Below are 144,179 nucleotides of genomic sequence, written 5' to 3' on the forward strand. Positions count from 1 at the left end.
TTTGGAGTTTTGTTATTTAGATTGTACATTCTAATACATAGGTGATAACAAGAAGATTAAAAAAGCTGTTGCAGTGCGATAAGTGACAGAAGTGAGTAATGGTGACACTCCGATTAGAAAAGCAAATGGACCATGACCGTCACTAAGAATGTGAACAAACAGATGTGTTGAGCTGTGAAACCAGCCATGTTTGCATATACTTTTACTTGGATGGTCTGAAAAAAAGTGTATGAAGTTGTTTTTACTATTAAAGTAAATTTGCATGATTCCCCCATTGTGGCTCATTTATTGTCATTTACCTGATAATCTTTCTTACTGGTAGATTAGTTGCATGAAATTTGTAATTACCCTGTCCTCAGCTATCGATTCATCTTTCTCCTTTGATATATACAGTGGCTTGCAAAAGTATTCACCCCCTTGGCTTTGACCTATTTTGTTTCAATATTTTTGTAATCTGATTTGTGTGAGCTGCATCAGTACTAAATAGTTTAAGTTGGTGAAGTGAAGCGAGAAAAAAATAGCCACAAATTTAATTTATGGGATCAAATGACTAAAAATTGGCATGTGCGTATAATGCCTTGCGAAAGTATTCGGCTTCCTGGAACTTTTCAACCTTTTCCCACATATCATGCTTCAAACATAAACATACCAAATGTTAATTTTTGGTGAAGAATCAACAACAAGTTGAACACAATTGTGAAGTTGAACGCAATTTATTGGTTATTTTAAATTTTTCTGCAAATTCAAAAACTTAAAGGGAACCTGTCACCACGTTTTTGGAAGATGGGATAAAAATAGCGTTAAATAGGGGCAGAGGTGGGCATTACATTAGTGTGTTTGTTATGCGTTTATTACCCACCTAAGTTGCCGAAATACCTTTGCAAAGTCTCCGTTTTCGCCTGTCAATCAGGCTGGTCTGGTCAAAAGGGCGTCTTGTCTTCCCCCAGATTTTGCGTAGTTTTCCGTTGGTGGCGTAGTGGTGTGCGCATGCCCAAGGTCCCGAATCCTCTCCCAGGGGATTTAAAAGAGCGCGCTGTTCGTTTTCATTGGTGATCGGTGGGCGCGGCCATCTTCCTTTGGCCGCGCGTGCGCAGAAGCGGCGCTCTGCTGGCCGCGGCTTCAGGAAAATGGCCGCCGCGATATCCATCTGCGCACGCGCGGCATCCCGCGGCCATTTTCCTGAAGCCGCGGCCAGCAGAGCGCCGCTTCTGCGCACGCGCGGCCAAAGGAAGATGGCCGCGCCCACCGATCACCAATGAAAACGAACAGCGCGCTCTTTTAAATCCCCTGGCAGAGGATTCGGGACTTTGGGCATGCGCACACCACTACGCCACCAACGGAAAACTACGCAAAATCTGGGGGAAGACAAGACGCCCTTTTGACCAGACCAGCCTGATTGACAGGCGAAAACGGAGACTTTGCAAAGGTATTTCGGCAACTTAGGTGGGTAATAAACGCATAACAAACACACTAATGTAATGCCCACCTCTGCCCCTATTTAACGCTATTTTTATCCCATCTTCCAAAAACGTGGTGACAGGTTCCCTTTAAAAGTGGGGCGTGCAATATTATTCGGCCCCGTTAACTTAATACTTTGTTGCGCCACCTTTTGCTGCGATTACAGCTGCAAGTTGCTTGGGGTATGTCTCTATCAGTTTTGTACATCGAGAGACTGAAATTCTTGCCCATTCTTCCTTGGCAAACAGCTCGAGCTCACTGAGGTTTGATGGAGATCGTTTGTGAACAGCAGTTTTCAGCTCTTTCCACAGATCCTCGATTGGATTGACTTTGACTTGGCCACTATAACACCTGGATACATTTATTTGTGAACCATTCCATTGTAGATTTTGCTTTATGTTTGGGATCATTGTCTTGTTGGAAGACAAATCTCCATCCCAGTCTCAGGTCTTTTGCAGACTCTAACAGGTTTTCTTCAAGAATGGTCCTGTATTTGGCTCCATCCATCTTCCCATCAATTTTAACCATCTTCCCTGTCCCTGCTGAAGAAAAGCAGGCCCAAACCATGATGCTGCCACCACCATGTTTGACAGTGGGAATGGTGTCTTCATGCTGATGGGCTGTGTTGCCTTTACGCCAATCATATCGTTTGGCATTGTTGCCAAAAAGTTTGATTTTGGTTTCTAGAACTATAGTGCCACCTATGGGAAGTAGCAATCCAAAAACTCAGTGTCGACCCTTTAAGTTGTCTAACTTAGGAGAAAAGCCAAAGAGACAATTTGTGCTTTTGTATCTTCCATGATATCAATGGTTGTCGGCAGGAAACCAAGGTTGTATAACTGTAGATTAATCTTGGCACTCATCCTTAAAACCACGGGTGTGTCATGAGTCCTGACAACTGGACGTGATTTCTTTAGATCATGATATGTTGATAGTTTGTTTAATACAGAACGTTCCCGATCCTCGAGTCGAGAGCACTTAAGTCCTAGTGTTGAAAGATGTAATGATTAAGGTAGAAACAAAGTCTGAGACTCTGTGGTACAGAGGTCCTGGCTGTGTGCTAATACTCTGAAACTCACACACACGTTGATGTTTCAAGTGTACAATTCCTTTCTCAATGGGCATGCCTGATCGGCTACACAAACCTTAATCCTTCCTAACCAGGTCTTAAATATTCACACACTCCAGAAGGTCTGTCTTTAGGTTACTCACATGAGATAAATGAAATGATGACTGAATTTTCTATTTTCATGTGGAATGGTTGACTCTCAGGGATTCCCAATTGCCCCCTTCTCGTAAATGAGGTGGAAAATAAATGGCTATGTAGTATGTCAATGTCCCTTGTGGCAGATAAAACATTTCCAGAGGGGTGTCTTTACCATTTGAAAAAAAAAAGCACACCCACATGAATCAACAGTGCATTTTTATGGTAAAGTGTAGATTAATAGGCATTGGAAAAATTGAGTCTCTATCTGATAGATGTGTTATGTGTGTGAAGTGTATGTACATTCCTCTATGGTTATACAGTTTGCCCATAGATATGGAGGAAGAATGTCCAAATTTTATATGTCTATTTAGTGTAGGTGAGGATTTTATTATAGAATAATGAGTATGCCTTGCATGAACATTTTTAAATTGATTTGCCATTTCTGTGATCTTCACCATTTTGTTTGCTTTTATGCCTTTAATACTTTTGCTATGATGCCTCTTGTGTTGCAGAGGGGGCAGATTTTGATCTCACTACTCTTGCTTTGCTCTGAGCCCTACCTATCGACAGCAATGACAGAATAGTGACATAAAACTGCTATCCCCTGACTCAAATTGCAAGGTCTCAGTGTATCCTATGTGATGCAGGTTCTTCAAAACTCTTCCTCCTCCTGCTTGTCATAGGTTCCTCCTTGTTAGCAAGCAGGAGTCAGAGGGACAGACAGAACCTGCATTACATTGAGTACACTGAAGAATTTGCACATTGCGCTCACAGATAATATAGGGAGTCTGCAGAGGAACATGGAGGGTGAGCCAGAAGAAATTTGACAACGTCTTTCCATAGTTTACAGGAAATTAGAAACTGACATCTGGTCCATCTATGAGAGCACTTGCTGGACTGGTGGTCAGATTTGAGATCAAATGGCACAGCTGCCCAAAATATTGGAGTTTTAATTGTAAAAACCATGGGTAGATTAAATCAGAGCCTGGCGGTATGATTGACGAGACTAGTCTGGTGCTGCCCCTGGCTGACTTTTCGCCATGTCACTCCTGGTGATTGACAGGTCTCTCCCATGGTGTACATCACCTCTAATGGTACTGGGAGGAGCCGGCATAGGATAGTGCCAGAATAGTCTCATCTCTGCATATGGCCCCTGGCAGGATCTTAAAACTAGTGCTTCAGGAAAACGTATGCCTGGCCGCTTATTAAGGCTCTGGTTCATTCTGCCAGTGGCAGTATGAATTGGCAGACAGGTTCCCTTTAAAGTGGATCAGCACATCTGTTACCACATCTCTGTTCAATCTCCTCTATGCTGTGGTCTTTCAGAGGATGGGAACAGGGGCCATGTATAAGAGGGCTTATTAGAAAGTGGTTTTAAAGGAACACTCCAGACAGACACAACTGCATTATGCCTAGTACAGGTCTGATTGGGCGGTGAATGGTATAGGGATACGGAGAACACCAAACAGAGATCCACAGTATCATAATCGCAGGCCCTGCACTAGACATACGACATCTCAGTATTCCTTTAAATTAATATGTGTAATAAGAAGGATTCATGTGTGAGAAAAAAATGGATAATAGCGATAGCAAGTCTGTGAAAAGAAGAGTATGTTATATTATGCCAACTGGCAGAGATCAGGGTTTCCTGCACGTAGGGACATGTGCTCCATGCCAAATGTTTCTTGTTTGTCGTTACACTGTTTATACAGTTTCATAAAGGGATTGCAAACCACATATGACAAAAGCTGGGCACTGCTCTCTGGCTTTATTGACACACTTTCAGCAGGTTTTGTTTCCTTCCATTAACCTTTCAGGGCATTTTCATTTGGGTATTGAGCTGAAAAATAAAAAGAAGTCAATGTTTACGATGAGCAGAGACATGGGAGCAGTCAGAACACGGATATTCACACCTGACCCTAATTGCTGCCTTATATTATGAATTACCTCACCTCATGGATCTACAGGGGCAGGGGTGACATTTTGAGCCTGCATACACCATGGCACTTTAATCCTTGTGTCCTTAACTAGACTAATTTGACAGCCATTACCATAAGCTTTGAGGTGTGAAAGTCAGACCAGGCCTAGCTGGATATTGGTCTTCTAATCCATTTGTAGGATAATTACTTCTCATTCTTGTTTGTCCTTCTAAACCTATAGGTATCAATGTCAAAGTTGTGGGATTTACCTAGCATTAAATATTTAAAAGAGACTATACTTCAAACATTTTCGAGACATTTTTCTGGATGCCCCTTTCACTGGATGCCAAGACTTAGTATGATACTTAAAGAGAACCTTTGACAACATTTTATTATTTTATTTATTAAATGTATTAGGTGCTACAGAGCAGTTGCGGAGATAATAGCAACAAAGTATTCGGCACCTAAGCAGTTAATTTAAAAAAAAATCCAAGTGGGCATTACCAGAGAGATTTCACTGGGGGTGTGTACTTCTTCATCTTTCTGACATTGACCAATCAAAAAGGCAACAACTCAAGAGGGAAAAAAAGAATAGACCACCACAATAGCTTAGAACAGGCTCAGGGTGAGACATGTACTGACAAACAGTCTGCTCTTCTCAGTGCAGTGTGATGAGATGTTCTGGAGCACAGCAGACCTGGGTAGGATTATCTTACAGCTTTCAGCTGGCAATCAGTGTGGAAGGGAAGAACAGTGCTGCAGAAGTTGAGTTTCATTACAAACAACGCTAGCAACTCTCCTCTCAAATTAAAGTGAGCTTTATTGGCAGGACCAAACACATGTTAACAGTGTCAATGCAAGGGCAATGCTACCAACTATTCTCCCTTGACACTTGACTGCTGGAGATGAAAGCTGAAAGCTTATGCACACTCAGATCTGCTGTGCTCCAACATATGTAATCACTCTTATATCGCCGCTACGGAGAGGTGAAAAAAAAAGAATGAAGATTGATTCTGCTCTGCAGCCACTATTAAATTGTTTCACATGACATATTTGGTGAAAGGTCGTATTTAAATATACCTCCAGTGATCTCAACTGGAAGCAATACTCACTTTTGCACCTTGCAAGAGATTGGACAACTGTTCCAGAGTCCAAGAAGACTTTTTTTTTGAGAGCCTTTATATAGATTCGTCAAATACAGAATAAATCACTATGGAATACCAGACTTTGAATGCTCAGGCTCAGCTCTCATTGGCATCAAGGTTCCCTATTTTTATAAGGTGATGGATCAGTTGACTTTGGACTGATTTTTGTACTGTGATCAAACCTTTGGCATAGGTCTTTTTATAGGTGGGTCCCCAATAATAAGCAATTCACAAGGAGTCCCGCTGCTGAGAACCACATTAATCAACTGTGGAAAACCAATATATCTCCACCAACAGGAAAATGAGTGACTCTTTAAAATTACAGGGCTGTCCATGTAGGACATGGACATGCTTAGACATCCAGAGTAAGAGGCACGTATTGCAACTACTCACCCACTCTGGTTAATAGATGTGGGTCTTGAATAGGATTCCTACTAACATCTCTAACATCCTACTAACATCTCTGCCCAACACATTTTTCTTTAGATTTAATGGACAATCAAAGTATATGTGGCACCCCTGGGGTCCAGTAGCCACAGAGGTACTGCACCTCACCCAGAGGTGTTGTATCCCACTCTCAGGTAAGGAGGGAGCACTACCCAGGACTCTAACACTCACATCCAACACACACCAGTTCACTCGGGGCACCTGGGTGTACCTGTAGGGAGGAAGGCCTCATCCCAGTCTAGATGGGAATGGGTGGTGGGAGTGGGTGGGGTAGGTAGGAAAAAGGGGAGGAGCTTAGAGAGCGGGAGTCAGGGAGCGAGTGAGAGGAGCTGAGGAGAGCGGACGTACTGAGAAGGAGCTCCCTGTCAGAGGGAGCTAGAGAGAGATTGCAAAGACTGTGTGCCAGAGCAGTTGGTCCTGGGAGACCAAAAGAGAAAGAGTGGAAGAACAGAGCTAAAGAGAGAGACCAAGAGGGAGAGACAGAAGGAAGCTCCCGGGAGGACAGAAGGGGTCCTAGGGGCACAGGTAGTGCAGAAGCCACCCATGGGGCCCGCATCCAGACATGGAGGGACCAGGTCGCAGTCAGGGGACCAGCCCCAACTTAGTAGAAAAATTAAAGTTCAGCTAAGAAACCAAAAAGGCAGCCGGATAAAATTCAGGGGACTCAGAGGACGTCGCCCAACCAGGTTCGTGGCTGCTGGCTTGGGACACTGGGAGTAAGGCACTGGGCAGGAGAAGTGGAAGCAGGCATAGTGAGACGACCAGAGAAAGGCATACGAAAGGAGTCCTGGAAAGGTGAATCCCAAGTTACCTGGGAGTTTGCTGGACCACTGACCCGGAGAACACAGCATCTGGCTGGTGTTTGTGGACTGGACACTGTAAGTAAAAGTGGAAGCTGCACCTTGCTATGTCCTTTGAGTCATTGCTGCATCACCTGCCCGGCATAACCACAACCGCCATCTTACCATACAACATTACATCTGCCCTAGGGTTAGCTCTACCCGTGGGGAGCTGCACCAACTCTGCTGCATTACCATCTTCCCCAGAGGATCTGAACTGCAGCGTCGGCCACCATCTAATTGCTGAATACCATGGGTGGCGTTATGAACATTTCCTCTTTTCATTCACTGACTCTTTTATTGTACACCCAGGCCACGGACCGAGTCATTGCTGCCATGACCTTCCCCTTTAAGAACTGTGTTGGACCAGGTACCGAGTACCCCATGGCCCTGGCTGGGTGCTATATATCAGAGAAACAGAAAGTATTCCACTCCATTGACAGGTGACTATTGCTAGAATTACATCTATGCTGATGCTTAAGCATTGTAAACGAGGTGCTGTTATACATATTATGCAAGACATATTAATAGCTAGGCTTTCCTCCATCCTGGGAAGAGACTCAATTTGCTATCCAAGTGCAATGTCTAAGTACTCTAGCAAAGGTAGATGACACACTTGCGCCACCTCTGGTAATCAGCACCAGGTGCACCTGCACCAGTGGCTTCCATTCTATCCACACACTTAATCCTGGGTAAATGGCTATGAAATTAATTCTTAAAGGGGTTGTCCAGACAAAAGGTATTCATTACTTGGGTGATCAGTTCTGTAAAAATAACAAAATAAATATCAAGTTAAATGATACTCACTTGCTATCACTCTCCTTGATCAAGTGCAGGCTGCTCCATGAACTCTGCCAATATTGGAAGAAATGACTGGACTGTTCAACCAGCCACAGGACCGCCTCTGCTTGTGATAGGTTGCAGTGGCCATGTGACTTGAAGCACCAAATGACTTAGGTTCATCGCTGCAGGCTATCACAAACTCAGCAGTCCTGTGGCTGGTTGACTGGCACAGCCAACACTATAGAGCAGACGTTGGAGTGGCCTGTGCTAGATTCAGTAGAGTATGATTTATTTTGCTATTTTTACTGAATCCATCCTCAAGATAATGAGCACCTTTTGCCCAGATAACCTCTGTTTGAGAAGCAGAGATATTAAGAAGCTTAGAAAATATTTATTTATTTCTAAGGTCATTGGTCCCCACAGTAGGCAAATAGTTGAAATCAGAGTATTGCGTAGTTAAGGACAGTTGTTCTGCATAACAAAAGCCTCTTACTGAAAGTCAATATTACTGTATAACCCCACCCATAGTGCATTAGAGCTATTATCAAGGGTTCCTACTAACAGATTAACTCGGCATTGTGTATTCTACTGGTATTATGAGATTCTGTATTGGTGAGTGACAAGTTTAGCCACTTCATTATCATGTAACTTTCTTCAAATGTGATGACGCCTACTTTAATCCTTATCCTGTTTTTACTGTTTTTAATCATCATATGCTTTATAGGGATTGACTGTTTATTAACTGTAAATGAACTCCATTGACATTCTACTTGTTTCTTTCTTTGGGCACTATAATAGGATGTGATCAATAATTTTATATTTAACATTTGACAGTGGCTGGTGGTGAAAATAGTCAGCTGGGTGTGCAAGGTGGTCATCGTAAGACATGAAGTAGTTGTTCTTACCCAGGGGAATTATATTTACAATAATAACTATAGTTAAAAATAGGGATGTTAAAATTTCACCCCCGGGAATGGCAAACTGGAAGGGAACTCCAACTTTCCGGGAGAATTTATATAAACTCTAAATAAAACTTGTCTGAATTTGACAATCCTGGCAAAATTAGGACTTGGAGAATTATTAACCTACACTTGGAACATAATCTGTTAGGAGGATAATGGAGGAGGAATCTGCAAAGTCTACATGTAAGGTATGTCAACTGATGAATTCTCTCTCATGTTTGAGGAAAATCAAGCTCAAAAAAAGTGTGAAACCTGGACAATTGGTCTTTGTAGCATAGAGCGAAACTATAGGCCTGAAGTAGGGACAATGAAAAACTGAATATGTCTCCCCTCTTGTCATTTACACTGGCTTCATACTTACTTGTTTGGGTTCTCTTCTCCAATATATCAAAATAAAGGTGGATACAACCAACTTGGGGCTTAAGACACCAGTCTACAAGGGATGAACTGGACAATAATAGGATATACACCATTTACCAGTTTGGTAGAAAATCTACATTATGCAATACTTAGGACTAGAGATGAGAGAATCGGCATCGAATATTGTTTTTGAAATATTCGTTGAACACAGCCGAATTCATTAGAGTCAATGGGAGATAGAACTTTCCGATCAATAGACATACATTCAGCACAAATAGTGTTTGAATATGACACGAATATGTCAAAATCATCAGATTCGTGGATAAAAAACGAACAAATTTGCTCATCTCTACTTAGGACTTCTGGTCACCAGTAATTTTTTTGTTGGTAACTGTTCATATATAGCCTGTGTCCTATCAGTAAAAACACAAAATTATTATGTCTCACCTTGCTGCTCCATCTAGGAGACTACGGTAGGTGGCAATCTCAGCTTCTAATCTGTTCTTTAGGCTCAAAAGGAGCGCAAATTCCGATATCCGGTGGCCAACATCTCGACGTGTTTTCTGAAGTAGAGTCTCTATGTTATTGATGTTTTCTTGCCATTCGGTCATCTGTGTGGCATATTGGGCATCAATATTCTCCAATATGGAAACTGCTACATTTTTCTGCCAATATAATAATATCACTGCATTATTTGAAGCAATAGAAAAAGTTGGTATAGGTTCCACTGGATATGGTCAAGTGTAAATCTTGCTAGTGCATGGCTGGGCCACATGCATTCAATAAAGCCGACTAACGGATCATGAACACAGGTCCGACGGCAATCTGTATGCTGCCATGTGGTGTTTCCATGCAGCATGCAATCTTGAAAAATGATGGGACCTGCTCAATTGTTCTATTATGACTGCACTCAGAATCACAGGACCTTGCCCCTGTCAGGTATTCACCATTAAAAAAAAACACAGTTGGTTTAACTTCTAACTTGAATTAATAGCTAAAAATCCAATCAACTTTTGATAGTTTCTGATTACAATATTGTATTACAGTGCACTAAACTGGTCACCATGTTTTTTATGTTCTTATTCCCAGCATGAGTAGGGAATGAGAACATTATTACATTAAAAACTCGTTGGACAGTAATACCATGTTTTAACCAGAACCTAATACACATTGGATTTTTACTAATAATTCAAGTCAGAAGCTAGACCAAGTGTGTTTTTTTGGATTTCATACAGTAACATATATCAAGGAGCTTATAGAATACCTTCAGATGAAGTAAAGTAGGGTGCCATAGAAATCTGCTCATTACTGCCTGGAAGTTATAGAGCTGTAATAGGGTAGTGTAAATAAAGTATTACAAGATATTGTGGGACGCAGTACAAACAGCTTAAAATTACAGTGGCTTGCAAAAATATTCAACTTCCTTGGCACTTTTCGTGTTTTGCTACCTCACAACCTGGAATTTCACTGGTCTTTTTGAGGGTTTGTATCAGTTCATGTAAAGAATATACCTTCAACTGTGAACATTTGGTTTTCTTTTTACTGTGAAGCACACAACAAATAGGACAAAATAACTGAAAACATCAGTGTGCATAATTATTCCATCCATAAAGTCAGTACTTTGTGGAGCCTCCTTCTGAGGCAATTACAGCTGCAAGTCGCTTTGGATAAGTCTCTAAGAGCTTTCCACATCTTGCCACTGGGATCTGCTCCAGCGCCTTCAAGTTAGATGGTTTCCTCTGGTGAACAGAAATCTTCAAGTCTGACCACATATTTTCAATTGGATTAAGGTCTGGGCTTTGACTAGGCCATTCCAAAACATTTACACGTTTCCCTTTAAACCCCTCGAGTCTTGCTCCAGCAGTATGCTTTGGGCATTGTCTTGTTGGAAGGTGAACCTCAGTTTCAGTCTCAAATCATGACAGACAAACAGGTTTTGCCTATTTTTAGTAATCTGATCCCATAAATTTAATTTATGCCTCTATTTCACTTCACTTCACGAGCTTAGGCTATTTAGTGCTGATGCACAAATTGGATTACAAAATTATTTAAACACAGGTTCTAATGTAACAAAATAGGCAAAAAGCGAAAGGGGGGTGAATAATTTCTCAAACCACTGTAGGTATTATTATAAAAACAGGCCCTAAACGAATTGTGGAAACTAGAATAGTCACATTTTTGTATAATTATATGAACGTACTAATAATCATGGTATGGATGACTATGTAGAATAATAAATAGAGTAACAAATCAGGTTATAAATTAATAAGACAAACATAAAACTACTGGCGATGTCTACCAAAGATGCAAAATAATTAGTAAACAATCTACATTGAGTGAAAGAATAACATAGTAAGCACTGTAGTATAATGTAATAAAATATTACAGTTTAGTGTAAGGTTATGTTTCCACAGTCAGGAAACGCTGCGGATTGGACCCTGCGTACAGCCGCAGCGTCAAACCCGCAGCGTCCAGATGTTATGGCATAGTGAATGGGATTTCATGAAATCCCATCTCCAATATGCATTAAAAGACACCAGCGGCTCCCTGCGTAAATGGACATGCGGCGCGTCTTTCCAGACCGCAGCATGTCTATTTATGTTGCGGAGACGCTAAGTCTCCACAACATAAATTTCCCATACACTATCATTAGATGTGGTAAAACCACATCATCTTTATAGTCACATGCGTATTAAGTGCGAAAATGAAGTTTGCTACGCATGTGAACTAATTTAAGTAATGTCTTACCTTGTGCCACAGCCGGAATTTCGCATTCACTGCAGTTCTCGCAATGAGATCAGCTGACCACGAGAACTGCCATGCACGTAACTGCCGGGGTTATCTCCAGTCACTTGCCAAGTTCTCACAGTCAGCTGATCATCTGATTGTGAGAATTGCAGTGCACTAGTGCAGGTGACCACCGGAGACCGAGTTATCTCCGGTGGTCATCTACAAGCTCTGCTGTGTCTGGATGTCAGGCTGGATGGTGGCATAATGCCGCCGTTCAGCCAAAGGCATACAGATGTAGCAGGGCTGGACTCGTCATGGAACATTATGGATTATCTTCTCAGCAGACCGGTATGGTATACTGTTGCTTTTTCATTTTACTTTTTTACAGGATATGGAGGGCTTCGGTGGAATAGGAGATGCAGTAAGCATGATTTAATTTCGAATATTAAAGGAGTCTGAGTCATAATTTCAATTAAAGGACTTTATTCTGGTTGTGTCTTCATTTACCATATAAATATAGGATTAGTAATGGATAGGTTTCTTATAGATGCATCTCCATTACTAAGCCGTGGGCTTGATGTCACCGGTGACATCAACCCCACAAATATTACCCCACTTGCCACCGCTATAGGGCAAGTGGTAAGAGCCGGGTAAAGTGTCACAATTGGCGCATCTTTGGATGTGCCAATTGTGGGGCAGCTGTGGGCTGCAATTTTTAGGCTGGGGAGGGCCAAAATCCATGGGCCTCGCCAGCCTGAGAATACCAAGGCGCAGCTGTCTGCTTTTTCCTTGGCTGGTTAACAAAAATAGGGGGACCCCATGCTATTTTATTTGGAGGGGAACCCACTATTTTTGCTAACCATCCAAGGTAAGCAGACTGCTGAAGCCTGGTATTATCAGGCTGGTAAGGTTCAGGGCTATTGGATGCTTATCAGCCTGAAGTACCAGTCTCAGTAGTCTGCTTTACTCTGGCTGGTTAAAAAATATAGGGGGACCCCACCCATTTTTTATTTAAATGATTATTTATTTATTAAAGAGGGGGCCTCTGTGCTTTCCTCCACTTCCTGTGTCGTGTATGTCCGGCTGTGTCACAAGATTCATCATTATTTAAATTCGTACACATGCGTAATAAGCTGCGTTCCCACACGTGACTAGGAAGATAATGCGGTTTTACTGCATCTAATGAAAGTTTATGGGTAATTTACGCAATAGAGACATAAATTGACATGCTGCAGTCTGGAAAAACAATCCGCATGTCTGTCTCTGTGGGTGAGCCATGGGCATCAGTGCACACATAGTGGGCATGGGATTTCTTCAAATCCCATTCACTATGCTGTAACATCTGGATGCTGCGGGTTGGACGCTGCAGATGTACGCAGCGTCGAACCCGCAGTGTTTACTGACTGTGGGAACATACCCTGTATAACATACCCATATCTGTCCAGCCGCTTCACCGATGCCTCCATCTTGTGCCAGTCATTACACTGGCTACCCATTCGCTACAGGGTCCAGTATAAACTCATCTCTCTCACCCACAAAGCCTTCCACAGTTCTGCACCGCCTTATATCTCCTCTCTCATCTCTGTCTATCGCCCTACGCGTGCCCTCCGTTCTACAAATGACCTAAGGCTAACATCCCCTGTAATCCGAACCTCGCACCTCCGTCTACAAGACTTCTCTCGTGCTGCGCCAGCTCTCTGGAATGCATTTCCCCAGACGATCAGACTGATATCTAGCCCCGACCTATTCAAGCGCGCTTTAAAAACCCATCTATTCAAACAAGCCTACCACATCAACTACTCAGTAAACTAACTTTACCCTGTTCCCTCCTTCCAAATATTACTCTGAATCTGCACCCTACTATTCATCTGTCTCCACACCCTCCATGCACATGATAACTGCACTTGATACTTGACTATTGGACTTAAACACACGGGCTGATGACCGGATCATGCAGCTTTGTATGAAAATCCCTATTTATTATAATTGCCAGACCTGAAATAACAAGCACTTTTCACCTATTGTGTCCCCCCCATTTCCTTGTAGATTGTAAGCTTGCGAGCAGGGACCTCACTCCTAATGTCACGGTTTAAATTGTCTTAACCTGTATTGAATTTATTGTTTGTACATGTCCCCGCCTAATTGTAAAGTGCTGCGGAAAATGTTGGCGCTATATAAATAAAAATTATTATTATTATTATTACCCCAATATATCTGCAAACAGAAAATTACTTTTTTTTCTTTCCCAGAAGCCAACTTTCAATTAGCTTTATTTCAAGTGACAAAAAAATGCATGCAATGAAAAAACGCATCAAAAACACATGTGAAAAATGCAGGTGACCTGCCAGTGACCTGAGATGCAGATTTGGTGCAGATTTCACCTGCGTCAAATCCTGAGCAAATACTGAGACATTCCTGACCATGGAAAGATACCTTAAGAGGCGGAATTACAGAAAAACCACTGAAATGTGAAATAGGTTCACTAGATGACCAATAGATAAAAGAAAAAATTGTATGCAGATTCAGACTAAAGGAAGAAAGAAAATAGACTATTGACCCAAATATCCTACACTTGTATAAGGTGGGATATGATAACATTTGCAATTCTGAACTCAATGACTATGCCTGAGATTTCCCTCAAAGTGGAAATTAGCTTAAATGTTACAGGCCTAGAAATACATGGCTATAACATTTTCCCAAAACAGTTGCACACGTGTCCATGGGTTACAGTTGCATGTAAAGGTTTGTGCACCCCTGGCCAAAATTACTGTTATTGTGAACAGTTAAGCAAGTTGAAGATGAAATAATAATAATAAAGTTAAAGATGACACAAAAATTATAAAGAGCTATAAAGAGGAAAATGGGCCAATGCAAAAGTCTTGGTAGCCTTTGAGATTTATGTGCTCGATAACTTTGATTAAGGTTTCAGACCTTAATTAGCCTGTTAGGGTTATGGCTTGTTCACTATCATCATTAAGAACGGTCACGTAATGCAAATTTCCCAGCTTTATAAAAACCCAGCCTAGTCTAACTTTATGCCAAAAAACAGCAGCCATGGGTTCTTCTAAGAAGCTGGCTAGCACTAGGAAATGAAATGTTGGAGGCCCACAAAGCACAAGAAGGGTACAAGAAGATAGCAACGCGTTTTCAAGTTGCACTTTCCTCAGTTCGAAATGTAATTAAGAAATGGGAGTTTTCAGGAACAGTGGAGGTCAAAATAAGATCTGGAAGACAGAGCAAAATTTCAGTGAGAGCACCTGCAAAATACCTTCAGAAAGATTTAGCAGACTCTTGAGTTATGGAACATTGTTCTACTGTTCAGTGACACCTGCAGAAGCATGGCCTTCATGGAAGAGTCTCTCCTGTGTCCTCAACATAAAATTCAGTGTCAGAAGTATGCAAAAGATCATCTAATCAAGTCTGATGCATTTTGAAAACAAGTCCTGTGGACCGATGAGGTTAAAATAGAACTCTTTGGCCTCAATGATCAAAGGAATGTGTGGAGAAAAAAGGCTGTAGAATTTAAGGGAAAGAACATCTCGTCAACCATTAAGCATGGGGGTGGGTCAATCATGCTTTGAAATTGCATCCAATGATATAGGGAACATTTCATGGGTAGAGGGAAGAATGGATTCAAATGAATTTCAGCAAATTCTTGATGAAAACATAACACCATCTGTAAAAAAAATCTCAAGTTGAAAAGAGGATGGCTTCTACAAATGGATAATGATCCTAAACACTAAACTACCTCAAATGGTGCAAGCTGAAGGTTTTACATTGGCTCTCACAGTCCCCTGATCTGAACATCATTGAAAATTTGTGACTAGACCTCAAAGTAGCAGTGCATACAAGACAACCCAGGAATCTCAAAGAACTGGATGAATTTTTAAAGGAAGATTGGATGAAAATCCCTCAAACAAGAGTTGAACGACTCTTGGCTGGCTAAAAAAAAGCATTTATGAGTTGTGATACTTTCAAAAGGGGCTTCTACTATGTACTAACCATGCAGGGTGCCCAAACTGAGATCATTTCATCTTCAACTTGCTTAGCTGTTCACAAAAACAGTAATTTTGACCAGGGGTGCCCAAACTTTCACTTGCCACTGTATGTCGGACATTGCTCCTTAGCTTTATTTAAATGAAAAGGGCTTTGCTGCAATAAATTACACAATGTGTGGACAGGTGATTTTTTTTAAACTTGTACAACCTAGGAATAGAATAAAATGTCTGCTTTTCTGTAGATACAGTGCCATTTTCTTCCCATAGGCTGTATCTGTTATTACCGGTTAACCTCTTTACTTTCATGGGACTGGACTGCAATGCGAGACTGTGGATCATAGTGGTGCTTCCTCTGACAAAAAATTCAAACTACTTTTTTTATAAGAGCAGAAACTGACCTTACTGAGCTCAGCCTCAGACTCTATAACCAGTTCTTGCACCTTCTGTCTGTATTCCTTCAATTCTTTCTTGTACTTCTCTACTTCACTTGTGTTGGTTCGTATCTCCATAGTCCACTCTTCTACCTGTGACAGAAACAGACATATAGCTGAAATTTCTTCTTACATAATTTATTGCAGTTGAAAATGTGGAGTCATTTTAATGTCCATTTACCTTCTTAATACCCCAGTCATGTAATATATTACCCTCTGTGTACAGTAGGGGTATAGCTAGAGTCCGGAAAGATCAGGGGCCCAGGCCATGAGGCACCCTCACCATAAAAAAAATGTAACACCACGGATGACAGTGATAACTCTCCAAGTATAGGTAATGTAGTAGATGTCACCTGCTGTCCTATGTAACACCATAGATAACTCTGAGAATGTAAGGATGGTGGACTGTGCTGTCACATTCCTACCCTTAAAGACACCAATCGCATTGTGTTGTATTGTGTAATGTGCATTGTAATGTATTGTGATATAGAGTGTGATAAGTATAGTATACTATAATGTGTTATAGGTAATGTTAGTATTGTACAGTGTAGAACAGTGTATAAGATAGGTAGCATAGGGATAGATAGTTGACAGTAGTTTAGGTAATGACAGTAGGGCAAGATAGAGTTAATGTTTGGGACTAGCCCATAGTGAGAGTTGCTTATTGTTCGGGCAAGTGACTGCTTTCTGGAGATAGTCAATGAGACTTGGAGTTTAGAGTGAACCGTGAGCAGTACTGCCATTGGGGTGATCCACAGTAAGAGGAGACTTAAGGAATGGAATAGCGAGATTCTTAAGAAGAGGTTACTGATTAGTCACTGTGCCTTCTGGAAGAAGCATCTGTGATTGAATAGAACGCTAAGTCATGAACCACTGAGCTTGCAACAGCAAAGGTAACGGACCTAAACAGGACTGGGTTCGTATGGCTGGTGGGGGTCCCGAGCAGTAGATTCAGGGAGCCAGTAGTGGAAGAAATAGGTCGCAGAACTGCTGAGCGAGCAGAGAGACTTGTTGATCAGAACTGTGGTGTTCAGGCTGAGTTGTGGCGGTGTGGGATAAAGCTCTGAATCTGCAGAGCCGTGCAGTAGAACTACAGAAGAAGAATAAGGTGTGTGGGGAAAATGCTTTATACTATAGAAGAAACGTCCATAAGACTTTGTACCTGCTATCCCTTATACATAACCTTTGGCATGTTATCGTTCGGTAAAGATGCTATGTTTGAATGACAGTCTCCTTTATTGAACTGTTGGACCTATGGTTCTGGCCAGCCCACACCTCCGGCTACATACAGCCTGCATGTGCATGATGCCCTCACAGCACAAGTCGACACACCCCGCCAGGACCCACACTTTCATGTAACTAGCCGGGGTGTAAAAGGAGTTGAGTGCCTCACCAGCGGCTGCCGCCCTGCGCTACAAGTACAAACAATGCATATGAAACATGTAGTCCCATGTAACAACACAATAACAGCAGTGATTATAATCGGCAACAGAACAAAACCAAAGTGCAAAGATAACTGCAACACGGAAAAAAATTGGCGTGGAAAATGTGAATGTAATAGATGCAATATCAGCGACTACTTTCTCACTTGCATTCTATAATTCCGTGCATCTGTTCTTAGAAACAGACAAACAGAATTATTGTCTAAAATGAATCCACTGCATAACTAATACAAAGGGAAACAGTGGGACCCCACTGACTATTATGGGGTGCATTTGCATTCATGTTCGTGCCAACATCATGCTGATTGACAGCTGGGTCAACGCAGTTATGCAACCAGAAGCTGGCTGTCAATCAGCATGACATTGGCAGTCACGCCTTGTCAACAGAGCAGAGTGGAAGAGAAGCAGCTACTCTGTCGATGTGACTTCACCAGTAGCAGCAGAAGCGGCCCGTAACCTCTCACAGCCAGCAGAGATTGGCGCCGGGCAGAACCGATGGAGAAAAAAACCAAGTGAGATGAAATGGTGAAAAAATGCAATCCCACCATTGTTTTTGAGTTTTGTTTTTAGTGTTCATTTTACAGTAAAAAAGGAATGGAAAAATAATTCACCAGGTGATTACCATTGCGCCAATACCAGACTTAGTGTGTATGCACACTCTGTGTTTTTGCTGTGTTTTTTTTTTTCATTGAAAAAACTGTGTTTTCAGAAATCTTTGCATGTTGCTTATTTTTTCCTTGTGGATTTCAAGTCGTTTCATAGCTGCAGCGTTGATTTTTCAGTGTTTTTCACCCAATTAAATTACCATAATAGAGGAAAAAAACACATAAAATAGCACATATTTTGTGTTGCATTTTTCCTCCTAACTCTCCAGTATTTGCAGCAGATTTATTTTTTGCCTTACAAGGTTTTTTTTTAATATTCTAGTGGTTAAAAAAAATTCAGAACATTTTTCATCCATGGAGCTGAGTGAGGTCTTGTTTTATTTTTTGCTCCATGATACCATTTTGAGGTACATATAACACTTTGCTTTTTTGTTATATTTTGGGGCACATGCTGTGAGAGAAGAATGGCAAATCTAGCATTGGATACCTTTTTTTTCCACGTTTAACATGCGTTTTATATTATTTCATTTTCTGTTAGATTGAATTTTATCAGTCATGACAATATTAATGTTTTTTTTTTAGTTTTATAATTTCTCTATTTTTGAATGTGGGAATAGGAGGAGAACATTTTTATTTTATTAATTTTTTTTTTAATCTTTACTTTTTTTTTTAGCACTACTAGATCTGAACCTGCAATTGTTCCATTGCTTATGCTATACTATACAACTACTATAGTACTATAATAGTATTTTATTGGCAGCACAACAAAGGCAATATCATAGCAAAAAAACTAACAAATAAAAAAATAGCAAAAAATTGAAAAAATAAAGTAAAACAGATCCACACGATCGACAAGAAACCACATACAGTATAACTAAGGAATTATTTTTTTCCTAGTTGTTTTGGATTTTACAATGAAGCATAAAGATACGTTTTTATCCACATCTGAATGTCAGATGTTTTTCCTTCTTTCCTGACATACATTTATGCTCCATTTTTTGGGAGTGCTACAAGACTGTAGTGCGCAGGTTTAGTAGCTAGGCCCCAAGAATGTCAATATGATTTTTATACAAATGTATAATATTATCTGCACACAGAGTTGAGCATCACCAGACACACACAGTGGGACATCATACACACACCCAGGCACATATCACCCTTACAACATACACACTCCCAGGCACATATCACGAATACATCATATACGCACCCAGGCACATATCACGCATACATCATACACGCACCCAGGCACATATCACACATACATCATACACACCCCCAGGCACATATCACAAATAAATCATACATGCACCCAGGCACATATCACGCATACATCATACACACACCCAGGCACATATCACGCACACATCATACACGCACCCTGGCACATATCACCCTTACATCATACACACTCCCAGGCACATATCACGAATACATCATACACGCACCCTGGCACATATCACGCATACATCATACACACCCCCAGGCACATATCACATATATGGGCCCACCTTCTGACCAGCACCTCAACTCCTGCCTTCTTTATATTAGTGCCTGCTCTGCCCTGTATTCTGGGTCATCTGTCAGGGGTCGCCTGTACTGCTCAGCTACAAGTGATGTGAGGTGAGCGCTTTCTCATCACCTGCTGCTGCGGCTTTTATTGATCTCATCGCGCTCACCTCTCTCTAAGCTGAGGAGTGCTTGATGAGATCACTAGAAGCCAGCAGCAACAGGTGATGAGAAAGCGCTCACCTCACATCACTTGTTGCTGAGCAGTGCAGGCTGCCGGCACCAGGTATGGAAAAACCCATACACAGCAATGCCAGCACAATGACAGACTGTGAGTCTGCACAAGAACACACACAGCATGGCAGCGTCTAGAACAGAGTTGATTTTTCGAGGGATTGATGTCACCGGAAAGGGCGGGGCCTCCTTCAGTCCAGTGAAGACCCGATAGAAGGAAGCAGCTTGAGACTAGAGAGGAGGGAAATGAGGGGCTGCACCATGGAACTATGTGAGGAGGAGAGGACTGAGGGGCTGCACCATGGACCCTTGTACAGATGGGATGGAGGACACAGGACTCAATGTGAGTGCTCTGAGAATGTATTTTGGAAAGTGTTGGTGAAACTTGAATGGGGCTGCATAGGAAAGGTGATGATGAGGAGCTGTGTGAAAAATGGGGGGGATGATGAGGGGCTGTATGGGGAATAGGGGGATTGAGAAAAAGCCTCTCTGTGCAGCGGCGAGTTCACCGAAATTTCTCAATGTGAACTGCGGTGAACTCTCTGATCTCAGCGCTGCACCGTGAGACTTTCTCACTGTGCTTTCAGTGATCTCACTGAGGTCACTGTAGTACAGGGGCCATACTGGAAATGCAGCCTCAGCGACCGGATGTAACCTCAATGATGTCACCGCTGCTCACTGATGCTGCGCTCACAGCAGCTCAATCCTGAGTGAGTGGTTCTCAGCCTGGACGGTCACATTTTGGCACTGTCCAGATTGAAAACTATTTATCCCCAGACATGGATTATGGCGTGGGACAGAACGACGGAGAGGTAAGGGATACTGTTGTTTTTTATTTTTGTTTTATTACAGGAGATGGTGGCTTCAATGGAATGAGCAATGACATGCATATGGTTTAATTAAGAGACGTTAAAGGAGTCTGTGTCAGTCTTTAAATTAAAGTTCTTTATTCTGGCTGTGTCTTTTTTTACCATAGAACTATAGGATTAGCAATGGATAGGTGTCTTATAGTCACCAGACAATACAAAGGTGACATCAACCCCACAAATATGAACCCCACTTGCCACCTCTACAAGGCAAGTGGGAAGAGCCTTGCAAAGCGACAGAATTGGCGCATCTAATAGATGCACCTTTTCTAGGTGGCTATGGGTTACTATTTTTAGGCTGGGGGCAATATCAATGACCCCTTACCATGCTGAGAATACCAGCCCCCAGCTGTCTGCTTTATCTTGGCTGGTTGTCAAAAATGAAGGGGATCCCACGTCATTTTTTAAAATTATTTATTTAAATAATTGAAATAAACAGAGTGGGGACCCCTTTATTCTTGATAACCAGCCTTGCTAAAGCTGACAGCTGAGGGTTGCACTTGTCTCTCCTCTCCTCAGGGCCGGCTGCCTTATTGTCACCCACTGCATTTGCCCCGTACCTCCTTCCTTTACCTCCTCATGATGCAATTTTTAAAAAAAATTAACTAGAGAGTCGTGGCAGCACTCCGGGATCTAAGTGACTAGCAATGCCCCCGCCTCATGGTTCAAATTTCTTATCCACATTATTTATTACAATTGTAAATGAGTCATTTCAATGTAGATTTACTTTCATGATATCCATGCCGTGTAACCTACTACCCTCTGTCTACAGTATGTCTTCTCTAGATCTGTGCAAACGATTGGACTGCATTCGAATAACATATGAGTGCAGTCCAATTTTCACAGAATGGAGAAGATGGAGGGTGCTTTCACATTGCTTTCAGGCACCTGTTCAGTGGCCCTATCACAGCTTACATCCAAACCCTCCTGCAAAATGAGATTCGGACGTAATTCGCCAACCGGGCCATAAACTATAATTGCGACGGCGGAGCAAACCTTCGCTCTGCCGTGCCTCATTTGTGGGTGTGTGTTCCTACTGGAGGTGAACACCCAGACGCAGTCTACTACATCACATACGCCGAAGAATTATGCATGTGAGAGCGCATGTTCCCTCTGCCATCACCATTATAGTCTATGGCCCCATCGGTGCATACGTCCGAATCCAGGATGCCGATACAGTTGACTGTGTGATGATGGGTGGGGGAGGGTCTGCCTCCATTGGTGGTACGCTACTGCAATACATGCAGACCTCTAGCAAAATAATGATGATCCAATCATTCTAACACCTTATTGGCAAAGATTTCTGCTCCCTACTTTTGGAAAAATGCCAACTTTTTCTGTCTTTTCTAAATCCTTCACCTAATACAAAATTATTTACATACATGGCATACAAAATATATACAAATAGCATTATACAAATACTCTCAGAACTTTGACTCGATTTGCAATTTGCATGATAGATTTTATTTTCATTCATGCAAAATCTCTTGAATCTGCCTATGTGCCACATATAAATAACCAGAAAGGATATTCTCTGAGCACATATTTATGTATCTCACGGGTCAGTCTCATTTTTTTTTTGTCATCGTATAAAATGTTACCTGCATGCATAAATGGAATTGCCGGTTAATATAAACACTTGTTAAATTCCACCCTACTGACAATCAGGCATGCCAGTTCTTTTATCTCAATGTTGTCTTAATTATTTAATTAATTCTGGGCTGCTTGGTGCAGTTTTAATCTAATTCCTGTCTTTGTCACCCACGCCCCTCACTGGCAGCTTCTTATGTACCTTGTGAATTGTCAGCAAGTTGCCAATCAGTGGTGGGGGCCATGTTACACAGATCAGCCTGACTTGGCAGAAAGTGAGAGCTAGTCCTGCACTGATAATCTCCTGCTGATAAAACACTGATTGTATTGAAACTACAGCACACAGCCTAATAAGAAACCATCCCTGGTATCAGGGCCTCTCTCCATATATAGTTACATAGTTACATAGTTATTAAGGTTGAAGGAAGACTTTAAGTCCATCTAGTTCAACCCATAGCCTAACCTAACATGCCCTAACATGTTGATCCAGAGGAAGGCAAAAAAAAACCATGTGGTAAAGAGTAAGCTCCACATTGGGGAAAAAAATTCCTTCCCGACCCCACATACGGCAATCAGACTAGTTCCCTGGATCAACGCCTTATCAAGGAATCTAATATATATACCCTGTAACATTATACTTTTCCAGAAAGGTATCCAGTCCCCTCTTAAATTTAAGTAATGAATCACTCATTACAACATCATACGGCAGAGAGTTCCATAGTCTCACTGCTCTTACAGTAAAGAATCCGCGTCTGTTATTATGCTTAAACCTTCTTTCCTCCAGACGTAGAGGATGCCCCCTTGTCCCTGTCACCGGTCTATGATTAAAAAGATCATCAGAAAGGTCTTTGTACTGTCCCCTCATATATTTATACATTAACATAAGATCACCCCTTAGCTTTCGTTTTTCCAAACTAAATAGCCCCAAGTGTAATAACCTATCTTGGTATTGCAGACCCCTCAGTCCTCTAATAACCTTGGTCGCTCTTCTCTGCACCCGCTCCAATTCAGCTATGTCTTTCTTATACACCGGAGACCAGAACTGTGCACAGTATTCTAAGTTTGGTCGAACTAGTGACTTGTATAGAGGTAAAATTATGTTCTCCTCATGAGCATCTATGCCTCTTTTAATACATCCCATTATTTTATTTGCCTTTGTAGCAGCTGCCTGACACTGGCCACTGAATATGAGTTTGTCATCCACCCATACACCCAGGTCTTTTTCATTGACGGTTTTGCCCAGAGTTTTAGAATTAAGCACATAGTTATACATCTTATTACTTCTACCCAAGTGCATGACCTTACATTTATCCCCATTAAAGCTCATTTGCCACTTATCAGCCCAAGCTTCTAGTTTACATAAATCATCCTGTAATATAAAATTGTCCTCCTCTGTATTGATTACCCTGCAGAGTTTAGTGTCATCTGCAAATATTGAAATTCCACTCTGAATGCCCCCTACAAGGTCATTAATAAATATGTTAAAAAGAAGAGGGCCCAATACTGACCCCTGTGGTACCCCACTGCTAACCGCGACCCAGTCCGAGTGTGCTCCATTAATAACCACCCTTTGTTTCCTATCCCTGAGCCAGCTCTCAACCCACTTGCACATATTTTCCCCTATCCCCATTATTCTCATTTTATGTATCAACCTTTTGTGTGGCACCGTATCAAAAGCTTTTGAAAAGTCCATATATACTACGTCCACTGGGTTCCCTTGGTCCAGTCCGGAACTTACCTCTTCATAGAAGCTGATCAGATTAGTCTGACAGGAACGGTCCCTAGTAAACCCATGCTGATACTGGGTCATGAGGTTATTCCTCTTCAGATACTCCAGCATAGCATCCCTTAGAATGCCCTCCAGGATTTTACCCACAGTAGAGGTTAAACTTACTGGCCTATAATTTCCGAGTTCAGTTTTTGTCCCCTTTTTGAATATTGGCACCACATTTGCTATACGCCAGTCCTGTGGTACAGACTCTGTTATTATGGACTCTTTAAAGATTAAAAATAATGGTCTATCAATGACTGTACTTAGTTCCTGCAGTACTCGGGGGTGTATCCCATCCGGGCCCGGAGATTTGTCAATTTTTGTGATTTTTAGACGCCGCCATACTTCCTGCTGGGTTAAGCAGGTAATATTTAATTGGGAATTTTTATCACTAGTCATATTGTCTGCCATGGGATTTTCTTTTGTAAATACTGATGAAAAAAAGTCATTTAGCATATTGGCTTTTTCCTCATCCTCATCCACCATTTCACCCAGACTATTTTTAAGGGGGTCAACACTGTCATTTTTTAGTTTCTTACTATTTATGTAGTTAAAGAATATTTTGGGGTTATTTTTGCTCTCTCTGGCAATGAGTCTCTCTGTCTCAATCTTTGCTGCCTTGATTTGCTTTTTACAGAATTTATTTAATTTTTTGTATTTATTTATTTATTTATTTAATTTATTTAATGCCTCCTCACTACCTATTTCCTTTAATTCTCTAAATGCTTTCTTTTTGTCCCTTATTGCGCCCCTTACAGCTCTATTTAGCCATATTGGTTTCCTCCTATTTCTAGTATGTTTATTCCCATACGGTATATACTGTGCACAGGTCCTATCCAGGATGCTAATAAACGTCTCCCATTTTCTTTGTGTACTTTCTTGTCTCAGGATATCGTCCCAGTTAATTGCACCAAGATCCTCTCTCATCCGTTGGAAATTTGCCCTCCTGAAGTTTAGTGTCCTTGTCACCCCTTTACTACACATCTTATTAAAGGAGACATATATGCTGCTCTCAAATATCTGATAGATTCATAGTGAAAACTATTTACTTGTTAGTGGACCCTTGGTGATGGGTAAGGCATGAAGATCACTTACCTTTTTATCAAACACATTCTTAGCATCAAGTTTTTGTTTTTCCACCAACTGCTCATATTGTGCCCTCATATCGTCCATGATTTTACCAAGATCCACGGGTGGCAAAACATCTACCTCCACATTGACAGCACCTTTTGCTTGTTGGCGAAGTTCTTCCACTTCCTGGATAGTGCAATTAATAATTAAGATAAATAAAAGCAACTTATACTCCCAATTTTTCTGAAAAACATATTTTTAACATGGCTATGTTTATTTTTGAAGTTGAAGGGCTATGGTCTGGCGGGCACCACACTGCAGACACAAAGTGGCTTTATAGCAGTATATGGATGGATCTGACAGGTGGATGGTTTAGTTACATTGATGGTTATGTGGATAGGACACTCTTGAGTCGTATAGTATTGAGACACCGAAGGAGGTAGACAGATGATGGAGTCTATGATGTGACATACAGATGTGTACTGACACCAAGGTTTTACATGATTTGATACTTTGTTCACATACCATAAACACCATGACAGATTACCGTTGGTGGGGACTCACCCAAAAATCTAGAACCCAGATATCACACTAACCATATATAAACACAGGAGGCAGCACATTCATGTAACCTGCAATAACGGGGTCTAAGAAGTTATGGAGATAGCCTCGTAACTCACTTAGACTTGTCCATCTCTCCATTTCTTCTTGCGTTGCCACCACTTACCCTCTTCTTTTCTGGCCATCTCTCTAAATATTCTTGTGTGACCAACTCTCCCCCCTCTTTCGCTGAGAAGAGTTGCCAAATGGCCATAAAGGATTCCCTATTTTTCAAAAAAGAGGCGTCTCAATGGTAAGCAAGTGTATGCAATAGGAAGAAGGGGTGGAACAGGGCTCTAGAGCAGAAATGTGGTAAAGCCGGCCATAGACATTGGATAGCTGTCTGCTGAATAATGCTTTGCAAGTCGTTCACCTAACTGCCATCTCTCCCGTATACAGAAACGTTTTCTCGGCCGAGCCCTCTTGTGTTCTCTAAAAGAATGCCAAGAACAGACAAGTCAAGGCTTACCTCCATGAGAACGTGACTGGCAGTCTGAAATTGGACATGCCTGATTGGTATCTCGCCAGATCAGTCATCTAGCACAGCCACTCATATTAGAGTGTCTGCTGAACATGTCGATATCGGCTGGTATGGCCGATCTTACTCTAATGTTTAGGAGACCTTTAGTCTCCAAGGTGGTTGAGACCCTTCCTGTAGTCTGCTTTGGTGCCCTGAAATGATAAAACCCTTTCTATTATCATGGGGTTTTTTTTTACAGATAATAGTAGCAGGCAATGCAGCTGTTATTCACTACCTCTTGTACAAGGCTTGAGAAACGAGATAATAAAAAAATGATAGGTCTTATTTCTCGAGATGGAAAGAATTGTTGTAGTATGAACTAGCAGTAGTGGTCACATTATCCTTGGGCCCACAGGATTCAATACATACCAACAGATGGCATGATGCCTTTCCTTTCTGAAGGACTGTACATTTTAGGATTGCCAATTTATGTTCTAATCCAAAGTCATAAGGATGTCACATGTCTGCTTTCTATTATTTAGACGTCTCACAAGACAAATCTTCAATGTTATATACAAAATGTTGCGTCTACACATTAAACGTGCATACTATCATATGTTTGTGACAATTGCTGAAATGACGAATAGTGGGTACACTTCTTTACTTGTGCCCTCAGCTGCTAAGCTTTGCATGTTAATCATAGTACTTTATTAATGAAGGGAAAGTATGGCTACTGACTTTTTTGTGGCTCTTCTTAAGGAAGATCATTTCCTCATTCAGGCCCTCTATCTGCATCTCTAATTCAGTCTTGGTAATGGTTAGCTGGTCAATCGTCTTGCGCAATTCGAATGTGTCTTTCTCCACTGAGAGACGGAGAGTTTGCTCATTTTCAAACCTAGAGAGTGAAATGAGTGGATATTAACAAGCATTAACACAGGAGTGGCCAAAGATTTTCATTACTCTTTCTATTTTTCTTTATTCCTCATTTATGTGATCTATCCAAAACTCACGAGACATCAAAAAATGCCTGAGCACCCCCAAATAGCCATGAGGTAGCATTGAGGCTCAGTAGTTGGCACTACAGCTATGTAGTGATGGGGTCCTGGGCACAAATCCCACCAAGGACAGCATCTGCAAGGAGTTTGTATGTTCTCCCGGTGTTTGCGTGTGCTTCCTTGGGGTTCTCCGGTTTACTCCCATACTCCAAAGACATACTGATAGGGAATCTAGATTGTGAGCCCCAAAGGGGACAATGACAATGATGTCTGTGAAAGTTAATGGTTCTAAATAAATGAGTAAACTAAATGTAAAAACACTCACAATTTGTTGTCAGTTGGACTTGCTCCACACCCATACCTTCTTCATATATAACCACGCTGCTCCTTCCCTCCACATTGCTAAGAAAAATAGTAGACCACGTCCAGCAGGTGATGAAGTTCAAAGCATTATTATATTGCCATAGACAGAATGCGCGGTTTCACCCTGTCAAGGTCTTTTTCTGGCATTAAAGCATGCTTGAAATAGACCTGTGACAGGTCGAAACGTTGCAAACTTGAAAAAAACTGACAGGTCGGAAAGTTGCATCCTTTGAATGGCAACATAAAGATGTGTTGGACTTCATCACCTCCTGGATGCTGTCTACTATTTTCCTATGCATGCTGTATCCAACAGAGTTTCTTGGATTTTGGACCTTGCACCTTTATACAGGAAAATGTCCAGACTCCTGATCTTCTCTTTTGTTATTTGAAGAGTGCTGAGAGCTAACCCTACACATTTGATGTCTACATTTCTTAGTGTCCCAACAACAATATATATTTAGCTATCAGTGAGCGTCTGCAATCCACACCAACTAATAACTGAAACTCATGACTCTGTATATAATTTGCACATGCAAAAGAGTGTGATGTCCAGCATTGTACTGGCTACAGGGAGCTGGCGGAGTGCGGGCCCTGGGTGCCAAAAAGCCATTCAGATTCAGGATTCGGGAAGTAAACTAAATGTTTGTTCTGGGAGAAGTTACAGGTTCTTAGGAACGGAGGCTGCCGGTTAACACCGCTAGGTCCAGGGTCCGTCGGAGGGGTGAGTATATACATATTTTTTATTTTTATTCTTTATTTTTTACATGAATATGGATCCCAGGGCCTGAAGGAGAGTTTCCTCTCCTTCAGACCCTGGGAACCATACGCACCGCACACGCCGAAGATGACTGGAAACACTTCCGATTCCGATTTCCGATATCGCTAAAATATCAGAACTCGGTATCGGAATTCCGATACAGCAAATATCGGTCGATACCCGATACTTGCAGTATCGGAATGCTTAACACTACTTTTTACATACAGTCCTCTTCTGGGAAGTAGGTTATATACAAGCCCAGCATCTCACGGTATGTGACCTTTATCTACTTATTCTCTCTGTACCTCACACTCTGATGATGATGATGATGATGATGACACACCGCCAATTTACTAAGTTTGCTCGAGTATATTGCAATAAGACTCTCTGTCTGCCTATCTCTACAGATACATGTCCTAATGACCTTGTATTTAACTATGTATATACTTTATATTTTCTTTTGTTGTGTTTTCACGGTTATCTTGTACTTAACTTAATCTACTGTTGTAGTTACTGATGAAGGTCTGTGTGGACCGAAACGTTTCATGTGCTACAATAAATTCATCTTTACGCATTTAAGTTGAGTGCAAGGTTTACTTTTACTATATTAAGGGTTTGGGAACCTAACCTTAGCACCACCCCGTAGCTGTGCACACAGTGTTTTCTATATTCAGAGAGAGAATAACCTGACCACCTGACTTTGAAGTCTACCCGTAGATTGTGATCTAGTGCTTGATTTTCTAAATTTCAGAAGAACCTTTGGTACGTCTCAGGATATCAGAGCTCAAGTGGAACAGTTACCTCTGCACCTCTTATTATTACACCCCTAATATTAGTCATGTAGCTTTATGCACCTACAACACAGGTATGAGTCACAATTTATAGGTACAAATTTACTTACTGTACATGAAAATATTGATATAAACAATATTATCGATGGCCCTCACCATTTTTTTTATGATTTAATTTTTTCTTACTTTGTTTTGAAGTCATCTGCCATCAACTTTGCATTATCAATCTGAAGGAAAATACTGGCATTTTCTATGGCTGCATCTAGGATCTAAAAGAAAACCAAACAATTATGTATTTATGTATAAATACAGTATATCTCACAACACTCAAGCAGGGATGTACTGGCCCACCGGAGAACTGGAGGATTCTCTGTTGGGCCCAGGCATTGACACCTGCTGGCATACTGGCCAGCAGCTGCCTAGGCCCTCACTGCTCTAGGGGCCCCCAGCCAGTGGCTATGGGGCCCCAGAGTCAAGGGACCCACCTTGTGCCAGTGGAGCAGCAACGGGTGATAGGAAGCCATGCCTGTCCCCACTGCTAAAGAGAAATGAATATTTATGTTTCCCCATGCCCCCCATGGGCATTTCACTTTAATAGTGGGCAGTGTTAGCCGCAGGCTGCAGCTAACACTGCCCATATGTAAAGCCCCACCACCACTGCACCACTCCCTCACACACAAAGCACCGCACCACATACACACACACACGCAGACAGACACACAGCACCATTCACCTCTCGCAGCATATCCCAGCATCCTGCTTCCTGCCCGGCACTTCCTGTCTGAGACGGCGCAGGTAGATGATTTCATCATTCAGCGCGCGGCTGTTTCAGACAGAAAGCACGGCACCACTCTGTTACACACACACGCACGCGCACACAAACAGACACACAGCACCACTCACCTCTCGCAGCACATCCCGGCAGCCTCTTCCTCACTGGCAGCTTTCTGTCTGAAACAGCCACGCGCTGAATGATGACATCATTCAGCTGCACCGTCTCAGACAGAAAGTGCCGGACAGGAAGCAACCCCCTCATAAGGTATAATGCAGTCCCCCATAGAATATATTCTGTGGTGGGGCTACATTCTCTCAGGGGACTACATTATATTCTGGGGAGCTACATCATACTATATGAGGAGGGGCAGAATTATGCCCTATGAGGGGGCTACAGTATACTCTATGGGGGGCTGCATTATACTATATGAGAGGGACTGCATTATACCCTATGAGGGTGCTACATTATATTCTATGGGGGGCTGCATTATACATTATGAGAGGGTTGCTTCCTGCCCGGCGCTTCCTGTCTGAGATGGCGCAGCTGGATTATATTTTGTGGGGTGCTGCATTATATTCTATGAGAGGAGGTTGCATTATATTCTTTGAGGGTGGCTACATTATATTCTTTGAGGGGGGGCTACATTATTTTATGAGGGGGCTGCATTATATTCTATGAGGGAGGCTACATTATATTCTATGAGGGGGACATTATATTCAATGAGGGGGCTACATTATATTCTATGAGGGGGTTACATTTTATTCTATGAGGGGGCTACATTATATTCTATGAAGGGGACTACATTATATTCAATGAGGGGGCTACATTATATTCTATGAGGGGGCTACATTATATTCTATGAGTGGGCTACATTATATTCAATGAGGGGGACTACATTATATTCAATGAGGGGGCTACATTATATTCTATGAAGGGGACTACATTATATTCAATGAAGGGGCTACATTATATTCTATGAGGGGGCTACATTATATTCTATGAGTGGTCTACATTATATTCAATGAGGGGGACTACATTATATTCAATGAGGGGGCTACATTATATGCTATGAGGGGGACTACATTATATTCAATGAGGGAGGCTACATTATATTCTATGAGGGGGACTACATTATATTCAATGAGGGGGCTACATTATATTTTATGAAGGGGACTACATTATATTCAATGAGGGGCTACATTATATTCTATGAGGGGGCTACATTATATTCTATGAGTGGGCTATATTATATTCTATGAAGGGGACTACATTATATTCAATGAGGGGGCTACATTATATTCTATGAGGGGGCTGCATTATATTCTATGAGTGGGCTATATTATATTCTATGAAGGGGACTACATTATATTCAATGAGGGGGCTACATTATATTCTATGAGGGGGCTACATTATATTCTATGAGTAGGCCACATTATATTCAATGAGGGGGACTACATTATATTCAATGAGGGGGATACATTATATTCTATGAAGGGGACTACATTATATTCAATGAAGGGGCTACATTATATTCTATGAGGGGGCTACATTATATTCTATGAGTGGTCTACATTATATTCAATGAGGCTGACTACATTATATTCAATGAGGGGGCTACATTATATTCTATGAGGGGGACTACATTATATTCAATGAGGGAGGCTACATTATATTCTATGAGAGGGTCTACATTATATTCAATGAGAGGGCTACTGTTATGACCCCAATGGCGAGGGTCTCAGAGGAACGTGGAAGTCTGCAGAATACAAAAATCCAGCTCATAGGGCAGTGGTAACTGGGTTGACCATATATCTACTCCTAACGCCAACACTAGAAGTAGCCGGGGATCATTCCTACGTTGATTCTAGATGACACGCGCCAGCCGGAGAATCTAGCTACCCCTAGTAGAGGAAAACAAAGACCTTTCTTGCCTCCAGAGAAGGGGACCCCAAAGCTGGATAGAAGCCCCCCACAAATAATGACGGTGAGGTAAGAGGAAATGACAAACACAGAAATGAATCAGGTTTAGCACAGAGAGGCCCGCTTACTGATAGCAGAATAAAGAAAGGTAACTTATATGGTCAACAAAAACCCTATCAAAATCCACACTGGAATTTCAAGAACCCCCGAACCGTCTAACGGTCCGGGGGGAGAACACCAGCCCCCCTAGAGCTTCCAGCAAAGGTCAGGATATAGATTTGGAACAAGCTGGACAAAAATACAAAACCAAAACAAATAGCAAAAAGCAAAAGGCAGACTTAGCTGATATAACTGGAACCAGGATCAGTAGACAAGAGCACAGCAGACTAGCTCTGATAACTACGTTGCCAGGCATTGAACTGAAGGTCCAGGGAGCTTATATAGCAACACCCCTAACTAACGACCCAGGTGCGGATAAAAGGAATGACAGAAAAACCAGAGTCAAAAAACTAGTAACCACTAGAGGGAGCAAAAAGCAAATTCACAACAGTACCCCCCCCTTAGTGAGGGGTCACCGAACCCTCACCACGACCACCAGGGCGATCAGGATGAGCGGCATGAAAGGCACGAACTAAATCGGCCGCATGAACATCAGAGGCGACCACCCAGGAATTATCCTCCTGACCATAGCCCTTCCACTTGACCAGGTACTGAAGCCTCCGCCTGGAGAGGCGAGAATCCAAGATCTTCTCCACCACGTACTCCAACTCGCCCTCAACCAACACCGGAGCAGGAGGCTCAGCAGAAGGAACTACAGGCACAATGTACCGCCGCAACAAGGACCTATGAAATACATTGTGAATAGCAAACGACACAGGAAGATCCAGACGAAAAGATACAGGATTAAGGATTTCCAATATCTTGTAAGGCCCAATAAAACGAGGTTTAAATTTGGGAGAGGAGACCTTCATAGGAACAAAGCGGGAAGAAAGCCATACTAAATCCCCAACGCGTAGTCAAGGACCCACACCGCGGCGGCGGTTGGCAAAGCGCTGAGCCTTCTCCTGTGACAACTTCAAGTTGTCCACCACATGATTCCAGATCTGCTGCAACCTATCCACCACAGAATCCACCCCAGGACAGTCAGAAGGCTCCACATGACCCGAAGAAAAGCGAGGATGGAAACCAGAGTTGCAGAAAAAAGGCGAAACCAAGGTGGCGGAACTAGCCCGATTATTAAGGGCAAACTCAGCCAACGGCAAGAATGTCACCCAATCGTCCTGATCAGCAGAGACAAAACACCTCAAATAAGCCTCCAAAGTCTGATTGGTTCGCTCCGTCTGTCCATTAGTCTGAGGATGGAAAGCAGACGAAAACGACAAATCAATGCCCATCCTACTACAAAAGGATCGCCAGAACCTGGAAACGAACTGGGATCCTCTGTCTGACACAATATTCTCAGGGATGCCATGCAAACGAACCACGTTCTGGAAAAACACAGGAACCAGATCGGAAGAGGAAGGCAGCTTAGGCAAAGGAACCAAATGGACCATCTTGGAGAAGCGATCACATATCACCCAGATAACGGACATGCCCTGAGATAGCGGAAGATCAGAAATGAAATCCATGGAGATATGTGTCCAAGGTCTCTTCGGGACAGGCAAGGGCAAGAGCAAACCGCTTGCAGGAGAACAGCAAGGCTTAGCTCGAGCACAAGTCCCACAGGACTGCACAAATGACCGCACATCCCTTGACAAGGAAGGCCACCAAAAGGACCTGGCCACCAGATCTCTGGTGCCAAAAATTCCCGGGTGACCTGCCAACACCGAGGAATGAACCTCGGAAATGACTCTGCTGGTCCACTTATCCGGAACAAACAGTCTGTCAGGTGGACAAGACTCAGGCCTATCAGCCTGAAATCTCTGCAACACACGTCGCAGATCCGGAGAAATAGCTGACAAGATAACTCCATCTTTAAGAATACCAACAGGCTCAGCGACTCCAGGAGCATCAGGCACAAAGCTCCTAGAAAGAGCATCGGCCTTCACATTCTTTGAACCTGGTAAATACGAGACAACAAAATCAAAGCGGGAGAAAAACAATGACCAGCGGGCCTGTCTCGGATTAAGGCGTTTAGCAGACTCGAGATACATCAGATTTTTGTGATCAGTCAAGACCACCACACGATGCTTAGCACCCTCGAGCCAATGACGCCACTCCTCAAATGCCCATTTCATGGCCAACAACTCCCGATTGCCCACATCATAATTTCGCTCGGCAGGCGAAAACTTCCTAGAGAAAAAGGCACAAGGTTTCATAACAGAGCAACCAGGGCCTCTCTGCGACAAAACGGCCCCTGCCCCAATCTCCGAAGCATCCACCTCAACCTGAAAGGGAAGTGAGACGTCAGGCTGGCACAAAACAGGCGCCGAAGTAAACCGGCGTTTCAACTCCTGGAAAGCCTCCATGGCAGCAGGAGCCCAGTTAGCTACATCGGAGCCCTTCTTGGTCATATCCGTCAAAGGTTTCACAATGCTAGAAAAATTAGCAATAAAACGACGGTAGAAGTTAGCGAAGCCCAAGAACTTCTGAAGACTCTTAACTGACGAGGGCTGAGTCCAATCAAGAATAGCTCGGACCTTGACTGGGTCCATCTCCACAGCAGAAGGGGAAAAAATGAACCCCAAAAAGGGAACCTTCTGTACACCAAAGAGACACTTTGAGCCCTTGACAAACAAAGAATTTTCACGCAAAATTTTAAAGACCAACCTGACCTGCTCCACATGCGAATCCCAATTATCAGAAAAAACCAAAATATCATCCAGATAAACAATCAAAAATTTATCCAGATACTTCCGGAAAATGTCATGCATAAAGGACTGAAAAACTGAAGGCGCATTGGAGAGCCCAAAAGGCATCACCAAGTACTCAAAATGACCTTCGGGCGTATTGAATGCGGTTTTCCATTCATCACCTTGCTTAATGCGCACAAGGTTGTACGCACCACGAAGGTCTATCTTGGTGAACCACTTGGCACCCTTAATCCGGGCAAACAAGTCAGACAACAGCGGTAAAGGATACTGAAATTTGACAGTGATCTTATTTAAAAGCCGATAATCAATACAAGGTCTCAAAGATCCGTCCTTTTTTGCCACAAAAAAGAATCCCGCACCAAGAGGGGAAGAAGACGGACGAATATGTCCTTTCTCCAGAGACTCCTTGATATATGAACGCATAGCGGTATGTTCAGGTACCGACAGATTAAACAGTCTTCCCTTAGGAAACTTACTGCCTGGGATCAAATCTATAGCACAGTCACAGTCCCTATGAGGAGGCAGTGCACTGGACTCAGACTCACTGAAGACATCCTGATAATCAGACAAATACTCCGGAACTTCCGAAGGCGTAGAAGAAGCAATAGACACAGGCAGGGAATCCCCATGAATACCACGACAGCCCCAACTTGAGACTGACATAGCCTTCCAGTCCAGGACTGGATTATGGGTCTGTAACCATGGCAGCCCTAAAACAACCAAATCATGCATTTTATGTAAAACCAGGAAACGTATCACCTCGCGGTGTTCAGGAGTCATGCACATGGTAACCTGTGTCCAATACTGCGGTTTATTTGCTGCCAATGGTGTAGCATCAATACCCCTAAGAGGAATAGGATTTTCTAATGGTTCAAGAGTAAAACCACAGCGCTTAGCAAATGAGAGATCCATGAGACTCAGGGCAGCACCTGAATCTACAAACGCCATGACAGGATAAGATGACAGTGAGCAAATCAAAGTTACAGACAGAATAAATTTAGGTTGCAAATTACCAACGGTGACAGGACTAACAACCTTAGCTATACGTTTAGAGCATGCTGAGATAACATGTGTAGAATCACCACAGTAGTAGCACAAGCCATTCCGGCGTCTATGAATTTTCCGCTCATTTCTAGTCAGGATTCTATCACATTGCATTAAATCAGGTGTCTGTTCAGACAACACCATGAGGGAATTAGCGGTTTTTCTATCACATTGCACCGAATTAGGTGTCTGTTCAGACAACACCATGAGGGAATTTGCGGTTTTGCGCTCCCGCATCCGCCGGTCAATTTGAATAGCCAGTGCCATAGTATCATTCAGACCTGTGGGAATGGGAAAACCCACCATAACATTCTTAATGGCTTCAGAAAGGCCATTTCTAAAATTAGCGGCCAGTGCACACTCGTTCCAATGTGTCAGCACGGACCATTTCCGAAATTTTTGGCAATACACTTCAGCCTCATCCTGCCCCTGAGACATAGCCAGCAAGGCCTTTTCTGCCTGAATCTCAAGATTGGGTTCCTCATAAAGTAAACCGAGCGCCAGAAAAAACGCATCAAGATCAGCCAATGCCGGATCTCCTGGCGCCAGCGAAAAAGCCCAATCCTGAGGGTCGCCCCGTAAGAACGAAATAACAATTTTTACTTGCTGAGCAGAATCTCCAGATGAACAGGGTCTCAGGGACAAAAACAATTTACAATTATTCACGAAATTCCTAAACTTAAACCTGTCTCCGGAAAACAGTTCAGGAATCGGTATTTTAGGTTCTGACCTAGGATTTCTGATAACATAGTCTTGTATGCCCTGCACACGAGTAGCCAGCTGGTCCACACTTGTAATCAAGGTCTGGACATTCATGTCTGCAGCAAGCATAGCCACTCTGAGGTAAAGGGGAAGAAGGAAAAAAAAAAAAACTCAGAATCTTCTTTCTTATAATCCCTCTTCTGCAATGCATTAAACATTTAATACTGGCCTGGCAAACTGTTATGACCCCAATGGCGAGGGTCTCAGAGGAACGTGGAAGTCTGCAGAATATAAAAATCCAGCTCATAGGGCAGTGGTAACTGGGTTGACCATATATCTACTCCTAACGCCAACACTAGAAGTAGCCGGGGATCATTCCTACGTTGATTCTAGATGACACGCGCCAGCCGGAGAATCTAGCTACCCCTAGTAGAGGAAAACAAAGACCTTTCTTGCCTCCAGAGAAGGGGACCCCAAAGCTGGATAGAAGCCCCCCACAAATAATGACGGTGAGGTAAGAGGAAATGACAAACACAGAAATGAATCAGGTTTAGCACAGAGAGGCCCGCTTACTGATAGCAGAATAAAGAAAGGTAACTTATATGGTCAACAAAAACCCTATCAAAATCCACACTGGAATTTCAAGAACCCCCGAACCGTCTAACGGTCCGGGGGGAGAACACCAGCCCCCCTAGAGCTTCCAGCAAAGGTCAGGATATAGATTTGGAACAAGCTGGACAAAAATACAAAACCAAAACAAATAGCAAAAAGCAAAAGGCAGACTTAGCTGATATAACTGGAACCAGGATCAGTAGACAAGAGCACAGCAGACTAGCTCTGATAACTACGTTGCCAGGCATTGAACTGAAGGTCCAGGGAGCTTATATAGCAACACCCCTAACTAACGACCCAGGTGCGGATAAAAGGAATGACAGAAAAACCAGAGTCAAAAAACTAGTAACCACTAGAGGGAGCAAAAAGCAAATTCACAACAGGCTACATTATATTCTATGAGGGGGACTACATTATATTCAATGAGGGGGCTACATTCTATTCTATGAAAGGGACTACATTATATTCAATGAAGGGGCTACATTATATTCTATGAGGGGGCTACATTATATTCTATGAGTGGAGTACATTATATTCAATGAGGGGGACTACATTATATTCAATGAGGGGGCTACATTATATTCTATGAGGGGGACTATATTATATTCAATGAGGGAGGCTACATTATATTTTTGAGGGGGACTACATTATATTCAATGAGGGGGCTACATTATATTCTATGAAGGGGACTACATTATATTCAATGAGGGGCTACATTATATTCTATGAGGGGGCTACATTATATTCTATGAGTGGGCTATATTATATTCTATGAAGGGGACTACATTATATTCAATGAGGGGGCTAAATTATATTCTATGAGGGGGCTGCATTATATTCTATGAGTGGGCTACATTATATTCAATGAGGGGGACTACATTATAGTCAATGAGGGGGCTTCATTATATTCTATGAGGGGGCTACATTATATCCTGCTACATAATTAAGCTGTGTACTACCTTATATTATACCCTGATATTAGCGTGTTTTACCACACAATTGGTGGTCTTGTATTTATTTCTATGTAGCTACATAGTGGGCCACAAGGATGATTTTCTCTGGTGGACCCAAGGTGCTCCAGTCCGACGCTGCACTCAAGAATCTAACTCTACTGAAAATGTCATATTAATAGATGTCCTGGAATGTGAGAATCAGGATCTGGAATCAGGTCTAAATACTATATAGAAAGTGGTGTTACCCATAGTTGAAGCTTCGGAATTTTGTGTAGTTTGGATGTATTACATATACTGCCAAGTAAGACCTGCCACTTGCCATAAATATGGAATTTTTGTACCTGGTGTAAATGCAACTGTTCTCCTAAATATGGAATTTAATTTCTTTTGTTTTTGTTTGTGCCTTTCTATCCCTGGAAAAAAGGTTCCTCTTCGCTGTATATAAATATAGTTTTTTCATCCAAGTGGGTGTGGTTCCTAACTCTTCTCTATGGGAGTCCTCTTGGCTTATAAGACCAGATTTACTGTATATACATGGAAGAGAAAGACATTTCTCATGACAGGAGAGGTGCAGGAACATTGACAGTGGCATTTACATCAGATAAAATTCATACTTATGCTAAAGGACAGGTCTTTTTATAAATAAAATAGCTTTCGTAAATAATAAAGAAAAATTAAATATGTCAAATGTCACTCTAATAAAAAAAATTCCCAAAAGCTTTAAATGCAATGGTGTATCTGTAGAATCTAATTATGATAGGATTATATGTCATTATTGGATCTCCAGATTTAGCAGAACCAAATTTGTCATGTTCCGCAACCAACAAAACTTGAAGCTTCTAGGCTCCAGTGCAAAATTCCCTTACCATGTGTCATTAATAATTGTGGTGCCTTCTTACGAGGTAGAGGGTCTATCTATCATCTGACATGTGAGAAGCAATACAGGTACATGGAAAATTTGACAAAGAGAAGACATGGACAAATTTGCCCTTACATTTTCATCTAATCGTATCTCCATACAACTGATTTACCTGTTTTCGCAGCTCCTCAATAGTTTGGAAGTAGCGCTGGTCATCTCTTTCTGCATTTCCCTTGTTCTTGCTGTGCCAATCCCGGATTTGTCCCTCTAGCTCAGCATTAGCCTTCTCCAAGGCATGAACTTGGGTAATATAGCTGGCCAAACGTTCGTTCAGATTCTGCATGGTTTCTTTCTCATTTCCCATGATTCGAGTGCCTCCATATTGTACATGTCCACTTGCAAACCAGGCATTATGTGAAGTGGATGAAACTTTGGTGCCCAGTGCTTCTCCCCCAGCATAGCCACTGGAGGCATGGCCATCTCCTGAGACCTTGCGGTATATTCCACCGCTAATACTAGCCGCCTTTGAACCCACTTGAACAGATGTCACCTTCTTGAAATAAGTTTGGTTGTACATAGTGAAAACAGATAACAAGAGACCCTCAGATCCTCTTTTCTATATTTCAAAAATGAAATGAACTTTCTGTGTTCAGAATCCAGTGGTAAAAGTCTCACTAATGTTTGGATAGTGATAATCAAGGCTACATCACTGCCCTGGTATGCCATGTTCTGGAGGTCATTGCTCCGTTTAGAAAAATTGACTAATCTTCAAATTAGTTTCAGTATAACAATGAAATTCGAAAGGCCCCAATACCTCATTGATGAATTAACCTTTACCCTCACATTGCACATCTCGTTGTAATTGTTCACATATTAACCAATTTCAGTCACCTGAATGTTTGACTGAAATTCTCAAGGATGGTGTCTAGTTTACAGGCAAATTGTCATATACCCATTGGAAAATTCTGAATAAATATAGAGGTCCCTCTTTTCAGGAGCCTCATCTTTTGAAGAGTCGTTGCAACGAGTGTCTCCGGCTCTGGGCATGTGCCCTGTTCTGTATTACAGAAATCTGAATTTCAGCACTGTATAATGATTCATTTCACCTGTGGTGGCGCTGCTGTGATATTAAACACTTTTTACAAAGTATCCCTACATCTTACAGCTCATCTCTGAACATCACAGCAAGGGATACTTCTAATAATTGCAAGTAGAAATGTACTTTAAGGCTTCAGTTATTTTTCTTACACTGTATATAAAATTAGGACTAAAATCAGTATTTTCATCTCTAAGATCCAACCTCAATATGTAGTAGGTGTAGTAGTAATAAAATTAGCAAATACCTTTAATTAGAAATGTAGTATAGTTCTTCTGATTCGCTATGCCGCTTACCTCATGTGCAGGGCATTGCAGTAGCCTAGGCATCCATAGCTACGACCACACACATTGTGACAGTTAGCTGTTAGTGGTCATTGCCATGGATATCTTAGCTACTGCAATTTGCCAATATTTTTATACCTACTACATAGTGGGATAGGATCTTGGCCATTGGTATACTCCTCTAAAGGAAAACTAACCCTTTCACCCCCGAGCCTGTTTTCACCTTCATGATCAGGCCAGAATTTACTGCATTTGTTTTGGGGGGCAAGGAGCAATTTCGGTTTTCCTAAACTTTTGTACTACAAGTAACGTGGAAGTCCCCTATATTTCCATTAACAGATGACGGACCAGAGTGGGATTTGTTGTTTTTTTTGTGGACTAGTTGAAGCTTTTATTGAGAGCATTTTATATAACACTAGATGGTAGCCCGATTCTAACGCATCGGGTATTCTAGAAAATGTATGTAGTTTATTTATGAAGATTTTAGAATAATACATTGAATACACAGGATTCGGCCGACCACAACCAATTAGCGAAGCGTGGTTCAAATCCCGTGCCAATTCGCGGCCGGACTGCGCCTGTCGCTGATTGTTCGCGGCCGGCCACGTAGTATATAGCACAGCCGCGTAGTATATAACAACCCACGTAGTAAATAGCACAGCCACGTAGTACATAGCACAGTCACGTAGTATATTGCACAGCCATGTAGTATATAGCACAGCCCACGGAGTATATAGAACAGCCATGTAGTATATAACACAGCCCACGGAGTATATAGCACAGCCACGTAGTATGTAGCACAGACACGTAGTACACAGCACAGCCATGTAGTATATTTCACAGCCACGTAGTATATAGCACAGCCACATAGTATATAGCACAGCCCATGGAGTATATAGCACAGCCCACGGAGTATATAGCACAGCCATGTAGTATATAACACAGCCCATGGAGTATATAGCACAGCCACGTAGTATATAGCACAGCCCACAGAGTGTATAACACCCCACATAGCGTATAACACAGCCACTTAGTTTATAACAGCCCACGAAGCATATAACACAGCTCACATAGTATATAACAGCCCACACATGCAGTATATAACACAGCCCATGTAGTGTATAACACAGCCCACGTAGTGTATAACACAGGCCACGTAGTATATAACAGCCCACGTAGTGTATAACGCAGCTCACGTAGTATATAGCACAGCCCACGTAGTATATTGCACAGCCACGTAGTACATTGCACAGCCCACGTAGTACATTGCACAGCCCACATAGTACATTGCACAGCCCACGTAGTGCATTGCATAGCCCACGTAGTTCATTGCACAGCCCACGTAGTACATTGCACAGCCCACGTAGTACATTGCACAGCCCACGTAGTACATTGCATAGCCCACGTAGTACATTGCATAGCCCACGTAGTATATTGCACAGCCACATAGTATATAACAGACCACGTAGTATATTGCACAGCCCACATAGTATATTGCACAGCCCATGTAGTATATAGCACAGCCCATGTAGTATATAACAGCCCACATAGTATATTGCACAGCCCACGTAGTGTATAGCACAGCCACGTAGTATATTGCACAGCTCACATAGTATATAGCACAGCCCACGCAGTATATTGCACAGCCCATGTAGTATATTGCACAGCCCACGTAGTATATTGCACAGCCCACATAGTATATAGCAATGTGGGCATCATATTCCTGTTAAAAAAAAAATTAAAATAAAAAATAGTTATATACTCACCTTCCGTTGGCCCCCGGATGCAGGCAAAGCGTTTACCGATGCTCCTCATGCGCTCAAGTCCCAAGAGTGCATTGCGGTCGTCGCGAGGAGCGTGAAAGGCCTGTTCTGGATCCGAGGGGTCGAGGGACGGTGAGTATATAGCTATTTTTTTAAAATTATTTTTAACAGATCTTATTACTATTGATGCTGCATAGGCAGCATCAATAGTAAAAAGTTGGTCACAGGGTTAATAGCAGCGTTAACGGAGTGCGTTACACCGCGGCATAACGCGGACCGCTAATGCTGCCATTAACCCTGCGTGAGCGCTGACTGGACGGGAGTATGGAGCCGGCACTGACTGCGGGGAGTAAGAAGCGGCCATTTTGCCGCCGGACTGTGCCCGTCGCTGATTGGTCACGGCAAAACAGCCATGACCAATCAGCGACTTGGGATTTCCATTACAGACAGACAGAAAGACGGAAGTGACCCTTAGACAATTATATGTAGATTTTGAATCTCATTTTTCTGGCGCTCTACAATGAGCACTAAAATCGAGATTTCCATCTAAATCTCTGAGTGGCGTGATTCATATGAATCCACTGAGGGATCCATTCACTATAACAAAGTTACTCTGGGCTCCGCCTGGCATCTGTTCAGCGCTGTCGTTTTTTTCAGAAGTGCGTAAAAAACTGCGGTGGACCACGTTTTTATGCATGCCTATAAAGACAGACACCACCGGATCATAGGCTAGATGGTGTCCACAGTGCCTCCAGCTGCCTCATTTTTGTTAACCTTCCACCGGTGACTTCCATCAGAATCACGTATTCCAGAGATTTGTACTGGAACTCTAGTGCCACCTATTAGAAGTAGCAATCCTAAAAGTCAATGTCGACCCTTTAACGAGCCTTGTCACATGACTTAGGATAAAAGCCAAACCAGAATCTCAATTTGCAGACACCCTGGGTACTATAGTTTTATACCCTTAGTCACAATCATGAAATATTTTTTTATTTATTTTCACAATTCAATCTATTTCAAAGCACTTTTTTGAGAACTACAATGTTCAGTTTTTACCAGTGCAAAAATTACTTGAGACTTGTTTAGAATGTATTTATCTATTTATTGGAAATCCTCAACAAGTCAAGTCATGTTTATTAGGAGTGAAGTAATTCTTCTCATTGCATTATACTTGGTAGCTTTTCTTCAACCTCCCTAACTTCAGTAGCCACCACCTTTCCGTCAATCACCTCTTCTACAATTGTCTTAATTTTTCGGCTTCTGAGGAGCTCTGGAAGGAAAAAAAATTGTTAAAGGTAAGTGTGTGAATTAGAATTGCCTACAAGTAGTGATAACCGCACCCAAACAGTAAAATTCCGGATCCGTACTAAACACTTACTGTTTGGGCACGGACCCCAAACACAGACTTCTCCAATATATATAAATGTAATAATTGGCAAAGCAGCTTTAATACAATAAGAGCAAAAACTGCCTGCTTTTGATCTGGTGTCAGGACTTCTTTAAATAGGTGCTTCGGAAAAAGCCAAATGTGTATGCAGCTGTTTCAGACAATCCCATTCAGTTCTATAGAAAGAGACATTGCTTGCCCGTCTTGCTCTCCAACTGAGAATGAGGATCTGAGACTCCTAAGTTGGAGTCACCCCTCCTACCTTTATAATCTGTCTAATATAAATCTTCATTGTATTTTATTTTAATATGCTCCCCTTCCATAGTTCCCTGCAGTCTTTAGTCTTTAAGTTGGTTCTCGGTAAAGATATTTGTATTATTACCTCTTTGTCTCTCTTCTTCCTCCAACGTCATGATGCTAAAAGACAGGTAAAAAAGACATGTAATATTATTGTGTTTTATTTAGATGTATTTTTGTGATGTGCTGGCATCATTCAGTATGTAAAATTCAAGATATGGGGAATCAAGCTCTAGACTCATGTGAACGATATGCTGATTGAAAACTTTCCTATCATTCGTTACATGACATTGTACAAAATTCAACACTAAAGTTTATCAATAATAACTCACGACACTTCCTCCCCTTCAAGCAGACGACGGTAAGTGGCGATCTCCATTTCCAGGCGGATCTTGATGTTCAGAAGAAGCTCATACTCATGAGACTGGCGTCCCATGTCTGACCGGATCTGTAGCAACTGAGCTTCAATACTGCTGATCCTTTCCTGTATCTGGGACAGTTTAGCAGCATACTGAGCATTAATACTTTGAAGTGTGTCACTTAGAGCGTTTTTCTGTAGAAGGAAGATAACAGGTGTTAATAATGGAAAATCCAAAAGATTTAATTTCAGTAGCGATTAATTTTTTTAAAATTCTGTACAGAAAGAGATAGGCTTTTTGAGAAGAAATTGTCCTGACAACTACATGACTACAATGAATTGCTGTTTTAGTATCTTAGACATTCATGACATGCCATAACTATTTGATAAATGGGACATGCACTATTGTCAAGAACAAAGGCCTTCCATCCTTGTTCTGTTTTACAAGGTGGCTGCTGGGCACCTCATCAAGCCAGTTGAAAGAATGGCCAATTCCTCTATTCATTACATCCTCTTGGCTCCCCCATATACAAAAATGCTTGTTTTCGTGTAACTTTCTTGAGTTCTCTTTGAGAGAGCTTCTAAAAGACTGTCAGCAGCTTATCACTCAGCTGAAGAAAAGGATTGAAATTCTAACAACTGGATTCTTCTCCACACTTCACATGTTGGGGAATTTCAGTGAGCTTGGCGGATTTTAGTCTAATGTCTATGGAGGCCTTTATATCCTGCCCTAATCATTACTCTAACAAGCACTGATACAGTTCATTACATATACGTTGGCTTGCAAAAGTATTGACCTCCCTTGGCATTTTTCATGTTTTGTTATCTCAACCTTGAATTTCTCAGTTTTTTATTTTTTTGAGGGTTTGCATCAGATCATCTAAAGAACATGCCTGTAACTGTGAACATTTGATTTTCTTTGTTGTTATTGTGAAGCAAATAAAAAATAGTACAAAATAACTGAAAACTTCAGAGTGCATAACCATATACCCCCTAAAGTCAGTAATTTTTAGAGCCTCCTTTTGCGACATTTACAGCTGCAAGTCACTTTGGATCAGTCTATATGACCTCTCCACATCTTGTCACTGGGATTTTAGCTCATTCCTCTAAGCAAAACTGCTCCAGCTCCTTCAACTTACATGCTTTTCTCTGGTCAAAAGCAATCTTCAAGTCTGACCACAGATTCTCCATTGGATTTAGGTTTGGGCATTGACTAGGCCATAACAAAACATTTACACATTTCTCCTTAAACCACTCGAGTGTTGCTTTAGCAGTTTGCTTTGGGTCATTGTCTTGTTGGAAGGTGAACCTCCGTCCCAGTCTCAAATCACTGACAAACTGAAACAGGTTTTGCTTGAGGATATCACTATATTTCCCACCATCCATCTTCCCCTCGCTTCAAACTATTTTCCTTGTTCCTGCTGCCAAAAAACATCCCCACAGCATGATGCTGCCACCACTATATGTCACTGTGGGGATGATGTTCTGACTTGGGGTGATGAGCTGTGTTGGTTTGGCGCTAGACATAGCATTTACCTTGGAAGCCAAAAAGTTAAATTTTGGTCTCATCTGACCGCAACACCTTCCTCCATACATTCAGGGAGTCTCCCACATGTCTTTTAGCAATCTCACAATGAGCCTTGCATAAAGGCCACCTCCTGTGGACTTCATTTCACTAAGTTTGTAACTTAAGGTGATTGCTTGTGCCAGAAACTTTAAGTGGCTTCATAGCAAAAGGGCTGAATAGATATGCACATGCCAAATTTTAGTTATTTGATCCCATAAATTTAATTTACGCCTATATTATTTTCCCTTCACGTCACCATCTTAGACTATTTAGTGCTGATGCATCTCACACAAATCGGAAAAGAAAAATATTTAAACACCGGTTGCAAGGTAACAAAATAGGTAAAAAACCAAGAGGGGTGAATACTTTCGCAAGCCACTGTATCTAATCATCTGCATGTGCAAACTGCATAGAAATAAACAATTGCTATAAAAGCCATCTCCGTACAGTTTGCATACTTTTGTTACCACATCCCTATTCACACAAGAGGATGGGCTGTTGGTCAATGAGGATTTTTACATCCGCTTAAAAGATGTGATCAGCTGACAAATGAGCTGACCTGTAACATCCTTTTAACGTTCACTTAGTCAATCATCAGCCGTACATCAAACTATTTTAAGTAGTATACAGCTACAAAATCAAGTACTTTTACTCTAACAGAGACTCGGAAAGAAGTTTTAAATCCTGAGTCTCAAATGTGAAAATTACATTACATAGGAGAGAGGACAAGAGAATAGGCTACATATTGAATAATATTAAAAAGAGCTAAAAGATTTGAAGAAATATCCAACCATATATATGTGACCATACAGATAATGGATCTACTGAGAATCATAAATGATATAATCCATACCGTGCTCAGTTCTGCTTGAAACTCGATTTCCAGACTTTGTAAACTGCGTTTCAACTCTTTAATTATGACCTTGGTATTCTCCAGCTCATTCGTTTCTGTTACTATCTGAACATTTACAGTTTCTATCTAAAAAGAAGCAAAAAAACAATGCACATAAGAGAGGTGGTTGATAGGAAACATGAATCTGTTCTCCTATATTCAGATGTTGAATCTGTCCCTAGGTCCAGTGTGCTCTGTGGACGAGCTGTAGCCACTAAGGACAAGAGGACCTGTTTGGTCACATGAACTTTATAGTTTTTAGCACACAATCTACAAATAAACTAGAAGCTTCATCATACTATAGACCAGTGTGACAAATGTGGAAAGTAAGAGAGTGAGAACATGCAGGATTCAGCCAAAGAGAAAAAATTTAAAAAAAACTTAAGAAAATATTAGTGTTGAAAATTTGCACTATATAAACCCAGATAGGATATCTTACTTTGTGTAAACTCTACAGTAATTCCAAACAGATACAGTTAGGTCCATACAGGATGGCACATGTTAAGGAGCTGAAACTCCGAAACCCTTCATCCAATTTTAATGTGGATACCCTCAAATGAAAGCTGAAAGTCTGAACTTCAACTGCATCTGAATTGTTTTGTTTAAAATTCATTGTGGTAATGTCTATAACCAAAATTAGAACAATGTTGTCTCTGTCCAAATATATATGGACCTAACTGTATAAGTGAGGTAGGATGTAAATGTAAAGTAACTACCATGGTAATGGAAATTGATGTTCATGTGGTGTCCAGATATTAGTGGAACCACCTTCATTCAGAGTTTGGACAATTAGTCACAACGAAGGTTGGTGGAGAGTGGTAAATTAATGTAAATCAGTTGGAAATTCAGTGAAACAGTAAAAGCAAAATTTACAAAACTTCATGTTCTCATCTTCTAGGACATGTTTCTCATTTAGCAATGAAGTCCATATGGCTAATTGTCTCACTTCTGCTCGGAATAGTCTATATTAAGTAATTGCTCATGCTAATTTATTATTAGCTGAATATTGGTAGTTGCCATTGTGAACAGAAGAAACTGCCATAAAATACTTGGATCCACTACAGTATACTATTCTGATGCCTCATCTATCTGGTTTAGGTTACCGTAATATTTATTGTATTGTAATTAAGCTGTAGGAATGGTTGCACACACTACTCTTACGACTAGGAAAAAATTGATTTAAAAAAAAACCCATGACAGACCTCATTCAGCAAAGTATTTGTCCTTGAGTTGTCTATGAACTTTTTTAAATCTGTTGTGTCTTAGTCTACAGGAGAATCATTTTGCCCACATCAGGGCAGGAACAAACTAAATAGTTTTTTTCCTTTTTATGCTTATACCCTCTTATGGTATTGATGACTTATTGTGCTTTGTTCGCAAACTTACCTTGCTTTCATATTGTTCCTTTGCCTCTTTCCTTATCTTTTCCACTACAGTTTCACATTGGACTCTCATGTCAGCCAATATCTTGGCCAGATCCACTGGAGGTGCTGCATCCACTTCAACGTTGACTGTTCCACCAACTTGCTTGCGGAGTACTAAAACCTCCTGAATGGCACGAAACATGTTATCTTAGATGATATTACTTCAGAACATGCAAAAAATCAAGCAGCTTATACATAGATTGTGTTATGACTACTTAAGGTCACATATGAAGGTCATGGTGGGAGCTGATGGTAAGTTGCGCAATGCCTATGGAACTGATAGCTGAAAGAACCCATGTGTTGCCCAAGTTCACACACAGACACCCGTGCAGTACATACCATACATATGGTACACATTGTGCCAAATACAGTGATGACAAAGGTGCCAAATGTGGTTTAACAATGACCCACTTACTTCTTCATGGTTCTTTTTGAGATAAGCCAGTTCTTCTTGCAGAGCTTCAATCTGAAGCTCAAGATCAGCTCTGGTCAAACTGAGGTCATCAATTACTTTACGGAGTCCCATGATGTCATTTTCCACCCCATATCTCAGAGCCTGCTCAGTTTCAAACCTACAATGCATTGATAGTTAAAAAAATATATATTTTAAAAAATTATAGGTTAAACAAAACCATCATTAACATCACCACATTTAGTGTGTAGTTGAACGTTAAACTAGCAGATTTTATGATGTCTGGCATTTGAAGGGGCCCATCAACACCCAACATAACTGAAACTAACCACGATGGAAAGTTGGAGATTCCCAATCTACTGATGCTGAAAATATTGAGGCACGAGAATGCTGAGGGGAGAGGGAGAAGCTCAAAGTGTCACACATATAGGATTTGAACACCTGGATGTTAAGGAAATGGGAGAAGGACTTTGGAAAAAAAGACCATGATGATCATAGCTTTTTCATTTCTTGAGCTTACATTCTCTTGATTAACCATTAAGGCTGCATTCCAAGTTTTATTATAGGCTATCTTACTTACATGACAAGGTTATAGCTTTGGGTTTTGATGGAGAACCTACAAAGTTATAACTATATACAGATGGTTAACTAGTCAGCAATGGCCGACAGAAATTCTACCATGACATAATTCATGTGCATAGTAAGCAAAACTGAAAAATAAAGGTGTTCATATACATTAGAACAAAGGCAGATGAAACTCCTGGTTTTGATTGGACCAGCTGATTATCTAAGGTAGACGTCCCCAACCTTTCTGACCTTGAGAGCCACATTCAGCTCTGAGAGTGTCGCGAGCCACAACCAGCTCCTTCCCCACTCACAGTAGTGACACCCAGAGCCTCCATTATGGTAAAATAACAACTAAAGCTTTTCCACTGAAATCACACCAAGGCAGTATGCCAAGCTCCACGGTTTCCTATCTCACACCATTCAGATCTGCTCTTCTGTACAGGGCTACACACAAAAGTCACCATTTAGAGATCTGCTCTTAATAGTTATTTACACCTGGTGCTAATGCACCAAGCTGGCAGACAGTCGTGAGCCACACATTATGGACCCGCGAGCCATATGTGGCTCCTGAGATACAGGTTGGGGACCCCTGATCTAAGGTGTTTGGGAGCCTCCTGATTTAACCCCAATGGATGAATTTGAGAAAGAAAGCAACATTTAACTTCAACACTGGCTCCTTCAGTCCTCAGAAAAGATGAAAGGAAGAGTCTGACAGCATCTTAACTCCTTCTTTCTATTGAAAACACCCGCACATTTGGTCAAGCTGAGCTGTTACATGTATACAGGGTTTGCTGACAAGTTAACACTATTGGAAGATAAATGGGTTCACTCTTTAAAAACCATATTTGTTTGTTTGCCCTACGATGAACAGATAGTACAAAGGCAGATCTGTGCATAAAGTGAGAATTAGCCACTCGTTTAGGTGACCTTAATACATCAAGCAAATAAGCCACACCATCAGCTGATTGTCCTGAGTACTTTATAGGTGTTTTCCTTTATTTTTAAGATTAGATTGATTCATGGGGCATGGAATGGTTGAGACTTTAACCGGTGACATAAGGTGAGCTGGAACTTCAGGTGTCAGCTGTAGTGTAATCTGACCTTTGTTGTATGCTGTAATTATGCAGCCATTTGTTGGAATAGATTCCTCATTATTTATTTATGGCACATTGAGCTCAGGATTTTGCAGGTATTTTTAGTATTGTGTAATTACCATCATCTTTAGAATATTGATAATATTTATGTTTTTAGCTATAATGTGCTGAATTCTGTAGGATTAGATTTAACATCACATCTTGCACATTTCTTCACTAATGGATTAATGTGTTGTATAGATGCATTATTATGGTCCAAATAACCTGTTATGGGTTCTTGTTAAACTTTTGTATGCTTCTGACTGTAAGTAGAGGAAAATAGAGGATATTCTGTATGCCTAAAGGAGCGCCTGCAAAGTAGTTTAGCCAAACCTACCAATTTAGTTAGGACAAGCCCACCAGCCATTTAGTATAATAATAATTTTTATTTCTATAGTGCCAACATATTCCACAGCACTTTACATTTTAAGTATGGAGGTATCCTTACTTTCTCTCAGTGGCTGATATCATAGGGTATAAGCTGGCAGCAGCTTACTTTCTCTCTCCATTCATAAGATATGCATGGGCACTCAACTTGAGTTGGGTTGGAAGGAATAGCTGTCGGCTGAACAAGTGTTGTTCAGCTTGTCTGATTTGTGGAAGTCAAACATATGGAAAACATGCCTGCTAAGCTGTTTCCATAACTTTATGTATAAATACCAGTAGTGTGTCAGCATATACCGAGGAAGCGACATCTAAAGCGAAACGCGCGTTGGGGTACGTGGCCGTGGATAAGGCAGGACGGAGCACCTATAATGGGTAATTATGTCTTAGTTTATTATAACTAATCTTTATAACAACAATGCATAATGTAGGATATTAAAGAGTGCTATATTGAGTGCATGTTACCTTTATAACTATTTATATATCTAATGCATATATATATCTATGTGCACAAGCACTTAATGAACCACTGCATTAGATTTTAATGGAATTACATACCTTTTCCCTTTTGTTTGCATTTATAATAATTAATCCTGACCTTTCCTTTGGCCCCTTTCACACCCATGGAGTCAATGACTGTCTTCAGATTAAACTCATATGTTAAATATACATACATAATGCTATGAATACAATGTTGTGTAATTTTCCTCTTCCTTTGGAATTATTTATGTATGTGTAATAATAAACTTTGATATTTTTTATTGTCATTTTTTGGACTCAGCTTTCTTCTTTTTTGTTGCTGTTTCCATAACTTCCTATCTCACCCAGTAGAATAATGATTGAGAAGGCCAACACTCCCAAAGGATGGGGACCTGTGAAAATGCCTTTAATGTTGAAGATGGGAAAACCTCTCTAACCTGCAGCTAGCACAATTTCATCAGACGTAGAAAAGATTTCCTTACTTGAGTCTGAAGTCATCAGCTGCCAATTTAGCATTGTCGATTTGCAGCAAAACTCGAGCATTGTCCAAGGTAGCATTCAGTATCTAGAAGAACACAATACATAGTCATTTTTCTGTAGCCATAACATTTTTCTTGAACATTGGCGACACTTGGGTTTGGTCAAATGTAGCAAATCACAACTTTTAATGATGTAATGTGAAGCAATGAGTCATTTTACCCAGAAGAAGACTCATGAGGTTATATATAGTTCTGTTCAATCAAGTGATTAGCAAAATGTAGCTAGATTTGTAAATTTAAAGGGATTTCCTCCTTTGATGACAATCAAATGGACTGACTCATAAAGATAATCTCCAACTATATTACATATTAGGGCAAATGGACATTGTTGGGGAGGTTCCACCACTTAGGACTCCCTTCTATATAAAGCGTACAATGTCCGCCTGACTCTCCTCCAATGTATGAAGTGTTGGGAAGGAAGAAGCAGGCACATTGGAAGGGTCTGGCTCTCTTACAGCTCCTGGCCCTTCTTGTATTATAGTTGGTAATCTATAAGAATAGGTGCCATGTAACACTACTTTACTATTCTAGCTGTTGCAGGAGATAAAAGGCATGGCCAGTTGTGGTTGCAGAAATCTACAGTGATCAACATTTGATGGAGGCTTGGCTGATCGTTAGGATGCCTTGAGTTTTAGAGGTGTCGATGTTAAAAGCAGTTTGTTAGTGCAAAATGACTAATTTATGCCTTTAATCCATAGGTTCATAACACAAGGGACGCCATCCTCAGTACCTTCTCAACAACAGAATCCTAATGACCTTTTGACGCACCTCGGAATACATAATTTTATCCTATTTCCCTAGTTTTAAAAAATCTGTTAGTAAACTAGTAGAAATGCTAACTCTTCTTGACACTTTGCATTACCTGCACATCCATTCAAAATCCTTTTGCCTTGTGCGCCTGAGGTTTATATTCTTTAGGAGTACACCACCTCTTTACTATACAACTTGTATATTTACTACATTTTTATGCCATCCTGTCATAATTTGTACCAACTTCTATATCTGGATTTCTCAAAGTATCTTATTTGCCTTCCTACATCCCAGTAGAGCATTTGTATGAGCTGTGATACAGATTTTGATATAATTATTATAATTTTCTTTTTATATATATATATATATATATTTTTTTTTTTTTGTTGATTTACACATAACTATGTGCTCACTATCTATTTTGCCTTTTGTACTTATCATTAATAGTGATGAGCGAATATACTCGTTACTCGAGGTTCTCGAGCACGCTCTGGGGTCCTCTGAGTATTTTTTTAGTGCTTGGAGTTTTAGTCTTTCTTGCCACAGCTGAATGATTTACATCTGTTAGCCAGCATAAGTACATGTGGGGGTTCCCTAGCAACCAGGCAACCCCCACATGTACTTATGCTGGCTAACAGATGTAAATCATTCAGCTGCGGCAAGAAAAACTAAATCTCCGAGCACTAAAAAATACTCGGAGGACCCCCGAGCATGCTCGAGAACCTTGAGTAACGAGTATATTCACTCATCACTAATCATTAAGCCTGATGAAGGGTCTCATCACCTGAAACGTTGCCTGTAGAAAATGAGAAATACAGAGATGGTCTTTTGTTTGGTCTGGAATTTTTTAACAAGTCTACAGTTGAGGTCAGCCTGCTGTTCTACTTTTCTCTACCTATATTACTACTTTGATGAGAGGTGGCCAGCTCACAAAAGTGGCGTTGTTTGTGAAAAAATCTTTTGTAATTGTGCCCAACCTCTTACTACAATAGAATAATAGGAACACAAAAACAGCTACTGTTTGCATTCTTTATGTATATTTGTGCTTATGCAGTCTTAATTAATTATAATCCCTTGCAACTTCTCAAAAAAGTTTCTTTATTCGAGGCCAGGATTTCTGCCAAGAAATAGCATCCTAAAACATGGCATCAGAAGCAAATTGAAGAAGCTGAAGAAAGTGTGCGGAGACAATATGAAGACAACCGCTACCAAACAAATGATATTTGTGTAATATTCAATCTATTGGCAGACGCCTAATTACGATGAAGATGATGCATGTAAATGAAACCGTGCGGCTATTGACAATGATGCATTGTTACTTTGTCATTGAGCTGTTTGTGGCAGGTGTGATGTAGACGGGTGCGATAATATCTCTCTAATTTTCCTCTGGCTGAAAGGTTTCCTCACAACGCTCTTTTCACTTTGACGGTTCCCTCCCTTAATCGCTCCGCAATTTGAATTCTGCTTTCTTGTTATTTGACTGTGTTTGATCATATATCAAAGTGCTGTATATCCACCCGATGTTACTCATGTAGTGATGCTTCTATACTATGTCATTCTATATGGGAAAATACCATAGTCATCAGGGAATTATTTCCACATATTGTATATGCAAAAACATGTTGAAAATGAAGTGTCATTGACGTAACCATTCATTTCTTTTGTAAGCTTGTAAGCCAGGGCTGGAACTGGTGTAGCTTTTCCTTTCCTGGAGGACATAAGCATCATGTGTTAAACATTTAATGTGAATATCCACCCTGCTAATAATATTTCCTCTAAAATTAATGTCACAATTCTTTTTCCCTGCAGTTATCACTAGGGGGAGCTTTGGAGCTTAATGCATACTGAACGAAAAATTAAAGACTGTATGCAGTAAGAATTGAATATTCTCTAGGGCTATGCACTGGATTTGGAACTCAGTATCAGTAAAAATGAGCAATAGCCGCTATAAATATATTTTAATTGTTTTTACCATGTGGCGTCTTTTTGTCTGTACATTAATAAATAAACAGTGACTCATTTTGGGTGATCCCTTTGTATGGGCATACTTCTTCTTTTCATATCACTGTAAAGATTGATTACTTAAAACAGAAATTCACTAAACTGGAAGGACATTAGTGGAACCCAATATAATAAAGCATGTATTGCTTAGGGTGCTTTCACATTGCGTTTTCAATTGCACATTGCACCCGTTCAGTGGCCCCGGCAGAGTTTACGCCTAAACCTTCAGCAAAACAGGGTTAAGATGTATGCACCGACAGGGTCATAGACTATATGGTGATGGCAGAGTGAACGTGAACTCTGGCGTGCTTAATTTTTGGGAGTGTACACCTACAGGAGGCGGACACTCAGATGTAGTAGACTGAAATTCCAACAGGGCCACTGAATGGGGCAGAAACGCAATGTTAAAGGGAACCTGTCACCCCCAAAATCGAAGGTGAGCTAAGCCCACTGGCATCAGGGGCTTATCTACAGCATTCTGTAATGCTGTAGATAAGCCCCGGATGTATCCTGAAAGATGAGAAAAAGAGGTTAGGATATACTCACCCAGGGGCGGTCCCAGTTCTGTTCTGGTCCGATGGGCGTCACGGTCTGGTCCGGGACACAGGTGCCGGGAAAGGTCAGAGAGGTCCGGCGCCTGCGCACTGCAGTACTTTGCTCTGCCCTCAACAGGGCAGACAAAGTACGCCTGCACCGGGGCCGCAGCCTGAAGACAAGAAGAGGACATCATCGTAAGAAGATGGAAAGCCCCGGACCGCGATGCCCATCGGTCCAGAACAGACCGCCCCTGGGTGTGTATAATCTAACCTCTTTTTCTCATCTTTCAGGACACATCGGGGCTTATCTACAGCATTACATAATGCTGTAGATAAGCCCCTGATGCAGGTGGGCTTAGCTCACCTTCCATTTTGGGGGTGACAGGTTCCCTTTAAAACACTCTTAGTCTTAATGTCTTGAGGGTCCCGTTCTTGTCCTCATTATTGAGGAGGATGGTGTCTATACCCTGTACATACTGTGCTGATATCTATACTTAAATGCCATTAGAACCAAATTACGAGGTCATTCCTGAGATTTAATGTACAAATCCACATTATTAAAATCAATTAGTTTTTAAGTCCAATATTCTCTTACTGGTGCCATCTATGGAGATAGCTTCTCATAGGTGGCACCAGTGAGGCAGCTTCCTTTCAGTAGAGAGGTAATTTGCATGTTTTTCCCATATACCATTACTCCACATACTCAATTGGTGTCCTGAAGGAGAGTCATACTCAACTCAAAGCTCAGTCTGATACCGTAAAAGATGAAGTAAATTCTAAAAATAAAAATATTCATAAAATATTATGAACGTGAAATGTATCCAAATTCTCTAGAGGTTATCTGGGTTCACCATTTAATGAGACCTTCAACATTATTGTACTTAGTAATACAATGAACACTTTTTGAGACAACCACACTAAAACCGTCTTCTAGCAGGCTGGTCCTCTTAATGAAGGTAATCAGTGGCCAAATGATATAGCATCTGTTATTGAAAATCTGGTCTATATAAAGGTGCTGGTTTAGTCAAAGATGTCCTTTTGGGAGAGTTAATTGCATATGACTTAAGGACATTTAATGGAAAGAACTTTAGCGCTACTAGACTATGTGGTTGTTCGTAGCAAAGACTGGCTTAGTAGATAGATCGATGTTAAATTTGTGTGAAAGTCTTAAGTTTCCATGTACGAATAAAACATACATACAATTGATTTAATGATGTTACATGTTTCAAGTTCTGAGTTGCACAGTTTTTAGCTAAGAGAATGTATATTGAGATAAGCGTGCCATGCCCTGGTCTACACTATTCTGGGTCAAAGGTGTATATAGGTGTGGACGGTTAGTTATATAAAGCAGGTGACTTCATCAGTATCTTTACTACCCATATAAGGTTACAGAAGATTGAAGAAGAGGGTGGGACTCTCAGGTGTTCAGGGACACAGGTCATGGTTTACTCAAAAATATATTTCTTAGTGGTAACAGATCTGGGAGAGTATGTAGCAGAATCCATACTAACATTAATTTGTGTGAAAGGATAGAAAACTAAATTCATAATTTTAATTTTTTTAAGTCACTTCTCTTTTTTGTCTTGTGGTTTTCGCTGATGTGTTTTGGCTAAATTTATCAAAATGGCACACACAATTCATGAATTGCGCAATGGAAAAGGAGCTATTTTTTATGTCTCTAAGCAGTTTTGTAACATTTTAGTGCAAAAAGTCGCACGTTTCATTGCGCAACATTTTTTTACCATATTTATATACATGTGTTTGCCTGTTTTTGTTGTTTCTTAGTTCGACTCTGAGGCATGGGTTTAAGGTTTCCAGATATTTCTACCTGATTTATCATTTAGAGCTTTACAAAAAAAGGCATAAATTATTTGCAAATGTACTCGAGTCCCTCCACTGAAGTAATGTCTATATACAGTATATTATGTTACTCTAATGGAAGGACTGGTGTACATTTGCAACAAAATTTGAGCCTTTTTTGAAAAGTTCGAAATGAGTCAGGTAAAAAAAAAAAACATCTGAAAGTCGTAAACCCAGCACTCAGATGTGAACTAAGAAACAACAGGCAAACACATATAAACAGGCATATAAACACATAAAAAAGGTGGTAATGGAAAGATAAATTTGATACAGAGTGAATTAGGGCTCATTCAGATGTCTGATTTTTTCATGATCAGAGTTTGATCAGAGTATGGTACAAGTGTCATCCAAATTTGTCGCATGTGGAGAAATTAAAAAAAAAAAAAGTAATCCACCTTCTCCATTCTGACAGTCCATGGAAATCGTTGTCATCTGAGTGTGGTACAATATTTTCACTAACCCATTGACTTGCATTGCCAATTTTGATCCAACGCTAGGATCAAAGTTGGACATTTCTCCAAGATTTTCTTCTGACCCCTCGGTCTGCGGAAACAATTGGTCAAATGAATTGCCCCACAGACTATCACAGGTTCGAGTACTATTCATGAAAATCACCAATAGCACTCAAACATAAACTTTGGATGCCTCAATGAGCCCTTAATTGTAGACCGTGATGAAGGTCAACCCAAAATGTTAGTATACAATATTCAGGTATAGGTTGGGAACAGGTAGGGACTGGACCCTGTGGGTCCTTGTGCAGGAAACGGTCCCTGCCACTCCCTGTATAAGCAGCAATTGGCACAATACATTTGGTTCACTCTGTAGAAGCAGAGGTAAACTTGTGAATGAGGGTCAGGTAATAATACCACGCAGCTGAACAGTATGCCCCCAGAGTCGATGCTACTGGTAGGCCCTTGGCACCCTAGTCCGGAATTGATCAGGGATATAAACATTTCTTGTCTAGGAATCTTTAAGACTTCTCAATATTTATCAAGGTAAAGATTTCATTATTTTCCAACTAGTTTCAGCTCTTCAATTATTATATAAATCTGTGGATACTTTTCAGCAGTTATCTTCAGCCTTAGTTATAGCCATACATTGGAATTTAGCTGAGCTGCAATACTAGATGTGCCAAAGACATTGGGGCTATGAAACTCCTATGAGCATTGGGCCCACCCCTACTGTAAAGGTTTCTGGTAGCTCTACACCCACTCTATACAAAATGAAAGGTCATAGATGTTAAAATCTAAAACTAATTTTTCTCAACTTTTTAAGAAGTTGCCCATAATGTCGACACCTTTAGTGGTGACATTGGGTTTGGGATCTACTAGTAAAGAGATGGGTAACTCTAGATACATTCTTTAATTACTAATGTAGTGCACTACTGTACATTTGCTTTACTCATCTGATAAATCATATAAACCCATATTCTAGCATAATTATGTAATAGATAATGGAGTTTCCGTGACAGCCGGGCATTAATATGACCCATATTAATAGTAAAGCTGTTTGGCAGATTGCTTTCGTTTGGGTCATGTGACTGTCATAACCATCTAATCTGTTCTGATTAGAAAATATTACTCGTAGCCAACTGTTTATGACTGATAAATAATTGCTCCCAAATATTCCTTCAAAAATGTGTCATTCATAACACTGGTCTGTGCCAAGACTTAGGCCTAATGTCACGTAATAGGTATTTTCGATATTTGTTTAGTGTGATGACGTAAATTGCCCCCACTCGGATCTTGTATAAAATATTGCTGTGCATCACTAAAAGCTTTCAGCCGTATACAAAGTCTGAACCTCTAGTTAGGGAAATCGCAGAGACGAGTATCACTCAAGGAAATTCTTTGACCCAGGTGACGGAGAGGAGGAAAACATAGATTCACCACTAGTAATTTTTGCATAGTAGAGTTAAAAAAGGGACATAATGCTATTTTTTAGTTCAACTCATTAGTTTGTAGCCACTTGAGATATAGTTGGTGGTGGGCCTCAGGTAAGGGGAATCTTTTTTATCTAGCTCTAATTATGTCTGAATACTTTCTTCAAAATTCAGAACATTTTGGAAAAAACATTTCCCCTGGGGATGAAAAATTACATGTTGCTGTGAATGAAGGTCTATTCATATGTTGATGACCATTGGATTTATTCTGTCTACTGCTATCTATAACTTGGCAAAATCCTTACAATCCCAAGGCAATTGGGTCTGTAATATCTAACATTGCTCCTTTAATAAAAGAAGCTATGATGCTAGTGTAAACAGAACCTAAATCATGTGAATTAAGTAGCCCCCAATGCATTTGGCTTGGTCAAGACATGATCTCCTAAAGCTAAGGACTCATTTGGTCCAACTAGGTAATGGCTGAATAGCCTAGTTGGAGGCCGAGAACCTTTTTCTTTAGCTCCGTTAATGTCTCAAAAGATTAACAGCCTGCAGTATATGCCTTCATTATATACTGTATATAGTTTCAATAGCCTCACCTTCAAGTATTATGGCTGATATCTAACATCCACCACAATTACACTGTGTGCAAAAAGAGTTTTTTAAGGTGGTCAAAAACAACACGGAAATGCTTCATTGAGGAATTTTTCAGTTTTCTGTTGTGTGTTTTTTTCCTTCCTGATTTCATTTTTGCTGCTTTTATGGAGCAGATTCCATCAGGAGTCGCTTTAAAGAAGTGTTGTGCACTGTCTCTTATTCCACCAGCCATTTTTAAAAACAGAAGGTGAAAAAAACACTCAAAGCACTGAAAATATGACCAGAAAGGAGGATTTACAATAAAACTTAACAGGAAGAGTACGTAACGTTTTTTAAGTGATTATTGAGGCGTATGCTTCAGGTAACTCCTCAAAAACCTCAGTGTATATATACATGCCCTTTTTTTGCAGATATTCACTCTGATAGTGCTACCTTGCTATAAGGATAGCCTGCAAAAATGTTGCCCATATAGACAAATCTGACTAATTTCCTTCCATAAAAATACTATTGATGGTTGTGGACGTTCTTAGCGGGTACATAAAACAGTTGATGCCAGGTAGTTGGCAATGGAACAAAATTCAAGCGTCTGCATTACCAGACATAGCCTATGGACAACAAGAGCATATTTTCTGCAAAAATAACAGACTCTATTTTCTAATCCTAGCCTTCCATAAGCCATCTGGTTCTTTTTTCCAGAGCAGATCTTTACTGGTCCAGTAATAGTTTAAACCTTATTCTGTCGCTGACAGGCCTATTACATTTTGAATGATAGATCACTTGAGTAATAATTTATGATGTTTGCTCAGGAACTACTAGCAACATTATGCCAAAGTCAACATGACAGACATGAACAGCCTTTGTTACACTCTATGTACTTTTTGTCGTTCATGTATGCAGAAGTGAGTGGGTGGTACATGTTTGCATTTAATGAGTTTCAATGATCTTTTTAAGGAAACTTAGAATAATTTAACCCATTTTAATATATTTTAAAAATTTAATTATATAAAATGTTAATATCTCACCTTGTTCTTCAGCTGTTCAATTGTTTGGTAATAATCTTTATAGTCGGCCTCCACAATGCCAGAGTGTTTGCTGTACCACTCCTTGATCCTCAGCTCTATCTCTCCATTGGCCCTCTCCAGGGATCGTACTTTATCCAGGTAAGTAGCAAGACGATCGTTCAGGTTTTGCATTGTTTCCTTCTCATTTCCAGCCAGGAGGACATCACTATTGGTGGCAATCTGGAGACTGCTACCGAAGGAACCACCAAAACCTGAACCGGTTGAGATTTTGGTCCCATACCCACCAGCTCCACCATAAACACTTCCGGCATATCTTGATACTGATTTGCTATAGCTTCCTCCAGAAAATGTTGGAGCTCTGTCTACAGAACCTGATCTCTTGTAGCCGACTATGCTGTAAGACATGGTGAGGTTAGACTTGCCAGTTAGTGTGAATGAACTTGAGAAATGACTGAAGCCTGGAAGAGAATTACTGTTCATGGAACTCCTTATATCCAAGAATTACAGCTCCTCCTCCTCCATAAAAGTGCAATATACCTGCACTGCTGATAAGTGAGGCATGAAAAGCTGAGCAAATAAAACCTTTGAATCCTATAAAGCCTTGCTTTCAGGTTCATATGCAGACCTTAGCATTGCGAATAAGCCTCCTTACCTTGACAAGCCAGAGATGGTATGTCACTCTCCATAAGGAGAAACGTTACCCCTTAGACCCCACTCCAGAGCCTCTCACCTAGCCAAATCAGTTCTCATGCTTCGCACTGAGGAGGGCCAATAGCCCGAAACACCGTGTCTGCAAATTGAGATACTGATTTGGCTTTTATCCTAAGTCATATTGCACGACTCGTTAAAGGGTTGATTGTGACTTGTAGGATCGCTACTTCCAATAGGTGGCGCTATAGAGTAAAGTCCTTTTTTTCTCAGAAGAGGCAATTTGCATATGCAGACCTTAAAAAGTCATTACACATTATTGTATATCTTCAGATCTGTACAAATGACCATCCATACTAGTTACATAAATCTGGCTTCATTCCTGCTTGGCATAAGCTGTGCCCTTCATTGTGTATTGCTTAAAATGGAAATTCTGAGGGAAGTGACCAAATGCAAACACAGAAGTCAATGCAAGTTACCATTGTTTGCTCAACGAACACACACATCAATAAAGGTACCTTCACACGAAACGACATCGCTAGCGATCCGTGACGTTGCAGCGTCCTCGCTAGCGATATCGTTTCGTTTGACACGCAGCAGCGATCAGGATCCTGCTGTGATGTCGCTGGTCGCTGAATAAAGTCCAGAACTTTATTTGGTCGTCCGATCGCTGTGTATCGTTGTGTTTGAAAGCAAAAGCAACGATACCAGCGATGTTTTACACTGGTAACCAGGGTAAACATCGGGTTACCAAGCGCAGGGCCGCGCTTAGTAACCCGATGTTTACCCTGGTTACCAGCGTAAAAGTAAAAAAAACAAACAGTACATGCTCACCTGCGCGTCCCCCAGCGTCTGCTTCCTGACACTTACTGAGCGCCGCAAAGTGAAAGTGAGAGCTCAGTCAGTGTCAGGAAGCAGATGCTGGGGGACGCGCAGGTGAGCATGTACTGTTTGTTTTTTTTACTTTTACGCTGGTAACCAGGGTAAACATCGGGTTACTAAGCGCGGCCCTGCGCTTAGCAACCCGATGTTTACCCTGGTTACCCGGGGACCTCGGCATCGTTGGTCGCTGGAGAGCGGTCTGTGTGACAGCTCTCCAGCGATCAAACAGCGACGCTGCAGCGATCGGCATCGTTGTCACTATCGCTGCAGCGTCGCTTTGTGTGAAGGTACCTTAAGGTTTTGACAAGCCATCATGGCTAACAACCTCTTATATACCTACTAAGTTTGCTTTAAGGATGAAATTAGGACCTACTAAGTTTGCGTTAAGGATGAAATTAGGATTTCTTTACAACTGACTGTTTTTCAAAAAATAGCATCAGTAGACCATAGGCCATGTTTAGTGTTAAACTGTTCACTGGAATGGGACAGAATTGCAAAACAAGACAAAGCCTATGGAAAAGAGCTAAGCTGTTTTTGGTAAAAAAAAAAAAAAACATAATTATTTCTCTAATCTTATACAACCCAGTGTCCATGGGCTCTGTCCTAACGCAGCCTATTTCCGGAAGAAAGCAGCCATGTTTTTCTACACCCTTTTACTGTTAAACTGAACCCTATACTTTAGATCAGGGGTATATAATCTGTGGCCAGGGGGATATATGTAGCTTGCAATGCTATTCTGTGTTGGCTCCGACCATCGGGTCACAGACATGTCAGAGAGGAGTGGTGCGTAGGAAGCTGAAAGAACAATAAGAATATTTTGTACTTTGTGTGGCCAGCTTTGTGATCCCCACATCTAGGATGAATAGGGCTTCTCTACTTCCTTCCCTACACACAAGGGGAAGATGTGGTGGCTATACTCAAGTGTTGTTCTGTTCTTTGTAGTCTTAAGCTTTCGGCCGAATGGTTGTCCAACATTGATCTCTCCCAACTATTTTTGTTCGTTTGAACAACCTTGTGCTCTACGAAAGAGCTGCTGCCCGAATCCTCTGACCACGGCTTATCTCTCAAAGAACAAAATGACCAGCTGTTGGAAATCCAACATGCTGGAACTTCCTCTCCCCTGACATCATCTGTTAGGGGAGATTAATGAGGCCATTATGCACATCAGACTGTTGGCTGATACTGTTGATATCGAAGGGTTCGGCACACTTTATCCTAATGTGTATAGGGGTCTTTGCTCATATTAAAGAATCACTCCTTCCATCACAGCTTTCAAACTCTTAATATACTGCAGTCATTATATGATATAGCAATGTGTACTTACATTTGCTCATTCTACCTTTCTATCCAGTTAATTCTTCTCTTTTCCATTAGGCCTATGATATCACGTGATTAAAAACTGACTAGCTGAATCTTTCTAAGCTCTATGTTAAACAGGAGGTCAATTTTCTAGGGCCCATCAGATATTTATGGCATATATTTTCAATATGCCATAAATGTATCAGATGATTATACCCTTTAAGGTATTATTACTGTTGTTTGGATTGGATCCATCTGAACATTTGGTACTCGGACTGGAAAATGTTGTGCATCCCTGCTTTAGATCATATCAATAAAGACGTGTGAAACTGGGATATGGAATTTTGCAGCAACAGTTGTTTTGTATTTCTCCAATATAAAAAAAGAACGTTTGCAAAATAAATGTTTTTTTTTCTACATTTGGTAACAGTTTGTATCTTCATGATAACAGCCAGCTAATATAGCCTATGTGGGTTCTAATGCTGCAGACGTGCTGCTCCAGTTCCCCTGCCCATGGTTGTTAGTTAGAGTAGAGTAGTAACAATAAGATTACTATTATAAGGTTGTCCACTATTGGCCAATCCCTTTTAAATGTTCCCAAATTGTTTACTTAAAAAAACAAACATTCGCTCTGGCTAGCACCGCTGCCCTGTTCTGAACGCTATGTCCGCCCTGATAGAACTGTGAAGGCTACAGTGCTAACCTGGCATAATCAATGTCTCAAGATCGCATCGCTGTGGGACAGAGCAATCCATGTAGAAGAGCACACAGTTCAAGGACATCAATGAAGTGTGTCGCCTCATGTATGCTTGTGGGATTGATGACCACTGACCCCATACTATTGCCGCCTCACGACAGAAGAACTGAAGACCCGACCAGAGGATCAAGGAGCAGCACACAAGACAGTGTAACGATTTAGGTAAGGGCCTATGAGAGGTGAGCATAGAGTGTCTTATTATTCATCTCCTTTCCTCAAAATAATCCAGCAACTTGCCGGAATTGTGTGATTCAAATGGCAAAAATTTCAGATTCACTGGAATCAAAAATTTTCAGGAAATTTGGAACAGATTCGATTTGGTATTAAAGAATTTGCTCATCTCTAGCTCATTCTTCTTAGTCTTATCGTGCCCTCTACCTGCCTTGCAATGTTTAGTCTGAGTATACGGTATATGACACCAGGTCCTGTATACCTCTACTACTGGTGCCCCTCACTAGCTAGGATATAAATATGAAGGGGCCCTCCCGGATCCACTGCCCTTTCTGTCATGAGGCAGCACTGAGGGAGAGCATGGCAAATTGCCTGCTCCCCTATCTTATTGAGGCTCTGCACACTGGTAGCACAGCCGCAGAGTCTGGGTGCAGGGTAATGTGCTGCAGGAGCTGAGCTGATAAGATTCTGACAGGCTCTGCTGTCAGTGCTGCAGTGCAGTCAGCTCTGCTCCCTGCATGCTCTGGTTCATGCACACTGGACTTCCCCTGGGTCCTAGTGCTCACCAACTCAGGCTCTGCCTTGGCCTGACCTCATCTCATGCTTTTCACCTGCAGCACTTGGATCAGAAATTGCCAGTGCTATCCAGAATGTAATTAAATTCAGGTATGTAATGTCCCAGCCGGGCATGTTTGTCCCTGCAAGGGTAGGTGCACACAATCAGTAAACGCTGCAGGTTGGACACTGCATACTTGTGAAGCGTCCAACGCACAGCGTCCAGATGTTACAGCATAGTGGATGGGAGTTCAAGAAGTCCCATGCCCACTATGCGTCCAGAGATGCATGCGGCTCACCTGCAGAGACGGACATGCAGCACATCTTTCCAGACCGCAGCATGTCAATTTCTCTTGCCGAGACGCGAGTCTCAGTAAGATAAATGTCACCCATACAATCTATTGAACGCGGTGAATCCACACAGTTCAGTGAACACATTTGGAATCACTTGCGTTCAAAAGCCTTCAGCACTTTGGTCGCAGCGGACATGTGCTGCATCCAAAGCGCTTCCAATTACTGAATGTGTGCACATTTCAGCATTTCAGTGAAAAACATAGCAAGAGGCGCTGTGCACTAGTCCTACAGACAGGTCCCTGGTGGATTCTCCCCGCTCGCTGACAGTGCGGCGCTATGCACTAGTTCTACAGACAGGTCCCTGGCAGCTTTACCCCATCCGCTGACAGTGACTGACAACTCTCTGCTGTATGCGCACATAGGAAGACACTTGTCAGTTACTGTCAGCGGAAGGGAGAAGCCGCCAGGGACCTGTCTCTAGGACTAGTGCACAGCACCGCACTGTCAGCGGGCGGGGAGAAGCTGCCGTGGACCTGTCTGTAGGACTAGTGCACAGCACCACACTGTCAGCGGGCGGGGAGAAGCCACCATGGACCTGTCTGTAGGACTAGTGCACAGCTCCGAACTGTCAGCAGGAGGGGAGAAGCCGCCGGGGACCTTGCTGTAGGACTAGTACACAGCACCACACTGTCAGCGGGCGGGGAGAAGCCACCATGGACCTGTCTGTAGGACTAGTGCACAGCTCCGAACTGTCAGCAGGAGGGGAGAAGCCGCCGGGGACCTTGCTGTAGGACTAGTACACAGCACCACACTGTCAGCGGGCGGGGAGAAGCCACCTGGGACCTGTCTGTAGGACTAGTGCACAGCACCGCACTGTCAGCGGGCGGGGAGAAGCCGCCTGGGACCTGTCTGTAGGACTAGTGCACAGCACCGCACTGTCAGCGGGCAAGGAGAAGCCACCGTGGACCTGTCTGTAGGACTAGTGCACAGCACCGCACTGTCAGCGGGCAAGGAGAAGCCACCGTGGACCTGTCTGTAGGACTAGTGCACAGCTCTGAACTGTCAGCAGGAAGGGAGAAGCCGGCGGGGACCTGGCTGTAGGACTAGTGCACAGCACCACACTGTCAGCGGGCGGGGAGAAGCCTCCTGAGACCTGTCTGTAGGACTAGTGCACAGCACCACACTGTCAGCGGGTGGGGAGAAGCCCCCTGGGACCTGTCTGTAGGACTAGTGCACAGCACCGCACTGTCAGCGGGCGGGGAGAAGCTGCCGTGGACCTGTCTGTAGGACTAGTGCACAGCACCGCACTCTCAGCAGGCGGGGAGAAGCCACCATGGACCTGTCTGTAGGACTAGTGCACAGCTCTGAACTGTCAGCAGGAGGGGAGAAGCCGCCGGGGACCTTGCTGTAGGACTAGTACACAGCACCACACTGTCAGCGGGCAGGGAGAAGCCGCCTGGGACCTGTCTGTAGGACTAGTGCACAGCACCGCACTGTCAGCGGGCGGGGAGAAGCCACCGTGGACCTGTCTGTAGGACTAGTGCACAGCACCGCACTGTCAGCGGGCAAGGAGAAGCCACCGTGGACCTGTCTGTAGGACTAGTGCACAGCTCCGAACTGTCAGCAGGAAGGGAGAAGCCGGCGGGGACCTGGCTGTAGGACTAGTGCACAGCACCACACTGTCAGCGGGCGGGGAGAAGCCACCATGGACCTGTCTGTAGGACTAGTGCACAGCTCTGAACTGTCAGCAGGAGGGGAGAAGCCGCCAGGGAACATTGCTGTAGGACTAGTACACAGCACCACACTGTCAGCGGGCGGGGAGAAGCCACCTGGGACCTGTCTGTAGGACTAGTGCACAGCACCGCACTGTCAGCGGGCGGGGAGAAGCCGCCTGGGACCTGTCTGTAGGACTAGTGCACAGCACCGCACTGTCAGCGGGCAAGGAGAAGCCACCGTGGACCTGTCTGTAGGACTAGTGCACAGCTCCGAACTGTCAGCAGGAAGGGAGAAGCCGGCGGGGACCTGGCTGTAGGACTAGTGCACAGCACCACACTGTCAGCGGGCGGGGAGAAGGCTCCTGAGACCTGTCTGTAGGACTAGTGCACAGCACCACACTGTCAGCGGGTGGGGAGAAGCCCCCTGGGACCTGTCTGTAGGACTAGTGCACAGCACCGCACTGTCAGCGGGCGGGGAGAAGCTGCCGTGGACCTGTCTGTAGGACTAGTGCACAGCACCGCACTCTCAGCAGGCGGGGAGAAGCCACCATGGACCTGTCTGTAGGACTAGTGCACAGCTCTGAACTGTCAGCAGGAGGGGAGAAGCCGCCGGGGACCTTGCTGTAGGACTAGTACACAGCACCACACTGTCAGCGGGCAGGGAGAAGCCGCCTGGGACCTGTCTGTAGGACTAGTGCACAGCACCGCACTGTCAGCGGGCGGGGAGAAGCCACCGTGGACCTGTCTGTAGGACTAGCGCACAGCTCCGAACTGTCAGCAGGAGGGGAGAAGCCGCCGGGGACCTGGCTGTAGGACTAGTGCACAGCACCACACTGTCAGCGGGCGGGGAGAAGCCTCCTGAGACCTGTCTGTAGGACTAGTGCACAGCACTACACTGTCAGCGGGCAGGGAGAAGCCGCCGGCGACCTGTCTGTAGGACTAGTGTACAGCGCCGCTCGCTCCCCAGCAGTTATTAGTATGTTTTTCTCTGAAACACTGCAGCTTTACAGAGACAAACATACCTGGTAAGGTACTACAGCCACGTCTGATACACGCTGCACATAGTTTGAGCAGCTTGTATCACCTGTCAGGCTCCCTTTAAAGGGGTTGTCCAGGCTTGGGATCTATGTGCGATCAGGCGGTCATGCAAGCTCATGTTTGCTATTTGCACATGCTGACTGGGTATGTTTGGTGTCTTTCAATAAAAAAGAATTGAGAGAAGCCGAAAGAGTGTAGTCCACACATGACTGCAAGTTGTATACCTGTGGTCACATGACCGCCTGCCCACATCACCGATATTTGGGCCATTATTACTGTGCATGGGGGGACTAAGGGGACATTATTACTGTACATGGGGGGCACAGGGGACATTATTACTGTACATGGGGGGCTTGGTTGACATTATTATTGTACATGGGGGGCTCGCGGGACATCATTAAATGTTAATATAAGTAGAACTCAGCACTCGAGAGATATGCAGCAAGTATTACATTATATTCACAATTCAAATTAGTCCAATGTGAATACAATTTTAGAGGGCCCTCATATAGTGTGGGGGCCATTATACAGCATAGAAGCTAATGTGGGTGCCATTATACAATGTGAAAACTACTGTTGGGGCCATTATACAGTTTGGGAGCTAATGAGAGGGCCATTATGCCAATTGGGGGCTATTATGGGGACTACTGTGTGAGACCCTCATACAGTGTGAGAGCCAATATAAAGTGTGGGGACTAGTGTGGGGCCATCATGCAGTGTGAGAGCTAATGTGAGCGCATTTCTACAGTTTAGGGGCCATCATATAGTGTGGAGACTACTGTATAGGCTAATATAAAGTGCTAGGGCCAACATATAGTATTGGGGGTACTGTGGGAGCCATCAGACAGCGTGCAGGCCATTATATAGTGTGGGTGTTACTGTGGGGATTATTATATTGTGTTTGAAGGAGTAGTGGGCCCCTCATACTATACATAGGAGAGCTGTGGACCCACCGTGCTATGTATCGGTCAGCTGTGGGCCCTTCATACTATGTATAGACTAGCTGTGGACCCATCTTACTGTGCATAGCGAAACTGTGGGTCCCTCATACTGTATATATGGAAGCTGTGGGCCCCTCATACTGTGTATAGGGGAGCTGTAGTGGAAATATACAGTGTATAGTAGAGCTGTGGGTCCCTCATACTGTGTATAGGGGAGCTGTACATTTTGGGGACTCAGGGGTCAATATTAAATGTTAAGTGGGCACTTAAGATGCATTATTATTATAGGGGCACTCAGAGTTTTGTGACTGTCAAAGGTGACATTATTTCTTTCTAGAGACTAAAATGTAGAAACTGTTTTCGCAGTGGCACAGTGGTGGCATTACTATGTGCAGCAGTAAGAGGAGCTCTGTTTTTGTACAGCAGGTGCAGTAATAGGGACACATATGACAGACGCTGTTCAGTATCGGGGTATCAGTAGGATGAGGAGTTTGTGCAGGATGGGAATAGATAGTGATGGGGCTGGAAAAGTGAGAAGTTAGATGTGTCTTTATTGTATTCTCTCCAGCCGAGTCCTGGGTGGAGAAGTTGTCATGTCGGTCTGGGCCAGATGGAAAAGACGGGAAAAGTGAACGACTCCATCAGAAAGAACGTCACCTGTAAGTTACTATTTATAACTGTAATGTAATCTCCTATATGTTCTGCAGTAGTGTGATCTAGCACCATATAGCGGTAGTAACAGTGCTGTTATTAGGGTGTGCCACTATAGTTGTAATCAGAGTTACCTGGTTAGGGGCCCACTCAGATGTTTCGCCTCCCTGAGCTAAACCCCTAGCTATGCCTCTGGGTGAAACCCTTAGGCTTCAGCGCTCATCTGGTATAACAATGTCATGTTGGTGCTTACAAAAACAGCAATGACATCTCTCAAGCAGCGCTGGTTTAGGAGGCGAGTGCATGCCCTTTCTTTTTTTACATGGTGCACTGTTTCATTGAAGAGGAGGCTATCGAAGCATTTAAAGTGACTCTGCAGTCATGCGCTCAAAAATTGGTAAGCCAGGTAGAGGAATGCTTACTTATTTATTTTCAGTACTTGTTGCTTGGCAGCTTTTTAGCTGAGCTCCATTAGGACAGCATTATGATCTATGTCAGGATGTCAATCCACAGAGTGCAGATTTCCATCACATCAATGACAAAATGTAATCAGTAGCAAGTAGTGCAAAAACTCTGCACTCAACTAGATAAACAATAAAGCTGCGTTATTAATACAATTCAAAAAAGGGATGACGTTTCAGTCCTTTGTCTGGACCTTCATCAGAAAAAAGGTGGATTACAGGAAAGGAAGGGAAGTGCAAAAATGGAAAGTTGTGGATAGTGCAATGGCAAGAGTGACATCCATTGTTATGAGTAGCTTACCATCTTACCATTGCGCTATCCACACCCGGCACATCCATGTCTTCTGCTCAATCGGCATTTTATTCTGGTGAAGGTCCAGACAAAGGATTGAAGCGTCATCACTTTTCTAATAATGTTTTAATGAATCAACTTTATTGCTTATCTACAGTGCCGGCAAAAAAAATCTTTACACTTGTGCAGCAAAAAAAACTTTACATGTAAAATCTACATCATAATTTCACTTTTTTAAAGTGTACACAATGGGGGAGATAATAAAAAACTGTCTAATATTAAAGCTGGCTTTGTTGCAAATATCAACCAATCAACGCTCAGTTTTCACTTCTCTGGTAAAGCGAAAGCTGCACTCTGATTGGTTGTTATGTGCAGCTCAGCCAGTTTTGCTATTAGGCAGTCTTTTATTATCTCCCTCAGTTTTTTATTATCTCCCATAATGGGTCGAAAGAAGCTTAAAATGGAAGAGAAATCCCGTGCCTTGAATCGCTCGAGAAGAGGGATTCGGTGATTGCTGTAGCTAGAGATCTGGGAGTGTCAAGAGAAGCAATTTATCAACTGAAGCGGTCGGCGGCATCATTGCCTCCTGGGATGGTACCGCAGAGGAACTCAGGCTCTGGCGCACCTAAGAAGACTTCACCAAGGACTGATACAGCAATCACCGAATCCCCCTTCTCGAGCAGAGTCAAGGCACGGGATTTCTCTTCCATTTTAAGCTTCTTTCGACCCATTGTGGGAGATAATAAAAAACTGAGGGAGATAATAAAGACTGCCTAATAGCAAAACTGGCTGAGCTGCACATAACAACCAATCAGAGTGCAGCTTTCGCTTTACCAGAGAAGTGAAAACTGAGCGTTGATTGGTTGATATTTGCAACAAAGCCAGCTTTAATATTAGACAGTTTTTTATTATTTCCCCCATTGTGTACACTTTTAAAAAGTGAAATTATGATGTGGATTTTATATGTAAAGTTTTTTTTTGCTGCGCAAGTGTAAAGATTTTTTTTGCCGGCACTGTAGTTCTATTGTGAGTTTTTACATTAACATCAATGACAGAATGGTATAGATAAGTAAATCAGCAGTGAGAAAAAGATTATCAGGGAACTGTTGTACTTTCAATGAGGGAAATGAGCCAAAGTAAGGGGGATCCTTCAGGATAGCATAAAAATAAAAAAACAACACAAAGGCCTAATATTTTTTTTTTTGCGGTAGAAAAATTCTGAATGCCACTAATTAACGTATTAAAGGGAACCTGTCAGCAGGATTGTGCACAGTAACCTACAGACAGTGTCAGGTTGGCACCATTATACTGATAACATTGATACCTGGGTGATGAAATCCGTCTTGTGGTTGTTGTGTAATCTTTATTTTCAGTTTTGAAGTTTTCAGGGGCGGCCTGTGGGGGTCTTCATGTGGTGCTTTAATTAGGTATTAATCAGTATGGCTTCTGACAGGTCACTGATCTCTCACTGACCTGCCCCCTAGTTTACATAATGAATATTATACATATACATTTAAAAAAAAAAAATTGCTCCCAGACGCCCACACCACATCCAAAATTAGGATAAGAGATCATCATATTGTAAAGCGTGCCCAGACAATGGACATAAAAGGAATGTGTCATCAGAAATTCACATAATGTTTAAATCGGGTTTTTAAGTATTATTAACATTTCTTTTTCATGTATTGATAATAGAAATCTTGCAATTTTCCCACTCACCACTGGGGGTATTCTGCACTCTTACTTCCTGTTATTTCCGGAAATCCACATGTACATTAGCAGCAATAGACTGAGTCAGACCCTATCTTTTGTATTGTAGCATCTGAAAGGCATGTGCAAGTCATTGCTAAGGCAGGGGGGGACTGTAAATGATGGATTATGTGTTATCAGCTGTGTTACCTGTCATTGTAAACCTGCCTGTGATGATAATGAGACTTCTGAAAAGTCTTCTGGAAAGAACAGGCAGCATGAATTTAATAATGGCCCCAGTGGTCATTGCAAAAATTGCAAGATTTCATTATTTATTTAAAATACAGATTATGATCTGAAGAAATAAATTCACAAAAATACATTTAAGAATAGTACCTGATTACAATAGGATATTTTCTGATAACGCACTCCCTTTAAAAAAAAAGTGGAGAACATTGGCCCCTGTTCCTAAATGAAGTTGTTTATTTGCATCAGTACAAAGCATCAATGAGAGGAAGCAGGAAGAAGAAGCTAAGTGGCAGTTGGCCGCTGTCTCAGATGGAGGCCATTTTGAGGTGGGATGCGCGGTATTGATGACATTGAGAAACCTTTGATGGGGTTGGACTCTGGCAGGATAATTGACTGTTTATTGGACATGGGGAGATTTTGATCCCTACATTTTTTTAAGAAAGAGTAGTGGCAGATTGAGAGTGCAGGAACGAGACCTTGCTGCCAGAAGAAGAGGCGGGAAGTAAGAGGAAAATGGAGAAGACAATGACAGCAGGAGGAAAAGAAAGCAGATGACAAGCAGCAAAGCAAGGCAGCGATGGCAAGAAGAAGGGAAAGCCCATGTCATCCTGCTTCAATATATAGGGGAAAGTCCATATAAAGTTGTATCTGATGGATGAGGAAAGCTGGCGAGAGGTCTCACGAGGGAGTCAATACTGCATGTATGGATTATCTGCAATTTGCAGTCAACTCTGAAACCAAGTAATTAATCTCCGTACATTTTTTCATGGGCCTGCCACTATCAATATACTAGAGAGTCATTAGTCAGAGGTGATTACTATTATCAGGATATTTTCACATAAAAAGGACGACTATATTATCCAAACTTGTCAGTGGAGGAACTGTGTATTGCCATTTTGAGGATGTAGCTTCACCCGAAGAGAGATTGTTAGTTGCCTGATGAACTGTTTTAGGGACACTGCGGCTTATGCCGCTGTCCCCTGACTGCTGCGCCTTCCCCTGTTATGTAGTTCAGAGATCTCCCCTTCAGTGAACCCAGATGAATATGGGGTTAACTCCCCTGGCGGGGGGGCGTGGCTTCCTCCCTGATCTTGGCGCCGGGAAGCTCCTGTGGCCACATCCGTCCCAGGACCCGGACCGTTTGGGCTGCCGGACCATGGACCCGCTAACATGTGCGGTGAGGGACAGGATCGGCAGGGAAGGCAGCGCCTGGTTAGCAGCTTTGCTGACCGGGGACAGCTCTTTCCCTGCCGCGATGCAGGCAGCGCCGCCGGAGGGTCGGCGCTCTCGCAGAGCTACCCGACCTCCGGCACGGCTGAGCCCGCCATCAGTTTCAAAGAGGAGCGCGCGCAGCGCTCGTGCGCGCGTCTCTGCTGCGGCGGGCGCCAGGAAGTCTGGGGGAAGTACCGTAGGGCAGGTGGGGGAGACACAGGGGACAGCGTGGAGCGATATCAGTATTGTACCCCCTTCTGCCCCGGGAATTCCGAGAGGGAGCTTATGCCAGCAAGCGTCAGCAGGGCCGGCTGAAGCAGCACAATTATTTAGAAGCAATATGGGGGGGGTCCAAGGAACATCTGCCTCATCTCAGGACTCATGCACAGCAATAAGAGAGCCGGATGCTCCGCAGGGAGGCATTCCTTCGCTTTCAAGGAGCGCAGGGGAGGCTACGCCTAACATGGACAGGAGCAAGGACACGGCAGCTGTAGCTCAGCAGCATGTGGGAACACATCATATATTATTAGCGCAAGGTCAGCATAACACGTACTCTCAGGCTAGTTTGGGGGGGGAATCCCAATATCCACCTTTTCCGCTAATATTTAGTACACAGGGTCCACATGGGCCGGGCGGGCAAATCGCTCCCTCTCAAGCGTCGGTAGTTGAACACCAGGACGCCTCAGCGTCGCATTCGCTGATGGCAACCGGTGCTCCTGCCCCAATTCAGGGTGCTGGCACGCCGGCTCTGGAGAATAGACAGAGTGCGGTTTCCCGCTCCGCGCGCAGATCATCCTCATCTTCTTCATCATTGTCCCCTAGAGAGCATCGCAGAAGCGCACGCAGAAAGCGGGAGCGTCGGATTAGCAAACGGCGTTCCTATAGATCTAGGTCTAGTCGGCGTAGTAGACGTTCCAGATCTTCGCGCTGGCGCTCGCCTTCCTCATCCGGGAGTTCATCAGGCAGGTCACACAGGCAGGAATCTTCTCACCGTAGGTCGTTACATCGCATGGAGCGTCAAGACCCGGTACCTCCCGCGGCACGGGAGGCAAGCTGTCCGAATGTCGGTGTACCAATTGGTGAGTACCCCTTTATTGGGGCATGGGGTGGGGAGAGAGCCAACGCCATCCCTTCAGATTCCGCAGCCAACAATATCGCAGGTAGCAGGATTTATGTCAATCCAAAATTGCTGCAACCAGCCGGATTCACCAGGCAGCCCCCTCCTCCTCGGCCGGATGTGTACAAGGATGGCTTATTCTGTGGAGTCCCTCCTTTAGGAGCCCACTTGGATAACGCCATCAAGGAACAAATTTGGTCCAACGATTTCATTGACATATGGTCTCTGGTTTCCACGGATCAGCATTCGGTTGACAGAGAGAGGCGGCTGGGCGATAAAACTTACGAACGCAAGCCAAAAGTTGCAAAAACCATTAATAACTGATTGCAAGCTTTCGCGGTCATGGGCTGCGTCATGGGAGAAAGGCATCCCGAAAGGTGCTCAGAGCTATTTATATATTTAGATAGCATCTATAATTCCTATAAGGCGCACGGTGGATCGGCTTGGTGGAAATATGATGAAGATTTCCGCCGTCGATTGGCCGTTAATCCTCAATTGGGATGGGGTATGAAAGCCACAGATTCATGGCTCCATTTGATGATGGCTCAGAGAACAACCCAGTCCTTTCACGGGCCCGTTGCCGGGTCTAACAGCATCGCAACAGCAACAGCCACTCGCAGACCAGGTTCTTGCTGGTTATTCAACGAGGGGCACTGCAAGTTCTATGGGCTATGTAAATATAAGCACGAGTGTTCATCATGCGGAGGCCCCCACCCATTGGCAAAATGTACACGTCCGCCCCAAAAACCTAGCTCAGGAAAAACCCCCTCTACAGGCGAGGTTAACGACGCCGGTGAGCGTAAAAAGAATGGGGCCATGGCTGGACAAATACCCCAATGAGTCGGCCGCTGCACAGCTGCGTGTCGGTTTCTCCTTTGGTTTCTTCATTCCTTTTAATTGGTCACCTATACCACAATCGTCCCCTAACCTACAGTCAGCAAGGGAATTACCTAACATACTAGCAGAGAAGCTGGGGAAGGAAATCAGTTTGGGTCATTTTCGTGGCCCTTTCACTTCCCCCCCGTTCAATAACTTACGGGTTTCGCCCCTGGGTATAGTTCCCAAAAAAGAAGCGGGTAAATACCGATTAATTCATCATCTTTCATATCCCAAGGGTAGGTCTGTCAACGATGGTATAGCCAACGAGGATATTTCCGTTACTTATATTTCATTTGACAAAGCGATCGACCTGGTCAGAAGTGCGGGACCGGGTGCCCTTATGGCAAAATCAGACATAGAATCGGCTTTCCGCCTTCTCCCGGTGCACCCGGATTGCCACCATTTACTTGGGGCGAAATTTGAAGAATTATACTATTACGACACTTGCCTTCCCATGGGGTGTTCAATTTCCTGTTTTTATTTTGAATTATTCAGTACGTTTTTAGAATGGGTTGCTAGAAAAGTCACTCGGCTGAATTCCATCACACATTACCTGGATGATTTTTTGATAGTCGGTCCCGCGGGTTCAGACGTATGCGCCAGAGCCCTTACCCAATTCGAAGATATCATGGCGCATTTTGGGGTTCCACTTTCCCCCGAAAAAACGGTTGGGCCGGTATCAGTGATTACATTCCTCGGCATTGAAATCGATTCGATCGCCATGGAGTTTAGGTTACCAAAGGAAAAAATTGACAAGCTGCTGGATCTCATCAATGGATGTATATCAGTTGGTAAGGTCACATTAACCCAATTGCAATCTTTGCTCGGCTCATTAAATTTCGCCTGTAGGGTCATGCCAATGGGCAGGATCTTCTCGCGCAGATTAATACTAGCCACGAGAGGGGTGAACCAGAAACATCATAGAATCAGGATTACGACACAGCTACGTTCTGATCTGTGCACGTGGAAGATGTTCCTAAACAGCTACAATGGTAGGACTTGCTTCCAGGAGATTGAATGCTCTAACGTCGACTTGGGTATGTTATTTGCTTCATCCAGTAACTCTGGTTTCAGCGTTCGCTTTGGTGACAAGTTATGCTCCGCCAATTGGCCTGCTTCCTGGTTTTCCAGGAAGTGGAATGAGGATCCCACATTGATCGACCTCCTCCCCGTGGCGGCTGCCATGGAGGTCTGGGGTCCGCAATTGGCCAACAAGCGGATCCGTTTGCAACTTGGAACCATCAGCGGGGCTCATGCCATCAATTTCCTAGCATCTCCTTCATCGCTGGTCCTAGACCTGATTAGGTTCATAGTGTTGAAATGCCTAATGTTTAATGTATGGTTAAAAGCGCAGGCATTATCCGTCAGCAATGAGAAGGTTCTTGGTTCTTTAACCGGTTTTTCCTTGCAGGAGGTACAGGAACGACGTTTTCAGGAACCCTTGGTAGAGGTGGACTGCCCGCTGTCGATCTGGGATGTCCTGGGGACCTGATGCCATTGATACAATCATCGATAGCCCCTTCGACTTGGAAAGCCTATGGTAAGGCGTGGGAGGAGTGGTGTATTTTAGCAGTTGGCAAACCGGTGGGGTCTTCGGAGGAGGCTCGTATGCAGGTGACAATGGCATTTTTATCAAAAATGCATTCCATGGGGGTCTCGGGGTCAGTGGCACGTAACCGTGTGTCAGCTTTAGCATTTCATTTCAAGCTACGGGGTTGGCCGGATTCCACGAAACACTTCCTAGTCATTCAGATACTGAAAGGATGGCAACGTGCGGACAAACACAGTGACAACAGGCGTCCTATAACTTTTGAATTACTAATTAGCATGGTTAAATCTGCGAGAGCCGTTTGCGACTCTCAATACGAGGCTGCCTTAATATCGGCTGCTTTTGGATTAGCATTCTTCGGGGCCATGCGGGTCAGTGAGATTGTTCCTACTGCCCGGAGAAAACCTGGTGGCCTTAAGCGGGAGGATATTCTAATTTGCGAGGATGGTTTAAGGGTAAGAATATGCAAATCCAAAACTGACCAAGATGGCAGGGGTACCTGGTTTCCAATATTTGCCATTCACAATACTATATGCCCATTGAAGTTAATCAGGAACTACGCACAATTTAGGAAGGACGGTCCACAATTTTTCATTCATGAGAACGGGCTCCCCCTATTGTCGGGTCAATTCTTAGCCGTCATGAGACGGACATTGTTACTATTGGGATTCCCTTCGGCAGAATTTGGAACACACTCATTCCGGATAGGTGCAGCAACAGAAGCATCTAGAGCGGGGTTATTTGAAGCAGAAATTCAAAGGGTGGGCAGATGGAAATCTCGGTGTTTCACCAGGTACATCAGGCCTGATTTAGCTTTATAAAGTTCCTTGGTCGTTTCGTCGATATCTTCGGGATCCACCTGTTATTTTATTGGGGAACGTATTTGGTTGTGTGGTTTTGGCTGTTGACTAACTTCACATTTCATTCCCAGATGGTGGACGTCCAAGCGTCTGGATAGTGGGCCATTCCTACATTTACTGGGCTGCACGACGTGCCGAAATGTGCCCAGGAGGGCGATCCCTGGGATTCAACGACGTCGATGTGATATGGCGTGGATTGAGAGGCATGATGTGGTCCCAAGTTCTGCCGGAGATTGTTCATATTTCACGAGTGACATCATCCCCCACCATTGTGGTCATTCATGCCGGAGGAAATGATCTGGCGTCATTTTCTTTGGTCGAGCTACTTACACTGATTAGATCGGACATGGACAAGTTCCCGATGTTCTTCCCGTCAATGCGTTTAGTCTGGTCCGAGATAATCCCAAGGGTGGTTTGGCGAGGTGCCAGAGAATGTCATGCTATGGAGAGATCCAGACGCACGCTCAATCAGAGGATATCACGATTCGTGAGATTCAAGAGCGGGGTAGTTGTCCGGCACCACCGGCTGGAAGGGGATAATTCCGGTTTTCTCCTTCCAGACGGAGTACATTTGAATGAGGCGGGTTTAGACATCTTTCTCAACGGCATTAGAGAAGGTGTGCTCCAGGCGATGCATTCTTTGGGGGGGTCGTAGCTCTCGTTATTCGCTCCTCCTTGGCGCAAGGGTGGAGTTTTTGATTGGTGGTGAAGTTACCTGCCCGGGAGTCCGGTTGGCAGTTATCTCCCTACACCCAGTTGTTGGCATACAGTGCCTGTTATGAGCTGCGACCAGAATATTTACCCAAAGGAAAAGATGGAAATGTTATGAGTAGATTTCCCAATAAAAGTTTTAAAGTTAATACAATTTTGTTGCGTGTTCACTCAGGGGGAGCAAACGTTCGTGGGTCGTAGCAGTCTTAGGGACACTGCGGCTTATGCCGCTGTCCCCTGACTGCTGCGCCTTCCCCTGTTATGTAGTTCAGAGATCTCCCCTTCAGTGAACCCAGATGAATATGGGGTTAACTCCCCTGGCGGGGGGGCGTGGCTTCCTCCCTGATCTTGGCGCCGGGAAGCTCCTGTGGCCACATCCGTCCCAGGACCCGGACCGTTTCCCGCCCTCCCTTCCCTGTTTATTAAGATGATCTTTAAGTCGCAGCTGCGGAAGGGTGGAGTTTTTGATTGGTGGTGAAGTTACCTGCCCGGGAGTCCGGTTGGCAGTTATCTCCCTACACCCAGTTGTTGGCATACAGTGCCTGTTATGAGCTGCGACCAGAATATTTACCCAAAGGAAAAGATGGAAATGTTATGAGTAGATTTCCCAATAAAAGTTTTAAAGTTAATACAATTTTGTTGCGTGTTCACTCAGGGGGAGCAAACGTTCGTGGGTCGTAGCAGTCAACACTACTAGCAAGCAATTAAGTATTCATGAAACTCCTATCTTCTAAGAATACTGATACTGACTGGTTGTTATAGGAAAGAAGACTATGTGTTAGTGAAGGAGACTTTTGTATATACAGTGGCATGGAAAAGTGTGGGCACCCCTGGTCAAAATTACGGTTATTGTGAACAGTTAAGCAAGTTGAAGATGAAATGATCTCTAAAAGGTCTAAAGTTAAAGAAGAAACATTTCTTCTGTATTTTAGGCAAAATGGGAAATGGACCAATGCAAAAGTTGATTTGTGTGCTCAGATAACTTTGACTTTAATTAGGCTGTTAGTGTTATGACTTGTTCATTATCATTGCTAGGAAGGGCCAGGGGATGCAAATTTCCCAGCTTTATAAAACCCAGCCTTCTCTAACCTAATGCCGAGAAACGGCAGCCATGGTTTCTTCTAAGCAGCTGCCTAGCACTCTGAATGAAATGAAATTAAATGAAAATGGTGGAGGCCCACAAAACAGTAGCAGCAGCAGCAGTGACTTGTCTGCACCTGCGCAGAATCAGAAGACAATGCCCATAGAAGGGCAGATAAGCTATAGGTAATAGCGCAAGAGCAGGGCGCATGCGCAGGATTTTGGCGCCGCAACTGTATGTCACAGGGCAGTGTGTCGGCATGGCAGGCGGTGGTATTGTAATGAAAAGAGGAGGCAGTGATTTCTTCCAATCACCGCATGCCCCGGAACCTTGAAGATATCAATAACATAAAAGATTAAAAGTGCATTTCTCAACCAGGAGAGTTGAGTATTTGAGAGGGAGGGACCCATGCCGTTCTGGTGTCCCTGACGTCAAGTGGATCCCCATTCGTCCAGGGCCGTGTCTGCTGTACTGGCATGCAGCACTGCGCCTGTATATGTGTCGGTGTGCTGCTCCAGCCTCATCCCAGTACAGCAAAGACGGTGCAGTTCACTGTGCATGGCCATGTCTGGTATACTCACATCACGCAGCAGGTGGCTGGCCCTGTACAGCTGCTGGGGGAGCGGCCCGAGGGCATTTGCCCCTCTGCCCATCTCGCCCATCGTACCTGCGAAGTAAAAGTAAGCTGACTGGTCAACCCCTTTATAATGCGTAGGGGTATTACTTGTGCATGATAAATCAGGGAGTGCCTAGAGGTCTCCTTCTCATTGATCTTAGAGTTGCCAAGTCCTGGGAAAGAAGCCAAACCAACCATCACCAGAACATAGATCATAAAAACTAGAATAATCATTGTTGCCTTATGCTTTAATTGCATTTAGAATAGATATCATCAATGATATTTCCCTTAATGATAGCAATTATATTTATGACCTCAAAAACACTAGTTTATTATTTATGGACATTGTGTATGTGAAAAAGTCTTATCTGATTAGATCTGGCCCACTGACAGATTTGTAATTCCGAATAAAAGAAAATACTGTAGATATCACTAGAGGCAAAGACTGTGAGTTCATAACCCTAGCGATGCGCTCAGCACATGGCAGATAAGTCAAAGTTAGATATTCTCCATAGAATGTAATCACTTTAGTGACAACTGGTAAATGATAGTCATCAATTAGAGGGGTTGCCTCATTAGTGTATATGTCTTATTAGTGCATATGGATGTCGTGGAGGGACGTCAGTTGTTTGTCAGGGATTTTGGGAGCCAGACCCATGACAATCCCCTGATCATGATACAGCAGCAGTTCCTTTCGGAAAGTGTGTGCCTGTGTTAAGATACCCTCTTTAAGTGTCCTCAGGCTCAGATTGTCTTGAGATGATTGCGCATTTATTTATTGAATTTGGTGGTTATTGGATAATTTTGAGTTTTCTAATCCACAGTCTAAAAGTCCTTAATTCCTTAGATGCACAGCTCCTGGGAACTAGTTTGTATTTCAGATGGATGACCACTCTTCTCCAACCCATGGGTCTACTCTTCAGATGTACCATAATATGAGGTTGACCTAAAAGATTCTTAGTACTAATCTCCACACACAAGAGGGATTATGAGGCTCACTCCATGACTCATGCCTTGTGAAGTTGTAGTAGAGCATGCGACAAGCCATAAGTCCCATACGTCGCCTACTTCTATGACGGTTGACAACCCTGGACCATGTGGAATAGCTTTATATGCATAAACTGCTTGTTTATCAAGCAAGCTGGCATGCGATAAAAGTCAAATCTCAAGTCATACAGATGGAAAAAAATCCTGTTATGACTTTATACCTCTAAAACTACGATCCTAATTAGTGATGAGCGAATATACTCGTTACTCGAGATTTCCTGAGCATGCTCGGGCGTCCTCCGAGTATTTTTTAGAGCTCGGAGATTTAGTTTTCCTCACCTCAGCTCAATGATCTACATCTCTTAGCCAGCTTGATTACATGTGGGGATTCCCTAGCAACCAGGCAACCCCCACATGTACTTATGCTGGCTAACAGATGTAAATCATTCAGCTGCAGCAAGAAAAACTAAATCTCCGAGCACTAAAAAATACTCGGAGGACCCCCGAGCATGCTCGAGAAATCTCGAGTAACGAGTATATTCGCTCATCACTAATGTCTACCTCTAGATATAGGGATTACTTTCTGACATTGTGTATGGAGAATGCTTCCTGTCACTGTATATGGGGGATGCTGCTGATTGCTGTATAAGGGTAATGCTTCCTGTCACTGTATATGGGAAATGCTGCCGATCGCTGTATATGGGGAATGCTTCCTGTCACTGTATATAGGAAATGCTGCCGATCACTGTATATGGGAAATGGAGCGGCCCCCAAACGCAGGGCAGTGGGGTGCTCGGTACCGGGTCCCTTCTGTCTCGGTTCTGGGGATGTCACGGTGGCCCGACCCGGTCCGTGGCCCTGCTAAGGGGCGCCCAATTAAAGGTGTAGGTGAGAGTTTGTGAAGTGTTCATGACGCCACCTGTGGTATTCGGTCAGGGTGACTGACGCTGCTAGGGGTCCGCTGGGGTGATGGAATGGCAGCTAGATGGTATACCTTCCCACAGGTGAAATATGTCCCCAGGGCTTCCCTTGAAGAGTAGATGGTGATGGTGTAGGTCACAGTAAATGACGAGGACACAGGGTTGCAGTCTCTTTACCTTTTTACTGAAGGCTTCGGCATCCACAATCCAGAGCACTGCTAACAGGGCTGGTTGAGACCGGCCGGTCCGAAGACACATCCAGAGTTCCCTTTGCAGGTGGAAATCAGTAGCCTTCCTACTAGCACCTGTGTGTTGTAGTATCTCCCTGCTGAGCACCACGGGATAGTCCTCACAACTGTCGTGTATGTTTCTGTTCTCTCTCTCTCCGTCCCCCAGATGGTTTGGATAGGATGCACCCGTATGACGGGGTAGGCCTGGAGTTATTTTATAGGGACCCTAGAGACGCCCCTCTCCCACAATTGCCTCCGTTGTCTTCATTAGGTGTAAAGGTGAGACAGCCAACTTAGAGTTAACTGCCCTGCCGTAGTTCAGAGTAATGCGTAGAGCCTATTACTCCCTCGGCATTCCGGCCGCTGGCTACACGCCTCAGAAGGATGTTGCCGATCTTGGGGCACGACTCCTCCTGGTTCTATCTGCTTTGTGCTGTGATCTCGTTTCTCACTTCTCCACAATATACTTCGCTTCGTGTCCTTTCTTAGGATGCCGCCGCAATGAGGAGCAGGCGCAGCTCCGTAATGATCTGTCTCGTGCTAGGCTGCTGCCAGGATCCCACCCCTGACAGGGACCTCCCTGAGTCTTCCCAAGCAACCTCTCTCTCACTAGATGTTACCTGGGCAAAACTCAGTCAGCTTCTCCCTAACTTCCTATCCAACCCCCAGTTTTACCAGAGTGTGAGGAGTGGCCTAATACATAGAACCTTTTGCTCCCCCTGGTGGCCGGAGTGTGAAGTGTAGTGTGTGACTGTGATACCTGGTCAGGTGAACTCCTTTAGTGCCTTCAGACGTACCATCACTCCCCCTGGTGGAAGAGCGACATTACTGCAATGACCAGGACTCTGGGGCGCTGCAAAAATGCTGCCGATCACTGTATATTGGGGAATGCTTCCTGTCACTGTATATGGGAAATGCTGCCGATCACTGTATATTGGGGAATGCTTCCTGTCACTCTATATGGGAAATGCTGCCGATCACTTTATATTGGGGAATGCTTCCTGTCACTGTATATGGGAAATGCTGCCGATCACTGTATATGGGGAATACTTCCTATCACTGTGTATGGGGAATGCTTCCTGTCACTGTATATGGGAAATGCTGCTGATTGCTGTATATGGGGAATGCTTCCTGTCACAGTATATGGGAAATGCTGCTGATCACTGTATATGGGGGATGCTTCCTGTCACTGTATATGGGAAGTGCTGCCGATTGCTGTATATGGGGAATGCTTCCTGTCACTATATATGGGAAGTGCTGCCGATTGCTGTATATGGGGAATGCTTCCTGTCACTGTATATGGGGAATGCTTCCTGTCACTGTATATGGGGAATGCTTCCTGTCACTGTATATTGGAAATACTGCCGATTGCTGTACATGGGGAATGCTTCCTGTCACTGAATATGGGAAATGCTGCCGATCACTGTATATGGGGAATGCTTCCTGTCACTGTATATGGTAATTGCTGCCGATCACTGTATATGGGGAAAGCTTCCTGTCACTGTATATGGTAATTGCTGCCGATTGCTGTATATGGGGAATGCTTCCTGTCACTGTATATGGTGAATGCTTCCTGTCACTGTATATGGGAAATGCTGCTGATCACTGTATATGGGGAAAGCTTCCTGTCACTGTATATGGTAATTGCTGCCGATTGCTGTATATGGGGAATGCTTCCTGTCACTGTATATGGGGAATGCTTCCTGTCACTGTATATGAGAAATGCTGCCAATCACTGTATATGGGGAATGCTTCCTGTCACTTTGTATGGGAAATTCTGCTGATTGCTGTATATGGGGAATGCTTCCTGTCACAGTATATGGGAAATGCTGCCGATCACTGTATATGGGGAATGCTTCCTGTCACTGTATATGGTAATTGCTGCCGATTGCTGTATATGGGGAATGCTTCCTTTCACTGTATATGGGAAATGCTGCCGATCACTGTATATTGGGGAATGCTTCCTGTCACTGTACATGGGAAATGCTGCCGATCACTGTATATGGGGAATGCTTCCTGTCACTGTATATGGGAAATGCTGCCGATCACTGTATATGGGGAATGCTTCCTGTCACTGTACATGGGAAATGCTGCCGATCACTGTATATGGGGAATGCTTCCTGTCACTGTACATGGGAAATGCTGCCGATCACTGTATATGGGGAATGCTTCCTGTCACTGTATATGGGAAGTGCTGCCGATCACTGTATATGGGGAATGCTTCCTGTCACTGTATATGGGAAGTGCTGCCGATCACTGTATATGGGGAATGCTTCCTGTCACTGTACATGGGAAATGCTGCCGATCACTGTATATGGGGAATGCTTCCTGTCACTGTATATGGTAATTGCTGCCGATTGCTGTATATGGGGAATGCTTCCTTTCACTGTATATGGGAAATGCTGCCGATCACTGTATATTGGGGAATGCTTCCTGTCACTGTACATGGGAAATGCTGCCGATCACTGTATATGGGGAATGCTTCCTGTCACTGTACATGGGAAATGCTGCCGATCACTGTATATGGGGAATGCTTCCTGTCACTGTATATGGGAAGTGCTGCCGATCACTGTATATGGGGAATGCTTCCTGTCACTGTATATGGGAAGTGCTGCCGATCACTGTATATGGGGAATGCTTCCTGTCACTGTACATGGGAAATGCTGCCGATCACTGTATATGGGGAATGCTTCCTGTCACTGTATATGGGAAGTGCTGCCGATCACTGTATATGGGGAATGCTTCCTGTCACTGTATATGGGAAATACAGCCTTCTACTGCATATGGGGAATGCTTTCTGATGGCATTGTATGATAATGTAGGGAATCCTGTTTGACGGTGTATATGATGAAGGGTGTCTCATATTGTATGAGACACTCTATACAGTGAATGCTGTCTTCATGACACTGTATGCGGGTTATGCTGCCTACTACTGTATATGGGGAATGCTGTCTACTACTGCAAATGGGGTTTACTTCTTGGTACTGTATATTGGGAATATTGTCTAGCATTTTATATTGAAGTACTGTCTGCCATTGTATATGGGAAAATGTTGTGTTACTATACATATGAAATGCACTGTACTGTGTAAGGAAAATGCCAGCTGGTACTGATTTTAATGGCATGTGCAGGCAATTGTGAGCATGTAGTCAGGTACCTAAGGAATCCTGGGTGACAGTGTTCACTTTCTGCCTGACAAGGAATAATCCTGAATATCTGGATCAGCCTTGCTACCTGTCATTCCATTGGGCCTTGGCATCTACCCTGATTCAATAGGTGGGTGTCTTATAGAAAGGACATGCTGGCGGTTGTTGCCCAGCAACAGCTGGAGAGACGCATGATAGGGCCTGTTGCCCTAGATCCTGGTGGCCAGAGGGCTGTATGGTCGAGTCTTTGGTGTCTAGTGGTCACTTACTTGACACTAACTCAATGTTATTACATTGATAAATGCAATTACTACTAACAGTGACTGTTAGATATGGTATATGGGACAACTTTATATGTTAATAGGCTGTAGTAAGGTGTATGTGTGACTTGGCAAGATGTCCAACTATCTCTTTCACCGTCAATGAGAAGCTACCCATCACTTAGACACTGATCTGTATTCAAAGCAATGAATTATCCAGAAAAAGCACACATACAGGCCAAGTATCAGGATTAACCCCTTCACGGCAGCCGCCATACATGTACGGCGCAAGTCCAAAACGAATGTATGGAGCGGCCTCAAGGAGTAATGGCTGTGCATTACATCCAGTACCTGCTTCTAACAATTAATTGTTAATTAATTGTTAATCTGTCAATGCCCCACTGTCAAACTCTGACAGCGGCATTAACAGCGAGGCACTCCTGCAACGCGATCGTGGCTCGCTGACAGGGCCGGACTGGCCATAGGGCAGTTCTGGCATTTGCCAGAGGGGCCGCCCCCTGCCGTGGGCCGCTCCCTCTGCAGGAGCACCATTGATGTGACAGGACAGGAGCCGCTCAGGAGAAGAAGGAGGCGCGGTCTCAACTGCTCTGTACATTTGAGCAGCAGCAGTGGGACACAGGAGTCCACAGTGAGAAGGAAGGGCAGAGGCAAGGTGGGGGGGAAGGGAGGCATTTATCCCCGGCCATGTCCCAGCTCCGGCGGGGATAATTTACATACATACCTCTCTAGGAGGCCGCACCAGATTCATATCGCCAGCACTGCTGCTGTCTGGCACTCAGCCAATGAAAACAAGCAGGGGAGCTACAGAAACCATTGAGGAGGTGGGCGGGGCCAGTGCTGTGAGGAGAAAAAGACTGGAAGATCCCAGCACTGAGCTCCTCCAATAGCAGCTGCAGCGTTCCCTCCTCTGCCGGATCAGTGCTGGAGGATGCACGGCCGAGAGCAGGACAGGAGGGCCCAGGCCTGTGTGTGCAATGACTGCTCTAGCAACAGAGCTGAAATCCCCTGCTCCTAGGATCAGATGAAGAAATCCAGCTGCCTGTAGAAAGGAGTGAGTATATGTGTATGCTCAACGTGTAAACTGTGTATATGTGCAAGTCATGTGTCTGTAGTTTGAGTATGTGTATATATGTACTGTGTGTATATGTATATATATATATATATATATATATATATATATATATATATATATATATATATATATATATATATATACACTCACCGGCCACTTTATTAGGTACACCATGCTAGTAACGGGTTGGACCCCCTTTTGCCTTCAGAACTGCCTCAATTCTTCGTGGCATAGATTCAACAAGGTGCTGGAAGCATTCCTCAGAGATTTTGGTCCATATTGACATGATGGCATCACACAGTTGCCGCAGATTTGTCGGCTGCACATCCCAAAGATGCTCCATACAAGGCAGGATGGATCCATGCTTTCATGTTGTTTACGCCAAATTCTGACCCTACCATCCGAATGTCGCAGCAGAAATCGAGACTCATCAGACCAAGCAACGTTTTTCCAATCTTCTACTGTCCAATTTCGATGAGCTTGTACAAATTGTAGCCTCAGTTTCCTGTTCTTAGCTGAAAGGAGTGGTACCCGGTGTGGTCTTCTGCTGCTGTAGCCCATCTGCCTCAAAGTTCGACGCACTGTGCGTTCAGAGATGCTCTTAGGCCTACCTTGGTTGTAACGGGTGGCGATTTGAGTCACTGTTGCCTTTCTATCAGCTCGAACCAGTCTGCCCATTCTCCTCTGACCTCTGGCATCAACAAGGCATTTCCGCCCACAGAACTGCCGCTCACTGGATTTTTTTTCTTTTTCGGACCATTCTCTGTAAACCCTAGAGATGGTTGTGCGTGAAAATCCCAGTAGATCAGCAGTTTCTGAAATACTCAGACCAGCCCTTCTGGCACCAACAACCATGCCACGTTCAAAGGCACTCAAATCACCTTTCTTCCCCATACTAATGCTCGGTTTGAACTGCAGGAGATTGTCTTGACCATGTCTACATGCCTAAATGCACTGAGTTGCCGCCATGTGATTGGCTGATTAGAAATTAAGTGTTAACAAGAAGTTGGACAGGTGTACCTAATAAAGTGGCCGGTGAGTGTATATATATATATATATATATATATATATATATATATATATATATATATATATATATATGCACCTTATGTGTCTGTATATGTACTGTAATGCTGCAGAATCATGACCCCCCAGGCTGCCCACCCTGTATGTCCGTGACTTGCATTTTACTGCACTGTGTTGCAGATTTGTGCACACTAATATATTTTTAAAGGGAACATATCACCAGTGTTTGAGTCTGTCAACAAATGCAGCCGCCTTTACCTTCTCTGTGCTGCCTTAGGGTATGTGCACACGGGGCGTATTTGGTCTGGATTTGCTGTGGCTTGAACGCGGCGTACAGCCGCAGTGTCGAGATGTTACAGCACAGTGGAGGGGATTTTATGAAATCCCATCTCCACTATGCGTTCAGGGATGCGGGTGATGACACACCCAAAATTACGCACATGCGACGCGTCTTTATAGACTGCAGCATGTCTATCTTGCGGAGACAATCAGTCTCCACAAAATAAATATCCCTCCCTGTCCTATGTATAGATACAATGCGGTATCACCGCATGTACAAAAGGGGGCAGCGTTTTTGGCAGAGCCGGGATCCACTGCGTCCAAAGCGCTGCCAGTACACAGCATGGAAACATACCCCACACCAACATGTATATTGACTCCTGACCCCCTGCTTACCCCCAAACAAAACACTTTGAGTTGTTGTATTTAAAGGGAACCTGTCACCCCCCCAGGCGTTTTTAACTAAAAGAGCCACCTTGTGTAGCACTAATGCTGCATTCTGTCAAGGTGGCTCTTTTAGTTGTGCTCCCTTTCAATGCTAAAATAATCATTTTTATAATTTGTCCCTGATACCTCGAATTTGTCCGGGGGGGCATGTCTTTTCCCCCCAAACACAAATGCCTCCCAGCAGTCACTCAATACTCTCTGCCTTCATTAACGTCCCACTGGGGCTCCCGGATTTACCGCCTTGTCAGTGACCACAGCGGTGTGTCCCTCACTTCCCAGACGACCTTCCACGGTCGGAGCAGCAGCCGCAACAGCGACCACTTTGAGGAAGTTAACACGCAGCAGTCGCCCGTGTGTCCTGCTGCGGCCCCGGCGCCTGCGCTGTAAGTTCGAAGGGCAACGCAAACTGCTGATTCTATCAGATGAGAGAATATACATTGCCGTCTGCATTGGCCCTTAGACCGGTGTCACGCTTGCGAGTGTAATGCGAGAAACTCACTCGAGTCTCTTGCTTCCATACCCAGCACTGCCGTCATCACTTGGGAGTGGAGCGTTCAGCTGCATTGAAATACATGCAGCCGCACACTCCGGTCCCTACTGCCAGCGACAGTGCCGGAAGTGAGAGACTCGCAAGTGTGACCCTGGCCTTAGAATGATTCTTGTATTCAGCGTTTGCTGGATGCTCTAGCCTAGTGTTTGTATCTAGGGTATGTGCACACAGCATTTTATTTTAGGTGGCAGAGCTGCTTCAAGAAAGCATCTCAAGTCTTTTACCTGAAGGCGCCATGTTTTTCTGTGCCACCGATGTCTTTTCACGATAGTTTCTGTTATAGTTGCAAGTGACACTGTGCTACTTTTTTTAATGGCCTCAGTTTCCAAGCACTGAAGCAGTTGAAAGAAGTAACAACATGCGGAGCAGGTAAAGCAATGTCGTTTTACATTGCTGTGCACCAAGTTCATGTTATGCGGCAGGTTTGAGGTGCTTTTTCAGGTGGGTGGTGCCTGCCGCAATCCGCCTGAAAAAGATGTGTGCACACACCCTTACCTTGGTTCTGCAGCCACAAAATACATGCATCCCAACATGAAAACGATCTGTCCAGTCTCGTTTTTTAAAAGTTACCTCTGCTGCTTCTGTAAGGAAGGTAAGACATCGGTAAACTGGTTAATGAGTCACTACACATGGCCCGGTAATGTGTGCTTGCCCCCAGACTGAAACTTAAGTGATTTTCACTTATGAAAAAAATTAATTAAAAGCTTCTCCTATACATTACAATGTTAATCACGGACCACGCAGAGTGTACACTGGTGCTGTCTATGTGCTGTCCGTGATTGGCACAGGTTCATAGACCTGTATAGGTCATTTTGTCTGTGACAACGATAAAAAACGAAAAATGTCTCTGATTTTTATTTGGGGACACAGTCTGCAAAAGCATATGGGCATGTGAGCAGCACCATAGACTATAATGGAAAATAAATAATGTCCTGTTCTCAGGAGCGCAAGTCTGGGGCAATATGCTACCAAGAACCTTGATTTTTAAGCTGGCTAAAAATCGTCTCACGTGACTAATAATCATTTTGCTCTTACATCAGGTGATTACTGACCTATTTAAATGAGCAATAATCAGGAAGACGCACCAACACACATTTCATGATTATTGGCTCATCTAAGTTGGCCATAATTCAGTGGCTGTTGGCTATGCAGGTCCGCAACACAAAACGTTTTGATTGTATGCTGCTGACCTGTACTTGGACTATCTAGAGAGCAAGATTACAGAAGTTACAAGACGTGGGCCTGTGTGCTTAAAAATGCCAGGGCTGAATTTCAGTCCCAGTCCGGCCCTGCTCGCTGATGAGTTGCTTTGAGAGCCGGGTTTCTGATGAAGACCTCCATGCTTGTCATAACGGGGCTCACATAAAATACAGACGATTGCAGCTTCAAGTCCCCTAATGGGACTAAGAAGAACAATGAAAAATAAAAAAAAGGTTAGGAAAACATAAAAACATTTAAAAAATCATAAAAGTTTAAGTCCCCCATTTTTCTCCCATGAAAAATAAAGAAAAAAAATACACATACTGTATATGGTATGGCTGAGTTCAGAGAATTCTGATCTAACAAAATATAAAAATAATGAAGCCGATTGGTAAAGACCATAAGCAAATTATATTTTTTTTGGTTGCTGCAATACCACAAAAAATGCTGTAACAAGCGATTAAAAACAACATATCTGTCCCAAAATGGTAAATACAAAAATTACGCTGCAACACTAGCTAGCAGAGGCAAAAAATGACAGCTGGTGCAGTTCCCTCCAGGCAATACCAAACCTCAACTTATTTTCAAAAAGATGAAGGCAGCACTCCAAAGTCCAGTTTTCAGTGGTTTATTGACCCATGATGACAAAGCAACGTTTCGTTCAAAATGTGGAACTTTTTCAAGCTTTTTTTTTTATTGTAAAATGATATAAATAAAAACATTGTCTTATCCCACAAAAATAAGCCACCACTCAGCTCCATTGACCGAAAAACAAAAACCTTACGGGTCTCAGAAAATGGCGAAACAATTCCAAAATTAATTTTTTTTCAAACTTCAAATTTTTTTCACCACTAAAATAATAAAAAAAAACTGGACATGTTTGGTATCACTATAATCGTACTGATCAGGAGAAACATATTACAACCAAGCTCATGTTTACCAAAAATGTACACCGTAAAAACAATTCCCAAAAAATGTCAGAATTTTAAAAATTTCACCTCATTTGGAATTTTTTGGTAAATTCCAAAAATTTGGTAAAATGAATTGTGTCATTCAAAAGTACAACTTGTGCCACAAAATACAAGCCCTCACATTGCCATATCAATGGAACAATAAAAAAGTTATGGCTCTGGGAAGAAGTTGAGGAGCAAATAACGCAAAAACGGAAATTGTCCATGTTGTGAAGAGGTTAATTCAAATCCTTATAACTTATGAGATTTGCTTTACTGGATACATAAAAAGGAGGCTGAACCTATTGTTGATACTATGTGTGCCATAATAGTTTTTTTTTCTTCATAACATAAATTCTATAGAGATTCTCCAGATTCCTTTGAACGAACACTTAGCCGGGCAGGGCCGCTGTCTGCATACTTTGCAATAAATTTGAAAATGTGAAAGGTGCTGTCTACCAATTTCCTTTGTGGATTTTTGGCCTGTTATTGACTGTCATGTTTTGTCCTTGGGTTGAATGTCAGAAAAATGTTCTACGCCTACAGTATTAAAAGTTCATTGCTGGCAACCTGACATGTACGCCTCAGGCATTCATCATGCATGGTTAAGACTATAGCCAAACCAAAAAGTGAATATCTTAATTTCTCTTTGATATGACTTCAATAAGAACATGATTCATGAGACAGTTCACATTACCTTTATATATCATATCTGCCTTTTTAACTTTAAGATGTTCTCCCTTCTAAGTCAATGTGTTTTTCCATGTTACCATTTTCTTTATGCAAACTGTATCTTCAGAGATGAAGAGGACATGAACTCTAGCGCCACCTCTTGGATGTAGCAATCGTAAAAATCAATATTGATCCTTTAACAAGCCTTTCTAGATAACTTACAATAAAAGCCAAACCAGACACTTTATTTGCAGACACATGTTTCTGGGTGTTTATCCATATTAGTTGAAAACCAAGATATCTGACCTGGTTGGATGAAAGGCCTTTGATAAGAGTCTAAGGGGTAACATCTATTTTTGTGGAGAGTATAAGGAGACTTATAGGCCACACAATACTGCGCTGGGAAATTAAACATGCAAATTGTCTCTTCACAGAGGAAGAGGACTAGAACTCCAGTGCCACCAAGAGGAAAAATCAACCCTAAGGGTACCGTCACACAGTGCCATTTTCATCGCTACGACGGCACGATTCGTGACGTTCTAGCGATATCGTTACGATCTCGCTGTGTCTGACACGCTACTACGATCAGACACCCTGCTGAGAATCGTACGTCGTAGCAGATCGTTTGGAACTTTCTTTCGTTGCTTGATCACCCGCTGACATCGCTGGATCGTTGTGTGTGACAGCGATCCAGCGATGTCTTCGCTTGTAACCAGGGTAAACATCGGGTAACTAAGCGCAGGGCCGCGCTTAGTAACCCGATGTTTACCCTGGTTACAAGCGTAAACGTAAAAAAACAAACCGTACATACTCACCCGTCGGTGTCCTTCAGGTCCCTTGCTGTCTGCTTCCTGCTCTGAGTGCCGGCCGGAAAGTGAGAGCAGAGCGCAGCGGTGCTGCGCTCTGCTCTCACTGTACGGCTGCACTCAGAGCAGGAAGCAGACAGCAAGGGACCTGAAGGACACCGACGGGTGAGTATGTACGGTTTGTTTTTTTACGTTTACGCTTGTAACCAGGGTAAACATCGGGTTACTAAGCGCGGCCCTGCGCTTAGTTACCCGATGTTTACCCTGGTTACCCGGGGACTTCGGCATCGCTCCAGCGCCGTGATTGCACCGTGTGACAGCAGTCTACGACGCTGGAGCGATAATCATACGATCGCTGCGACGTCACGGATCGTGCCGTCGCAGCGATGAAAATTTCAATGTGTGACGGTACCCTTAGACTCAGTATCTAACCCTTAATAAGCCTTGTCACACAACTTACAATTAAAGCCAAACCAGAAACTCTATTTGCAGACATGTGGTTTTGGGGTGTTTGCATCTCCTTCGTGCAAAGAAAGAGGTCTGACTTGGCTAGCTGAAAGGCCTCTGACTAGGGTCCAAGGATTAATATTTCTCCTTGTGAAGAGTGCCAAGCCTGCATAAAGAGACTTATAGGCCATAAATACTCTTCTGGGAAATTAAACATGCAAATTGTCTCTTCAGAGAGGAAGAATACTAGAACCCCTTAAAAAGCCTTGCCACATGACTTAAAAAGTCAAACCAGACACTCTATTTGCAGACATGTATTTCTGGGTGTTTGACCTTCCTCAGTGCGAAGCAAGAGGAGGTGGATGAAAGTCCTCTGATGAAGGTCTAAGTGGCAACATCTCTTCTTGTGGTGAAGAGTGCCAAGCTGACATAAGAAGACTTTTAGGCCATGCAATGCCCATCTGTGATATCTTACAATATTCTTCTTATATTCTTATATTTTGCTAGAGGCTAAATGTTGAAATTATGAATTAAATAAATATATATATTGACTCATTAGTTTTACAGAAAAGCTGTATGTGTTTATCTTCACATTTAGATGTTGACTAAGAATATAAAATATTAAAAGCATTAAATGATCATAAGGTACCTAAAACTTCAAGAAAAGTCCTTTCACTCTTGGTAAATAGTAGTCATCAGGTAGAGGCAAAGTCCTGACTGTGTAAATAAAGTCATATTTGGTTTATAATAAGTTTTACTAAGATCAGATGTCAGCTAGTAAATTCCACCTCAATATTGAGCTGCAGGATGGCAAAACAAAAAAATGCGTCATGTAGCCTCATGGAGGTGGGATCAATTCATTCCTAATTCCAAATATTGCACGTAAAGGGATTTTCACATCATGACAAACTCTGTTGATGCCTCAGTTGGTCCCCTCTCTATGAAGACCTGCTTAATTAGAGGTGGATTATACGGAGGGCCATTTATCTGAATGATTGACATGTAATACTACATTTCCACAATACTAGCAACTTATGACATAATGTCTGGCTGACCAAAGCTTACACCAAGAAAAAATTGCTGCCACAGGTGCTGAAAGCAAGGCTTGTGGAAATCGGATGATTGCGAAAAAATGTCTAAAATATATAATAAATGTTATGCAGTTTGGGGCATAGTGAGTATTAGTACAGTGGGGTCAAAGCCAGTGAAGATCAACCTTGATAGTTTGTGATAAGTCAAGTGAGTAATCATCGGGGTAACATTCCAACCTTTCTCTTTGGTTCACAACTCTTCCGCACACATAGGTACATGGGTATTTGGAGTGAATATTCAAATTCAACACAAAAACCTTAACGGGTTTTATGTTAATTATCCTCCAATAGAAGAAAAAAAATTACTTCCAAACCCCAATTTAGCAATCAGTATAAAATGTTGGATCATGTCCAGACAATCAGGATCTCTAGTGTGTATCGCTGTCATGCCTACAAGAGAACCTCAAGATCATTGTTTTTAGCCCATCAAGATAAGTCGCATCCAAGTTTAGCAGTGAAAACTCCCATTAGATGTTTTAGCAATCTCTACTACTATTTCAGCTCAGGGCCAGCATGGGTTGTCAAAGGCTTCAAGAGAAGTCCGGTAATAGATCCACAATTCATTGCATTACAGACTGCATGAGTCCTGGGAAAGTTTATTTTTCCATTGCTGTGTGAGGGCAATGTTTTGACCACTTTTATTGAACTTTGCTTGCAGAGATAAAGCTATTTTAATTTTTTTTATCAAATCTGTAATCTGTTTGTTTTTTTTGTTGTTTTTTTTGTTATGCCTTTAAAAATGAGACTTTAACTTTTACTTTTATTTCTCAATTTAAATAACATTTTTGTTTTTACTTTTTTTAGTCTCGATTGCAGAATATATCTAAAATGACAGTCTACTATGAAGCCCTGTGGCTGCACTTTATGTCAACTATTGAGGTTTTCAGCAGGCTTTATGCTGCCATGCCAACCCATTGGTACCTCAAATGGTACAACTTTGGGACTGCGTGTTATAAATGTCGCTGCCAGAGATTGATAGTGTTATTTAATGGGTTAGCAGCCAAGATGTTAGCTCTGAATGCTGCTGTCACTGGCACATGCTTTCTAGTGCATTAAGTGGAGCGCATGCCAGGGTCGGGGGGGGGGCTCAAGCTGGCTCTGTCAGTTCTTAAAGGGTTGTGTCATGGTATTAATGACCCAGACCATGGCCCTCGGCATCCATTAAAAGTCAATTAAAGGAAAAAATAAAGTTTATAGGGGAATTGTTTGTGACGCCAGCTGTGGTACTCGGCTAGGGATGGCCGACGCTGCTTAAAAGGACCGCTGGAGCTGATGGTGATGCAGCAGAGTTGTTACAGCTCTCCACAGGTAGAGCTTAGTCCCAGGGCATTTAAGGTGTTGAAGTCAATGGTGGATGTTGTAGTGCAGGGAAGGTGATGCAGTAATAATTCAGAGAACACAGCAGGGTGCAGTTTCCACACTTTTACTCACAGTTCTTAGATGCAGTCCCCAGCCAGGGTGCTGTGTCCTCCGAGTCTGTGGTCTGGCCAGCTCTCAGGTAATTCAGGGTACACTTTGCCAGAACCCCCTTCTTATGTTCCTTTCCTGGCCGTCTCGATGCGCTGGCTCCCACCTCTCCTGCCCTGCACCTCCACGCACAGTGTCCCAAACAAGCAGCCTCGGATCTTGCCGGGCGATGTCTTTCTGGTCACCTTGATCCTATTTGGCTGCCTTTTCAGCGAATATGTGTGGATTTGGCTGTGGCATGTGAAGTCACCTCAGCCTCTGGTTTGCTAGCTGAGCCATGTAGTTCTCCACTAGTTTTGGGGTCCAGTTCCCCCACTGTGACCTGGTCCCTCCATCCAACTATGATTAGCATGGATACGGGCCTCATGGGTGGATTTCTCACTACCGTGCCCCTAGGACCCCTTCTTTCTCTTCTTTCTGTAGCTTCACCTTTCTCTAGCTCCCTCTCTCTGGGAGCTCCTTTCTGCATGTCTCACTCCTTCTACTTCCTCTCACAGTCTAACAAAGGAGAAACATAGGAGTTTGTGGTAAAAATTTGTAACAAATCTTTATTAACAAAATAACACATAAATTGACGAAATGTTAAAAGATGTGATAACAAGGACACCAACCCAGGTAATATTCAGGACCATATCAAGTATCCGTCCAAAAGATGGCTAAAAATATATTATAAATAACCCCATCCAATGCCATGTCCATCCATATACTCCCAAAGTCTTTGAAGGGAGGACACCACTCCTTATGACCTAATGGCTAATGCATAATAGTATCCCTAGATCCAAAGATCCATTTTCCATGCTGCCACCCAAATACATATAGTCATATATGGATGGACTTGCGTCCAGTGGTGTACTTCAGCACCAGTAAGAGTAACCTCCATTCATTTTGCCAGACATTGATGTTATGACTATATGTATTTGGGTGGCAGCATGGAAAATGGATCTTTGGATCTAGGGATACTATTATGCATTAGCCATTAGGTCATAAGGAGTGGTGTCCTCCCTCCAAAGACTTTGGGAGTAAATGGATGGACCTGGCATTGAATGGGGTTATTTATAATATATTTTTAGTGAAACCAAGAAAAAATGCGGCAGCACTCACCAGGAAGTGTAGTCCAATCTTTTATTGAAGCATATTCATAGCCGCGTCTTCACGGCTCGGGGGAGTGCAGGAAAAAGGAGGTGAGCAGGAGCTATATAGCAGAATTGCAGGTGTGCTGTGAGCGCCGACCACAGGGGGGCGCTCACAGCCACCGGCGATCAGTAACCATAGAGGTCTCAAGGACCTCTATGGTTACCTTCCTGACTCATCGCCGAACCCCGATCATGTGACGGGAGTCGGCGATGCGCTCATTTCCGGCCGCCCGGCCGGATGCGGTAGTTAAATGCCGCTGTCTGCGTTTGACAGCGGCATTTAACTAGTTAATAGCGGCGGGTGATCGCGATTTCACCCGCCGCTATTGCGCGCACATGTCAGCTGTAAAAAACAGCTGACATGTCGCGACTTTGATGTGCGCTCACCGCCGGAGCGCACATCAAAGCAGGGGACCCGACATCGGACGGTATAGTAACATTTTGTCAATTTATGTGTGATTTTGGTAATAAAGATTTGTTAAACAATTTTACCACAAACTCCTATGTTTCTCCTTTGCTAGTATATTCAATATGGAGTGGTATGTTGGTAGCTAGGTGATTATTGCTTAGTTTACTGAACAAAATGAGTCTGGGAGTTTTTGTATTGTTCCTCTCACAGTCTGACTAACTTTCCCTCCAACTGTCACTACTCCTCCCGCCTAAGTGGGATCCCACCCCTTTCTCTAGTGTCTGCCCATCTTGCCAGGCTAAATTGATGTGATGTTGGATGCAAATGTATGGATCCCGGGTACTGCCCCCTCCTTACCCAAGAGCGGAGTATTACACCTCTGGATGAGGTGCAGTACCGCTGTGGCGACTGGACCTTCAGGGGTGCCATATTAAGAATGAAGAAAAAATATGTAATTCTAAAACAGCAGGGAATAGAAACCAGTTGCACTATATTACTGATCAACTGCAATGAGTTTGTCACTGTTGCTGCTTGCACCACTCTTATATTTCCTACACCTTGATCAATTTCAACTCTTCATTATTTGCAGACAGCTGCACTCATTTTTCTTCAGTGCTGTGGTTGTCCAACGCACACTATTTGAAGTAGTTGTCCAATGTTTTAGATATTTCTCTCTCCTATCTCCTTTGCAGAGCTGTGAGCTCTGACATCCTCTCTCTCTCCCGAATTGCTGCTGCATTTCTAACCTTGGCCTTTGTACAACCTTTGAAAATCCCTCCTGACGGGCTGAACTATACCATTTGATGTGGTTGTTGCAAACCATTAAGGGGAAGCCTGCACGCCCAAACCTGAGATAGCGTGACCTGTCATGGTTCTCAATGGCAAGAGAACGTAGTAAGCATACAAAAGGACTAGCTCTTGGAAGATGGGAACTCGAGCTGACTGTGAGCTAAACCTACCGCACAACTAACAGTGGCCGGGTAGCGTGCCTACGTTTTATCCCTAGACGCCCAGCGCCAGCCGGAGAACTGACTGACCATAGCAGAGGAAAATACAGACCTGGCTTACCTCTAGAGAAATTTTCCCCAAAAGGCAGACAGTAGCCCCCACATATATTGTCGGTGATTTCAGAGGAAATTGACATACGAAGTATGAAGATAGGTTTAGCAAATTGAGGTCCGCTTACTAGATAGTAGGAAGACAGAAAAGGAAACTTCACAGTCAGCTGAAAACCCTTTCAAAACACCATCCTGAAATTACTTTAAGACTCTAATATCAACTCATGACACCAGAGTGGCAATTTCAGCTCACAAGAGCTTCCAGCCTCAGAAATATTCAATCACAGAGAACTGGAACAAAAATGCAAAACAAACTTAGGACTACAAGTCCAACTTAGCTGATAGAAGTCTAGGAGCAGGAACATGCAACAGAAAGGCTTCTGGTAACATTGTTGGCCGGCATAGAAATGACTGAGGAGCAAGGCTAAATAGAAAACTCCCACATCCTGATGGAAACAGGTGAACAGAGGAGATGAAGCAAACAAGATCAGTACCACCAGTGACCACCGGGGGAGCCCAGAAACCAAATTCACAACAGTACCCCCCCCAAGGAGGGGGCACCGAACCCTCACCAGAACCACCAGGGCGATCAGGATGAGCCCTATGAAAGGCACGGACCAAATCGGAGGCATGAACATCAGAGGCTGTCACCCAAGAATTATCCTCCTGACCGTAGCCCTTCCACTTGACCAGATACTGAAGTCTCCGTCTGGAAACACGGGAGTCCAAGATCTTCTCGACAACGTACTCCAACTCACCCTCAACCAACACCGGAGCAGGAGGCTCAACGGAAGGCACAACCGGTACCTCATACCTGCGCAACAATGACCGATGGAAGACATTATGAATAGAAAAAGATGCAGGGAGGTCCAAACGAAAGGACACAGGGTTAAGAATCTCCAATATCTTGTACGGGCCAATGAACCGAGGCTTAAACTTAGGAGAAGAAACCTTCATAGGGACAAAACGAGAAGACAACCACACCAAGTCCCCAACACAAAGACGAGGACCAACACGACGACGGCGGTTGGCAAAATGCTGAGTCTTCTCCTGGGACAACTTCAAATTGTCCACCACATGCCCCCAAATCTGATGCAACCTCTCCACCACAGCATCCACTCCAGGACAATCCGAAGACTCCACCTGACCGGAAGAGAAACGAGGATGAAACCCCGAATTACAGAAGAAAGGAGAAACCAAGGTGGCAGAACTAGCCCGATTATTGAGGGCAAACTCCGCCAAGGGCAAAAAGGCAACCCAATCATCCTGATCCGCAGACACAAAACACCTCAAATAAGTCTCCAAGGTCTGATTAGTTCGCTCGGTCTGGCCATTAGTCTGAGGATGGAAAGCAGACGAAAAAGACAAATCAATGCCCATCCTAGCACAGAACGCTCGCCAAAATCTAGACACGAATTGGGTTCCCCTGTCAGAAACTATATTCTCCGGAATACCATGCAAGCGAACCACATTTTGAAAAAACAGAGGAACCAGCTCGGATGAGGAAGGCAATTTAGGCAAGGGGACCAAATGGACCATCTTAGAGAAACGGTCACAAACCACCCAGATGACAGACATCTTCTGAGAAACAGGGAGATCAGAAATAAAATCCATGGAGATGTGTCCAAGGCCTCTTCGGAATAGGCAAAGATAACAACAATCCACTAGCCCGAGAACAACAAGGCTTGGCCCGAGCACAAACATCACAAGACTGCACAAAACCTCGCACATCTCGCGACAGGGAAGGCCACCAGAAGGACCTAGCCACCAAATCCCTGGTACCAAAGATTCCAGGATGACCAACTAACGCAGAAGAATGGACCTCCGAGATGACTCTACTGGTCCAATCATCAGGAACAAACATTCTACCAGGCGGGCAACGATCAGGTCTATCCGCCTGAAACTCCTGCAAGACCCGTCGCAAGTCTGGGGAAACAGCAGATATCACTCCATCCTTAAGGATACCTGTAGGTTCAGAATTACCAGGGGAATCAGGCTCAAAACTCCTAGAAAGGGCATCCGCCTTCACATTTTTAGAACCCGGTAGGTAAGAAACCACAAAATTAAACCGAGAGAAAAATAACGACCAGCGCGCCTGTCTAGGATTCAGGCGCCTGGCAGACTCAAGATAAATCAAATTCTTGTGGTCGGTCAATACCACCACCTGATGTCTAGCCCCCTCAAGCCAATGACGCCACTCCTCAAAAGCCCACTTCATAGCCAAGAGCTCCCGATTACCAATATCATAATTTCGCTCAGCGGGCGAAAATTTACGAGAAAAGAACGCGCAAGGTCTCATCACGGAGCAGTCGGAACATTTCTGCGACAAAACCGCCCCAGCTCCGATTTCTGAAGCGTCGACCTCAACCTGAAAAGGAAGAGTAACATCAGGCTGACGCAATACAGGGGCGGAAGAAAAGCGGCGCTTAAGCTCCCGAAAGGCCTCCACAGCAGCAGGGGACCAATCAGCAGCATCAGCACCCTTCTTAGTCAAATCAGTCAACGGTTTAGCAACATCAGAAAAACCAGTTATAAATCGACGATAAAAATTAGCAAAGCCCAAAAACTTCTGAAGGCTCTTAAGAGAAGAGGGTTGCGTCCAATCACAAATAGCCTGAACCTTGACAGGGTCCATCTCAATGGAAGAGGGGGAAAAAATGTACCCCAAAAACGAAATCTTTTGAACCCCAAAAACGCACTTAGAACCCTTTACACACAAGGAATTAGAGCGCAAAACCTGAAAAACCCTCCTGACCTGTTGGACATGAGAGTCCCAGTCATCCGAAAAAATCAAAATATCATCCAGATACACAATCATAAATTTATCCAAATATTCACGGAAAATGTCATGCATAAAAGACTGAAAGACTGAAGGGGCATTTGAAAGACCAAAAGGCATTACTAAATACTCAAAATGGCCCTCAGGCGTATTAAATGCGGTTTTCCACTCATCCCCCTGCTTAATTCGCACTAAATTATACGCCCCACGAAGATCAATCTTAGAGAACCACTTGGCCCCCTTTATTCGAGCAAACAAATCAGTAAGCAGTGGCAAAGGATACTGATATTTAACCGTGATTTTATTCAAAAGCCGATAATCAATACACGGCCTCAAAGAGCCATCTTTTTTAGATACAAAGAAAAAACCGGCTCCTAAGGGAGATGACGAAGGACGAATATGTCCCTTTTCCAAGGACTCCTTAATATATTCCCGCATAGCAGCATGTTCAGGCACAGATAGATTAAATAAACGACCCTTTGGAAACTTACTGCCCGGAATCAGATCTATCGTACAATCGCAATCTCTGTGCGGAGGTAGTGAACCAAGTTTAGGCTCCTCAAAAACGTCACGATAATCAGATAAAAATTCCGGAATCTCAGAGGGAATAGATGACGAAATGGAAACCAAAGGTACGTCCCCATGAGTCCCCTGACATCCCCAGCTTAACACAGACATTGCTTTCCAGTCGAGGACTGGGTTATGAGATTGCAGCCATGGCAATCCAAGCACCAACACATCATGTAGATTATACAACACAAGGAAGCGAATAATCTCCTGGTGATCCGGATTAATACGCATAGTTACTTGTGTCCAGTATTGTGGTTTATTACTAGCCAATGGCGTGGAGTCAATACCCTTCAGAGGTATAGGAACTTCCAGAGGCTCTAAATTAAACCCACAGCGTTTGGCAAAGGACCAATCCATAAGACTCAAAGCGGCGCCAGAGTCGACATAGGCGTCCGCGGTAATAGACGATAAAGAGCAGATCAGGGTCACAGATAGAATAAACTTAGACTGTAAAGTGCCAATTGAAACAGACTTATCAACCTTCTTAGTACGTTTCGAGCATGCTGATATAACATGAGTTGAATCACCACAATAGAAGCATAACCCATTTTTTCGCCTAAAATTCTGTCGTTCGCTTCTGGACAGAATTCTATCACATTGCATAATCTCTGGCGCCTTCTCAGTAGACACCGCCAAATGGTGCACAGGTTTGCGCTCCCGCAAACGCCGATCAATCTGAATAGCCATTGTCATGGACTCATTCAGACCTGTAGGCACAGGGAACCCCACCATAACATCTTTAATGGCATCAGAGAGACCCTCTCTGAAATTCGCCGCCAGGGCGCACTCATTCCACTGAGTAAGCACAGACCACTTACGAAATTTTTGGCAGTATATTTCAGCCTCATCTTGCCCTTGAGACAGGGCCATCAAGGCTTTTTCAGCCTGAATCTCTAAATGAGGTTCCTCATAAAGCAACCCCAAAGCCAGGAAAAACGCATCCACATTGAGCAACGCAGGATCCCCTGGTGCCAAAGCAAATGCCCAATCCTGAGGGTCGCCCCGGAGCAAGGAAATTACAATCCTGACCTGCTGTGCAGGATCTCCAGCGGAGCGAGATCTCAGAGACAAAAATAATTTACAATTATGTTTGAAATTCTGGAAGCGAGATCTATCCCCGGAGAAAAATTCAGGCAAAGGAACTCTAGGTTCAGATATAGGAGCATGAATTACAAAATCCTGTAAACTTTGAACCTTCATAGCGAGATTATTCAAACCTGTAGCTAAACTCTGAGGATCCATTTTAATCAGGTGAAATCAGAACCATTCAAGGATTAGAAGGAGAGAGAGACGAAGGCTGCAGTAAGCAGAGATGCTAGTGAATCAACTAATGAGCAAACTCAAAAAAAAAAAAAAAAAAAAAAAAAAATTCTCTGCAGACTTCTTTTCTCTCCTTTCTTCAGCCAATTATTTTAACCCTTGGCCGGCCAAACTGTCATGGTTCTCAATGGCAAGAGAACGTAGTAAGCATACAAAAGGACTAGCTCTTGGAAGATGGGAACTCGAGCTGACTGTGAGCTAAACCTACCGCACAACTAACAGTGGCCGGGTAGCGTGCCTACGTTTTATCCCTAGACGCCCAGCGCCAGCCGGAGGACTGACTGACCCTAGCAGAGGAAAATACAGACCTGGCTTACCTCTAGAGAAATTTTCCCCAAAAGGCAGACAGTAGCCCCCACATATATTGTCGGTGATTTCAGAGGAAATTGACATACGAAGTATGAAGATAGGTTTAGCAAATTGAGGTCCGCTTACTAGATAGTAGGAAGACAGAAAAGGAAACTTCACAGTCAGCTGAAAACCCTTTCAAAACACCATCCTGAAATTACTTTAAGACTCTAATATCAACTCATGACACCAGAGTGGCAATTTCAGCTCACAAGAGCTTCCAGCCTCAGAAATATTCAATCACAGAGAACTGGAACAAAAATGCAAAACAAACTTAGGACTACAAGTCCAACTTAGCTGATAGAAGTCTAGGAGCAGGAACATGCAACAGAAAGGCTTCTGGTAACATTGTTGGCCGGCATAGAAATGACTGAGGAGCAAGGCTAAATAGAAAACTCCCACATCCTGATGGAAACAGGTGAACAGAGGAGATGAAGCACACAAGTTCAGTACCACCAGTGACCACCGGGGGAGCCCAGAAACCAAATTCACAACAGTGACCCTTTACTGACTGATGCCATTATCTGCTTTGTGTAAAATGGTGACTGGAATATTTTCAGTGATTTGCGTAAATTGAATCGCAAATTGTGTGAGTTCACTGGGGCCTGTGAAGTTCATAAATTTGACATGAATGTTATTTGCAGCAATTTGAATAGCTCATATCTAATCGAAACCCTCAAAGACCATTAGTAAAATGGTTGCTCTTGAAGTCAGATATGTTTCCCAAAAATAGTGTAATATATAACGTACGGTATCAGTGAGTTTTGTCACTCATAATTCATATAATTTAGGGCGCTATCTTGGACCTTTTCCCTCTGCTGTCAAGTTGATCGACAGCAGCTCACTACAGTTAGGCACCAGGCATCCAGCTGTCAATCATCATGATGTCAGCAGTGACAGAGAAGAGCGGACAACAAGTAACTGCTATGAAATCACAAGAAGCAGGAGCAATACCTCCAGGTGTCGGCAGAACAGACAGGTGGTTAGCAACTCTCTGAAGATAAATGCTTAGCCCCATAGAGAAAAACAGCTCCTGTATAACCTATTTAAATGATCAATAGTGTTAGCCCAATGTGCATATTGTTCCACAAGAGATAGAAAGGAGGAGGCTGCCATTTCTAGTCTAGTCTTTATGTGAAAGAAAGAGTTCTCTATGTCAAACATTAAAAAAGAACTTTAAGACATGTAATTTAAAGGTAACATTTTTATTGTGGCTACTTATAGATGTTATATGGGGGCATACAAGGGTATTTATGATGACAGCAGAAAATAGCAGGATAATCACCAGCAACATAGTGAAGGGTCACCACAATTGGTGGTGAAGTCAAATCCTGTAAAGTTTGTCATAAGTCGGTTGAGTAGTCTTCGGGTTAACTTTCCAACTTTTCTCTTCAGATTACAGCTCTTCCACACACTTAGGTACATGGTATTGAGGGTGAATAAAGTTTTTGAAATTCAACCCATTGTTTATCCAGAGGAAGGCAAAAGAAAAACCCCTATAGGTTATGTGTGAGGTAAATGTCCTCATGTAGGGGAAAAAAATTCCTTCCTGACTCCAAATTTGGCAATCGGAATTAATCCCTGGATTTACCCATGTCCAGTCAATGAAGATCTCTTCATTGTGCTGCTGTCATATCTAGAAGAGAAGATGAAGATTGATTTTTACTTGCAGAAATTATTAACCCATCGGGATAAGTCACATCCAGGTTTAGCCTTGAAAACTCTCAATAGAGGTTTGAGCAAGCTTTCCTATTTTCAGCTCAGGGACCATCATGGGTTTTCAAAGGCGTCAAGTCCGGTATTAGGTCCACTATTCCTCGCATTACAGGCTGCATGAGTCCTGTAAAGTTATTCTTCTTGGAAAGAATAACTATCTTGTCAAAATGGTATAAATGGTGGTGATATTTTAAGAGCCTCCAGCTCCTCCCAATCTATGTGCTGGAAGCCATTTATTCCCAGTCGTCTGCTTGGGTCCTTACACAGAAGCTATAAAGAAGAACAAAATTTACAGTTAGTATCTGGATATAGAATATAATGACAATACTATATGTGATGCCCTCCCACACCTGTGTCAGTTGTATATCTCTGTGTGATGCCTTAACAGGTGCCCCCATAGCCGTGACAATATCCTTCCATGCCACCATCATAAATGACAATTTTTCTCCTTTTTAGTTCTACCCATGTCTGTTCTGTCATCTCATATTGATTGGATCATGATGTATTTTCTGATGACAATTGTTATCGGAAATCACCATAGAGGTTTAAGCTTAAAACAATCTCTCCTACTGAAAACTGCACCATCATTTTGTATAACATCCCTGTGCTACTAACTAAGCATCTGCTCCTGCTCACCTCCTCAACGATATTTTCTGTGTCAGAGTCCAGATAATATGTGGGTACATCAGACGAATTCTGATAGCAGCTTCGATCTCCTGTTATCATCTGGTACAGGATGATGCCAAAGGAGAACCAGTCAGCAGCTGCATTGTACTTCTTTCCTGTAATGACCTGTGAAGAAGAAGGGAAGACTTCATTACTTGCTGTAGACAATAATCACGCTTTGTGTGTTTATATACATGAGGCTCCAACTAATATTCCTGATGTATAGAGAGTCTGAGACTATTGAATCCTGCAATGTCCTTTCTCTGTCAATACCACTGAAGATTATTACTCTACTATCCATACACTCACCTCTGGAGCCATGTAGCCCGCTGTTCCTGCTCTTCCAGATACTCCATCCATTTTATTGACGGCCAGCCCAAAATCAGCAATTTTTAGATGACCCGAGTCAGCAATCAGAATATTAGCTGGTTTTAAGTCTCTGTGTAATAAAAAGTAAAGATAATAAAAAGTAAAGATATTTATTATGGAACATGTTTGAGTATATACACTGTATAGCTTATATAACATGTAAATGACCGAATGTGTAGAACATGGCCATCTACTGTTTTTCTGCAATCAGTCTTCTGCTGAGGAGAAGAACAGAGATGTGACCAGATGTCACCAGAAAATGTGCATTAAGGTGTAGAAATGGATTTACCGATGGATGAAGCCATTTTTGTGCAGGAACTGGAGGCCTGATGCTATCTCAGCCGCATAGAATCTGTTGGGGAAGGAATGAGAAAAAACGTAAGTCTTGGATCTTACAGATAAAGTCATAGATGATGTATGCAATAGGATGCAGGGGGCACAGAGTTATTAGCACTGTTGTAATGAGTGCCTATATGTAATGGACTGTGTTATATATAGAAAATTAGAGGCTACATAGCAATGATTGCTCTGGATGGTCCAAATTTGGAAAGAACCCCCTTCTTCAACAATAGTGTGGTAAAAACACCTCTGCTAATGGGGCATATATGGTTAGGTATCGTTTTTATGAAATTTGTCATCAAAATCAGTCTAGAATAAAGCTATAAAACCAAAGTGCTTACGTTGCAGTGCTAAGTGGAAAACATCCTTGTTTTTTTAGGAGGCTCCTCAGGTTTCCTCCAGAAGCATAGTCCATGGCAAAACACCAGTGCTTCTACAAGAACATGGAGAAGAAATAGTTATTTACATTTATTGCACATATTCCTTAGATAACCTAAATAACGTTTGAAAACATTGATGGTTTTACCTTAGTTTGGAAAGTTATACTGCTCTTCACCAAGAAAGGATTTTCAGGCGTCAGCTGAAGGATCTTCTTTTCCATTAGGAGTTGTTCCTCTGCTGTTGCTGAAACGCCTTTGGTCACAATCTTTATCGCCAGCATCTTCTTGGTGATGTTATCAGATGCTAGAAAGACCTATATAGGACAGAGAGGTGGCGTGTCAGTGACATGGATGCTTCAGTGATGGGTTCAGTTTTATATTTATTTTTATATTATATATTGCAGCAACTTACTTTTCCAAAAGCACCTTCGCCAATCTTCCTCTGAAACGTAAATCTATTGATAGAAATACAGTTTTCTTCGCCTGAACAGGTCTGAGGGGCAGTGCTCGGTCCTATTGGGATAAAAAAAAAACCATTTGATAGTTTATATTGAAATAATTATTGTAGGAAGATACAATGAATAAAAGAAGCCACAAATTTCCAGGAACTGTTGAGCAGACTGTAAAAAGCTGCTCTAGTGTATGTGCACACATTGCTCTTTTGTCCTGATTTTTTCTGTGCAATTTTGTCTTTCAGCGTTTTTGCTGCAGATTTCACACTTAACAAACAGTGGGGAAAAACTGCAGCAAAATGAATGAAAAAAATTAACAAAAATTCAACAAAAGCGTGGCAGAAACATGTGTTTTCTGTGGAGCATGTCTCCTGCGAGCACATGAGGTTTTGCAGAGGAATTTTCTGCTTAGAACCCTCAATGTGTTCATATGTATTAATAAAATATGGATGTTGATATCAAGAAAAGCTTTGGGGATGTGTGCTTTAAATCAATTGGAATTGCAACTAAGAATAAATAAATATATAAAAAAAAGTTTGCTGATTTCTCTATTTCTAACATCTCCAATTACAGCTCTATAATAAACCTATCTATGATTTATAATTTCCTTATTTTTAGAAAGCCTTTTTGTCCTACCTGGCCTTGGTTCCTCTTCCTCCCTTGCCTTTGAACCGCTATTTTTAGGCCTTTTTTTGGACCCACATGAGCCATCTTCTTCCCTCTTTCTTTTTTCACCTCCTTTACTGAGGTCTTTTCCATGTACTTTCTCAGGACACGGTTTTTGGTTTTTGGGTTCCGGTGATTTCAACCCATCTGTTTGCTTCTTTTGGTCTCCATGATCCTCTTCAGAATATGGTCTTTTATTTGAAGGTCTTGATGATTTAGACTCATTTTCCTTCAAATCCCCATGTGCCTTCTCGGGACATGGTCTTTTATTTTCAGGGCCAGATGACATTGACCCATCTCTATGTCTTTTCCTCTGTCCATCTGATTTGGGGTCTTCTTTATTTTCTTTAGAGAACCCCATTTCAAGAATATCACAGTGTCAATAGACGCGCAACCGTTCACAGCAATCGCTAGTTGAACAGTGACCCGAATGTTGTCTGAACTCCATGTTAGAAACATGTGATGTCATAGAAAGCATCATGATGTCACAGCTATAGTGGGAGCCCATCATGTATATGGTGACCACTGACCCATTATGATGTAAACAGGTAATATATGCATAATGAATGAGAACCTCATATAGGTATTTCTAGCTATAGAACTTACCTTTATTATACGGTATGAGAGAAGTAGTATGGATGAACATGGCTGGGCTGGATGTCTGCAGGGTCTTACATGCTTGAATACAGTATATGAATTATTTTGCTTATTGAATGTTACCTCTGTCATTGCTGGTATTACACATACATGTAGCCTCTCACTGTATACAATGATACCACTCTGTATCTTCTAAAGTAATCCATACAGAGATAAAAGTTGCAATCGGTGACACAGTGCACAGGCCTATGCAGGCAGTAGACATCAGGTCACAGAATACAACTTGCAATGTAGTTTGTGATTAATTTTCCCATTCATAATGTCTAGATTACACGTTGGCTTCTTCCATCTAATATTTCGATGAAGTATCTGAGATTAGAAGATTTGCTCCTTTATGTATGGAATTACGCCTACAGTTAGGGAATGCTAGGGGTGGACAGTTTTGTAAAAGCTCGGGAGATGCCGGCTGCAGGGCACTTACATTCAGTATACAGTACATAGTGGAGTTATTCATTAAAGAAATTTTCCATTGTTAGAAACGTGGACCCAATATGTTCAAAAATCCCAGAAATAAAAAACAAAGCAGATATTCAATTACTCACCCTCCCAAATTCAAGCGGTGGATCTAAGTATTTTGGTTGCAGCGGTGACGTCACGTAGACAGCTCGCATCATTGCTGTAAGTAATCACTGGCTATATATCAAAAGGAAAAAACAGATTTGGCTCGCCACTGATATACACTCACCGGCCACTTTATTAGGTACACCATGCTAGTAACGGGTTGGACCCCCTTTTGCCTTCAGAACTGCCTCAATTCTTCGTGGCATAGATTCAACAAGGTGCTGGAAGCATTCCTCAGAGATTTTGGTCCATATTGACATGATGGCATCACACAGTTGCCGCAGATTTGTCGGCTGCACATCCCAAAGATGCTCCATACAAGGCAGGATGGATCCATGCTTTCATGTTGTTTACGCCAAATTCTGACCCTACCATCCGAATGTCGCAGCAGAAATCGAGACTCATCAGACCAAGCAACGTTTTTCCAATCTTCTACTGTCCAATTTCGATGAGCTTGTACAAATTGTAGCCTCAGTTTCCTGTTCTTAGCTGAAAGGAGTGGTACCCGGTGTGGTCTTCTGCTGCTGTAGCCCATCTGCCTCAAAGTTCGACGCACTGTGCGTTCGGAGATGCTCTTAGGCCTACCTTGGTTGTAACGGGTGGCGATTTGAGTCACTGTTGCCTTTCTATCAGCTCGAACCAGTCTGCCCATTCTCCTCTGACCTCTGGCATCAACAAGGCATTTCCGCCCACAGAACTGCCGCTCACTGGATTTTTTTTCTTTTTCGGACCATTCTCTGTAAACCCTAGAGATGGTTGTGCGTGAAAATCCCAGTAGATCAGCAGTTTCTGAAATACTCAGACCAGCCCTTCTGGCACCAACAACCATGCCACGTTCAAAGGCACTCAAATCACCTTTCTTCCCCATACTGATGCTCGGTTTGAACTGCAGGAGATTGTCTTGACCATGTCTACATGCCTAAATGCACTGAGTTGCCGCCATGTGATTGGCTGATTAGAAATTAAGTGTTAACAAGAAGTTGGACAGGTGTACCTAATAAAGTGGCCAGTGAGTGTATATCCACCATCGCATGAGATTCCGAATTTACAGAAACCCCATCAGCGAGGGCTCATACTATAATTCCAGTAAAACAAGGTCCTGAAGTCTCCAGTAAAATCATTTCTCTTTATTTGAAATCCATTTAAATTATCTCCATGGCACAATGGCGAAATATCGTCCACTCGTTTCTACCAACTGGTCTTAATCGTAACTTATCACAGATTGACCGCCTGATACTTATATACTTACTATAAAGCCGCTAACCTCTCCCCTCCAATGACATCACTTAGTTAAGAATACACAAAGAAATGTGAATATTTAAATATATTTAAACCCCATTGGCGAATACATGAAGATGCTTTATAGTCAGTAGAAATCATTATATTTAACCCCTTCTTTGTACAATTCCACAATAGTTTATTATTTAGGTTTTTTTTTATTAACATGTTCACTAAATGCTAAAACTGACCTACCATTATGATTCTCCAGGTCATTACGAGAATGTAGATACCAAACAAGTCTAGGTTCTTTTTATGTAAGTGGTGAAAAAAAATCCTAAATTTCTAATAAAATAAGTCGCCTTATTCGAGGATTTGTAGCGTCTCCATTTTTCGTGATCAGGGGCTGAGTGAGGGCTTATTTTTTACATGCTGAGCTGATTTGTACTATTTTTGGGGTAGATGCAATCTTTTAATCGCCCGTTATTGCATTTTAATTCAAAGTTGCGGCAAGGAAATAAAGGTAATTCTGGCATTTTGACTTTTTTCTCATTACGCCATTCACTGATCGGATTCTTTTTATATATTAATAGATCAGGCGATTCTGAATGTGGTGACACCAAATATGTCTATTTTTTTAAATTGTTTTACTTTGAATGGGGGGAATGGGGATGATTTGAACGCTTATACATTTTTTATTTTTTTATATTTAAAAAATATTTTTTTTTACTTTCTTTAGTAGGTTCCATGGGGAACTAGAAGCTGTAATCATCCAATCCCTTGTGCTACACAGAGCAGTCCTGCCATTTCACCCCCCAAAGAAGCTGGGCGAAACATACGCGTCGGGGCAGAGGGACTGAACTTTACTATCGCCATCACTTGCTTACAACTCGGGTAATAACTTCATTTAATCACCAGCTTCTTTCATCTTACTACTGTGAATGTGCCTTTCCTACCATTGTTCTCACAATGGGTTTGTGACCAGGTCTATCACGATCTGTACCCATAGTAACATTAGATACTGATTTTTCCTATCACTGCAATGCGAATCTTAGCAGCACTGTATACATTCATTCACATACCTTAACAGGTCAGATATTTTGCTTTGGATGACAAAAATTTGTGAAAACAGGACAAACTTTATATTTTACTGAATGCATATAATCAGCTAATAGCGACAATATATTTATTATAATAAGGTCTTTTTTTAATAGATACAATTGATTGTAAGTAATTGTCTCAGTTTGTATTTTTTGCATTACTTTTGCACTGTAAACCTGTGACCTCTCTATAGTGTATATTGTTAATGATAAATTATGCTATTATGTCTTAAGAATTTGCCATCACATAATTACTGAAGTTTACATTAATTACCATATTTTGCAAATTCTCCTTTTAAGTCTCAGTCCCTCCTTCTTATCCTGTACCTTTCTTATTTTAATCTTTTTTTATTATTAATTATCAATAAAAATGATTTTTTAAGAAAAATACATATTACTATAACACTCTTTTCTACCCTTGGTTAATACGCACCGGAGTTGTTGCATGATACAATTACAGTATCCAAGACTTAATCGGTATGTACGCCAAAATCCCCCCTACGTGTTTTAGTCTCAATAGCGAGTATAAAATCGAGAAAATATGTGTAGCTGGGTTAAACACTGTCTCATTGATAAGAAACTAAGGGTCGTTATTAATGGGACTTATTCAGATTAGGTCACCGTTAACAGTGGGGTACCTCAGGGTCAAGTTTGGGCCCTCTTCTTTATAACATTATTATAAATGACCTTGTATAGCGCATACAGAATAGAATTACAATATTTGCAGACGATAAACATTACAGGGTAATCAATACAGAGGAGGATCATTTAATATTATAGAAGGATTTATGAAAGCTGGAGGCTTGGGCTGATAAATGGCAACTGAAATTCAATGCAAGTATATGTGAGGTCCTATACTTGGGCAAAGGAAAAATAAGTATAAGTATTAGAGATGAGCGAGCATTAAAATGCTTGGTGCTCATTACTTTCACTGCGCAATTCCTAATCCTCACATGCTCTTTTCAAGTATAATGGGAGTCAATGGGAAATCCGAGCTTTTTTCCCACAGACCCTACAAGAGGTCTGGGGGGCAGTGAAGATGTTCAAGTAAATGGGAAAAGTGCTGAATGGAAGAGCAGCATGGGGAAGACCCCTTATAGCATCTCTGACTCCCACTTCGCTGCTGATTACAATGGGGTCACACTTTTGCTCCACTTTAAGGAGTGACAATAAAATATTCCAAACCGACGAGAAATTGCATTTTACAGGAAAAAATATGGAATACATTTTTTCCTGTATAATGACTGGTAAATAAGGCAAAACTTAAAAACAACTTAAAAAATATATATAATTTATGCAAACTAAAAATGATTGTTTTATTAAAAAATTGAAAATGTTAGTTTATTTTATGAAGGAAGCAAGAACTGCCAAAAATTAGGGACTGATAGGGTCTCAGATACACCCTGTATTAGACGTAAAGGAGGGCCTCATACACATTGTGTTCAAATTGTCATGTACTGTATTGGTACTTCTAGACTCATAAAAGCTATGCACTTTTTTGAGGCCAACGAAATGTTCTCCAGGCCACGAAATAGTCTATGGGTGACCACCATAATACTGATATGGGTAAGTATACAAGTTGAATACAAACTCTGCACAATTTCTGCATGTCTTGGAAGGAAAAACCCACCTGCAAAAACCTGCATTTCTGGTTCACTTTTGCCTTGTTTTTGTTGCGTTGAGTTGGCAGGAGGAGGCAAGGGCTTGGATATGAGGCTTGAAAGAGAGGGCAGAGTTGAGTATCACCCCGAGGCACCAAGCATGCGGAACTGGGGAAAGTGAGCAGCCGTTGACATTGATGGATAGGTTTCGTGGAGGGGTAGAGTGAGAAGGGGGAAAGATGATGGGTTCCGGGTTGTTTGCAACACCCATGTGTTGTTCCTGCACCTTCCTTCGTGGGCGGGCCTTCTTTTCCTTTCTGTTTTCGCCATACCAAATCAGGAGGCGGATCTCACTTGCTGACGAACATGTCCTCGTTGCATAGTAGTATTTGCAGTGGGCGGGCATGGTCTTCGCACCTCTCGGTCGAATCTCGCCCACAACAACACGCCTTTCTCTTCTCCTCACATGCCGCGTGGCGTGACAATGGCAGCTATTAAATGGTTCAACACAGTCGATGGCACACAGGACTCGGGGATACCAGGCTACTAATCCAGTTTTTAGCGCCAAATTGGAGCACCCGCTAGGGCCGTGGGGTACTCAGTCTGGGTCCATTGGTTCTTAAAGGGATGTGGCAGCAGCAGTGACCTAGTCCGTGGTCCAGGGCGACCAATCAAAGTCAATTTAAAGGGGAAATAAAGTTTATAGGGGAATTGTTCATGACGCCACCTGTGCTACTCGGCTACGGATGGCCGACGTTGCTTAAAGGGACCGCTGGGGCTGATGGCGATGCAGCAGAGTTGTTACAGCTCTCCACATTTAAAGCTTAGTCCCAGGGCATTTAAGGTGTAAAAGTCAATGGTGGATGTTGTAGTGCAGGGAAGGTGATGCAGTAATAATTCAGAGAACACAGCAGGGTGCAGTTTCCACACTTTTACTCACAGTTCTTAGATGCAGTGCCCAGCCGGGGTGCTGTGTCTTCCGGCTCTGTGGTCCAGCCAGCTCTCAGGTAATTCAGGGTACACTTTGCCAGAACCCCCTTCTTATGTTCCTTTCCTGGCCGTCTCGCTGCGCTGACTCCCACCTCTCCTGCCCTGCGCCTTCACACACAGTGTCCCAAGCCAGCAGCCTCAGATATTGCCGGGTGCCATCTTTCTGGTCCCCTTGATCCTATTTGGCTGCCTTTTTAGTGAATATGTGTGGATGTGGCTGTGGCATGTGAAGTCACCTCAGCCTCTGGTTTGCTAGCTGAGCCATGTAGCTCTCCACTAGTCTTGGGGCCCGGTCCCCCACTACAACCTGGTCCCTCCATCCAACTATGGTCAGCGTGGATACGGGCCCCACAGGTGAATTGCTCACTACCCGTGCCGCTAGTGTTGTGAATTCTGTTGTGGGTTCTGCTCTTGGGCTCCCTCCGGTGGTTATAAGTGGTAGTGCTGCTGTTTATCCTTCACAGCAGTCATCAGGTGCGTCCACTTCGGACGGGGCTATTTAGTCTGGCTTCACTCTTTAGTGAGTGCCAGTTGTTCATTGTTCTGGAGGATTCACATCCCTTCCTGGTCGCTCCTGCTTGCAGTTCATTTCTTCAAGATAAGTTCTGCTTGTTTTTCTGCCCACATGTTGTGGGCCTCATTGTTCAGTGCATTACATGTTTTTTCTTGTCCAGCTTAATCTGTGTAAGGATTTATGCAGCCAAGCTGGAATCTCTGGAGAGGCAGATTTACCCTCTATGTCTTTAGTTAGATGTGGAGTTTTTTGTATTATCTGTGGTGGACATTTCTTAGTATTTTAATACTGACCGCATAGTTCTCTGTCCTATCTTTTCTATCTAGCTATATTGGCCTCCTTTGCTAAATTCTGTTTTCAGCCTGTGTATGTTTTTTCCTCTCCTCTCACAGTCAGTATTTGTGGGGGGCTGCCTAGCCTTTGGGAATTTTCTCTGAGGCAAGATAGTTTTCCCTTTTCTATCTATAGGGTTAATTAGTCCTCCGGCTGTGTCGAGGTGTCTAGGATTGGTAGGTACATCCCACGGCTACTTCTAGTTGTGGTGTTAAGTCCAGGGTCTGCGGTCAGTACAGTTACCACATTCTCCAGAGTACGTCTCATGCTGCTCCTAGGCCACCAGTTCATAATACCCTAGGACCCCTTCTTTCTCTACTTTCTGTAGCTTCAACTTTCTCTAGCTCCCTCTCATTGGGAGCTAATTTCTGAATGTCTCACTCCATCTACTTCCTCTCACAGTCTGACTAACTTTCCCTCCAACTGTCACTACTCCTCCCGCCTGAGTGGGATCCTTCCCCTTTCTCTAGTGTCTGCCCATCTTGCCAGGCTAAATTGATGTGATGTTGGATGCAAGTGTATGGGTCCCGGGTACTGCCCCCTCCTTACCCAAGAGCGGAGTATTACACCTCTGGATGAGGTGCAGTACCGCTGTGGCGACTGGACCCTTAGGGGTGCCATATTAAGAATGAAGAAAAAATATGTAATTCTAAAACAACAGGGAATACAAACCAGTTGCGGTATTATACTGATCAACTGCAATGAGTTTGTGACTGTTGCTGCTTGCACCACTCTTATATTTCCCACACCTTCATCAATTTCAACTCTTCATTATTTGCAGACAGCTACACTCATCTTCTTCAGTGCTGTGGTTGTCCAACGCACACTATTTGAAGTAGTTGTCCAATGTTTTAGATATTTCTTTCTCCTATCTCCTTTGCAGAGCTGTGAACTCTGACATCCTCTGTCTATCCCGAATTGCTGCTGCATTTCCAACCTCGGCCTTTGTATAACCTTTGAAAATCCCTCCTGACGGGCCCAAATATACCATTTGATGTGGTTGTTGCAAACCATTAAGGGGAAGCCTGCGCGCCCGCACCTGAGATAGCGTGACCCTTTACTGATTGATGCCATTATCTGCTTTGTGTAAAATGGTGACTGGAATATTTTCAGTGATTTGCGTAAATTGAATCGCAAATTGTGTGAGTTCACTGGGACCTGTGAAGTTCATAAATTTGACATGAATGTGATTTGCAGCAATTTGAATAGCTCATATCTAATTGAAACCCTCAAAGACCATTAGTAAAATGGTTGTTCTTGAAGTCAGATATGTTTCCCAAAAACAGTGTAATATATAACGTACAGTATCAGTGACTTTTGTCACTCATAATTCATATAATTTAGGGCGCTATCTTGGACTTTTTCCCTCTGCTGTCAAGTTGATCGACAGCAGCTCACTACAGTTAGACACCAGGCATCCAGCTGTCAATCATCATGATGTCGGCAGTGACAGAGAAGAGCGGACAACCAGTAACTGCTATGAAATTACAAGAAGCAGGAGAAATACCTCCAGGTGTCGGCAGAACAGACAGGTGGTTAGCAACTCTCTGAAGATAAATGCTTAGCCCCATAGAGAAAAACAGCTCCTGTATAACCTATTTAAATGATCAATAGTGTTAGCCCAATGTGCATATTGTTCCACAAGAGTTAGAAAGGAGGGAGCTGCCATTTCTAGTCTAGTCTTTATGTGAAAGAAAGAGTTCTCTATGTCAAACATTAAAAAAGAACTTTAAGACATGTAATTTAAAGGTAGCATTTTTATTGTGGCTACTTATAGATGTTATATGGGGGCATACAAGGGTATTTATGATGACAGCAGAAAATAGCAGGATAATCACCAGCAACATAGTGAAGGGTCACCACAATTGGTGGTGAAGTCAAATCCTGTAAAGTTTGTCATAAGTCGGTTGAGTAGTCTCCGGGTTAACTTTCCAACTTTTCTCTTCAGGTCACAGCTCTTCCGCACACTTAGGTACATGGTATTGAGGGTGAATAAAGTTTTTGAAATTCAACCCATTGTTTATCCAGAGGAAGGCAAAAGAAAAACCCCTATAGGTTATGTGTGAGGTAAATGTCCTCATGTAGGGGAAAAAAATTCCTTCCTGACTCCAAATTTGGCAATCGGAATTAATCCCTGGATTTACCCATGTCCAGTCAATGAAGATCTCTTCATTGTGCTGCTGTCATATCTAAAAGAGAACATGAAGATTGATTTTCACTTGCAGAAAGTTATTAACCCATCGGGATAAGTCACATCCAGGTTTAGCCTTGAAAACTCTCAATAGAGGTTTGAGCAAGCTTTCCTATTTACAGCTCAGGGACCATCATGGGTTTTCAAAGGCGTCAAGTCCGGTATTAGGTCCACTATTCCTCGCATTACAGGCTGCATGAGTCCTGTAAAGTTATACTTCTTGGAAAGAATAACTATCTTGTCAAAATGGTATAAATGGTGGTGATATTTTAAGAGCCTCCAGCTCCTTCCAATCTATGTGCTGGAAGAAGGGATGTTGTCTAATACAGCCATTTATTCCCAGTCGTCTGCTTGGGTCCTTACACAGAAGCTATAAAGAAGAACAAAATCTACAGTTAGTATCTGGATATAGAATATCATGACAATACTATATGTGATGCCCTCCCACACCTGTGTCAGTTGTATATCTCTGTGTGATGCCTTAACAGGTGCCCCCATAGCCGTGACAATATCCTTCCATGCCACCATCATAAATGACATTTTTTCTCCTTTTTAGTTCTACCCATGTCTGTTCTGTCATCTCATATTGATTGGATCATGATGTATTTTCTGATGACAATTGTTATCGGAAATCACCATAGAGGTTTAAGCTTAAAACAATCTCTCCTACTGAAATCTGCACCATCATTTTGTATAACATCCCTGTGCTAAGCATCTGCTTCTGCTCACCTCCTTAACGATATTTTCCGTGTCAGAGTCCAGATAATATGTGGGTACATCAGACGAATTCCGATAGCAGCTTCGATCTCCTGTTACCATCTGGTACAGGATGATGCCAAAGGAGAACCAGTCAGCAGCTGCATTGTACTTCTTTCCTGTAATGACCTGTGAAGAAGAAGGGAAGACTTCATTACTTGCTGTAGACAATAATCACGCTTTGTGTGTTTATATACATGAGGCTCCAACTAATATTCCTGATGTATAGAGACTATTGAATCCTGCAATGTCCTTTCTCTATCAATCCCACTGAAGATTATTACTCTACTATCCATACACTCACCTCTGGAGCCATGTAGCCCGCTGTTCCTGCTCTTCCAGATACTCCATCCACTTTATTGACGGCCAGCCCAAAATCAGCAATTTTTAGATGACCCGAGTCAGCAATCAGAATATTAGCTGGTTTTAAGTCTCTGTGTAATAAAAAGTAAAGATATTTATCATGGAACATGTATGAGTATATACACTGTATAGCTTATATAACATGTAAATGACCGAATGTGTAGAACATGGCCATCTACTGTTTTTCTGCAATCAGTCTTCTGCTGAGGAGAAGAACAGAGATGTGACCAGATTTCACCAGAAAATCTGCATTAAGGTATAGAAATGGATTTACCGATGGATGAAGCCATTTTTGTGCAGGAACTGGAGGCCTGATGCTATCTCAGCCGCATAGAATCTGTTGGGGAAGGAATGAGAAAAAACGTAAGTCTTGGATCTTACAGATAAAGTCATAGATGATGTATGCAATAGGATGCAGGGGGCACAGAGTTATTAGCACTGTTGTAATGAGTGCCTATATGTAATGGACTGTGTTATATATAGAAAATTAGAGGCTCCATAGCAATGATTGCTCTGGATGGTCCAAATTTGGAAAGAAGCCCTTTCTTCAACAATAGTGTGGTAAAAACACCTCTGCTAATGGGGCATATATGGTTATGGTATCGTTTTTATGAAATTTGTCATCAAAATCAGTCTAGAATAAAGCTATAAAACCAAAGTGCTTACGTTGCAGTGCTAAGTGGAAAACATCCTTGTTTTTTTAGGAGGCTCCTCAGGTTTCCTCCAGAAGCATAGTCCATGGCAAAACACCAGTGCTTCTACAAGAAGATGGAGAAGAAATAGTCATTTACATTTATTGCACATATTCTTTAGATAACCTAAATAATGTTTGAAAACATTGATGGTTTTACCTTTGTTTGGAAAGTTATACTGCTGTTCACCAAGAAAGGATTATCAGGCGTCAGCTGAAGGATCTTCTTTTCCATTAGGAGTTGTTCCTCTGCTGTTGCTGAAACGCCTTTGGTCACAATCTTTATCGCCAGCATCTTCTTGGTGATGTTATCAGATGCTAGAAAGACCTATATAGGACAGAGAGGTGGCGTGTCAGTGACATGGATGCTTCAGTGATGGGTTCAGTTTTATATTTATTTTTATATTATGTATTGCAGCAACTTACTTTTCCAAAAGCACCTTCGCCAATCTTCCTCTGAAACGTAAATCTATTGACAGAAATACAGTTTTCTTCGCCTGAACAGGTCTGAGGGGCAGTGCTCGGTCCTATTGGGATAAAAAAAAAATATTGGATAGTTTATATAGAAATAATTATTGTATCATGAATAAATTATTATTGTATCATGAATAAAAGAAGCCACAAATTTCCAGGAACTGTTGAGAAGACTGTAAAAAGCTGCTCTAGTGTATGTGCACACATTGCTCTTTTGTCCTGATTTTTTCTGTGCAATTTTGTCTTTCAGCGTTTTTGCTGCAGATTTCACACGTAACAAACAGTGGGGAAAAACTGCAGCAAAATGAATGAAAAAAATTAACAAAAATTCAACAAAAGCGTGGCAGAAACATGTGTTTTCTGTGGAGCATGTCTCCTGCGAGCACATGAGGTTTTGCAGAGGAATTTTCTGCTTAGAACCCTCAATGTGTTCATATGTATTAATATAATATGGATGTTGATATCAAGAAAAGCTTTGGGGATGTGTGCTTTAAATCAATTGGAATTGCAACTAAGAATAAATAAATATATAAAAAAAAGTTTGCTGATTTCTCTATTTCTAACATCTCCAATTAAAGCTCTATAATAAACCTATCTATGATTTATAATTTCCTTATTTTTAGAAAGCCTTTTTGTCCTACCTGGCCTTGGTTCCTCTTCCTCCCTTGCCTTTGAACCGCTATTTTTAGGCCTTTTTTTGGACCCACATGAGCCATCTTCTTCCCTCTTTCTTTTTTCACCTCCTTTACTGAGGTCTTTTCCATGTACTTTCTCAGGACACGGTTTTTGGTTTTTGGGTTCCGGTGATTTCGACCCATCTGTTTGCTTCTTTTGGTCTCCATGATCCTCTTCAGAATATGGTCTTTTATTTGAAGGTCTTGATGATTTAGACTCCTTTTCCTTCAAATCCCCATGTGCCTTCTCGGGACATGGTCTTTTATTTTCAGGGCCAGATGACATTGACCCATCTCTATGTCTTTTCCTCTGTCCATCTGATTTGGGGTCTTCTTTATTTTCTTTAGAGAACCCCATTTCAAGAATATCACAGTGTCAATAGACGCGCAACCGTTCACAGCAATCGCTAGTTGAACAGTGACCCAATGTTGTCTGAACTCCATGTTAGAACCATGTGATGTCATAGAAAGCATTATGATGTCACAGCTATAGTGGGAGCCCATCATGTATATGGTGACCACTGACCCATTATGATGTAAACAGGTAACATATGCATAATGAATGAGAACCTCATATAGGTATTTCTAGCTATAGAACTTACCTTTATTATACGGTATGAGAGAAGTAGTATGGATGAACATGGCTGGGCTGGATGTCTGCAGGGTCTTACATGCTGTCAGTTTTGAATACAGTATATGGATTATTTTGCTTATAGAATGTTACCTCTGTCATTGCTGGTATTACACATACATGTAGCCTCTTACTGTATACAATGATACCACTCTGTATCTTCTAAAGTAATCCATACAGAGATAAAAGTTGCAATCGGTGACACGGTGCACAGGCCTATGCAGGCAGTAGACATCAGGTCACAGAATACAACCTGCAACGTAGTTTGTAATTAATTTTCCCATTCATAATGTCTAGATTACACGTTGGCTTTTTCCATCTAATATTTCGATGAAGTATCTGAGATTAGAAGATTTGCTCCTTTATGTATGGAATTACGCCTACAGTTAGGGAATGCTAGGGGTGGACAGTTTTGTAAAAGCTCGGGAGATGCAGGCTGCAGGGCACTTACATTCAGTATACAGTACATAGTGGAATTATTCATTAAAGATATTTTCCACTGTTAGAAACGTGGACCCAATATGTTCAAAAATCCCAGAAATAAAAAACAAAGCAGGTATTCAATTACTCTCCCTCCCAAATTAAAGCGGTGGATCTAAGTATTTTGGTTGCAGCGGTGACGTCACGTCGACAGCTCGCATCATTGCTGTAAGCAATCACTGGCTATATATCAAAAGGAAAAAACAGATTTGGCTCGCCACTGATATATATCCACCATCGCATGAGATTCCGAATTTACAGAAACTCCATCAGCGAGGGCTCATACTATAATTCCAGTAAAACGAGGTCCAGAAGTCTCCAGTAAAATCATTTCTCTTTATTTGAAATCCATTTAAATTATCTCCATGGCTAAATGGCGAAATATCGTCGACTCGTTTCTACCAACTGGTCTTAATCGTAACTTAACACAGATTGACCGCCAGATACTTATATACTTACTATAAAGCCGCTAACCTCTCCCCTCCAATGACATCACTTAGTTAAGAATACACAAAGAAATGTGAATATTTAAATATATTTAAACCCCATTGGCGAATACATGAAGATGCTTTATAGTCAGTAGAAATCATTATATTTAACCCCTTCTTTGTACAATTCCACAATAGTTTCTTATTTAGTTTTTTTTTATTAACATGTTCACTAAATGCTAAAACTGACCTGCCATTATGATTCTCCAGGTCATTACGAGAACGTAGATACCAAACAAGTCTAGGTTCTTTTTATGTAAGTGGTGAAAAAAAATCCTAAATTTCTAATAAAATAAGTCGCCTTATTCCAGGATTTGCAGTGTCTCCATTTTTCGTGATCAGGGGCTGAGTGAGGGCTTATTTTTACGTGCCGAGCTGATTTATATTTTGGTACTATTTTTGGGGTAGATGCAATCTTTTAATCGCCCGTTATTGCATTTTAATTCAATGTTGCGGCAAGGAAATAAAGGTAATTCTGGCATTTTGACTTTTTTCTCATTACGCCATTCACTGATCGGATTCTTTTTATATATTAATAGATCAGGCGATTCTGAATGTGGTGACACCAAATATGTCTATTTTTTTAAATTGTTTTACTTTGAATGGGGCGAATGGGGATGATTTGAACGCTTATACATTTTTTATTTTTTCATATTTAAAAAATATTTTGTTTTACTTTCTTCAGTAGGTTGCATGGGAAACTAGAAGCTGTAATCATCCAATCGCTTGTGCTACACAGAGCAGTCCTGCCATTTCACCCCCCGAAGAAGCTGGGCGAAACATACGCGTCGGGGCAGAGGGACTGAACTTTACTATCGCCATCACTTGCTTACAACTCGGGTAATAACTTCATTTAATCACCAGCTTCTTTCATCTTACTACTGTGAATGTGCCTTTCCTACCATTATTCTCACAATGGGTTTGTGACCAGGTCTATCACGATCTGTACCCATAGTAACATTAGATACTGATTTTTCCTATCACTGCCATGCGAATCTTAGCAGCACTGTATACATTCATTCACATACCTTAACATGTCAGATATTTTGCTTTGGATGACAACAATTTGTCAAAACAGGACAAACTTTATATTTTACTGAATGCATATAATCAGCTAATAGCAACAATATATTTATTATAATAAGGTCTTTTTTTAATAGATACAATTGATTGTAAGTAATTGTCTCAGTTTGTATTTTTTGCGTTACTTTTGCACTGTAAACCTGTGACCTCTCTATAGTATATATTGTTAATAAACATTATGCTATTATGTCTTAAGAATTTGCCATTGCATAATTACTAAAGTTTACATTAATTACCATATTTTGTAAATTCTACTTTTAAGTCTCAGTCCCTCCTTTTTATCCTGTACCTTTCTTATTTTATCTTTTTCTGTTATTAATTATCAATAAAAATGATTTTTAAGAAAAATACATAGTACTGTAACACTCTTTTCTACCCTTGGTTAATACGCCCCTACGTGTTTTAGTCTCAATAGCGAGTATAAAATCGAGAAAATATGTGTAGCTGGGTTAAAAACTGTCTCATTGATAAGAAACTAAGGGTCGTTATTAATGGGACTTATTCAGATTAGGTCACCGTTAACAGTGGGGTACCTCAGGGTCAAGTTTGGGCCCTCTTCTTTATAACATTATTATAAATGACCTTGTATAGCGCATACAGAATAGAATTACAGTATTTGCAGACGATGAACATTACAGGGTAATCAATACAGAGGAGGATCATTTAATATTATAGAAGGATTTATGAAAGCTGGAGGCTTGGGCTGATAAATGGCAACTGAAATTCAATGCAAGTATATGTGAGGTCCTATACTTGGGCAAAGGAAAAATAAGTATAAGTATTAGAGATGAGCGAGCACTAAAATGCTTGGTGCTCATTACTCTCACTGCGCAATTCCTAATCCTCACATGCTCTTTTCAAGTATAATGGGAGTCAATGGGAAATCCAAGCTTTTTTCCCACAGACCCTACAAGAGGTCTGGGGGGCAGTGAAGATGTTCAAGTAAATGGGAAAAGTGCTGAATGGAAGAGCAGCATGGGAAGACCCCTTATAGCATCTCTGACTCCCACTTCGCTGCTGAGTACAATGGGGTCACACTTTTGCTCCACTTTAAGGAGTGACAATAAAATATTCCAAACCGACGAGAAATTGCATTTTACAGGAAAAAAATATTGAATACATTTTTTCCTGTATAATAACTGGTAAATAAGGCAAAACTTAAAAACAACTTAAAAAATATATATAATTTATACAAACTAAAAATGATTGTTTTATTAAAAAATAGAAAATGTTAGTTTATTTTATGAAGGAAGCAAGAACTGCCAAACATTAGGGACTCATAAGGTGTCAGATACACCCTGTATTAGACGTAAAGGAGGGCCTCATACACATTGTGTTCAAATTGTCATGTACTGTATTGGTACTTCTAGACTCATAAAAGCTATGCACTTTTGAGGGTTGTATGCCACCGAAATGTTCTCCAGGCCACAAAATAGTCTATGGGTGAGCAATATAATTCTGATATGGGTATGTATACAAGTTGAATACAAACTATGCACCATTTCTGCATGTCTTGGAAGGAAAAACCCACCTGCAAAACCTGCATTTCTGGTGTGTTTTTGCCTCGTTTTTGTTGCGTTGAGTTGGCAGGAGGAGGCAAGGGCTTGGATATGAGACTTGAAAGAGAGGTCAGAGTCGAGTATCACCCCGAGGCACCGAGCATGCGGAACTGGGGAAAGTGAGCAGCCGTTGACATTTATGGATAGGTTTCGTGGAGGGGTAGAGTGAGAATGGGGAAAGATGATTGGTTCCGGGTTGTTTGCAACACCCACGTGTTGTTCCCACTCCTTCCTTCGTGGGCTGGTCTTCTTTTCCTTTCTGTTTCCACCATGCCAAATCAGGAGGCGGATCTCACTTGCTGATGAACATGTCCTCGTTGCATAGTAGTATTTGCAGTGGGCGGGCATGGTCTTCGCACCTCATGGTCGGATCCCGCCCATGACAACACGCCTTTCTTTTCTCCTCACACGCCGCGTGGCGTGACAATGGCAGCTATTAAATGGTTCAACACAGTCTATGGCACACAGGACTCGGGGATACCGGGCTACAAATCCTGTTTTTGACACCAAATTAGAGCACCCGCCAGGGCCGTGGGGTACTCAGGCCGGGTCCATTGGTTCTTAAAGGGATGTGTCACAGCAGCAATGACCTAGTCCGTGGCCCTGGGCGCCTAATAAAAGTCAATTAAAGGGGGAAATAAAGTTTATAGGGGAATTGTTCGTGACGCCACCTGTGGTACTCGGCTAGGGATGGCCGACGCTGCTTAAAGGGACCACTGGAGCTGATGGTGATGCAGCAGAGTTGTTACAGCTCTCCACAGGTAGAGCTTAGTCCCAGGGCATTTAAGGTGTTAAAGTCAATGGTGGATGTTGTAGTGCAGGGCAGGTGACGCAGTAATAATTCAGAGAACACAGAAGGGTGCAGTTTCCACACTTTTACTCACAGTTCTTAGATGCAGTCCCCAGCCAGGGTGCTGTGTCCTCCAGGTCTGTAGTCCAGCCAGCTCTCAGGTAATTCAGGGTACACTTTGCCAGAACACCTTTCTTATGTGCAAGGTGCGAGGTGAGGAGAGTAGTGTCGCTTGCTCTTTACGGTTAATAGTTCATTGGTGACCTTAGTTAGGGCAGTTTCAGTGGAGTGGTGTGACCGGAAGCCTGATTGTAAGCGGTCGAAAAGGGAGCAGGAAGATAGATGGGAGGACAGTTCAAGATGGATGTGTTGTTCCAGTAGTTTTGAGGCATAGGGGAGAAGTGATATAGGGCGATAGCTAGATACAGAGGATGGGTCAAGAGAGGGCTTTTAGAGGATAGGTGTGATGGAGGTATGTTTAAAGCTTGAGGGGAAGTACCAGTTGTTAGTGATAGGTTGAAGAGATGGGTTAGAGTTGGGATGAAGACTGTGGCGAGGATTGGGATGAAGTGGGAAGGGATCGGGTCAAGTGCACAGGTGGTGAGATGTGATCTTGAGAGTAGAGTGGAGAGTCGATCTTCTGTAATAGTGGAGAAGTTGGTTTTAGAGGTGGAGGGCTGGGTAGTTGGGAGGAAGGACTCTGGGGGTTGTCGACTAAAACTGTCTCTGATGTTATCAATCTTCTGCTTGAAAAATAATAATATATGATGTACAGTATCAGTGATTTTTGTCATAATTCATATACTTTAGGGCGCTATCTTGGACTTTTTCCCTCTGCTGTCATGTTGATTGACAGCAGCTCACCACAGTTAGGCACCAGGCATCCAGCTGCCATTTCTAGTCTAGTCTTTATGTGAAAGAAAGAGTTCTCTATGTCAAACATTAAAAAAGAACTTTAAGACATGTAATTTAAAGGTAGCATTTTTATTGTGGCTACTTATAGATGTTATATGGGAGCATACAAGGGTATTTATGATGACTTCAGAAAAAAACAGGATAATCACCAGCAACATGGTGAAGGGTCACCACAATTGGTGGTGAAGTCAAATCCTGTACCAGATGATAACAGGAGATCGAAGCTGCTATCGGAATTCGTCTGATGAACCCACATATTATCTGGACTCTGACACAGAAAATATCGTTGAGAAGGTGAGCAGGAGCAGATGCTTAGTTATTAGCACAGGGATGTTATACAAAATGATGGTGCAGTTTTCAGTAGGAGAGATTGTTTTAAGCTCAAACCTCTATGGTGATTTCCGATAACAATTGTAACAATTGTCATCAGTAAATACATCAAGATCCAATGAATCTGAGACCACAGAACAGGCGTGGGTAAAACTAAAAAGGAGAAAAATTGTCATTTATGATGGTGTCATGGAAGGATATTTTCATGGCTATGGGGGCACCTGTTAAGGCATCACACAGAGATATACAACTGACACAGGTGTGGGAGGGCATCACATATAGTATTGTCATTATATTTTATATCCAGATACTAACTGTAGATTTTGTTCTTCTTTATATCTTCTGTGCAAGGACCCAAGTAGACGACTGGGAATAAATGGCTGTATTAGACAACATCCCTTCTTCCAGCACATAGATTGAGAGGAGCTGGAGGCTCTTAAAATATCACCACCATTTATACCATTTTGACAAGATAGTTATTTTTTCCAAGAAGAATAACTTTACAGGACTCATGCAGCCTGTAATGCGAGGAATAGTAGACCTAATACCGGACTTGACGCCTTTGAAAACCCATGATAGTACCATGTACCTAAGTGTGCGGAAGAGCTGTGATCTGAAGAGAAAAGTTGTAAAGTTAACGCGGAGACTACTCACCCGACTTATGACAAACTGTACAGGATGATGCCAAAGGAGAACCAGTCAGCAGCTGCATTGTACTTCTTTCCTGTAATGACCTGTGAAGAAGGGAAGACTTCATTACTTGCTATAGACAATAATCACGCTTTGTGTGTTTATATACATGAAGCTCCAACTAATATTCCTGATGTATACAGATTATTGAATCCTGAATTGAATGAATGCCCTTTCTCTATCAATCCCACTGAAGATTATTACTCTACTATCCATACACTCACCTCTGGAGCCATGTAGCCCGCTGTACCTGCTCTTCCAGATACTTCATCCATTCTATTGACTGCCAGCCCAAAATCAGCAATTTTTAGATGACCGGAGTCAGCAATCAGAATATTAGCTGGTTTTAAGTCTCTGTGTAATAAAAAGGAAAGATATTTATCATGGAACATGTATGAGTATATACACTGTATAGTTTATATAACATGTAAATAACTGAATGTGTAGAACATGATCATCTACTGTTTTTCTGCAATCAGTCTTCTGCTGAGGAGAAGATCAAAGATCAAAGATGTGACCACATTTCACCAGAAAATGTGCATCAAGGTGTAGAAATGGATTTACCGATGGATGAAGCCCTTTTTGTGCAGGAACTGGAGGCCTGATGCTATCTCAGCCGCAGCCGCATGAAGGCCAGAATATATAAGGACACAAGGTCTCTGTAACAAAAAAAATAGAGCTCTACAAACAACATAAAAGTCAGAGTCCGTCTTAGGATCACGCTCTCTGGCAAAGTGATCCAAGAAAGTCAGGGGGAAGTCTAGATGATATTGACCTTAGGACATCGGATCATGGGGTCGGGAGTCTTTTTATGGCTCTCAGGGAAACAGTCAACATTAAAGTGCAGGTTCCTGCCATGGGATCAGTGTCCTGAGGGATCTGCCACCACCTGCTCCCTCTCCCACAGGAGGTGGCGGTGTTCTTCCTTCAGCTTCTCCAGTTCCTTCTCCAGGTCCCGGATCCGGGAGTCTTGGGTGCCGGCCACCTGGATGGTGCTGATATCCTTGAGCCTCAGGCGATTGTTCTCTTCTTCCATATGACTCAAGCACTTCTCCAGCTCCAGGTACTCCCGGATCAGCTCCTGCTTGCTCATGTCCTGCAAGCTTTCTGCATGGTATTTCTCAAAGGTCTCAGAAAAGTCCTTTTGTAAAAACTCAACCCCATCATCTCTCCATGCCATCACTACCAGTCACGTCATCCTCTTCCTCCACATCCTCCTCTGTGCTGTACCCTTTGGCAAAAGAGTTGTCATGGAGGGTTGGGAGAGAAGCAAGACCTCTCCGCTGAGGGGGGCACAGGTAAGGTTCCTCCTGGTCGTGGTCCTCCATCAGGAACTGGGTGGTATTATAAGGGGCCACCGGCTGCCCTTTGGCGAACATTTCAGCCCTCATCCTGGATGCCCTCTGAGACTCAGAGGCCATCTATTTTTTTAAGGAATTCATTAGTGTCCTTAATGAATGAAGGTAATTCCTCCACCAATGGTTGTAACCTGGAATCTATAAATTTGTTGATGTTCTCTAGATACTGTAGTTACCACATCCAGAGATGATTGGTCTCCCTGGAGAGGAGGTTCTACAGTTTGAAGGGCCGTAAATAGGTCTTTAAAAATCACTCCATTATCCCTAGCCTTGCTCAAGATGGCCAAAAGTTCACTACGGTATTTCTCAAGTGGATTAAAAGTTAGTTTTTTATAACAGATGTTATTTTTTAACTGTCTGAGAGCTTCAGTTTCATACATTGATTTACGCCAAACCACAATATTTCCGCCCTTATCGGCCGGTTTGAATATAACATCATGCATTCCTTGCAATCTTTTCAAACAATTTTGTTCTTTTTTGTTCAAATTGGTAACATTTGGGTAGCATGGGATTTTATCAAAATCCTTGCTTACAGTTTTTACAAAAACCTCAAGGGAAGGACAGGACGACAAGGTGGAAACTTGCGTGAACGTGGCTGCATAGAACTAGAGATCTTACCCCTCTCAGATTCATTATGTTCCCGTGCTAATTCCTCCAATGCGTTTAGTGCCTCCTGTTCTGCCTCTGTAGGAAACAGTCGAGATATATCCTCATTATGGAAGTGACGTTTAAAAATCAATTTCCTTGCAAATAAATGTAAATCTTTGATGGCAGTAAATTTATCAAAATTTGCCGTCAGGCAAAACATCAAACCTTTATGCAAAACATCAACCTCAGTTTGTGAAAAAATATGAGTATTTAGATTAATTACCTTGTTATTATTTTTAGTATTTTCAGGAGAATATCTGAAGTTGCGATTTGAAGGTATATAGCGCTTCCTTTTAGGGGTAGATACAATTGAGGTTAAAATAGAGGCGGACGAGAAGGCACAAGAAATGTCCCCATTGACTGTAATGGAGGATGTTGACATAGGCCGCTCACTATCCATTTCTCTAGGTTGGGATTTACACCATCTATAAATTCTTCCATTCGTGAGATCTCTTTGGTCTCTGAGAAATTTGTTAGTTTGTTTAGACTTTATGTCCTTAACCCATTGGTGTATATATTTCTCCAATTGTGGGTTAATTGTTTCAAATTTTTTCATAGTGAGGTTCCCTTTAGCGTTTTTTAGGGCCTCCTCCAGAGATTTGTCAATCTCAGTTAAAGTTCTTATATTATGCTGAATCAATAACTCCATTAATTTTTTTGATGTCTCGTTGCAAATAGTCTCCCATTTCTTTATAAAATCTTCATCAGCAATCTGGAAAGAAGGTGTAATTTGAATCCGCAGGCCTCTTGGAATGAGTTGCCTTTGGACATAAATTTCTAAGAATGCATGATTCCACCAGGAACGTGTTCTTCTATATGTCAGATTTTTAATAATATTGAAAAGACTATCAGATTGTATACCACCATTATTTGCCATCATAGTGTTGTTATTGCCAAATACCGCATTAATTTGTCCCTGCCAGGACAGTTCCCTGGTCCTAAAATCCATATTTGCGGCAAGAAGGGCCTGTGCAGAACACAGTAAATTTATTAGATAAACATAAAGAATGATATCCAAAGGTATTATATAGAGATACCCAATAAAATCAATATTTTTATATATATTGTATATATTTTATAGGGCCATCAGGCAGCCTTTACTATTCTTAAAGGGCCAGCAGATAGCCCTCACTATTCTTAGAGAGCCGGCTATGCTTTGTTGTTTCCATTATTAAACAGTGGGTCTCCCACAGTGTTTGCCTATGCAGTGAGTGGCAGGGCTGCCCAAAATTTGGAGGCACCCCAATACCCCTTTGAAGAGGTGTGCAGGGGCTCCTGAAAGCAATGTTCCCATTATTAGGAAGGTGGTACTCCCATACTGTTTGCCTATGCAGTGAATACAACACCTGCCCCAAATGTGGACGCACCCCACTAACCCTTTGAACAGACATACAGGAGGGCCTCCTGAAAGCAATGTTTCTATTATTAGGAAGTTGGTACTCCCATACTGTTTGCCCATGAAGTGAATGCAAGGCCTGCCTTGCCCCAAATTTAGACGCACCCCAATAACCCTGTGAACAGACTTACAGGATAGCCCCCTGAAAGCAGTGTTCCCATTATTAGGAAGTAGGTACTCCCATACTGTTTGCCTATGCAGTGAATGCACCACCTGCTCCAAATGTGGACGCACCCCAATGACCCTTTGAACAGACGTACAGGTTGGCCCCCTGAAAGCAGTGCTCCCATTATTAGATCAGAGTGATGATCAGGCTGATACCTAGCCCCGACCTATTCAAGCGCGATTTAAAAACCCATCTCTTCAAACAAGCCTACCACACCAACTACTCAGTAAACTAACTTTGCCCTGTTCCTTCCTTCCAAATATTACTCTGAATCTGCACCCTACTATTCATCTGTCTCCACACCCTCCATGCACACGATAACTGCACTTGATACTTGACTATTGCACTTAAACACACGGGCTGATGACCGGATCATGCAGCTTTATATGAAAATCCCTATTTATTATAATTGCCAGACCTGAAATAACAAGCACTTTTCACCTATTGTGTCCCCCCATTTCCTTGTAGATTGTAAGCTTGCGAGCAGGGACCTCACTCCTAATGTCACTGTTTAAATTGTCTTAACTTGTATTGAATTTATTATCTGTACATGTCCCCGCTTAATTGTAAAGTGCTGCGGAATATGTTGGCGCTATATAAATAAAAATTATTACTATTATTATTAGGAAGTTGGTACTCCCATACTGTCAGGAGATGCCGTATTTATACAGAGGTTTGATCGTCACTCCACAGCTCCTGGGGAATCTAGTGACAAACGGGATGAGATCTTTCCATATTAAATGGTTATAAATATGACGCAAATCTACACATGCCAGCGCCTTTAAAAAATGTTTGGTGTATAACAGACCATTACCACGCAATATGACCATAAGGGATGCTCATTATATATTTGATGAGGTAGCATGATCCCATTTTTTATGGACGCATCTTGGTGGTTTATTCTCATTGTTTAAGCCTCTACAGCATGCTATTACATGTACTGACAGCAGCGAAATGTGCACACATGTATGGCAATAAGTAGCCTCTGACATTGGTTACACGTTTGTTGGTTTTTTGACATATGCCGGTTACTTTCAACCAACGATTATACATTCCAAGGGACTGTTAAGTATAGTTATAACCCCAGACAGCAAGAATTGATTTATTTTGATAGGGGTATACTTCTATGGGACCATATGGGTAATGGGTATGGTGCAGACAGGGATGAATCTGCATATGATTATAATGGGTATTATTGGATACCATATGCATAGCCCTTTTGTACTATGTGGCAAGTGTGTACTCTAATAAAGTGTGATATCGCTACATAAGGCTGTCAGCTGTATTTTATAAAGGTCACAGGCGATGACCACCTAGCAGCATCATTACTTTTATATTTGTTGTTGTACTTTTCTCTTTCCCATTCTTGTGTTGGTATAGGGTTCACCGTGGCACTAAGGTGTTTTTTCCTTTTTATTTAATATATGTATTGTGTATTTTTTATACTACCGAGTAAAAGTTAAGTTTTATATCTATATCCAATTGCTATTCTCTACTCCCATACTGTTTGCCTATGCACTGAGTTGCCTTGTTGAGGCTGAAGACTCGGCATTGGCGAATTGCAGTTTTGAGGCTGATGACCCAGCATTGGCGAATTGCAGTTTTGAGGCTGAAGACCCGGCAGTGGTGAATTGCAATGTTGAGGCTGAAGACCCGGCAGTGACAAATTGCATTGTTGAGGCTAAAGAATCTACAATGTAGAATAGCAGTGTTGAGCCTGAAGAACCTGCAGTGGTGAATTGAAGTGTTGAGGCTGATGAATCTACAATGGAGAATTGCAGTTTTGAGGCTGAAGACCCGGCATTGGCGAATTGCAGTTTTGAGGCTGAAGACCCGGCATTGACGAATTGCAATTTTGAAGCTGAAGACCCGGCAGTGGCAAAATGCTGTGTTGAGGCTAAAGACCTGGCAGTGGCGAATTGCAGTTTTGAGCCTGAAGAACCTGCATTTTAGAATTGCAGTGTTGAGCCTGAAGAACCTGCAGTGGAGAATTACATTGTTGAAGCTGAACAACGTGCAGTGGATAACTTCGTTGTTGAGGCTGAAGATTCTACAATGGAGAATTGAAATGTTGAGGCTATCCAGATGGTGTTTGAAAGGGTCACGGAGAGGGAGAAACTCCCGCCAGAGCAGTGGGCAGAGGTACTGGCACCACATTTGACAGGGGAACCCCAGAAAGCATACTATGATTTTGCTTTGCAGGATGCTTAAGAGTATGTCAATCTAAAAATGGAAATTCTTGCACGCTTGGGGGTAACAATCACTATCAGGGCACTGTGGGTTCCCCATTGGGCGTATCACCGGGACAAACCACAGCGCTCCCAAATGTTTGACCTGTTGCACCTGGTCCAGAAGTGGATGCAGCTAGAGTCCTCTACACCTGTGCAGAAGGTAGAACGGGTGGTGATGGACCAGTTTGTGCACTCCCTTCAGAGACCCGTACACACTTGAGTTGCCCAGGGTGATCCCCGAAATGCTGATGAACTGATCGGACTGCTCAAGAGATACCAGGGGATGGAAGGTTCCATGGGAAAGCAGCCCACTCAATACTGGGTGTCCCAACAGGGGGTGGATGCCCAAAAGTGGGTGGGGCACCCATACTGTTTGTTTATGCAGTGAATACAAGAGCTGCCACAAATTGGGATACACCCCAATACCCCTTGGAAGAGACGTGGAGGAGGGCCTCATAAAACAATTTTCCCATTATTTGGAAGTGAGTCTCCCATACTGTTTGCCTATGCAGTGAATGCATTGGCTGCCAAAAATTTTGAGCCACTCCAATGCCCCTTTAAAGAGACGAATAGGGGGCCTCAGGGAAAAAGGTTCCCAATATGAAGAAGTGGGTCTCCCATAGTGTTTGCTTATGCAGTGAATGCAAGGGCTGCCAAAAAATTGGAGCCACTCTAATGCCCCTTTGAAGAGACAATAGAGGAGGGCCTCATGAAAAAAGGTCCCCATTATAAAGGAGCGGGTCACCTATACTTGTAATGCCCATGCAGTAAGTGTATGGCTGACAAACATTTCCCCCTTGGGGGTATACATCAACATACTGTATAAAATTTTTTGTTATGGGCATCATAAACACCATTTCAAAAAATTATGTAGGTGTTGCATCAAGGACCATGGTCACCCTGGTGATCTAGTGGTGGTGGATGAGGAGGATGAGGAGAAGGAGGACAACAGCAAGTAGCCAAAATCAGGAAGCATATAATCAGTTGTGGGTGTGAAGAAGTACATGGGAATAGACCTCCCAAAAACACTGGATTTGAGTTTATGCTATGCTGCTATCATTCGGTGGTGTTGAGAAGTCTGGTCCAATCCAGCCCTTGTTAATTTTTATAACAGTTAGCCTGTCAGCATTTTCAGTTGACAGGCAGATGCGCTTATCAGTTATAATTCCACCAGCGGCACTAAAAACGCGCTCTGACAAAACGCTAATGGCAGGGCCAAGCCAGGACCTCCAAGGAGTAGAGAGCCAGTTCATGCCACGTATCCAGCTTTGAGACCCAATAATTATAAGGCACAGAGGAATCACGGAGGATGTTGGTACGGTCAGCAAGGTACTCCCTTAGCATCTTCCCAAACTTTGCACTCCTTGTGAGAGTACCTCGTGCCTCAGGGCTTGTGCGATGGGAGGGTCTGAGAAAAGTCTCCCAGAACTTTCATAGCTTTCCCCTGCCTCTGCTGGATTGGAGTTGTGTCTCTCTTGACTGTACTCCTTGGTTGTCCATTGATCTGAGACCTCTACTGCCAGCATTTTCAGATGGGAACTTTTATAATAAGTTTGCAAAAAGGGCCTTCTGGTACTGCCCCATTTTAGTAGACCTGTCTGCCTCGGGAATAAGGGAAAGATAGTTCTCCTTGTGCTGTTGGTTTAGAAGTGTCACCAACTAGTAATCACTGTCACCCAAAATTTTGAGCACATGAGGGTCACGGTCAAGGCAGCGTAACATAAACTCAGCCATGCGTGCCAGACTGCTAACAGGCAAGACTTCCGTGTCCTCACCAACAGGACAACTGACCATGATATCCTCCTCCTCCTTGACCCTGTCCTAAGGCCATCCACGCTGAACAGATGGTATGACAGATGGGCAGGTAGTAACGTCTATAGTGCATGAACTTAGCTCCTGTTCTGCCTCTTCCTTTTCCTCATTGTCACCCAATCCACATTGGGATGAGATGAGGCTGGGCTGTTTGAACTCATTCAGTATGGTTCCTTGCTCCATCTCATCATGCTCCACCTGCAGTGCATCCTGGTGGAGTCCTCAAAGTTTTGTAGGATGGTACATATGTCTGACATCCATGTCCACTCCTGAGGTCTTACAGTATGTGTGGAGTCTGAACTGAATACCGATGTCCTTGTTGATGCTAGTAGTCAACAACTGCCCTCTTCTGCTCAAAAATCATTCCCAACATCTGCAGCGTAGAGCTCCAACGTGTGGGGACATCACACAGCAGTCAGTGAGCCGGAAGCTGCAAACGCTACTGAAGAATGACAAGGGCGGCTGAAGCTGTTGCTGACTTTCTAAAATGGGCACACAGTCAGCGTACTTTCATAAGCAGATCCGGCAGCTCCGGGTAGGTTTTGAGAAAACGCTGAACCATGAGGTTAAGCACATGGGCCAGGCATGGTATGTGTGTGAGCTTGCCTTGCCTCAGAGCCGCCACCATGTTCCGGCCATAGTCACACCATGCCTGGCTGTAGTTTATTGGTGTCAGCCACAGATCTGCCTGCTCTTTCAGAGCTGGTCACAACTCTTCAGCATTGTGCAGTTTGTCAGCTAAGCATATTAGCTTCAGCACAGCCTGTTGCCGCTTGGATGAGGCAATGATGCAGTGCTTCCACCTTGTGACTGATGTGGTAATTTCGGAGATGGAGGCTGAAGAAGAGAAGGATGAGGATGAGGTGCAGGAGCTGTAGACAGTGGGGGCAACCCTGATTGACCTAGAGCTCGCAATCCTTGGAGTCGAGAGGATGTGTTCCATCCCAAAGTCTGACTGGCTCCCGGCTTTCACTATATTAACCCAGTGTGCTGTCAGCGAGATGTACTGTCCCTGCCCTCAAACACGTGTCCACGTGTCTGTGGTTAGGTGGACTTTCCCAGTAACTGCATTGTTGAGGGCACAGCTAATGATGTGGGACACGTGCTTGTATAATGCGCGGGATGGCACACCGGGTGAAATAGTTGTGTCTGGGGACCGAGTACCAAGGGATGGCTGCTGACATCAGGTTGTGGAAAGCTTCCATCTCCAAGAGCTTAAAAAGCAACATTTCGAGCGCAAGCAGATGAGAAATGTGTGAATTTAGTAGCGTGGCCTGTGGGGCGTTGGCTGCGTATTTGCGCTTGCGTTCCAAGGATTGGGGTATGGACAACTGAATGCTGTGCTGGGACAAGAACGTGGACGTGCTTGGTAATGGTGCTAGGTGAGTGTGTGCAGCGACAGGTGCAGGGCAGGAGGCATCTTCGCATGCACCATGGACAGGGGATTGGCTTGCATGCACAACAGCAGAAGAAGCAGTGGTGTCACCCGCAGACACTGATCCTGCACCCTCGGGTTCACACCACAAAGTCAGGTGCTTTGCTGCCATGTGCCTGATAATGCTGGTGGTGGTCAGGCTGGTAGTTTTGCTACCCCTACTGATGTTGGCCTGGCAGGTGGTGCAAATGGCCTTTTTGGGGTTATCGGCAGTGTCTTTAAAAAACAAGCAGACTCGGGAAGACTTAACAGTTGCATTGGCAACTTCTGTCGTGTTGGTGTTACGGGGAACAGTTGCTCGCCTTCTGTCTGCGGCTACCACATTGCTTCTTCCTACCTGTTTGGGTGCTATGCCTCCCTCCCCCTGTGTGCTGCTGTCCTCGCTCTGCATGTCCTCCTGCCAAGTTAGGTCAGTTACTATATCATCCACCACCTTGTCTTCCACTTCTGCAACCCGGTCCTCCTCCTGACTTTCTGGCAATTGTGTCTCATCATCGTTCACCTCTTGTGACATGTTCCCATCATCTCCTTCGTGTGACCATGGCTGCTCAAATATTTGAGCATCACTACATGCCATCTCCTCTTGCTCCACTTTAAGTAGACTGGGCGAGAGGCCCGAATCTCTAAATGGAAAGTAAACAGCTCTTCAGAATGTCCAAGTGTGAAATCAGTTGTCTCCAGGCACTCGGCATGGTGGGAGGAAGGAGGATCAGGGTGAGGAATATGACCCATGGCTACTCAGACTTGACCGTGTGGAAGACAGGGTGGTGGTGGTGGCAAAATGACTGGAAGCATTATCCGCTATCCAACCAACAACCTTTTGACACTGCTCTGGGTTCAATAGTGGTGTGCTGCTGCAGTCCCCTAGTACTTGGGACAGGAAGGTTAGGCGAGAAGATGTGGGTGTTTGTTGTGCCACACTTTTAGCTTGCCCAGGGCCTCTGCGTCTGCATGCACCATCACCATCACGTCCAGTTCCCCGTCCCTTGCCATGCGCCTTGCCAATTTTAAATGGAGGACAATATTTTGGATGGTCACTACAAATGGCTGAGTTTAAAATAGCTGGCCTGTAGGTAACTATTTTTTTTCAAGCATACTGGTGTCAATAACTTGTATGAGAAACTCCACCAAAATTTTACAGTAGCCCAGAAATGGAAGAATTTTCTGCGCACTCAGATATGATCGCTGTAACTGCCAAACCCCTGTTTAAAATAAATGACCTGTAAGTAACTATTTTTTCAGCAAACTGGTGTCAAACACTTGTATAAGACACTCCAACAAAATTTTACAGATGTGATCCCTGTGATGGCAAAACCCCTGTTTCAAATAGCTGGATTTTCACACTGTAATATGGAAAGTATCTGGGCTGGCTGTATTCTGCAGGGCCAACAAGCAAATGGAGCAAAAAAACGGTGTGTGCTCTGGGTTGCTTTTGAAGAAAATAATCAGGATTAAGATACAAAAAAAATATTCCTGGCCTCTGTTACCAGGGGCTATGCATATATGGTAAATAATTGTAATAGGCAGCAGCAGACAGTACTGGAACGGACCCTCTTGCTATATGCAAAGAAGTCTGCTACATATACTGCCTGCCTACCTAGCACTGATATCTATGGCTCTATGCACTTTGATTAGTCCTCAGAAGGACTGTTGGTTTAGATGGATTTGTGTAGTAAAGATGGTATACCCACACTAACTAAAACAACACCAAATCTGTCCCTATCTCTGCAGCAACTCTCCCTAAACTGCCTAAGTCCAGAGCTGACTGTGACGAGCAGGGCTGCGCAGGTCTGATATAGACCTCATGATGCTGTGTGGCCAGCCAATCACTGTAATTCCACAAGCAACATGGCTGCTGCATTACAGTGTGTGGCAGACAATCCCTGCATGTTGATTGGCTCTGTAAAGAGCACCAAACATGCAGGGTGGGGACCCGAAATTCCACTGAGCAACCCCGGAAATGCTCGGCGCTCGTCGAGCATCTCGAGCAGTGAGATACTCGGGCGAGCACCAAGCACTTCCAAACATGCTCGCTCATCACTAATATTGATAGATCTGGCAATTCTTAATGTGACATGCAGAAGTAGGTTGTTAACTGCTGTTGCTTCAAAAGCATCCAGCAACTAGAGGGGTTAACACAGTCACAGGAGACAGGGAGTGGTTAGCAGATCCCCAGGGGGATTGTGGAAAAACTTGCTTACTGTCCTGGCAGCAGCCAAAGGGATGAGTTGTGTGTGTCTGTGATCTGTCTCAAAAACGTTCAGGCAAGTGAACCATAGTGACACAGGATTCCATTACAGAGTGGAGCTGGGCTAACCCTATACTGCTAGTTGAGAAAGTCTATCAGGAGCAGTAAGATAAGAACTGGAAGAAGTTGTGTTACTGGGATAATCTTCCTCAGCAAATCCTCCACCCTCCTCCATTACACTGTGCTGGAAGGAATGCTGTATACTCCTGTGCTTTTGTAAAGAGTCTTGATCTGTGCAGAACTGTGCTATCTAAAGAGACTGTTAGTCATTGTGCCTCTAAGAAGCAGCTGTACTGTTTATGAAGCCTGCACTTAAGAGACTTGAATTGTACTGAGACATTAAACTACACTGTTCATCTGTTCATGAGGACTCAATCAATTGTATCTGTGTAAGCAAGTGGATCCATCATGTTCTTGAGGAAGCTGCAGTACATGGTCGCCCTGAGTAACGGTTCCCCCAGAGTGCCAAAGAATTCATGAGACCTGTCCTGCCCCTATCTGAACCTAGCAGCATGCTCGTGACACGATACCAAATATGTCTATTTTTTTTAATTGATTTACTTTCAGTCAGTCGAATGGGGGTGATTTAAACTTTTATTTTTTTTATATTTTACTCTTTTTTTCCTTTTTACTTGCTACAGTATTTTCCATGGGGGACTAGAAGCTATGATCATCATAAGGGTAACAGGAGAAATTACTCCATACAATTTGTTGTGCAATTTCTCTTGAGTACACCGATACCCCATATGTGGGGGAATACTATTGTTTGGGCTCACGGCAGAGCTTGGAAGGGAAAGAGCACCATTTGACTTTTTGAATGTAAAATTTACTGGAATAATTAGCGGATGCCATGTAGCGTTTGGTGATCGCCTGATGTGCCTAAACAGTGGAAACCCCCCCACAAGTTACACCATTTTGGAAATTATAACCCTTTGGGAATTTATCTACAGATGTAGTGATGATTTTGACTGCATGGGTGTTTTCCAGAAACAGGCAGTAGTGGATGTTGCTGAGTGAAAATTGCCAACTACCATTGTAGTGACCAGTACATTATGCCCACCTCATTCTTCTGGAGACACGCACCTGCAAATTAGGCAGGCTCTCATCACTACAGAAATGCCAAACATGTGGGCGCTAAGTGTTGTTTAGGCACACAGGGGCTCAGAAGGGAGGGGGGAATTTGGATTTGGGAGTGGAGAATTTGTTGAATTTCTTTTGGGGACCATGAAGCCATTTAGCTTTTCCAGAGCCTTTGTGCTACCAGTAACGTGGAAGCCCCCTATATTTCTGTTCACCCATTATCTACCAATGTCCTTTTTTTGGGACGCCTAATCTTTTGCTTCTAGTAACAAAGATTTTATAATTTTTATAATTAGGTCCAATTTTTTGTGTTGTGTTTGCAAAATGAATGTTTTCAAAATAGGAAATCATGTCATTGTCATTTTTAATTGAATATTGGGACGCCCTTTTCTGAAAAATCCGTAAAATGAAAAATTCTAATTTGGCAAGTAATGGGTTAACAGATGATGGACCAGAGTGGGGACTTGCTTTTTTTGTGGATTTAGTTGAAACAAATGAGGCAAATTTACTCTGTTCTCTGGCCTCTGTTCAGCGGTGTACTTTTCAGAACTGCACAAAACTGTGGCCAATGACACTTTTATGCAATCCTAAAATTACGGACACTGCCGGATCACAGGTCATATGGCATCCACAGTGCCCCCATCTGCCTTATTATATGGAATCTTCCGCCAGGGGTTCTTTCTGAATCACGTATTTCAGAGATTTATACAGAAACCCTGGTGTAAGCACTCAGCGCAGAGTGCAGGATAAATGCGCGCCAAACCTTACTGCGATCTTTGGGAGGCAGAATGAAAAAAATCATCAGCATGTGAAGAATTGGTTTTATATATTTTTTACACCGTTCCTCATGTGGTATAAGTGACTAGGTGACTTCATTCTTCATGTCAGGGTGATTACAGAGATACCAGATTTATATCTGATTTTTATGTTTGGCAACTGTCACACACTAAAAGAAGCTTTTTATTGGAAAACTAGTTTTTGCATCACCATATTTTGAGCGCTATAATTTTTTCATATTTCGGCCAACAGAGTCTTGTGAGGGCTTGTTTTTTGCAGGACAAGCTGACGTTTTTATTGGTATCATTTTTGGGCACATGACATTTTTTGATCGCTTTCTATTCCGATTTTTGGGAGACAGTCAACAAAAACAAGCAATTCAGGAATTGCTTTTTGTTTGTTTTTTTATACCGTTCCGCGTGTGGTAAAATTGATAAGACAGCTTTATTCTATGGGTCAGTATGATTACAGTGATACCTCCTTTATATAGTTTTTTATATTTTGGCACTTTTACACAATGAAAACTATTTTTTGAAAAAATATTTATTTTTGCATCACTTTATTCTGAGAGCTATAATTGTTTTGCTTTTCTGCTTATGGAGCTGTATGGCAGCTTTTTTTTTGCGGGACAAGATAATGTTTTCAGCTATACCATTTTTATTTACATCCGTCTTTTTTATTGTATTTTATTGCACTTTTTGTTCAGGGGTATGATGATAAAGCACTGTTCTTTGCCTCTTTTTTATAGAGTTCATTGAAGGGGTTAACTAGAAGGACAGTTTTATAGAGCGGGTCATTGCGGATGCGGAGATACCAAATATGTGTACTTTTATTGCTTTTTAAAATATACATAAATAAATTTATTTATTGGAAAAATATATTCTTATTTCTTTATTTAGGAACTTTAAAAAAATATTTGTACACATTCTAATATTTTTTTAAACTTTTTTACATTGTGGGACATCACTATATAATGTCAGATCACTGATCTGACACTTTGCACTGCTGAGTATCAGATCAGCGATCTGGCAGACAAGGAAGGAGGCATGCCTGCTGAGAGCAGGCGCTCACAAGCCACCTCCGTGCAGGATCCGGAATGACCCGCGGCCATCTTGGTGCCGGGGGTCTCCATGCAGACCATCAGGCCAAAGCGATCGTATCGCGATATCCTGATGGAGCTCCCTCCCTGCGCGATGCTTCTCTATACCGCTGTCACTACTGACAGCGGCATCAGAGGGGTTAAATTTCTGCGATTGGTGCTAGCACCAATCGTGGGCATGCTGCGGGGTGTCAGCTGTCACATACAGCTGACACCCGCACCCAATCACCGCGGCACTCAGCGTGAGACTGCGCGATTGGTGCACCGCACTAGTACTGCTGTTTGCAGGAATGCAGAGCAGTACTAGTACAGTGCACGTCAGTAAGGGATTAAAATATCTCCATGGCAGGATGGCGAAATATCGTTGACTTGCTCCTACCAACTGGTCTTAATCGTAACTTATCACAGATTGACCGACAGACACTTTATAATACCACTAACCTTTCCCCTCCAATGACATCACTTAGTTAGGAATATACAAATATTATGTGAATATTAAATATATTTATACCCTATTGGAAAATACATGAAGATGCTTTATTGTCAGTAGAAATAATTATATTTTACAGATGTATATTAGCATGCAGTGGATATTTTATCCTAGTGGTGATCTTGTGTTGAATTTCATGATCCATAGTGCTTCATTTTAAATCCGCATTTTCCTCCAATCCTCTCCCCGTCTGGGTCTCTTAACCTTAATAAATACAAAGAAGGAGAAAGTGGTCAGGATTTCCTGTATGATTTCCTGTGAGAAGTGCTTTGCCTCACCAGAAGTATTAGTACGTTTTTTCCTTTTTTATATCAGAAATAAGTTCTGGAATTTTACTTTTCAATATTCTAGTAGTACAACCATTGCACATAAGATCACACTGTGCACATCATAATATTACATGAAGTGTCGCAGTTGATAAAGTGATTGATCTGAAATGTCTATGAGTCCCTGTTTCTTATTACGACAGTTCTTACAGCATATTTCCACCTCCAAATCAAAAAAAAAAATCTGAGATAACCAAGTTTTACCATATTGGCTTTTATTCTCAGATTAAGTGACAAAGATTTTTCTTTTTTAGCAATCTATGTTAAATTATTTTTTTTTGCTGTATAGAGAAAAGGCTAAGGATACAGCGATATCTCTTGGCCCTAATCATCTCTCCTCAGGGAATAGTGCAGATTGTATGTCTGGGAGGACAACTAATTGTCCCTAAAATGGTATTACATGAAAAAGGTTTCTATAGATGGTAGTATGTACCTTGTGGTGATTTCTATCACAAATTGCAGGTATTGCCATTCATGTATTGTATGAAATCCAGCATGGCCGTCCCATTTCTGTGCACTTTCATGGATTTGCTGATGGGGTGAGCTGAAACACAACTTTCTTTACTGTTCATGGCCGTCCCATCGCCTGGTATATATAACCAGGAGCAAGAAGTAGACGATGTCAATAGTTTGTACAATAGTGTAATTTGTCTTGTCATCTTTTACCTTCTCTTCATATCAATTACGTCTATTGGCGAGGGGATTAAATTTTGTGCCTTGCAAAGCAGATTGGGGACATCCATACAGCATACTGTTTGCATCGGCCGCCCGCTGTTGTGTAATCCTGTGTGCAGAGAGTGGCCTCCTGTGCAGAGCAAGACGGTTAACTCGTGACTAGTGTTGAGCATTCCGATACCGCAAGTATCGGGTATCGGCCGATACTTGCGGTATCGGAATTCCGATACCGGGATTCCGATACTTGGCGCGTATCGGATACCGGAATCGGAAGTTCCATGATTCAAAATTCAGAAATTCAGCCAATGAGAAAGATTCCAAGTGTGGGCACATCCTGTTTAGCATGGAGGGCATGAAACTACTGGCAAGGCTGTGATTGGCTGCTTAAATGATGTCATGATGCAGTTTAAAAGTCGCTGGCGCCATTTTGCGATCACTCTGCTGTGAATTCAGTTAGTGACAGGACGCTGTTTGCTGACTGAGGGACAGTTTAGAGATAGCGATTTGCTTCTTTGTGCTTTCCAAAGGCTAATTTAGCAACCGCTGTGTTCACCTACTAATCACCTTCCTTTTGCCTTGTAGCGCTGTTTTCACAGCGATCTGCAAGGTCTCTCTGTGTGTGTGTGTGAGTGCAGCCCACTCTCTAGTCTGAGTGCAGCCACATAGGCCATCCATAGCTGGTTGTATTCAGTTCAGGGAGGGTGGTTCATTGCCTCATACTGTCCTTTTTTTTTTTTTTTTTGAAGTAGTGCAGGCTGCTGCACATTTTTTCCAAAAATTCCTATTAGTGTCTTTCCACTTGTCTCCAGCTAATTTGTGGAAAAACACTACATAGGATAAAGTAGAGGAGGGTTTTTGGGCCTTGCAGCGCCGTTTACGGCTGTCTGCACGGTCTCCGTGTGACTGCAGCTCGCCCTGTAGTCTGTGAGCAGCCGTAGCCTGGTTGTCTCCAGCTCAGGGTTGTTCACTGCGTCATACCGCCAAATCAATTTTCATTTTGTTTTCAAGTAGTGTAGTCTGCTGCTAATTAATTTAAAAAAATCCTATTAGTGTCTTTCCACCCGTCTCCAGCTAATTTGTGGAAAAACACTACATAGGATAAAGTAGAGGAGGGTTTTTGGGCCTTGCAGCGCCGTTTACGGCTGTCTGCACGGTCTCCGTGTGACTGCAGCTCGCCCTGTAGTCTGTGAGCAGCCGTAGCTTGGTTGTCTCCAGCTCAGGGTTGTTCACTGCGTCATACCGCCAAATCAATTTTCATTTTGTTTTCAAGTAGTGTAGTCTGCTGCTAATTAATTTAAAAAAATCCTATTAGTGTCTTTCCACCCGTCTCCAGCTAATTTGTGGAAAAACACTACATAGGATAAAGTAGAGGAGGGTTTTTGGGCCTTGCAGCGCCGTTTACGGCTGTCTGCACGGTCTCCGTGTGACTGCAGCTCGCCCTGTAGTCTGTGAGCAGCCGTAGCTTGGTTGTCTCCAGCTCAGGGTTGTTCACTGCGTCATACCGCCAAATCAATTTTCATTTTGTTTTCAAGTAGTGTAGTCTGCTGCTAATTAATTTAAAAAAATCCTATTAGTGTCTTTCCACCCGTCTCCAGCTAATTTGTGGAAAAACACTACATAGGATAAAGTAGAGGAGGGTTTTTGGGCCTTGCAGCGCCGTTTAC

At 42.7% G+C, this 144,179-nt stretch overlaps 5 protein-coding genes and 1 long non-coding RNA gene across 8 annotated transcripts in view; all 6 read right to left on the reverse strand.

The window, feature by feature from the left end:
* Window positions 1-4,190: 4,190 nt before the first annotated feature.
* LOC143765603 (keratin, type I cytoskeletal 19-like) lies at window positions 4,191-39,718 on the reverse strand. Its single transcript, XM_077252442.1, has 7 exons — window positions 39,184-39,718; window positions 29,520-29,602; window positions 27,166-27,322; window positions 25,392-25,553; window positions 16,247-16,372; window positions 9,568-9,785; window positions 4,191-4,505 (listed from the first exon to the last, which is right to left on the reverse strand). The coding sequence occupies exons 1-7, from the start codon at window positions 39,586-39,588 to the stop codon at window positions 4,490-4,492; spliced, it is 1,167 nt and encodes a 388-aa protein (XP_077108557.1). The 5' UTR covers window positions 39,589-39,718; the 3' UTR covers window positions 4,191-4,489.
* Window positions 39,719-43,232: 3,514 nt separating this feature from the next.
* LOC143765602 (keratin, type I cytoskeletal 19-like) lies at window positions 43,233-60,737 on the reverse strand. The gene is made up of 8 exons (XM_077252441.1): window positions 60,243-60,737; window positions 51,538-51,620; window positions 48,495-48,651; window positions 48,042-48,203; window positions 46,617-46,742; window positions 44,171-44,391; window positions 43,924-43,958; window positions 43,233-43,424 (listed from the first exon to the last, which is right to left on the reverse strand). The coding sequence occupies exons 1-8, from the start codon at window positions 60,720-60,722 to the stop codon at window positions 43,312-43,314; spliced, it is 1,377 nt and encodes a 458-aa protein (XP_077108556.1). The 5' UTR covers window positions 60,723-60,737; the 3' UTR covers window positions 43,233-43,311.
* A 43,568-nt stretch (window positions 60,738-104,305) lies between these two features.
* On the reverse strand, window positions 104,306-108,091 carry LOC143769127 (protein kinase C theta type-like). Of its 2 annotated transcripts, XM_077257707.1 has the most exons (8): window positions 107,656-108,091; window positions 106,980-107,080; window positions 106,714-106,881; window positions 106,529-106,620; window positions 106,138-106,200; window positions 105,789-105,918; window positions 105,450-105,605; window positions 104,306-105,083 (listed from the first exon to the last, which is right to left on the reverse strand). In XM_077257707.1, exons 1-8 carry the CDS (start codon window positions 108,044-108,046, stop codon window positions 104,976-104,978), a joined length of 1,209 nt encoding a protein of 402 aa, XP_077113822.1. In that variant the 5' UTR covers window positions 108,047-108,091; the 3' UTR covers window positions 104,306-104,975. The 2 variants fall into 2 exon arrangements, with proteins under 2 accessions (XP_077113822.1, XP_077113823.1); XM_077257708.1 differs by lacking the exon at window positions 106,980-107,080 and having other exon boundaries at window positions 107,656-107,908.
* An 8,328-nt stretch (window positions 108,092-116,419) lies between these two features.
* LOC143769128 (protein kinase C theta type-like) lies at window positions 116,420-120,212 on the reverse strand. 2 transcript variants are annotated; one of them, XM_077257709.1, is made up of 8 exons: window positions 119,776-120,212; window positions 119,087-119,187; window positions 118,821-118,988; window positions 118,636-118,727; window positions 118,244-118,306; window positions 117,911-118,040; window positions 117,580-117,735; window positions 116,420-117,220 (listed from the first exon to the last, which is right to left on the reverse strand). In XM_077257709.1, the coding sequence occupies exons 1-8, from the start codon at window positions 120,164-120,166 to the stop codon at window positions 117,092-117,094; spliced, it is 1,230 nt and encodes a 409-aa protein (XP_077113824.1). In that variant the 5' UTR covers window positions 120,167-120,212; the 3' UTR covers window positions 116,420-117,091. The 2 variants fall into 2 exon arrangements, with proteins under 2 accessions (XP_077113824.1, XP_077113825.1); XM_077257710.1 differs by lacking the exon at window positions 119,087-119,187 and having other exon boundaries at window positions 119,776-120,125.
* Window positions 120,213-127,461: 7,249 nt separating this feature from the next.
* Window positions 127,462-128,195, reverse strand: LOC143768106 (protein HEXIM1-like). The gene is given in 2 exon segments (XM_077256794.1): window positions 127,462-127,943; window positions 127,945-128,195. Coding segments are annotated over 2 exon segments (558 nt in total). The 3' UTR covers window positions 127,462-127,636.
* A 13,351-nt stretch (window positions 128,196-141,546) lies between these two features.
* Window positions 141,547-144,179, reverse strand: part of LOC143769129 (uncharacterized) — a 23,380-nt gene continuing 20,747 nt past the window's right edge. The window contains exon 4 of the long non-coding RNA XR_013214221.1: window positions 141,547-141,718. This is a non-coding gene — a long non-coding RNA (uncharacterized LOC143769129). The remainder of the gene's footprint in view (window positions 141,719-144,179) is intronic.

The sequence above is a fragment of the Ranitomeya variabilis genome, chromosome 4, assembly GCF_051348905.1.
Source record: "Ranitomeya variabilis isolate aRanVar5 chromosome 4, aRanVar5.hap1, whole genome shotgun sequence".
Classification (NCBI taxonomy): domain Eukaryota; kingdom Metazoa; phylum Chordata; class Amphibia; order Anura; family Dendrobatidae; genus Ranitomeya; species Ranitomeya variabilis.

Excerpts from the sequence above, each read along its gene's own strand:
- LOC143769128 (XM_077257709.1), bottom strand. The coding sequence starts at position 120,166 with ATGGGGTTCTCTAAAGAAAATAAAGAAGACCCCAAATCAGATGGACAG. Across the intron at positions 118,728-118,820 it reads GTATAACTTTCCAAACAAAG|AAGCACTGGTGTTTTGCCAT; the intron begins GTAAAACCATCA and ends ATCTTCTTGTAG. Across the intron at positions 118,307-118,635 it reads TTTCCACTTAGCACTGCAAC|ATTCTATGCGGCTGAGATAG; the intron begins GTAAGCACTTTG and ends CTTCCCCAACAG.
- LOC143765603 (XM_077252442.1), bottom strand. The coding sequence starts at position 39,588 with ATGTACAACCAAACTTATTTCAAGAAGGTGACATCTGTTCAAGTGGGT. Across the intron at positions 29,603-39,183 it reads TTGAGGAGCTGCGAAAACAG|ATCCTAGATGCAGCCATAGA; the intron begins GTAAATCAGTTG and ends GTTTTCTTTTAG. Across the intron at positions 16,373-25,391 it reads AGAATGTGTTTGATAAAAAG|GTAGAAGAGTGGACTATGGA; the intron begins GTAAGTGATCTT and ends TTTCTGTCACAG.
- LOC143765602 (XM_077252441.1), bottom strand. The coding sequence starts at position 60,722 with ATGAACAGTAATTCTCTTCCAGGCTTCAGTCATTTCTCAAGTTCATTC. Across the intron at positions 48,652-51,537 it reads GCTGATGACTTCAGACTCAA|GTTTGAAACTGAGCAGGCTC; the intron begins GTAAGGAAATCT and ends AATGCATTGTAG. Across the intron at positions 44,392-46,616 it reads TTCAAGCAGAACTGAGCACG|AAAAACGCTCTAAGTGACAC; the intron begins GTATGGATTATA and ends TTCCTTCTACAG.
- LOC143769127 (XM_077257707.1), bottom strand. The coding sequence starts at position 108,046 with ATGGGGTTCTCTAAAGAAAATAAAGAAGACCCCAAATCAGATGGACAG. Across the intron at positions 107,081-107,655 it reads GGAAGAGGAACCAAGGCCAG|GACCGAGCACTGCCCCTCAG; the intron begins GTAGGACAAAAA and ends TTATCCCAATAG. Across the intron at positions 105,084-105,449 it reads CAGAAAATATCGTTGAGGAG|CTTCTGTGTAAGGACCCAAG; the intron begins GTGAGCAGGAGC and ends TCTTCTTTATAG.